Source organism: Filicampus tigris, chromosome 3, assembly GCF_054856515.1.
Source record: "Filicampus tigris isolate MCC_2025a chromosome 3, RoL_Ftig_1.0, whole genome shotgun sequence".
NCBI classification, from domain to species: Eukaryota; Metazoa; Chordata; class Actinopteri; order Syngnathiformes; family Syngnathidae; genus Filicampus; species Filicampus tigris.
The window spans coordinates 25,463,295-25,595,438 of NC_141219.1; the positions used below are offsets into that span (position 1 = coordinate 25,463,295).

Sequence of the window (132,144 nt, forward strand, 5' to 3'; positions counted from 1 at the left end):
GGGGATTACAGACAGCATTTATTTTGCTCCATTTATTTGCATAGTTTAGACAACCACAAGCAATTACGATCATAGACAACATATGCAATACTTATAACGAGACGCCTTCTTGAGTACGATGACGCCGCAGCCGTACTGGATGTGGCAAAGTGAAGCAAATTGTGAAGAGATGCCTCCTTCACTTGCTCCTTGGAGATTTATCATTGAGCAAGAACTCACTGGATTACTACCAAATTATTGCTTTTGATGGTATTATGTCATTCTAACTCAATTTTATGAATATTATTTTCCGACTTTATGGCTAATAGCCACGTACAATATGGCGGATGCGCTGACATTGCTTCCATCTGGGTTCAAGAAGTGTCTGCTGCAGAATATTGGAAAAAGGAAAAGTATATGTACTTTCATATTAGATGCTCTCATCAACCTCTTAAAATATTAGAATGATCACCCAAGTATTAGGGATTTTGGGGCGTTTACTCACTCGATGCTTATGCCACTTTGTGAGAGAAACGCGTCGTCCATAAAATACAAAATATTGGAGGAGAGATGCCCACATACATTTTGGGGACAAGTGATTGCAGTTTTCTGACATATTAAGTGACGTAAGGTTTTTTTTTTACTTTTTTTTTTTCTTTTTAGACTGCTGCCCCAAGCACCTGTCTACCACATTGTCTTCATTAAAGACGTACATTTTTTCACAGCCATGTCTTGCCACATTACGCAATGACACTCTTCGAAAATTGTGCAGGACTCTCGCATGCAAACATTGATGTATTCGTTGCGTATATTGCCTGCGTACTTAACATTCAATAACCCTGTGATTGGCTGTTGCAGATAAGGCGAGCCATCAATCAAACAAAAATGACATCAGAGTTTCATTATGTTTTTAATGTCTTAGTGAGGAGCAACTCAACATTAGTACTTCACAACACAAAAATAGCTACTATGATAAAACAAAATGCTAATAATAAAACGGTTTTTGTTTTAGAAAGTCATGTCTCAAATGGGAGGGGGGCACCTTGGCGGGCAGGCCCTGTGGCCCCGCCCTTGGTATGTGTAAATATGCTTATAATTGCCTTATATTTAAATGTGTACGTATTACAGTGAAACTGAATCAAATGATGGATGAATGAGGGATGGAGGGCGGATTTGCCCTCTTAGTCATAATATCCGACCAGATTAGTATTTTTCCTGTGATTCATAGAGTGAATGAACTGACGTCACAAGAAAGGTCATCAGTGCCAATGTCTTCTCAAATTAAATAAAGAACATGACTCTGATTAAGATCCTTTAAAAGGCCTTTTTTTTCCCCCCCTGCGCGCAGTTTCCGTGAGATTCCAAGATATTAGACTGGTGAGCGATTGCTCTGTTTTCCTTTGCCACTGACCTTTGCCAACGGGTCACTTGTGTTTCGTTGCTGGTCATTGGTGCTCTGTTGGACTGCTAAGTGCCTTTGTAGCTCATCACTGCGCCACCATACAGCCTTGTCACCAACGTATCGATCATTTCCAATTACTTAATGAATGGATGGATGGATGCTGAAAGCATTGTGATGACTTTGTTAATCCATTCTCTTGAGAACCAAGTGTTGCTTTTATTTACAGTGAGCACTGTGCAATAAATAAAAAACAAAGTAAATGGTTTTGTTATCATGATTATGTACTTGTATCAAAAGCTCTCTGTATTGCTTTGCCTGAGGGATCTCCACAAAGCTTCTGTAAACAGTTTCCAAGCCAACTTGGTTGGGACAGCGCGATCATTTGACAAACTACTCTCAGTTCGTTTTGAAGCCTCAATCCCTCAGAGACGTCCCAGTTTATCAGTCGGCTTCTTCCCGGTGCGCCACACTACTGGTCTTGATTACAAACAAAGTGATTTGTGGTGGCTTTGAATCTTTTAATGCAGCGTTGTCTCAAAAGTGTAGCCAATCATCAGCCAGTAGAAGATCACTTGAGTAAATGCAAGTCATCCACTAAACAAACGTTATGCCACTGTGTTGGCTGCATTTTTTAGCTCCGACTTCAAGGATTACACCGCCGAGGATATTTCTTGACATCTGTGCACATGTTCAGAAGCAGCCCTGCCCTTTGACCTCTGCCTGAACATCCCACATGCTGCTGGGTTCCTTCTTCTATGCAGTCTCGATGATGTCCAGCCGCCTGGGATCGTAGGTCACAGTGATGACAGCGAGCACCTTCTTGCAGGACTCTGCCCACCAAAATAAACACAGTAGGATCGGATCCAGCCCTCCCACTGTCCAATATGTCCTTGCCCCCCTTCGCGTCTGACTGAAAAGCAGAGATTAAATGCCATGGGCATGGATTGAAGCAACAGATCAGTGTTTTATGTTGTTGTTGTTGTCGATAATAATAATGATCATAATAATAACAATCACGTAGACATTAAGAGAATGTGGCTTTATATTGGCTGAGGGAGACACATTTGCTTTTGTCCATAAGTCTGAGTTCCTGTTTAAAGTCAACCCAAATGTTTTTTTTCAAGAATATGTTCTATGCAGGCCCACTAGTTGAAACAAGGCAATATGATTAATATGAAATATGAGTTAAGCAACAAAATCCACCCGTTTTTAGCCATCCCAGGGGGCGGCCATTTTGTGACTTCTGTCGACTGAAAATGACATCACAACTGCTCAGGGCTCAGACAACGACCAATCACGGCTCAGCTTCAGAAAACAGGTGAGCTATAGTAAGTGTATACTATAGTTGTGATGTCATTTTCAGTCGACAGAAGTGACAAAATGGCCGCCCCCTGAGATGGCCAGAAATGGATGGATTTTGCTGCTTAACTTATATCCCACAAATGGTTCTTTTGTCACTTCTGTCGTGTCCACAAATGGCCATTTTGTCACTTCTGTCGACTGAAAATGACATCACAACTGCTGAGGGCTCAGATAACGACCGATCACGGCTCACCAGTTTTCTGAAGCTGAGCCGTGATTGTCGTTATCTGAGCCCTGAGCAACTTTGATGTCACCTTCAGTCGACAGAAGTGACAAAATGGCCGCCCATAGAGATGGCTACAAACGGGTGTATTTTGTTGCTTAGCTCATATTCCACAACCACAATATTAATCAGAATGACGTGTCAGCTAGTGGGCCTGCATAGAACATATTCTTAAAAAAATATGTTTGGCTTGACTTCCGTTTTAAGGAGACCATCACTTGCAAACACAATGAGGCAGTGATGGACAGTGAAGTGGCCTACACATTAGTCCATATCTGCTACTGATGTTATAACTGTTTACCTGACTATCCTAAGTGCAGAATGATGCTGACAAAACAGCCATTAAAAGACAAACCAGGACTGGTGTAATTCTATAACCCCACGACTTCCATTCACTGTACTACTTCTGGAATTGTCCACTATCTTGGCAATATCACATTTGTATGGAAAACATTGTAAAACCATGCCAGATAGGGTTTCATATTTGCTTTCATTTTGGAGTATTCTGGTCGGCAATTGAAATGACACCAAGCAGATTGAGGCAAATATGAGGCGCTGGTGATTTGTCACACAAAAGAGCACACAGTGTTTGTAAGTTAAAGAGAGCGGTCCGATTGGCTGCCAGCGAACATCAATCTCTTTCTAAAAGAATGACTAGACCTTCGACTCTTGGCAGAGACATCCCTTCGGTGGCTTACCAGACCTTCACAGAACACATTCCAAATGACAGTCACTTGCACACAACTGTCACACAACTGTCAGCTTTGTAGACAGCAGACTATCTTGGCAGCCTCGCAGTTCTTTACGTTACTGGCAACCGGTCTAGGGTGTACCCCCCCCCAGCTCCAGCTCCAGCTCACCAGTAACTCGCAAAAGGATAAGCGACAAGAATTGGATCTCTCCCCAAACTCTTTATGAGTGCAAATCATCACTTCAGTATGCTTTGTCAGGTTCCTCAGCACATTAGAGACTAATGAGTCATGAGAAATGGCAGGGTGAAATGACTCCAGTTCAATAGGAGAAACTTGTCTCAGACAAAAGTACATATTCCATGTAAAGTGATCCTAGTTACAAGTGACAATGATCTGTTGAATGCGATTGTTGACCCAAAAAATTCGCCCATTCCTAGTCAATCTTTTGACAATTACTGCGTCTGGAATCGATTACCAGTAGTTTGACTCTTGAAAATAATCTTGTCTTCGGTGCGGTCATTGCCCTTTTCAAAACGTTGTATTTTCTTTCTCCCAAAGGTTGTCATACCAACAGCTAAAAAAGATTTTTTATCCAATGAATCTTTACACTCTGATCCATCTATTGTTAATGCCCCACCAGATGACACTGTTTGCCTTTCTTTCCACAGAAAGTTATATATAATACAGAGCAGTGCTTCAGTTGTGAAATTAGAGAGTACAAACAAGCTCGCAAGTCCTTACAGTGCAGTTTTTGGGGTAATTACTTTAGTGTGTGTGTCTGAGTTCCTGTTCCTGCTGTGCCTCCCGAGTTTGCCATTCAGCCTTGGCGACGTGACTGACACTCTGTAAGTCAATTGTTTTTGATTAATGGAGTTATGAATGAGCGTGAGAACCACTCATGACCAAGCAAGCAAACGGGAAAAAAATATTCAAACAATTATGTTGATATAATATGCTGTAAAGCCAAAATTTGAATTTAGTTGTGAAGTTCTTGGATCGCAAATGATTTTTGTTTTTATTTTTTATTCATAACGGTGCACCGCAAAAGAAAATGGAGTACACTGTACAGTAAGATCTTAGTATTTAAAGACATTTTCTGGTTGTTTGTCACAAGTATTTTTTTTCCCGCTGCATTTTGGACCAATGCCAACATTTCACCATTAATTATTCATTAAAAAAAAAAAAAAAACATAAAGTAACAGAGCTGGGGTTTACTTACCCTTGAAGCATCTGGACCTTTACAAATACAGGGTAGTAGGGAGGGAGACAACAAATTACTGGACTTTTGTGTAATTTATTCCGAACACAGTACCCTCGAGATTGCAGCCTGCAACCTATTTGCACTGCGTCTTCCCTTAGAAGTGGTTGGAGCTGGCTGAGCTGCCAGTGGCTCTGGAGTCTTTTCATAGCGGCGTGTACAGTGGAACACTATCCCACACTACTTTGCGTACCACACAGGAACTCCTAAACTTGTAAACATCTTAGTTTTATTGACGGTGCAAATGATTGGACTTCAGAAAGACTTTGAGCAGTTCACGTAAATGGAAACGCTCTGGACATAAACACTTCTACCCACATGTTTGGATAAAACTATTTAATAGAAATGGGATTAATTATAGGTCAGTAACTTCCATGCAGGCGGCGCGGGCTTAGTTCTCACTCAGCGGCGGTGTGAACGTTATCGTTAGCGGTTGCTGCTGTTTGCACCTTTCACCACATACAATCTGTACATCTCTCAATCATGCTCTCGCTACGCAACTGTTGTCAGTCCACTGAAGCCATTTAAACATTCATTCCATATCCTCCTTGTGTGCTGAATTGTCTAAGCTCTTGTATTTCCTTCGTCCTCACTAGTAAGACAAATGTCTTACTAGTAGTAACACCTGCGCACTAGTAGAATGACAATTAGTGCATTTTTTTCACGACTGCCTTATTGCTGTATATTGTCTGTTTTTGTGCACTAGTAGAATGACAATGGTTCTCTAGTAGAGCAACAATGTGTTGCTGCTAGTACTTCAAGTGACATTATAGAATTCTACTGTTCATGTGGATAGATGGGAATTAACCATTCTATGGTGATCGGGTCTGTGGGACGTTCAATTTTTATCCCCGCCCCCCAAAAAAAGAAATGATCCAAGGCATATCTGAAACCATGGTGATAACACACTGTTATGTGTTTTTTTTTTTTTTTCATTTCATTTTTAAAAAAGAGAGTAGCACATTAATTCATAAATGTGATCGAACAAAGGTAAAGGGCGAATATGAACAATGTTTGCTGTTTATATGACTTGGAATTGGGATGTAGTAAACTTCTGTTGAGTATTTGAAAAGAAAATTATTTGATTGTGTTTGAAAAACCACAAACTCTAGCGGGTCCACCAGAGCAATCAAAACTGTCTGAGTAACAAAAATACGAACACCATACAAGGGTTAATGACATGTTTGGTGGTTCAACTCACAGGGAGTGTAGTTTTAGTCGGAGGTGGGCATTTTACAAAAACTTCCCGGTCCTTTTATTGCCTTCCACCTGCCGCCTGGGTACCCTTCTGACGTCCGTCTATCCGTTTTGTCAAGCCGGACCAAATAGTAATCGCCCATAAGTTGGTCCGACTATTATTTTAAATGGGCTTTTTACACGAAAGCTGTGGCATGGAAGTCTCACCTCGGCTGGACTAAACGGGTCTCCTTTTAGGACCCAGAAGCTGTCAAAAAGCCTCGCCTTGCCGCGGCCATAGACAATAGATGATTACGTAGATGGAAAAAATGCGCTTGCGCCTATGCTTAATCTGCCTTTTTTTTTTGCGTTTCCTGTCTATCATTTATCATCTCCAAAATGGGCTGTGATTAAAAGGTGACCAGTCCATGTTGTCATCTACCTTTCGCCCCAAAGTAAGCTGTGAGAGACTCCAGCTGCCTGAACAGGATAATCAGTGGAGATAATGGATGGATGGAGGCTCTATTTAAAGGAATGCTGTACATTACAGACAAAAAAAAGATATTTTTTAATGTATGCAAATGCAAGACAACTATTGTCAATGTAGCCAGCAAAGATTTTTACTTACTTTTGACTGGGATGCTTTGACATTGGATCTTGTTAGCTCCAAGTGGGATGAAAGTTCCCTACTTTGTAGCATTCTGGAGTGCAAAAATCATTCAAGAATTTGTCACCATGAAAATATGCCCCCTAGGGGCTTTAAGCAGCATTGGGATGACATCAGACGATTCCCACTGGACGCTTTGAAAGTGCTATGATCTTCAGGCAATGTCATGACAACGGTGATCTCCGCTGCTTTTCGGTGCATGATCTCATCTTTGATCTTCTAGTGGAAAAAGTCCAAAATTCAGAATCAATAAGTGTCGGGAGTTAGACAAATAAATAGCTCCCTGAACAAGCTACACATTTTGTTCTTTTGTTAATCCCAGTAAACAGGCATTTTTTTTTTGCAGCAGAATAAGACGGCTGTAAAGATGTGATTCTCTTACCGTGCACAACTGCATAGTGCTTACAACCAAGTGTACATTGCCTCAATGTTACTATGACGACCCTTTTTGTTAATGTATAGCCCCTCTCTCCAAGGCCGTAGAACACTCAGAGAGCGATGAAGGCGGGGTCAGACGTTAATGACTGCTTCATTTTGGGTGGCGTACAAGCTGTGACGTGCTGTGAATATGATGAAGGAGGAGACTGCTTTCAAATGATCATATCAGTGAAGGAGCAATCCCGCCGTCACCCCACAGACTACAGACTGGAGATGGTCACATATGGGAAGCATTTTTCAAATCCTAATAAACTTTCATCTTTGAAACTGTATATTGAGAGGTGGGACGGGCTTGGCCCCAGCGCTTCTAGGACTTCTGCTCTGTGGGACTCGAGAGTAGTCATGGAGACACTAAAGGCACATGAGAATAACCTTGAACGAAGTCCAAACGATTGTACTATTCTGAAGGCACTCTTGCATAAAGTTCTAATCGCATAATGCTAGTACGCCGCGCGCGTGTGCATAAATTGAGCGAATTGAAAACTATATATTAGCAATGAAGGGCAGAAAGTAAAGCCAAATATTGTGACTTTTTGTATATTAAAGTTAGTGCTGTTGAATAATAGAACATGGCCTCGGTCCACTTGGAATCGATATTCACCATCTTTCAAAAGTGTGATGTTAAGAGATGTGCTCAAGATCCTCCTGAGCACATGTGCGATTCAGTGGTTGTGAGGGCAAATGTGGTCAACTGGTCCAATGTTGCTCTCTCCAGTACACAACAAGCAAAACTCAGAAAAGGAAGGAAGTCAGGAATGGATGATTTATTTATTTTTTTCTTTCGTCCTTTAATTCAATTCACAAAGAGTCTTTTTTTTTTTTTTTCTGTCCCCTCTTTGATCACATAATTAGATCAAACACTCTGCTGACACACTTCATGTCTGCCACTCATGTGATACTCATTTCACCACCATATAGAAATTTTGGGGTATTTCCAAAAGCCAGCGAGTTGACTCACATGCTCTTGGAAGACCTTCACCGAGGTGCACGATAGCGACGATTCACTGACGGGAGTCACGGGACACACAGTGAGGAGAAGCTTTGTTGCTTGTTTAGCACACCTCAATCAAATCGTAATTCGATTATACCCTCGCAAATGTCAGATATAGGCCGGTCCGCCTATCGTTTTAAAGGAGCTTCCGTTTGCATTTGCGTCGACACATTTTGGGCGTCCGTCATGATAGAGGGACCGGACCGTCACATCGGCGGAATGCCCAGCTCTGATGATTACACAGACGGACGAATATCCAATTCTGTCTGTGCCTAGTCCGTCTTTTTTTTTTTTTCCCGTGTATTTTCTAACGTCAGCAAAACGGGTCGGTCAGTTACGCGCGCTAGGACCACGTTCTGGTGGACGGAGGGCATTTTCTTTTCCACGCCCCCGGTGGATCGGACAATTTGCTGGCTTATAATCAACGAAATAATAGACCAGCTGAAAGCAGGTCTAAGTTGTGACACAGTTTCTGTAACTCAATTTACTGCTTAACACATATTCCACAAAAACACAGTATCAATCAAAATGCTGTGTTTGGACTAGTGGGACTGCATATTATTGTTAAGAACATTTTGGGGTTGACTTCCCTTTAAACTGTAGTTGCTCAGTGACACGTCAGAACGTCAAGCTTTCTTCCATGCCGTTTGCATTCAGTCCAGCTCTCTGTTGTTAATTTGTATTTTTGTGTATAAAGACTTTTTTAGTGTGCCACTTTTCTGTCCTCTATGCATCCGGGTCCAAATTCTGCTCCTCATGTGACATGTGCAAAAATACCAAGAGAAAGAAAATTCCACCCATGTGGACGGTGGGCAGATTGATGTTGACATTAAGCATTTACTAGATGGATGTCCAAGCAAATGTTTACTTTACATTAATATGTAAATGGTCAAATTGGTGTTGATGTTAAGGGCTCTTTTTTTTGTACAAGGAGTATGTGCAAATGCTGGCATATCCTGATTTTTCAAGCAGCTCCACCTGTTTGTCAATTTGACAGTCCACTCTGCTCCGTGCTGGGTGTACCAGCGCAATGGATTTGTGTCCTTTCACATGCTCCTGGCGTGTTTGACAATTTGGTGGTCTGTCTAACCTTACGCGCGCTGGAACCACGTCTATGTCTGGCGCAGTATGTGGAGCGCTGCTCTAACCCAATTTTTGTGATTTTGATACAGGCACAGGCAGACGCAATCCGTCAACTGTCAGACATACTGTATTGCAAGCGTCCAGCCAAAACCTCATAAGTCACATTTTGGTGAATTTCATATTTTCTCAAAAATCTTTCATGGTCAGCGTGGGTGATACTTTTACACATTACTGACCAATCCAAAGTGTTGAAAATGGTTTGCTTTCTTGGTAATGATTGAACAAATTTGCCAATTTTGGGGCCTCCTGAAGACTATTTCGGAGGTCCAAGGTTTTGGACCGACACCAGCAATATATGTGTATGTCATCGTATTTAAGTCTTCAATATGCCGACAGAAATCAATTGTACAAATCAATTCGTTGAACGTGTCTTTATATGTCCGTGAGGTCCGCGGACATATTTTAGTCGCCGGCAGTTATCACCAGCTCATTCTGGATTTAATGAAGGGAGTCCCTCAGGGGACCCTCTTACGCTGTCTGTTGCCACACCAGCCAAGAGCAGTGACAATACTCCTGTCAAAGTTGGATCACTGCGTCCTGTTCTGCACAGAGATGTCTCCATGCGAGATGTGAGTGTGTCACATTTAAAGGGAGTGAGAGGAGCCACTTTTTGGGGGATTGCATGGAGTCGGTTGTGTTTAAGCCCACAATGGCGCAAACCACCCTATTTTCAATATCCTGGCTTGCGTGTATCTGCAAAATTACCAACACGCCGCAGATTTAAGATGTGCGCCGCCCTGGATTTGGGACGTCCAATAAAATAGAGCTCTCTGTGCTCAGAGCACAGGGAATGGTCCAGTCCAAATTGAGCAACTTGAAGTTGGAGTTAGCATTATAAGAAAAAAGGACAAATAATAATAACATCCATAACATCCCAGTACTATGAAAAGGATCAACATTTTGGGAGTTTTTATTGGACAATGATACAAAATATATATGTTTGATTTATTGACAAAAGGAAAGATGCAAAAGAATCTTTGACCTTCACCCATCGTGACATCGAGCTGCAGTGTGTCCAGATGTGATAGGAGTTTAATACGTGCCAGAAATACTAAATATGCATGCTTGTGGTGGAGATCAAATGACGCAGTTGAGCCCATTGCAATTGTAAAATATTTACCGATATTTTCCCTGTGGAAGTGGTTGACCACCATTGTGCCAGGTATGTCTCTCGTTTTGGCCATTTGAGAAGTTATTTCATAATGTCTGTTTTTTCGACAGTCAAAGAAAGAGAAAGAAGAAAGGATGGTCTTGTCACTTGGAATGTCTTTTTTTCCCTCTTTTTTTATGAAGGGGGTCAGGGGGTGGTGGAAATGAAATAACATCATTTGTGTGGACCTCCCTCCTTCCTCTTCCGCTTTCCATTTTATGTTCCTTTCCTTTTCTGAACAAAAGCCATCTGGTCACGGTGTATTAATGCCCATCAAAGGCCTCAATCACAATCCGTTTGCTTTGCCACGGGCCAAAGTCAAAATGGAGGCTAAAGTTTAATGTTGTCAGTTAAGTAAGGATGTGGGTTGGTGGCTGTATATCAGTATCCTTGTGTTTTCTTTTGGACTCTCTCATTCACAAATATCTTGCAAATTTGGCTAGAAGACGGATGTGAATAGAATACGCTTTAGAAGGCCATGTCAAGGCCACTGGTTGTGCCAACAGGCTCACTCATTGTGCCTTTAGGACAAAGACTTCATATATTTCGCAGCAAAAGCCGGAACATTTCACTAAATAAAAAATAATGCCACTGGACTTCCTCAAACATTGGTCACGGCTGTGTATAATAGAGTTGTACAGATAAGATGTGTCCGGCCATGAAAATAATTACTTGAATATATATATTTTATGAAAGCTTGCATTGACATATCCACAACCTTACCCCCATTTTGTTAAATGTCAGAATAATTATTATAATATTATATTGTTATATAATATTATAATATTAAAATTCTATAATTTTAACGGCCATTATAATGGCCAAAATAAATAAGAAAACAAGGAATTATGGTCAAATGTGTTTCTCGCTGTGTTTCTTGGTAAACACACATATAATCATTTTCATCACATGAATACATTTCTTCATGAGATTACCATGAGTGATCCTTAGGAACAGATTTCTACCAGCTGTGTCCCAATGAGGGAACAAAACCTTGAAAAATGACTTTTCACTCATCACTAGTCTACAGTCATTATATTAGAACATTTGGCTCATTTGATGGCGGAATATGAGCCTAATGAGAACAAGTAGTAAAGAAAAGGATAAAGGAGGAAAAAATATAAAACTTGATTGCACAAACATCTCTTATGAGGAGGGCTTGAGTTGCAATGTGTTTTTTTCACATTAAATGAACTGCTTGAAAATCACCTGAATGTGAAGGAGAGTGTTAGACTACAGTAGGGAGGGGCAAATTAAATGATGGAGGGGCCACATAGGACCATGCACTCCCTAACCAGCTGTATGACAAACAAAATGGACAGAATACATGCTCTTAATATATTTAACTTTTCCTAATACATTTCTCAATGCGTGTATAAAAGATCCAGCCTTTAACGACAACAAAATAATCACATACTATGATGTTTTTTCCAGTGCAAGGCGCTCTCTTGCATCAAAATGACCTTTCAAGGATGGCACAAAACTGCTGAGCAGCAAACCAACATTAGGCGCACAAACTCATTTTGTCCATTTCTTCACAATAATCTTGTTTGAATATTATGGAGGTACTACATTTTACCTTTTCATATCATCCCAAATCTGCAATGAATTATTAGGCCTTTACTCATGTTGTAGTGCAAGCCAGGGCAGTGTAAGACGGAGTGTAAGCGCAACTAATATGTCTGCCAGCTAGGGGGGGATGGTCGATGTATATTTGCAGATCGGCACCTATGATTTCGCATATTCCCTGATTTTTAAATATATATATATATTTTAATATTTTGTTGTTTTCTTTCATTCCCTCCCCTTTCCTCATTTATATCCATGTTTTTTGCGGAAAAAGTATATTGAATGTTCATCAGCGTTATTTAAATGCGTTTTGGGGGTTTGCAAAAAAAATTAAAGAAATGTGCGCGTGTGTGTTTGGGGGTGGCACTGGGGGTGGTGATTAATCAAGGGGCTGCTCAGAGTGTAGTTGCCCATCCCTGCATAGTGAAACCTCAAAAGTCTGCCAAACGTTATTTTCTTTTAGAATTCTGTAAGTGGCTCAAACACCTGTGTTTGGTCGAACCACACATTGCATAAATTGATGTTACACTTTACTTTGGTGTCACTTAAACATGTATAGAGTTGACAATCCTGCTTTGACACCTTGTTGTTGCATGCGCTAGTTGCATGTTTGCAGTGTTTTGACAGGCTACATACCGCCTCTTGCCCAAAGTCAGTTGCCATTTACATTCCCCTACTTCACTCCCAAATAAAACATATAAAATAAGTGTGTTGCTTGTAAGGTGAGGAAGAACAATTCCTGAAGCACCCACTGATTTCCAAATATAAAACACATTGTGTCTTTTTTGTTGGAGCTGCTGGACAGATTACACAACCTTCAGGGTTATCATACGTTTTTACTGCTTTGAGTCTTGCTACTGACGTGTGGAGGGTAATCCAATATCTCTTTGACTGTAATGGGTGATATATATATACATATATATATATATATATATATATATATATATATATATATATATATATATATATATATATATATATATATATATATATATATTATTATTTTTTTACACAGCATTTTGGATGAAATCCTTGAACTGTTATTTTCTTTTACTATAGTAAATTGTATAGCATACATCCCAAGAAATTAACATGTTAACATTTTAATGAATAAATATATCATATATACCAAATAGTTGCGGTGTTAATTACAGCAGCAGGCCGCATTTGGTAAAGATTCCTGGCTCCACCTTGGACAAGGACATTATCATACTATATCTGGTGTTTTTCTGAATGGTAAGGTATTTTTTTCGGACTGATAATATGCATCTATTCATTTCCCAAATCCTGTTCTGTGTTGCAGGAGACTGGATCTGATTCCAGATGAGTTAGGGTAAAGAGGCTCATGATGTGGCTGCCACTCATGTGAGCCATGCACCTCACCCCAAATGGTAATAGATTTATAACTTAAATATCATTTTATGATGTTCAACTTGTCACCATAGATATTGGAATATCATTAATCCATTTCACCTTGGATGAATGTTTGATGTCAAGTGAGGCCTGTTATTTGTTGTTGTATGTTGTTGTATGTGATAATCCAGGCTTCAACATATCATTTAAAGACTCATTGTTTTTTTTTTTTATCATCTTCATCTTGTGTTGTTGATGGTCTAAAACTAGCACAATGACATTCATGGTTGTAAATCCATCTGACCACAGTTATAAAGGAAAGATGTGTGAATGTTTGAATGACACAATTAATTCCAGCATCTGTGCAGGTGGTTTGTATCAGTGAAAATGAGTGAATTTGATACTGATAGGTACATGGAGCACAGCACATACATTTTTGTGCAAAAGTAGAAAGTAACTGCACACAAAGGCCATCCATCTATCATCCATCCATCCATTCATTCATTTTCTATGGCGGTTGTCATCATTAGGGTGACTCCAACTGACTTTGGGTAAGAGGTGGGGTACACCCTAGACTGTCCGTCAGTCAGTCTCAAGGAACAAACAGCTATTCACTTCACATTTTTTAGTCTTTAGTTAACTCATTAAAGAAAAAAAAAAAGATTACATTACTAAGATATGGGAGGAACGCAGGAGTACCCGTAAAAAACAAAACAAAAACATGCAAGGAGGGGAAGAGCATGTAAATTCATAATAGGCATACAGTATGTCTAAAAATAACACTGATCAACAAATCTTGACTTTTTTTTTTTAATCCGAGATGCAAATCAACTTGGATGATTAGATATAATCTATTTGTATTATTTTATTATTACTATAATTATATAATTTAATAATAATAATAATAATGACAGTAGTAATAATAATAATAATGATGATGTATTTAGCAATATTTATTCATTGTGGGTTTGGTTCAGCGTCAGGTGGATTTTTTTTCCTGAAACGTCATAGCAAGCTTTTATAGGTAAAATATCTCATAAACCTGATGCTAGACAAGACATTTTTGAAATCAGCATCGATAATTCTTTTAAGAAAACATAAAGCAATCTCTGAATAAAATTTGCTGTTGACACTGTAATTTTTATATATTTATTTTTTGCTCCTAGCCAGCCCGGGAGACATTAAAACAAAACTGTACACTAAATAGATAGCAGAACAATGATTGTTCTTTATAATCAATCACATTTTGAATATTATTTTTAAGATTACACTGCTTATAAGGATGCTTCACATTCCTAAATTATTAACAAAAGACATGTTCCTGTATGATTTTTTTTTTTAATTCAAATTAGATGTCACAACATATGCACACGTGCTAAATCTAATGTAAGCCTCTCTTAAAATTTTCAGTTTCAAAGACAACACTGCTCGGTTTTGTTGTCCTCGGAGAGGTTTAAAATTAGCAATATGTCCATTATTATCTGCATCATAGTGAGAGCTGTTTCTAATATTTTGGTCCCATTAAAATATATATATATATATATATATATATAAAATAATTATGTAAAATCAGATGGTTGAGCAAAAACGTGTCGATTGGCACGACATGTATCTTACAGTGGATCTAACTGACCCCGGTGCTAAAAATCTACGGATAGTACCCAAATAGATTTCTTGAGAAGACGAATGCAAATGAATGAATTGAATGTAATTGATAACGAATGAAGTCATTGAATCCTCGTGGTGCACACATTTGTGGGGCCCCGTGTCGAGGGGCCGGTGGCACTTAATGAAGCATTGCGGATGAAGCATGAAATCGTGTTCCTCCCGCCATCACTCACGGGATGTGTTTGTCTCGCCACTCAATGGATGTCATGTGTCACGCCCTTTTGACTACCCCCCCCCCCCCCCCAATAATTTCCCCACTAAAAAGGGCGCACTCGTCCTTGTCACCGGCACTTGGTATACTACTCGGAGGCGGGAGGTCATCCTCATCGAGTCCTTCTCTTCTCCTCCTCATCCTCAGACCTAAAGCGGGTGTTTGCTCAACGACATTGTTCCTGGAAAAGTTCTCAATGGTTTTATAACTAAAGCCAGCTGCTGTAGGCCCATGCGTGGATCTGTGTGCGTGCCTGCGAGCTATAGAGGAGGGGTACGTGTGTGAGTGTGTGCACGCACGTGTGTACGCGTGCATGCACGTGCCGCTTCCCTTTCCAGAGAGAGAGAGAGATCGAGCGAGAGAGAGAGAGTTTTTCACCTTTTTTTTTTTTAGGCATGAGTGCCGAAACCTGCAGTCCATACAGCGACATGACCTCCATGGATGCATTTTATAGTCCATCTGCAGCACAAACTCGGGACCAGCAAACGGAGCACTTCAGGACGTTCCCATCCCCTGAGACCAAATACAGCCCTACTGCGTTCGCGCAGGGCCACAAAGGTCACGCGTACGGAGACAAGCCGCGGAGTCCGTTCCACTCATTGGAGGCCACCTCGGCAGCCGGTCACGCTGCTTTCAGCAAATTCCACCTCTTCACGCACAGGTCCTCCTGTAAAACGCCTCCAGAGGAAGGTGAGGGGCACCGGGAAGGCGGACACGGCGCAGAGATCATCCCCTGCTATGGTGAGTGGGCCTCGGCTTTCGATCTGAGCAGAGCGCGCTCCCCTCGAAATAACACAACGTGGAGGATGCTGCAGCGCGTCTCGCGGAATTCGTGAAAAGTTGCTTTCCTCGTGCTACTGCTACATGCATCGTGGCGCTTCCAAACTTTTTCGGTGCGTGATACACAGAGGCTCGTTATCATTTTACCCTCGAATATCACATCGCCTTCATCAAATGAGCGCCCATTAAATGCGACCATCTTCATCACAATGATAAATGATCATATCGATCATCCAGAATCGCATAATTGAATCGGCGCGTTTTCGGGTATTTTCCTACTTATGTGGTGTTGCTTTCGGCCCTTTTGGCCTCACTTAGAATTAATTACACCGAAATTGGCCACGGATTAGGGGTTGAATAAAACTTTGACCCTCGAATGGGGATGCACAGCGAGGAGCAACAGTAAAGAGACGAATCGTGTTACCAGGAAGAAAAGAAACAAATATAAAAATGACATTGACATTGAATCCGTAATGATTCCAGTGGAAGTATTTAAAATTGATGCTCATTTTAAAAAGGGGAAGAGCCACAGAGATTCTCGATAAGGAAGCAAAACAAAAAACAAAAACAAAAACGTGTTCTCGCACACCCCGTCGCTAATTTGCATATTTATTTCAAAATGTAATTTAATTGAATATATCGAGTGATGGTGCCTTTTACGCGTCCCCATATACGAATACCCTCTTTTCAGTATTGCGTATAAATGACACCTAATCTTTCTCTTTTGTATCTGTGCAGTTAATAGGAGACCAAAGATTTTTTAGTAAGACCAAACCATACATAAGTTGACTAAACTAATCAGTAAATGGACGTTTAGATTATTAAAAAAAAAATCAACCAATGTACATTTTTATAATTGTTAATTCATAACGACAACAATATCATAATTTTCTGTCTTTGTAAAACTGTTAAATAGCCATTTTTAAATCTGCTTCACGAGTGCTCTATTAATTGAGGCCTTTTCATTCTGATGGAAAATTAGCTTGATTATCTTATTTTATAACTTTAAAGATGTACAGTCACGATGTAACTTTTACTGTCAGGTTGAAACAACTAATACATATAATTATATATAATTATTACATTATTATTTTACGAGATATGAACAAATCGAGGTGAATAAGGTGTATAATGGCACACGTTTATAATATAACACTCCTATCACCTTTCAAATTTCAGAATTAACAATGTTAATTAGATTAGCTCTTCCATTGATTTCAGTCAATATGTTATTTTATTTTAGTTATCCATCCATGTATTCACAGGGCCTCATTAAGCATTAACAACCCCTGGTGAAATTGTTCAACTTAACCTTTAAGGACCACATTTCGGTCCCAAACACTGCAGAATTTACAATAGGAAAACCCATAAAAAACAATACGTTGCTCAAGATCTTTTCTCTGTAAAATGTTCAATTTTGCCCCGGGCTTATGATTCTTTAGAATAAGCTTTCAAGGAAGGAAAACAAATGTGTAAATGTGATGAGAGCTCAACCGCACTGAGACATGTTTGGCTGAAATGCCCATGGAAATCGCGTTTTCCAACGCCACTTTACCTGTCATTGGCAGCATCACATTGACTGAGGAAAAGTGATCAGGCACACACTGCAGCCTGGCAAAAACACACTAGTCTGTGTACACTTATAAAGTTGCACTCTGCATGCTTTGGCGTATGCGCAGCAAAAAAGAATGGTCAAAGTCATGCATGGAAAAGTCTCGGGGGAAGATTCCCTGTAAGCCCCCGACTTTGTGATCCTCCAGAGACAAGACGTTGCTTCTTTTGATGTGCCCATGTCTCCCCTCAGTTTGTGACCTTTAGCTTCCTGTCTCATCTGTTTGGGGTCGCGGGCCGCTTCGCCCGCACACACACACACGCACACACGCCAGAGAAAATCCATTTCAGGCCCTGTAATGTCATCGCGCAGATCTTTGCAACACTTGGGCTCCAATTTGACAAAAGCATCTAACTGCGACCATATTTTCTTTCGTATTGTCAACCATATGTAAATATGCGGATGATCACTGTCACAATAGTTGTGCTGCATTTGAAAACATAGAAATAAGATGTGATCATGAAATGACTTCATTAAGTCTTGAATTAGATCTTGATTATGTTTTGAAGTTATGCACGTCAAGAAACACATTTAATCAAAAAATACTATTTCGATTTACTCTTGAAAGCAGAACATGTTACACCAATTTCACAGAATTAAGTTAGTTGTACTTTTTCTCAAACTTTGAGTATAGGCTATTTACCGGTAATCAATTTCATTACTTTGAATGTTTGGGTTTATAGTGCAGGCCTATCTGTACTGATATAAAGAGCTTTACGTGTATTGATGTATACTCGTCTCTTTAGAGATAAAGTGCATCAAGTTTCTCCCATGACCTCGATTTTCGTCAATGTGGCCCTTCGCCATCTTGACGCTGCCGCAAAAGTTCCGTTTTGCTGTCCTGTAACGGCCGTCCGAGCGGATTGGTTTGAAGCAGGCGGTAATGGGAACCAGCCACATGGCCCAGACAACTGAGACACACTTTAGTATGTCCGTGACATGAGTGGAGGTGACAAGGACTCAGGATCGTTTTACCGTTTAGTTTCAGCATTGGCAGGCCAATTTGCATGAGGGCCCGCTTTGCATGGCCCAGTGAAAGCAGCAGGGCAAGAAGCAGTCCAGAACTTTCTCTGCTCACTTTACTGTCACTTCACAGCTGAAGATCACATTTCTTTTTAAAAAAAAAACTACTTACAAGCTTTGAATTATTATACATAATTTAAATGCCTCTAATGTGTTTATATTTTTACTTAAAGAGTCAAGTATAGGATACGAGGTTGTTTGAGGTCTTCCTAGTGTAAGTGACCATGAGTGGAAAAATTACTAGGTGTGTTTTCACACATTAAAACATTCTGCCTTATTGAACAAAATGTACAACTGAATTGAATGTTTTTACAACTTGAATTTTAACCAGCACTCAGACGTGTGCTAAGAGTGAGGCAGCAGAATTTTGTATTAGACATATTTTAATTTCCCTTATTGTAAAATACAATTCACTATTAAAATACAGTACAAACAAGCCATGGTTTAAAATGATCCCAAAACATGGCTGAATTAAATTAAAAAAAAAAAAAAAAAAAAAAAAAGCATCTAAAGTTGCCAAGGTCGTGGAGTGTGTTGCTGCAGGATGTGCCATTTTCTGGAGTGTATCACAGTAGGGAGGTTGTGTATACATGCAGCAAAAGGTGCAGTGACACTTATGAATGTGCATTCAACATTAGCTCATGGAAAATTGTCTGCTTGGAACATACCATAATGTGTAACTTTTCACATGATTTCTTAGGCAATTCTCATAGGAACACGGTACATTCAATCATTCGTCTGCACAGTTAAACATCCACCTGGAATAATAATAATAAAAATACACATACAGTATAGACAGGTTCGGTTTGTGTACTTTTCGATAGTGGGTATTTCAAACAGGTAAGAGTGGGGCCGAGATGATGTAATTAGAGTTTGGTGGTGAATGAGCACCCTCACGCCCCAGCCAAAAAAAAAAAAAAAAAAAAAAAAAAAAACAACCCCTGAAAATTGATACTGAATGTTTGAAAGAACATCACAGGAGATTGTTGCGCAATAGGTTTCACTGCAAAGTGTCTTTAGGACGTAAAGATTGTCTTGTTCTCGTAACCTCCCGTCTCAGATGGAATGTTCTCTCCTCAATCGACCCACAAAAAACACAAGATGAAGGATGTTCATCTTTGCTTGAGCGGGCGAGCTCTGGAAGCGAGCGGGCGAGCTTTGGAAGCGAGACAAGGGTGAGGGTGGCTGTGCGGGGAAGGAAAAGCGTTTGAGATGTGATTTACCAGTCTTGGACTTTGTGGATTTTTTCACAGTCTATAAATGTTACACAGCCTGCTGAGATAGATCATCGGTGCTCAGTCAGCAGAGCTGCATTTCAAAGTGAACGTCTCTCACATTGTGTGTGTGCGTCTGTGAGCGAGCATTGTGCTGATGTTTGCTGATCGTCTGTCTGTGAGACGCTGTGACTATTCCTGGATTTCAAGATGGCTGCAAATTGACACTTCTTATGAAGGGGGGTGTGCACGGCATTATCCCAATATGTTTTGCATCAGACTACATACAGTGCTAGTCATATTGTGCTAACTGCGCATTCACAAAGATTAGAGGAAGTACAATGCTATATTTTGGGTACAAAAGTGGTCGGAAAAAAAGAGACAGGGACACTGGAGTCAGACCTGTTCGTTAGTCCTTTATACAATGTAGAGAAGCGTGAGGCTTGCATGTGCATATCAGTCCGTCCTCCTGTTTCAACCTCTCGCGGCGAAGCAGGACACCAACAGAAGCACTATGTGCCCTCACAATCCTATTTCTCAGACCGTAAAACAACCCCGCAAAAGACGAAAAAATGCATTCTTCCTCACAGATTTACTGTCCTGGACGTCCGTCAACTTGTGTTTCTAGTTCCAATTTTAGTGTCATTTTGTTTTTTGTTTTTTAAAAAAAAAAAGATTGGCCATCAGCCACAATGATGTATTAGTAAATTTGTGCCTTTGTTGCTGTGTGATGCTTGTAGATGTAGACAGTATAAATAAAAAATAAAAAATAAAAAAAAAATATATATATAGCATTGACTATGGAGATTAATTTACATTTTAGAAGGCACTAAAAAAAAATGACCTCAGTTAACTCAGTTTTATTTACTTCCTGTAGCAGGTGACCTCTGCTCATTGTGCAGCCAAACTTAGAGGAGAATCACTGTCTCAAAGACAGACTTTTACATAGTTTTACTTTAAAAAGTTGCTCGACGGCTTATTGGAGAAATCCAAAATAATTTGCAACCTTTGCAAAGTCAAATTCAAATACCATAGTTGTACGTCTTTGGTGTATCGTTCAACTGTTGTATTTTACAGGAAAAGAATCACTGTCAAGAATCGCAAAAGGTTTTCCATAATTAACTGCGATTAATTTTATTTTTCAACTACAATTTTTGCAAAGCTTGGAACCAATAATTACTTGAGTAAAATCTTGGAATTAATATGGAAATGTAATGTATATTTTGATTCAAAGACTGCTCTAATAGCTTTCTTTTATCCTTCAATACAATTCTTTTCCTGTAAAATACAACTGTTGAACGATACACCAAAGACGTACAACCGGTATGGTATTCGAATTTGGCTTTGCGAAGTGCGTAAATTATTTGGGATTTTTCCAACGAGCCGTCGAGTACGTTTTTAAAGTCAGACTACGTAAAAGTCCGTCTTTGTGACAGTGACTCTCCTCTAAGTTTGACTGCAAAGTGAGCAGAGGGAAGCTGCCACACAGGAAGTAAATAAAACGGAGTTAACTGAGTTAATATTCAATATTCAATACTGTATCTGTATTCATTTAATACTATCTATTTATACTGTAAGTATATGTAACTATAAAACTATCACTGCCATTCAGCTATGCAATGTGTAAGTCAGATCACATTTTAGGGTCTCACTTTCACTAAAGTTGTCGTGCACCAAAGGGAAACACATTTGATTTCTGGATGAATAACGCCAGTCGAAATGTGCATTTCAATAAGGTGAGTCATCGTTTCAGGCGGTGTGAATCAGAACAGAAGTTGGAATCTGCCAAGTTAATACTTCGGCACAACACGTGCTGCCTTCAAGACAATAGTTTGGAATGCATATTTTAAAGGTCGGCCCATTTGGAGCTATTGATTGGAAAATGGAGCAATATTGTAAAGTTTGGTGAATATTTGGTATTCCCATCTTTGCGTCTAGTCTTGTATTCTCCAAAAGAGCGCACCTGCAATCCCCTTGGTTAATAGTTATGCAAGGCGCCACGAACAGATGTGACATCACGTTGTTGACGTTGACTGTTTGAAAAAGTCTCGAATTCACACATGGCAAGTTAGGCTAGGGACTCCGATATCAAACATGTACAGTATAGATAATCTTATTATACTTTAACTTGAATTTTCAAAGGGCATTTGAAATATGAACATAAAGAAGGGTTGTATGATTTGAACTGTAATACGGATTCACCCAGCCCCACCGCCGCGCACACACGTCGTACTCAATCCAGCGGCATATTTGACTAAATGAGGGTCGGAGGAGTCAGACATTGACAGAGAGGAATATTTCATGATTTGCCCACCATTTTCTTCTACCGTGATTCCAACCTATGTTCACGTTCACTCTCTGGCTTTTGGGACCGGTGGTGAAATATTGTCTGTACCGCATCCGATTTTAGCTTCTTATTTGTTGAGGATCCCAATAGCTTTGCTTGTAAATTCTCTTTGCAGCGCGATTCAGTGAAATGGTCGCAAACTACCGACTCACTGCCAAACGGGAACATTTTCAGAGTGTCCTGTACCCGAGTTATCCAGCCACCTTTCTGCCATCAATTTACGATCTGGATTTACAGATTCAGGCGTGCAATTGTAGTGCTTATCCTTATTTTTTCTCTCGTTATTAAGACATCCCTACATTTTGCATTGCGCCGTGATAGCTTTTTTTATAGAGCAGAATCCTGTGAGAGCAGGCGCTGCCCGCGGCAGCCGATATCGATTCAGATTCGCCTTTCAACGAGTCGGTACGTTATGGCTCCGCTTCCTGCCGGCCAAGGAGGAGGAAGTATGTCCGCGAGCGCTAGCTGCCATGGCATCTCGGACATAGCAATTATAAGCGTGCTTTAATACAACCAGTGTAACCCAAACGCTTTTGGATGCCATTTCATGTTTTCATCTGACAACCAGAGGTCCCTTTAACGCGATAATTCATGTCAACTATCTGAGAATTGTTGTAATAGTATATTGTAAATGGTGTAAAAAAAAAAAAAAAAAAAAAGAAAGAAAAATGATGATGTGCGGCTCAAATATTCGCATACTCTGCTCCGAGCTACTGGAACATGTGCTCTCACTTGTGCAGCTGTAAGTCAAATCATTATTTTTATGACTGTACTGGTTGGACTCGTCATGTGTTGCTACACACAGAGGCGCAGGTGTAGGCTGAAGATGAACTGGTCGTCAAAACTCAGCAAGGCATTTCTTATTTTCCCGTTGTGGAAGGAGAACCTTTCAAGAAAGCGCATGACCTCTCCCACTGCCAAACTGCAACATGAACAGTAGTCTTTTATCAGATAGTGGTCATTACTCATAAACCTGACAGGTCTTACGTTGTGGGGACTCTGAGTATCAGTGGGAGAAATATAATGATCTCGACAAGGAGCGTTTTTTAAAATGGAGGTCTTTCAGGCCCGACACGATGGGTGAGTCATAGACATGTTGCAATGCTGTGGCCTGCTGGACCCCAGAGGGTGTTGTGTCGCCAAAATGACATAGCTATGGAAACATTTAAGCTTTTGTATTTGTTTTTTAAATCAGTCAAATACTAGAAAAGTCTGACCTTGGATTCTCTAGCAAAGGCCATTAATTGGTTGATTTTGTGACGGGTAGACATTATGCATTCCTTGAATTCCTTCAAAGCATGCTTGAGCTACATGCTTAGAAATAAGCGTTGTTTAGTTCTTTGGTGGTTGAGCTTTTACAAGCGCAATCAAAATGCACAAAAGCATTTGCTTGAAGTCAGTGTGAAACTGTTCCAGCAGATGCCTGTTCAAAAACAGCTTCGTTGAAATGGATTGTTTTGCAATCATTTGTGACATAGATGATCACAACAACATGTGGATGGTAGAAGACGGTGAAAAGTGTAAATATTGAACACAATTGTGTTCTGTATAAGTATTATTTGATTAGTCTCATGGTTCTGAGGTTCTGGGTTAGAATCGGAGCTCATGTCTTCCTGGATGGCGTTCTCATGTTCTCCCTGTGTTGGTGTGGACTTTCTTCCTCTCTCATTACAAAAACGTGCAAGTTAGGTTAATCGTTCATTTAAATGGCGGAGCGGTTATTTATTGTTTGTTCCTTGTGATTGGTCGGCAACCTGTGCATAGTCCATGTTTGGATGGAAAAATCTTTTGTACCATTTCAACTGTTCCATTTGTCATTTGAACCAACTTGCCATCCCATCTACCGGAGGTAACCCACAAGACAATTCATCCCCTTGGAAACAAACTTGTTTATCCAACGAAAAAGCAATCACGTTTTGCAGCAATACCTTGCAGCACAACAACAACAACAGCATGTGTTTCATTTGCGCAATCACCCAGCCACTTCATCTTACATTTTAGTGACGTGTCATGCTTGTTGGTTATGGGTCAGTGGGTGTGTGCGACCCAAAGCTGAGAGCCCACATCAATGCAGACGTCCGGATTGTTACGCTGAGAGTCCTGAACTGTTCACCTCTGAGGGTTTTGCATGTATGTTGGCAATGGATCACACTAAAGAGCACCAGAACACGCTCTACTTTCGGTGATCACATCAAAAATGAGTAAGACACTAAATCACTTTGATGGACACTGGCAGACAGATTTGCCTTGAAGATTTATTAGCATAGCTCTGTCTGAGGTTTTAAAATGCACATGCTGCAACGCTACTACGTGAGTGTGTTTAGTTTCTTGTAGCCAGAAATAACATCTACAACATAACAAGCGTGGCAGTCCAGGTGACGCCGCACGGCAGACGTCCACCATCTCTGAATCTTTACATTTTATTTGCAATTAAAACAGCCACAGAATGTCCATACCTCAGTGCATCAGAAAATTATCTGCGGAGAACTACAGTGGATACCATCCATCATGTGTCACACATGCAGGCGGGAAAACTCATCAGTACTCACATTAACACCGTAAGCCAACATATTTCGCAACTAAAGGCCAAGAAATGCATTTTCCCCACCCCGTCATAATCCTGCAATTGAATTATGAGCCATGCAAAGCTGCCAAGCGACTGTCATGTCAAGCACTTCAGAGGCACAATGGAAATGTTCAGTGGGTGCCAGTGGTGGTAAAGTTAGAATTTCAGAATGTTCCTTCAATTATATTCGGGTTTAAATGACATTACATGAAGTACATTTTTGTTGGCAGGTAATGCAAAGGCAGTACAATACAGTAAAAGACATGCCCAATTTATTGTGCTAACAGAAAACAATATCCCGTTTCGATTGTTTGCTTTTAAGGAACAATATTATTTGACATTATTGCGGCCGTTGTTTTCAGTCGTTTAGAAATGCATTGCAGTAAGACGTTAACTCTCAACAATATAATTGCTCTCAACCCAGTACATTTCTACACTAAATAAGTAAACCACAATAATAAATATACAGTACTGTATTGTTGCTCAAATGGAAGATGAGCCATCCATCCATTATCGATGCCGCTTATCCTCACAAGGGTCGCTGGAGCCTATCCCAGCTGTCCTCGGGCAGTAGGCGGGGGACACCCTGAATTGGTCGCCAGCCAATCGCAGGGCACACAGAGACAAACATTCACACTCACAATCACACCTAGGGGCAATTTAGAGAGTCATGGAAGATGATGATATTTTTTAATTTTCAGCATAGCTTTGGTATTGGATCTCATTAGACTGGGCAGTAGCCACTTTTCTCTCTTTCCCTACATTTTTTTATATAGTCTTTCAGTGGCACACACACAAAAAAAAACACTGTCTTATAAAATGGTGAAAATTTAAAACAATTGCAACCCGGCCCAAAGCCTGAATTTTGTTAAAAAACAAAAAAGCCTAACATACACTTACTTTTTATATAATGTCAGTTCCTTTGAACCAAGATCATGTAAACAAAAGCAACTATCGGAAGCAATCAAGCAAGCATCTTGCATGAAGCGAATAAATTAGTGAGGGGCTATTAAAAGAGACACAATAATAGGTCATAAAGTACTACACTAAGAGACGTTTCATGAGAGGTTGTTAAGTTCGGCCTTTTTGGCACAAATAATTAGATACAGTAGGTGACTTGAGCTCGGCCGTTGTGTTGCTGTGACCTTTCCTGGCATCTCTCGATCTCTATCTGTACCCTGCCTCACGTATATCTAGTTGGAACCAGTTAAGACCATAGAGTCACACATGGTCACATGGGCTAGGCAGAGCTGCATGGGTGTGGCTCAGGAAGTAAAAGAATAGGAAGCTTTTGGACAGATTTGACCTTCTTCCGCATTAGACAGAAAAGGCTCCACGGCCGTGTCTCGAGCAGTTGCTAAATAGTTCAACGGCAGTTTTCTGGTGGTTACTGTTTGTTTAATATAGCGAGTATTAAAGATAAAAGGAGACGGGTGAGAACTTTTCAAGATTATCGACAATTTCAAGTTGCCCCACCCCCTCATAAAATAATAACATGGTCTGTATGTCATTTAAAAAAAAGACCTCTTTATTCTGATCCTATGCTCATTTTCCTTCCCCATCATTCCTAAACCCCCCCAACCGTCTCTCCTCTACAGAGGGGGATGTCACAAAGGGGTTTAAATTCAGATTGACGTGTCATGCCTTTACCACAATAGAAAACCATTTTACGAAACAATTTCCTGTTTAATTTGGGGCACATTCCTTCCGCCCTCAACAATGCCGTCCTGTGCGGCCTCACATAATAAATATGCCAGAAACCACCACTGTCTTCCTTCCATTTATATCCACCAATACTTAAAAAGTGATTTATCTCCTCTCTGTGTTCTAGGTAAAGACAATTCAAATCTGACGGATTCTGACTTGACTCCACTCTCCGATCATCCAACAATGGACGCCAGCTACCTGGCTGTGAAGGATCAGGGTGTCAACGCGACATCTGATAGGCCGTCAGGCGCTGATTTAGCCAACCCCCATGACAAGGGTGATAGCAGTGAGAGCAACAAGGGCAAGAAGAGGCGCAATCGCACCACCTTCACCAGCTACCAGCTGGAGGAGCTGGAAAAGGTCTTTCAGAAGACGCACTATCCAGATGTTTACGCCCGTGAGCAGCTGGCACTACGGACGGACCTGACTGAAGCACGTGTGCAGGTAATAATGACTATATATATATATATATATGCTTTACAAAGGTGATAACACTAACAAAGAAGCATATCATTTATGTGTCAAACTATTTGCATTTACCTTCGTTACTGTACATAGTCATGACAATAATGCCAAACAACAATCTTAATAGCCATCTCTTCCCATTTATCCTTTCCTTTTTTTGTTTTTTACCAAGCTACCATTAATTTTATAGGCACAAATTAAGTATTTTAATAAAAAAAAATAAAAAAAGGTTGCTCTGCCAGACCCTACTTCCACAGGAGGCCACATTATAATTCCTTCTATTCAAATGTTGGCTTTAAATGAAAAGAAGTCAACAAACAAATAAGGAAAAAAAAAAACAATACAAATATTGATATTATAGCACTGTGTGCTATACTGTTGGGGAGGTAATCCTTGTTGCTGCATTTTACAGTAATTATAGACATGATGACTGCCAAATCCTGTAGATTTGTAGATACTGTAGAGTTGGTTCAATGTGAAACATTGGTCGGATTCATTAGCTTCTATATAGCTGGTATGGAATCAACTCCCACTCAGTGGCCCAATCACAATCACTCTGTGAGTACTTGACAGTCATTCCAGGGTGAGTGCGCTTTTCATCAATTGGTATAGGCTTCAAATTTCCTGTGACCTTGAACGGGATATGCTGGTGAATGGATGGATGAATGTTTAGGAAGTTTGACCCTGATCTGCTTTGCTCACGTTGAAGTGTTGACGTTGTAACGGCTGGATCGAGCTAGCTGTATCAGCTGCTGAAATGGCTTGGGATCATACTGGAATAATGTGTAATGAGTAATGTGCATCATCATCTCCATCAAAGTCATGTTTTTGTATGACATCATTTGTATTGGGCAGCACGTTAGTCCAGTGGATAATCAAAGTTTGAGGTTCGGGGTTCAAAATTGTCATGGCCTGTGTAGACATTGCGTCTTCTTGCGTTTTGTGTTTTCACCCTGGTTCCTGAACTTTTAAGTTAGGTTCATTCAAGAATCTAAACTCGGGCCAGCGTCAACAAACTGAGTGGCTCCTTGATGAATTAAAATACCATTTTTGGGGGGGGTTAATTAAACATGATTCCTCCTTCACTCCAGTGGATCCCCGAATACTCACAGCTCAACACCAGTGAAGGCTATTCCCGGTGAATAGCGGGGTTCCACTGTATAATTTTAATTTGTAATATCATCATTCACCACTAGATGGCAGACAGAGCTTAGTTGCGCTTGCACCAGGTCTTATACTGACCTATACTACAGCATGATTAGGCCTAATCACTTTTTGCAGATTTGGAATGACAAGCAGGACAAATATAGTACCTCAATAATATTAACAAATGCACAAAATGAGTTCCTGCGCTTAATGTCAGTTTGCTGTTCATCGGTTTTGTGCCGTCCTTGAATGATCATTTTTATGCAAGAGAGCCTTGCACTCGAAAAAAATAATCACAGTGATGTATGTGATTATCATCTTGTTTGCTTCAAGTCGTTTGTTGTTGAATTTTGGATCTTTTATAAATGCATTGAGAAATGTGAGCGGTAACCAGTCCAATGTGTATTTCTCACTCTAAATCATTTGCAGTAGGATGGATGTTTTGTATGCGTCCCATTCCGGTGCTGTTGACCAATCAAAATTTGAAGGTATGCTATCCCACACCGTAACATTGTACTTCAAGCATTAAGACTTTCATTTGTCATGTACAGACTTAATGACAACAACACATGATGATATGTTCTGAACCAGCGCTAACACTGTGCATTACAAATGTAAATATCGTTTTATAAGCTAACCCAAAATAAATCATTTACTTTTGGCTTCCTCCATCAGGAGTTTCAACAGAAAGTCCTGTTTCGAACCCTTCCTGACACACCCCAGGAATTCACCAGGAATGTATAGTATGTAGACAGATATAGGTTGGGAGGAAGGTTGCAAATACGGTTGGGAAAATGGCCAAAAAGTGCTAAAGATCTTAGACCTTAACATTCTGAAAATAGAAATGTGACACATGTGCATACGCTGATTTTGGGTGGGATCAGGCTTCGCAAGAACATCAACTCGTGGGTCCTTCAACATCTGCAGTCCTGCGCAGATAACGTCACTCACAGAAAAACGCGAGACATTTATCTGGTAATGTGGGAGTGGGGGAGGCCAAGGGGCCCTGGGGACTGACGGTTTGGTTCGCCTGGGCCTCACATGTTGTGTTCTTTAGCGAACACACTTTCATCATCAGCATATGAGATGAGCTCAACTGCGCTGTGTTTTGATGGTGGTCGGCGGCACGTTCGTAAACATCCTTTCCTTGAACGGCAGGTTTGCCTCCCACCCCCCACAAACCTTGGGACTGAAACATCCAGTCACCATTTGGACCACTTTGCATACAATCTGGTGGTGATGTGGTAATGCATTCCAGCACATCTCTCTGTTCTATTGCACTTCTCCTATGGAGTGTATGTGCACATCTGTGCGTGTGGGGGTGTGTGTGCGTGTGTGTGCTGCAGACAACCTAAGCCTTTGGATTCTCTTTGTTTTTCTTTCATTAACATCCTGTTCAGACAAGAATGTGTCCCCGCTGTGGTCTCCTGGGTAGAGGTGTGAAACAAAAGCCTGGAGCAAAGTACCTATTGATATTTCACCGCATGTCTGACTTGTGCGAAGACAATGCTTTGCTCTAGCTAATGGAAAAAAAACACAAAAAAAACCACATATTTGATTTGGGCTACACTTTGGCCGCGTGCCCGTGGCATGAGATAAGAGTAAGATCACGACCGATCTTGGAGGAGACGAGCAGCAAGAGTGAAACACAGGAAATGTGTGCAGCCGCAGGGTTGTAACTCAGCCCCGAGGCTGCGAAGGTCGCGCCGAGGCTCACACAATCACAGAGTCGAGCGCCTCAGATGGCTCCAGCTTTTACAGCCTTCGAATCTCCCAGCGGCCCTCTTAAACACTCACGGTAAAAAGATAAAAGGGCCGAGGAGCCTCGTCGGCCGCTCTGTGCTCCATTCAGGACATTCGCACGCAAAAAAGACCCGCCGCTCATGAATGGAGAGTCTCAAGTGGGAACCTTTATGGTACTGGTTTGAACACGAAAGCTTAAAAACAAATTGCTAACCCTCTGACAAAAAAAAAAAGAGTTAAATACATCTCGAAGGAGGCGGACCTGTAATCTTGAAAATAAAGTACTTTTGGTGAAAGAAGTACGATCTAGTTTGAAGTTGTTTGCTTTTTCTGTCTCCGGCTTTGAAAGGGCGAAAGTGAGTTCAGATTGGAGTCATATGCAGTGCCGATACATGGAAGGGCCTTGGATCAAAGGTCAAAGGTCAGGGGTTCCAACAACATCGCGCCGCTCAGATTCTCCATCCTGTCAGATTGGGGAGCTCAGAGAGCAGTAAAAAAAAAAAAAAAGTCATGTCCTTCATTGTATAAAATAGAATAGAGATTATTTTTGTCTCATATGACACTCGATTTTATTGTATTTTTGGGGAGCATTTTGGCAGTCCAAACAGAAATGTTAAAATCCAAATGTTTCACAACATTCCGACATGCATGTTTACCACTACTGCCTCACAGTCCTGACGTTCTGTGTTCAAATCTCCACAAGGTATACTGTATGAAGTTTGTGTGTTATCCCTTAATTAGCAAAGCAAATTCGCTTTATTTCTATCGCACATTTCGCAAGGCAACTCAATGTGCTTCACACAAGAAAGGACACAACACCCACGCGCATTTACAAACGCAACAGATTAGTTAACAACGTTCAGAAGCAAAGCAGAGAAAACAAAAATAGCTTACCAAAATTACAAAAAGAATGTACATTGATAACCTTTCAACACATTAACAGAAAGCATTTAAAACATTTTAAAGTAAGAAATAAAAGTAGGTTTCTAAAATTACCAAAAGAAAAAAAAAGACTCAAAAATGCTTAGAAGACCGTACGTAAACAAAGGTAGGGGGGAAAAAAAAGCGACGTTTTTAAACTTTAAAAGCATTGACACTCAGGGCTGACCTGACTTCTCTTGACACATTATATTACATTTACGTGCAGCATAACAGCTGAATGCAGCTTCACCATGTTTACTTTTCAATTTTGGGCTCCGCTGATTGACCCAAGTCTGCAGCTCTCAAAGTCAGGGTCGTGGCGGCCGTCGTGAATTTCAGGAGATTCCCGAACGGCCAGTCCATTCCCGGCCGAAATTGCCGCGCGTGAATGCCAGTCCACCCCCGCTAATCCCCATAGATGAATATCTCTCCGACAGTGTCCATGAAAAGTTGTTAACGTTGTTGCTGTTGTTGTTTCATCCACCTATGGTTGTGCTTAGTGAGTGCATACGGTAAGATTTGGGAGTAGAACCGCGCAAAGGTACATTTAATGAACCACAACACTGGTCCAAAGTGTTTCCGTCATATTAACGGCGCTTTGAAGGTGTTGGAAAACTGAAGCCAGGCTCAGCCTCAGATTTCTTTTCAGCTGACATGAGTGACAGCGGAGGCGGGTTATCAATCCTCCAAGCTGCTCTCACACTTCAAAGTGTTCCCGGGCCCGTACAGCTCTCCTGCTGGGACCTGTTTGGCATTTCTCTGCTCGCTCGCTCTCTCGGGCTGCAACATAAATAAAGCCTCATTGAAAGTCCAGCAGCTACTTAAGCTGTCAAGGTCTTTACCAATTACTGTCACGACACAGTGTGTGCAACATGCAAATCCATTCTCTCTTCATAATAACCAACAGCTTGAACTGGGAGAATTGAGCAGATTGGGACGCTCCATGCGGGACATGAATCATCTTGCATTAGGGAAAAGGTCTAAAGTGCTCCTGAAACGGTTAAAGACTGCAGTCTTGTTACATTTGAAGGCTGAGTAAGAAAGCGCAGAGGAAGACATCTGCTGCGCTTCTGTAATTTATGCAGCGACGGTATCTGAACGCCAGGAAGCTTTAGGCTACAGGAAATTAAAAGGGAAAATGCAAACAAAGCACTGTCGCCGTCCCATCTCAGGTTTCAATTTTCCCATTATTGCCTCCTAATCTTAGCGCAGCGTACATGGAAAGAGCTGATCGGTGAAACACAAGAAGCTCACATGGGGCCAGACACTTTGTGCGCTAATCAATCCGGCGGCGGACCGGTGTCACGCCTTCAGCCAGCGTGATGTCACTCAACACACTGATGCTTTCATTACACGGCAGCTTTAAGTCCAAACGTCAAATATGATTACAGGAAACATGAGGCACTCGGCGCTTGTCACATTGCAAATAAGCAAAGGTGAACTGCCAGAGAGCTCTTTACATTCTGTTGCATAAGTGAAGGTTGTTAAGAAAACCCGCATACCCATTTTGCCAGCCCTTTTTTTTTTTTTTTTTTGCATTATTATTTTTTTATTTAAATATTTTCATTAAGCAAGTGCTTGTCTGGCGCAACTGCCTGGGTCCAAGCTTTCAGTCAAAAGATACATTATGATTCGTAAAGGCTCCATAGTACACTAAAATGCCAACATCTTGTATTTAGGCTTACCTGAAGAGATGAAATTTATTCATACAGTAATTTTTAAAGCAGTACCACCCCTCCATTTTCAATACCACTTGTCCTCATTAAGGTCGCTGGGGGAGCTGCAGCTTATCCCAGCTGACTTGGGGCGAGAGGCAGGATACACCCCGGTCAGGTCGCCTGCCAGTCACACGCATGCTCATAATTTTGAGTCTTCAAAGAACCTAAGATGTATGTTCGTTTTTTTTTGTTTTTTTTAGCACCATTCTTTCCCCATTTTAGATTAGTCAAGTCATGGTCCCTTGCCCTGTAAAGTGAAGCACCTTCAGAAAGCATTTTATCTGGACAGGGAATGTTCTGAATGAAGATCTCTCAAATGAACATGCGTCCTCTGTTTAGGTGTGGTTCCAGAACCGGCGGGCCAAATGGAGAAAGAGGGAGCGTTTTGGTCAGATGCAGCAGGTTCGAACACACTTCTCCACAGCTTACGAGCTGCCGCTGCTGACGCGTCCCGAAAGTTACGCACAGGTAGTGCAACATTTGATGTGTGTACATTTATGTTCAGGAAAATGGAAGTATTAAAAAAGGAGTACCGTACAGTGAATCCCCAAATCCTTTCACAAGTGGTCCTGAAGTTACGACGGTCTTGATTGAGGTTGCGGTGTGCGGAGAAAGAATACGGGTGATACTTTATTACCGCCATTGTTATGTTTTTTTTTTTTCCACTGAACAGTTCATACATTTAAACAGTGTTGTTTTTGTAACCTGCACTGTTCACTTACTATTACTCACTATTTACTTAAAATGTTTATTGTTGATAAACAAGATACAATCAGAGGAACGTGGCATACAGCAATCTTCCACCCAAAGCACACCACAAATCCAAAACAAAACCACGATGCACCCTTCAAATTTGTCATCCAAATAGTGTCAATTTATATTCTATTCATTGTACAACACAGGTAAAATCCCAAAAGTGAAAGGACTGCCATACAATTAAAAGAAAAGTCATTTGCTTCTGTTAAGAAAATGACAAACACAAAAATAAGTCGTAGTGACATCAGTACTTTTCCAGCAGTGGCCATATTCCAGCATAGCCAATATTTTTTTCCAGTCTAATACAAATATCTTTTGTAACTATGACTTTACTACGAAGCTAGCGTAGGTTAGTCATAGACTACAGCGCATCCCAACGTAGGAACAGAATCCCCGTACATCAGATACACATGCATCGAGAATGCCACACATTATATTTCGAATCAAAACATGAAAAATATTGTGACGTTCAAAAAAATAGAATAGCAGTGTCTACATTTTCCTTTACAAACTCAAACATTTACTGTAAAAATATGACTTTCCTGTGAATCGCTAAGCTAATAGTTGCATGGCAACTGATTTACATCTGTGTTCAGCAGTGGTGGGTCATGCATTTGGTAACTGGGCCTTCAGTGGCGTTAACCTGACTTCATCCACCGCTTCATACAATCAGCATCCCGTCGCCAGTATGGAAACCATCAATACAATGCAGAAACATAACATAACAGCATACAAAAGTGCTACATACGTCATCTGGAGCAATTAAGAATCAATATTTATCTACTGACATAACACAAATATTGAAATTGTAAATAAAGGACATGTTCACCAGAGATGCTGAGTATTAAAAATATTGTATTATTGTGTGCTGATTGCTATATAGACATGATTTCCTATTCAAATTTGGCTACAACAGTTGTGCTTTGACCAACCAATCAGAGAATGGAAAACTGCTGATGTCATATTGGGCCAGCTGGCCTTGGGAGGGAACATTTTAATCTGATTGAACAAAACAAAACAAAACAAAACCAAAAACACTTCCATTGCTAATATACTCATTTTAAGTTACATAGGCTAGCATGACTGATTCTGAAGGTCCTGGGCAGATTAGACTGAAATGTGATTGGACAAAAAAAAAAAAAAAAGTCCACATATACGACAGAAACAGTGAAGTCAAGAGAATTGCTCCAAAATGAAGAGAATAGACTTTAGGGAATGAATCAATCCAATTCCACAAATATTAGAATTCAGGTTGTAAATCGTCACCCTCTTAAAATAATCGCTTACGTCATTTTTTCAGTTTTTTTCAGAAAAGATGAAAAACGGAACCATATTCTGATGGTCTTATATGTATTAAATTTTAAGAATTTCATTTCAGGCGTAAAAGTGAATGATCTGTTTAGTTAAGGATGCAACCGATTTTACCAGAGGTGACCAGTATCCTGAGGAGAGGTTTAAGGCCAAAAAATAAAGTGGCCATTATTTTAAGAGGCTGACGAAATGTAACTTGGGCTTTTGCAGCCACTGCGACATCTCCGTTGTTGATTTCCCGCCCTTTTGTTTCAGATCCAGAACCCATCCTGGATTAGCGGCAGCAGTGCGGCATCACCTGTGCCAGGCTGCGTGGTGCCCTGCGACACGGTGACCCCCTGCATGACCCCTCACCCCCACTCGGCCAGCGGGGTGTCCGAGTTCCTGGGTGTTCCCAGCCCCGGCGGTCACATGGGCCAAGCTCACATGGGCAGCCTGTTTGGAGGATCTCCCGGCATGGCCACGGGGCTCAACGCGTACGATCTCAACATGGACCCTGACCGCAAGTCCTCCAGCATCGCCTCTCTGCGCATGAAGGCCAAAGAGCACAGTGCGGCTATATCTTGGGCCTCATGATGCCAAAGGGGACCGCCTTGATCTCCCCTCCGATGTCCGAGTCAAGCCGAAGTGGGCTGAAGGCGCGCAAATGAAAATCTACGAGCACCGGTGACTACTTTCGTGAAGGCTGCAGACAAATGCAAATGACGAAGAAATGCAGAAAGACTTGAGTGGACGAGTGAATTTTGTGGAGGAGGAGATGACTCTGTCTTCTTAAAGTGCAGTATTGGTGATGCTTTTTTGATTTCAAACTAATTCATGCACTTATTTGCTCAAATACAGGAAGGTTTTGTTTGTACGGTGCGTTCTATGAGTTCAGGTGCTCTTTTATTCTTACGTTACTATTTAAGATTTTGGGGTTATTATTTTTTGGGGTGCTGGATTTGCTTTAAAATCAAACATCTATACAGGCTAAATTTCAAATGAAATTTAGAGCAGTGGCTCCAAAGAGCTCCCCTCAGCATGGATTTAAACATTTTGAAACAATCAGTGTGGATTTCAGAGATTATCATCTGTAAAACCATCCTGCTACAGGAACAACTTTGTTGTGTTGGTGGGGCCTCCGTCCAAACAGTGCTAGCTCTGTTTCAATGTGGCAGTGCAGGATATGACTGCCCCTGTAAGTTTTTTTTTTTTTTTTTTTTTTTTTACATTTTCACATCAGCACTCAGGAAAGAAGTGCCTACTTGTCATACAGACTGACACCAATGATACATTAACGCCAAGCATCTTTAAGAAGTCCCTGGTTGGAGCTTGCAAAACAGAAACAAGTTATTTTCTTTTTCACACGCAATTGAAGTTTTGCAGTTGAAACTAAAGAGTTATAATGCAGTCATGGCCTTAAATGTTCCTTTCTTCTATGTTTGAATTGAAGGATGTGATCGGACTGAGCTTTGTTCCTCTCCCCTGAAGAATCAGGTTCTTCCGCAGCAAACAATATTTATAAGCGTGCCTTTAAGGAGCTGAACCTTTCAGTTCAGTTCAGAGCAGCCCTCTTCCATGCTTGCCTCTCTGCTCCTTGTTTACCTCCATCCAACATGGATGCCTCGTGTCCACTGTGGGAAGTCTTATTATTCCCCCAGATGCCTGAGGACAGAAATAGCAGACGACGTTTGCGCCGCTAAATCACTTACACCATGTCAGGTACGTTCCTTTGTTCGCAATGTTTGCATGGTACCGGAGCGTGAAGCCGATATGATGTCGAAGAGCTTTGGGCACAGTGACCGTTGAAAATCCCCTAAATAGGAACCACATTCACGGTCCTTCTCAGCAGGTGAAAGAATTGTAGTGCCGGCTATAATCTGTCAGCAGAGCACGTCACACTGGACTTGTCCAAATTACATCCAGTTTTACTCCTTGGTCCAAATCTAAATCATATGCAGGACATAATCTGGACTGGATAGTCCATATATCAAAAGTGAGAGGATTGGCTTGGATATGTGGACATGGGGGCCCCTTCATTTGCTGAGGGCTTGGGTGGAGGGTTTCTGCTGTGTTCCGGTGTTCTGGGAAAAGGACAGTGCACACAGCTGTGCTCAGGGGCTAAATGCAAAACAAACATGCCTCACACATGCTTCCCCCTCAGCTGTCATGTCTCTGCTTTCAAAGATCCCCCCCCCCCCCTCCCACCCCCTCTCCCCTCACGCCGATGCTCTTCACTTGGCCCTCTGCGCAACAAGTCCAGCGCTCCAAATCTGCAGCCCCATCGCAGAGTTTCCCTGGCTCAGGGTCGAGGCGCAGCCAACCCCAGGAAGGATTTTTAATTAACACTGAGCCCGGGGAGCCGGCGGGATCGTGTGTCAGGACAGACACACCCGACTGTCTTTGGGCCGCACGGCGTCCACGGACAGAGACTATGCAGACGTCAAGTTAACATCCTCATGTTTACAATCATCCTGTTCATGTTGGATCAACACGTCTACATGTCTATATCCTCCAAAGGGAACATAGAACATGAGTTGATGGGCGATGCCGTGCCCTCACTTGGTCTCCTTTTCGAATACTACTGAAGTCATGCAATCAGTACAGGAGTATTTGTATTATGTGTTTTAATGTGTGCATGTAAATGTTACCGGAGTCTTGGAGACGATCCCGTCTTTTTTGCTTATCGAGTATTTGTGTTCGTTGCCCTTCTATACTATTACGTAATGGTTGTAGCTTTAAGCTATTGTTGAAAGCAAGACGTGTGTGACGATTTTGTGTGATTAAAGTACAATAAGTTATTGTACCTTGTTTTTATTATCTGTTCTGCAAACGACGAAACACGAAATACACTACACGCTAACTTGTCCAATATGAAACAGCAAAACACACAACGCTGTAAAACAAGTTAAGAATAATTCATCCTCAAGATTTCTCTTCACTTTTTTTCCCCCCAGTGTTGAGGAAGTTCCCAGGTCTTGACAGTTATTAGAAACTGCTGGTCCATAAACTATGAATTTGCATTGTATACCTAAACCCCAGATATTGTCTCCTCCCATTTCGGTACCTTTGAAGGGACCCGAGTCATGAAATGACATTGCACAGCCGGCAAGAGTGTGACACCAAATGAAGATGACAAAAATATGAACTGCAGTCTTTTGAACTGCTGACATTGAACACTGTGGATTAGGCAGCCTATATTAACAACAGGTGACAAAATGGGGGAGGCGAGGGCGGGGGACAATGTCATGGAGGCTGATTTGGACTTTCACAGATTCCAAGTAAAGGCGGATATCAAAATATAAATAAAACTTATGTCACCTTTCAACAATCAAAATTGTTTACGCGACGAAGGAAAAGGGCAAGATGACAACTAAAGCAGACTTGTTCATGGAGTTTTCAATTTATTTTATATTACAAAGTTAGGAATACACACTATCTGTCATAAAATGTCAATCAACTACAATGACCTCACGGACATCAAAATAAAACAAAAGGCATTGCAAGGCAACGGTAACACCTAAAATTCTTGAACATCTAATGAATAAATGATAGAAAAGACATCCAGACACAAAAATAACTGGATAAATAACATTGCACCAACAACTGTATACGACGATTCAGAACATGTCAGTATGATGTTCCCTTGCAACTTGGCGGTTTGCAATTTCACTCTATTGCAGGTTTTCATTTGTGACCCCAACTTCTTGTATTGCAGTTTTACTTTGCCATTTTGCTGGGTTTCTTGCTATTTTTTTCCTTCTAAGTTGGACCCAACAAATACCTTTTTTTAAAGGGAAAATTTGTTTTACTGAGACCAAAGCAGACCATGAATATTAGGGGGTACGTTCGCAAATTCACTGACACCGTGCACTATGAGAGTGTGTGTTCGGAGAGGCAAAGCGTTCTCACTTCTCATTAATTTCTGAACGCAGCCTTTGTTAGAAAGCAATCAAGCTCATGCTTGAAACATTTCCAGCTGGACTGCTTGACGCACTGTCCCCCCAGTTGGAGCACATAGAGGCGCATATTTCCAAAGGTGCCCTAGAGCTCGTCGCCACCCCAAAATCCTCAGAACACTGTTCAAATGCTCCGTTCAGTCATCGAGAAGGGCCCTGAAATTGCGAGCAGTGAGCGCTCTGCACCTCACATTCATTTATTAAAGCAGCCAATAATCAGCAGCTTTGTATTTATTCTCCAATTTCCAAGCAACTCGCGTTTAGAAGGGTGGGAACTGTGTGTGTGTGTGTGTTTGTAATGCCTTAATTGAGTCATTCATATGTGCATTTCGCCTATTGCGGGTAATTTTTGAAACATAACCCAGCGCAATAAATTAGGGACCACTGTACATTGTTCTGTAAGATGTGTCAAACGCAAGCAATTTGACATCACATGCATGGACAACAATCTGGTAACTCGACAACTTTGTGACCAACAGAAAATCTAAATATTAGATTTTTGAGAGCAGCTTTGCCAAATCAGGGAACTACTTCTTGTCGTGTTTGTATGAAGCTCACAGAAGCATTAGCTAGACAGTCGGATGGGCAAGAATGAGTTTTTTTCCATCCCAACCCCCAGTACAGTTCACCAAATTGTTTGAACCTGGTAAATATGGAATACAGTAATAAATTAGCACTACTAATCATTCCTGGAGCAAAATTGAGATGCATAAATATACACATGCATTGTTCCCATAATAGCTGGAGATCAGAGAGGATCCCAGATCAGTCATGATTAACATCAGGTGTAAGAAAGCATTTAAATTAAACGTAAAAGTGGTGATGGGAACAAAAAAAACCACAGCACAAGTGAAGACACGATGTCACACGAGTCAAGTGTGTCTCTTCTGAAGCTGCGATGGGATCCAAACACGGACGGCTTGCTGGTCAGAGGCTGCCAATGTTGGGGAAGCTCTTGAGTTTCTCTGGGAAGTCGTCTTTGTAGAGAACTGGGTCGGCCCGGTGCTCCACCACCTTCAGGGGCATGGTGCCGAAAACTGATGCAAACTTGTTGATACACTCCGATCTAGTGAGGAACACACACACACACACACACACAAATGGGTTCAAGTGTACCGGAAAGTATACAATGGGTGAAAAAAAATGGTATGTATGTTTTTTCAAAGATGAACTTGTTGAATGGATTTGGATGAGAATTGTTGTGAAGCTTCGGTACGATGGTATGCCAAATTGAAAATGACATCACAGTTGCTCAGGGCTCATGGCTCAGCTTCAGAAAACAGGTGAGCTGTGATTGGTTGTTACCTGAGCCCTGAGCAACTGTGATGTCATTTTCAGACGAGAGAAGTGACAAAATGGCCGACCCCTGAGATGGCTAAAACATTTGCTGCTTGGTAACTCATATTCCACAAACATTGATCAGAATGCTTTGCTTCAACTAGTGGGCCTGCATAGAACATATTCTTGAAAAAAAAAATGTTTGGGTTGACTTCCACTTAAAGGGATGTTTGGGCCGGAATGGCCATGTTTTCACTAAGAAGTTTATTTTATGTATTTTTTGAACAGGAAAATGGAAAGAGTTATCATTTTCTATTTTGGAGACATTTTGGAGAAATTAGGAAATAAGTGACCCCATGAATAACGCCTCTTGTTAATGAGGAGAATGGCCACGCCCCCTACCGTTTTATACGGTGATCAATTGGCACCAAAATTGATGTGGATATCCCTACTAATGACCACTTCAACATATCAAAAGGATTAACTTCTGCGTGGCTGATTTATATGAGAATTATATGGAATTTGGAAGTGAGCAGAGCTACACAGATTTATGCTGGGACGAGCGCACACTGCTTCTTTGTTTGAAAAAAACCCCCAAAACAACAAAAACTGTGAATGGGTGCATTTTTCTGCAAGTAATGGAGAATGAGTTACAAAACCGCACGCAAATAAGTGAACTAGCTACAGTAATGCAGATCTGCAAATTTGCAGGGGTTCATTGTACTCTGAGTTTTATCTATATAAAAACATGCATCAAGGTCTAAAATGTTGGCGTGTCCTGACCAAAATGAATAATCACAGGTCGACAATTAAATAAACATACAATTCAGAGTTGGCTAATTGCATTACCTCTCCACCATGTGTGTCTGATCCAGGGACAGCCCATCGATGGCGGTACACTCAGGACACTTGAACTTCTTCCTGGGGGTCACCTACACAAAACAAAAAAAAAAACACACACCTCCAAATGTGAGTTGAGTTTCAAGGGAGAACGTTGCCTATGCAGAGTGATGATGTACGAGTCGACTCGGCCCCGTCCAACACTCGGCCAGTGGATGTGTGGATGTGTGTGTGTTTGAAGGAGAGAAGACAGCCAAGCGAAAGACTTTCTGAAAGGACCTGTGTGAGATATGGTGCGACAAGGTGAATGCGTAGGGGTGTGTGCAGATTGTGATTTGGTGGCAGAGTGAGTGTTCCGTAAGCTTCGCTGGGGAGTCTCTCGCCCCCGCACCGCCCCTGATAAGGGAGGTTAAGGCAGGACTTGAGCTTGGGCACCTGGATGAGGGCGGCCATGCAGTGAAGTGTCAGGGTGACAACTGATCGAACACAGAAATGTTGGTCCGCTCTGTCTGTCTTCACCCCCCCCCCCCCCCCCCCCCAAAGCAGCCGATGAAATGAATGTACCTTTATGGGGGCTTTGCCAGTAATGTTGGCCACTAGAAAGTTCATGGCAATATCTTCACAGTTCATGTGAGCGTCGACCCAATTCTTGATGTCTCCTGGCATCTTGTACGTGTACAAGTAGTTGAAGTACTGCAACAATAAGAGTCACATGATAACGCTGATTAAGAAGAAGAAAGCAGTCACTGGATGACCCAAGAGTACGTCGTAGAATTGGCTTCCAAACTCAGCGAGTGCGTAAGCTGACAGGAGGCGTGATAACCTTGCCCAGCCTGCAACGCTCTGCTCGTCCATCAACGTAATCTTGCTGTCCAACCTTAATAGTCCACACACAGCGGTCTACAGGAAACTGCCTCCCCACTTAAACCAAATGTCATTTGATCCCTATTTATAATAAAAAAACATCCTTCCCAAAACAAGTTCTGACATCTGCATCATCATCATCCTCTTTATTATCATTTTTATCATGTGACGCTAAAACGAATGCTTGACCTGGTCGGTAGGAAGCCTTTGTCAAAGTGGAAACGACTCAGTCACCTTATGGTAAAAAGCAGCGCCCGTTAGAACCATGGAGACCTCGTTGGTCCACTCCGATTCGTACTTCCACTTTCCCATTTCATGGTCCCACAGGTGCAGTCGGCCTGGGTAACCCACAAGCCTGTCAGGGAACTCCCTCCATACCTGTAGAAGGTGTCAGGATAGAAGCTCAAATCAACCATAGATAGAGGGACTATTCAGTCAAGTATGACAGATCTCAAAATCAAATCAACAAATAATAATAATAATAATAATAACACTGTTGCCACTATGACTGACGCTTTCTTTGAATACTTCAGTATGGTTAGCATTTCCACAGTCAAAAGCAATGAGTGGTAACCCAATTTTATGACATTATATAAAGTATGGGGCAATAAAACAAGCGTGGAGACACACAGTAGCCTGTTGATTGGACCAATAGAACTAAAACACAAGAGTACTTCAAGTTCTATGACACAAGCAGACTTTGTCGCATTCGTATTAGAAAGTCTCAAGCTTACCGTAATTTTGAGTATAAACCGCATTTAATAACATAATGGACTAAGCAGGCAAAGTTTCCCCGTTTGGGGAATGGTGGTGTGCTTACTTATGGTCATTAGGCTAACGCTAGCATAACGATAGCATCCAAGTCTTATTGTGTCTGATGGTGTCTGCTGTCTGATGCAATTAAATGTGATGTTACTGTAAAATGCCACATTACCTTTTGTAATTGCTCCAGTTATCTAATATCACAAAGCCATTCAGTATATTTCTTCTTTGGCGCCGCAATAACATGCTTTTTGCTGCCCACAAAGGATTATGAAACAAACGTCTTATCTGATGTTGTGTTTTGTATAAGTGTGTCGCATCAACATTTCCCCCTACATACATAGTCATTTTTACGTTTGGTTACCTTTGGACCACATTGGCGCATAGCCGGGTCTTTTTTTCACTCTATGTTTGTGTATATTCTCTTAGCGCTGTAGCAGCCAGCTAACGATGTGTCATGGCGGACAGGTTGTCTACGTGGCGGTTGCTCATCCTCTCAACCGTGAGGTATTCTTACACAAAAAAAAGTGAATCCAAACATGACAAATCCCAATCTATGAAAGTACTTTGCAGAACATAGTTTTTGAGTATGGACGCCAGCAACTTGAAGGAGAAATATACATGAGTAGAGAGGGGACAGAAAACAGCTTTTTGAAGGGCGATTTTGGGGGCCCTTATTATATTTGAGAGCACATTATACTCGAGAAATTACAATAACCACATACACCACTTCAAACTGTTTTGTTGTTTTTAGTATTAATAGTGAGATGTACTTCATTGTTTGTCCCTGAAGATTGAGTGTGTGTTTTTTCATAGTAAGTCATTAACTTATTTTTACAAGTGTAAGACAAATGGTGGTTAAAAACACTGTCTGTAGAATTAGTAATGAGTTTCTGATGACAATAGAGTCAACTAAAATTCCAATGAAGAGTACTTAAAAATGACCACCAGTGGTCAAACTGCTGTACAAGTGAGTAAAAGCAGACATACAAAAACTATAAATAAAGTTGCGTTACAAAGGGTTGCGTTGAAGATGGGACATTATGTAAAACATAGATACAAACAGAATCAATGATTTCCTTTTCAACCTATATTTGATTGAATAGCCCACAAAGCAAGTTATTTAATATTCAAGCTGATAAACTTGATTGTTTAGGTTTTAATTTCGCAAATATTCACTCATTTTCAATTTGATGCCTTTCAACACATTCCAAAAATCTGGGACGGGGGCATTGTCACCACCGTGTTACATCACATTTCCTCTTAACAACAGTCAAATAAGCATTTGGGAACTGAGGACACTAACTGTTGAAGCTTTGCAGGTGGAATTTTTTCACCCACATTCTTGTTTCATGTACAGTTCCACTGGGAAAACTGGCGAGAGAGGTTGAATAAAAGCGGAGCAACCTTTCAGAAAGGTGGCTTTATAAATCAAAATATTAAGCTCGAAAGCCATAGTCCGTGAGTGTCAACTCTTCTGCCGTGCTGCTTCTAATTCTGTGTAATTCTCCTTAAACTGGCTACAATTTTATGAAATTGCTTCTAAATGCACTCAGGTGAGGGCAGGGGACATTTTGTAGGCTCTGCGCCTATCATCATTCCTCACTCATCAAACACGAGCAGCAGGCAGTCAAAGTCTTGTTATGTGACTCTAATCTTCTCCGATAACTTTTACGCCTGTGATCACGAGGAAATATTTCCTGGCCGTTACAGAGCGCATCAGTAGAAACATGGGAAACTATTGGCGCAGGTTGTTTCAAACTTGCTCACCTCATAGCCGAACTGCAGTTCATCAGATGTCAACATGATGATGTCATCATCGATGGCCAACACAGCTTCAGTCTCAATCTCGTCGTAGGGGAAAAAGCGGTTACTCAGCTTGTTCTCTTTGGTGCGCACAACTTTAAGAGGCACGCCAACCTTAGGCCAAAGAGATTCTGACAAGAGGAAAGGAAAGGAAAGCAATCATTTAATAACAATAATTATCTAATAAATTGGCTTTTACTAAAGACAATAATGTCTCTGTTAATGCTTTGATGACCCAAACTTTAGTGGTCTATGATAATGGTGGACCAGCCTCGAATCTTGACGTGTTTTAGCACAAACATCACTGCTCAGAGTGGCATACATACAACACTGGAACAAGCTTTGATCTTAAAACACAGATCTGGCATTTTACTACAGTGTCTTTTATATCGAGAACCGTCACTAGGTCTCCTCAGAAGCTAGTATTTCACCATTACTGTGTATGCTTTTCACCAATGAGACAAAATCAAAATATTAGATGCATGAGATGACATCACCAGCGTCTGCTGTGAATTATAACGTACTTGTCGGACAGCAGAGCCTGATATATATATATATATATATATATATATATATATATATATATATATTTTTTTTTTTCTTTTCTTTTCCTTTTCTGTTGTTGTAAAAAATTTTTAAAAGTCCACACCGCGCTCCGCTTCTTGTTTGGCTCTGCCATTGCTTTAGGTTCTGGGCGCTCTCTCACTCTCCCTTCGCCCTCTCTGCCAGACACTAAAAGTGTGCCTGAGTCACTCACTCAGGCAGAGACTTAGAGAAGGAGGCACTGGGCGAGAGAGAGAGGGGGGAGAGGAGGCGCTTTGAGCAAAGTATCGATCTCAGGACAATAGTATCGATCCGATCCAAGTACTTACTTAGTATCAATAGTATCACCTGTGTTTTAATTTATTTGCTATTTTCACCGCTTTAATTTGGCTAAAAATGCGTAAAAGTTACAGACGATGTAGGGACGGACAATTAGAATTGATTTTTGAAATATAAGGAATTTGACCATACAGATATTTGGACATATGAGTTTTTTTGCCGGACAGCAACAATATTATTATTTTATATTATTATTATTTTTTATCATTTATTTTCCTGTTGCTCTTTTAAGTTACCAGTATATTTAAATCCAAATGATCGTAGCTGAATACCATAACACAAACAAAATTTTAGCTGCCACTTAAGAGCTTGCACGCCATTTTTCAACAAGTTTATACTTTATTAAAATGGGTTCATGACTTGCTTCCACTAGTACAGTATATAAGTGTGTCTAACAGCATTGCACCACTTCAAGTTGTATTTACAATTGCTTCACCTGTGAACTACATACATGATGTAATTCACCACTGCCAGGCAATGGAAATATGACATCACTGTGTAAGGCCAGTGCAAGTGCAAAATTCTTCCAGTTGAATTTGTTCAAGAGGCAAATGCTCACAGTGTTTTTATGAGGGGAATATTTTAAAGATCCTGGAAAGGGTCCATGTCAAGGCCGACAACACACACTGATCAGACACACAGTGTGTCCCCCTCATTAATTGCGTTAATGGGCCTTGGCAGACTGTGAAGAGTTCTACCGCCGCCAAACAATGTCAGACAACATGTCAAACATTGTTGGCAAGAAATCAGCTGTGATAAGAAACCAATTTTCTCTTTTCGTCTGTCCAAGTGTTGTCATACCTTCCTTTATTTCTAAACTAGCAAGAGTCAGCAGGACAATTGTGGGCTATTAGTTGATTTCAGCCTTGTTTGATCCATTCAGTTGGCATGGTTACTGGTAAACTTAAAAATCGAATCAAATTTCAGTGACTGACTTTAACTCCGAATCAAATCAATGCCTTTGAACCACAGTTTTAGGATAGAAACTATGTTCTTCCCAGCTGCTGTGTTGGTTATACGTTAGCGATTAGCATGTTTTAAGCTACAAAAGACAACAACCTGTAAAGCATGGTGTGAATTGGGGGAAAAAAAGTAAATACACAAATATACATGTACAAACAAGTATACTATTAGTATATATACATATATTAATAAACCCTCTCAGGCCCTTCCTCTATTTCTGAATACAGTACATGTTTGACTTTAATAATAATAATAATAATAATAATAATAATAATAATATTAAAAACGGAATAGGAAGCTAATCTTGTACAAAATACCCTAGGTATTTGAAAATAAGATCAATGTAAAGTAATCATGACACTCCAGCCATTCAAGTTCCCATGTACTTGACTGAGACTTGAGAGTCTGACCTGTCAATGGCCCCTCGTTAATTCTAATGGGTCACGCCACTCCAGCCAGGCGCTGCTGACGCCTCTGATGAAAAGGAAACACGCAGCCGCGAGAGAGCACTTCAAAGTCTTCCCACTACTTCATTATATTAGTCAACTCAGGTTTGATTTCTGGTCAAGATCAGACATGGTGCCAATCGCAGAGTATGACAGGTTAACAGTGGTTTACCATTAGTATTGCTATGTTAAAAAAAAAAACATCATTAGAGGTGCAAGAAATGATAAGCTTCCTGTTGCAAAAGACACAACGACAACAAACCGTCTGCTGCTGGCTCAGATGTTCTTAAAGAGAAAGTCAACTCAGAAATGTTTTTTAAAATATGTTCTTTGCAACCCCACTAGTGTAAACACGGCATTATGATTTTCAGTCGATAGAATGTGGCAAACCCCCCCACCCAAGATGGCTAAAAAACGGGGGATTTTGATGCTTAACTCATATTCCACGAATACAATATGAATCGGAATTCCATGTTTAGACTAGTGGAGGCGCATAGATCATATTATTGTAAAGAAAATTTGGGGGTTGACTTCTTCTTTAACTCATTCACTGCCAGACGTTTTCAGACCCTCTTATAATACTAACGTTTGAAAAAAATATATAAATAAATTCCTAGGATTGAATGGCTGGACTGTGAAAAGACGAGTCAATTCGTCAATGGCAGTGAATGAGTTAAACATTACATTAGGTTGTTTCTTCATGAAACTCAATGTAGTGATGGAAGTTCTTGCAACTCAAACTGTTATAGAGAAGTGGCAAGCCGTTCTCTTGTTCACACACATCTTCCGTGTTTTACCGTAGTGCACCTAACATGACCAAGGGGCAGCTCGTCATGTGGATGCGCGAATGAATATACTCACCCTCTGGAGGACTCTTGTTCTGATTATTCCAAACCACCAGCAGCTTAGCCAAGCTAGGAACTTTTGAAATTTCTGTGATGACCCGGAAAAGACTCTCGACTCGATCGTAGGTCAGCACCACTGCTGTGAACCCAGGTGCTCTTGGTGGGATAAGTGGCAAGAAGAGGGGACTGTTCACACTGGACCACTTCTAGACAAGGCAGAAGGCAAAGACACACATAAGCCGCACAGTCTTACACTTTTATAAACATATTTGTCAGCAAAAGGTTCTATAGTGTCACACATGGATGTTTTGCGATGATTTGCAGCAAAGGGAAGTCAACCCAAACATTTTTTTCAAGAATGTTATATGCAGGCGCGCTAGTCAAAACACGGCATTCTGATTAATATTGCGTTTGTGGAATATGAGCTAAGCAGCAAAATCCACCCCTTTTTAGTCATCTCAGGGGGAGGCCATTTTGTCACTTCTATCGACCGAAAATGACATCACAGATGCTCAGAGCTTGGATAACGACCAATCATGGTTCAGCGTCAGAAAACAGGTGAGCTGTGATTGGTCGTTACCTGAACCCTGAGCATCTGTGATGTCATTTTCAGTCAACAGAAGTGACAAAACTCCCGCCCCCAGAGATGGCTAATAACGGGTGGATTAACTCCTATTCCACACACACAATATTAATCAGAATGCCTTGTTTCAACTAGTGGGCCTGAATAGGATATATTTTTGAAAAAAATATATTTGGGTTGACTTCACTTTAAGACTCCACAAAACGGTGACATCAACTGCAATGGTTTTCAAACAATGGATTTTATTTGCATGCAACCATCATTCAATACTCACGAGGGCCAACAGGCTGGGCAAAAAACGTTGGGCCCAGTCCATCACATAAAACTTACAGATGCATGAGACCATGACAAGAAGACTCGATGTGAAATTGTTTCATCTGAAATATCTACCGGCCTTGTGGCACTCGAGTGATGGGGTCGAGAACCAAGAGACAATGCGGTTCAAGAAAAGAAAGGCGGTTGACATTTGGAAAACAAGTGATGCGATTTTGCCAGGTAGTTAACAACAACTGTCTGACTACCTTCAAAGTTGTACTCTTCTTTCATTGCTCCCCATTAAAATGGCCTATAAAATGTGGGACTTTCACTGACCCCAACAGGTGAGCTTTCTGATGTACCAAACACAGATCATTATTCAATTTTATCATAAGATGGAAAGTAACATGGTCCAGCAATACAAACGATCTTGAATAATATTCCAACACAGGCAGGCCAGACGAGAACATGTAAACAAGCGTCACGGCTGTTGGGATCACATCAAAATGAAAAAGTCTCCCACTCCGGTTGCAGTGAAAAGCTGTGGAAAAAGGGCAATAAATCTGTGGCACTCTTAAAGTACATATAAAGCGCGATTCTACGATAATATGGCACCTTCCACAACATCAAGCCAAGTCAAAGACAGCCACAGCCTTTTTATACAACATCCGTTACCAATGCACCAGTAACAACTGCCTTTACTGGCAAGTGGAAACTTCCATGTGGTTGTTCTCACATTGTCAGACACGTAAATGGGCAAATAATTAAAGTAACACATAGAAGGACACACACATTCAATACAGGAACCAGTTAAGTCATTTGTCAAACTAAATAAATTAGACATCTGTAAGATTAACAATTTCTGACAGACCCAACAGCTGAATAGTCTTTCCAGTTTAATATAAGTTTTGGATTCTTGGAAATTGATCTTCCCATTATGCAAAATACACGGACACTTATTTATTATCTGTAAATTTACGTCTGCAACACATTCTAAGAGGGAGACTGGCAGGCCAATCAATGATAAGAAACAACAAGCAGAGTTTGACATTTACATGGAATTTTATGAGGATACTAGCTCTATTTTTGAACACTATTGGCTAACTACCTTACACAAACATAAAGTAGGCCCTTATGCTCAAAAGCAACAAGATTCGGACAAAAAGTTTAAACACATGGTGCAGTGTCAATATTAGGACGGCAATTTTTTTGTAATTGTTTGGGTTGACTCCGGTACTCATCTACAAATTAGTATAAGACAGAATCATTTTTAAAACTTCAATGTGAAGTGCAAACAGAAAACCAACATGTGTACTCCTTACTTTTAAGATGGTTATCAATGTGGAAAATGTCTCAATTTACTCCACAGCTTAATTGATAGCCAAAACACAGTTGTATAGACCAAAACATCTTAAAGACTGAGAGGCCTCAACCTTAAGAGTAAACCCTTTACTCACGAGTCCCAAACAAAAAGCAGCCTGTCCTCCATTCTGAAACCCCAGTCGAACAGCACCAGCAACTCTGGAAAATGTGCTTTCAATTACCAGCCTAAAAGACTACATGAGGTGAGGGGGTCGGAGGAGTTGGCAGGGGGGGGGGGGATTCTCTGGCTGATTTATTTTCTGTTCTGTTCAAGTTCTTCTCACCGTTCATTCACTGAATTGATCCCTAAAACACTTCAGCTCCCATCTTAGACATGAACAATCAAATATCTTTAGCTCGACACAATGACACAATGAAGCTCTGAGCCGGGACAAATCTGAATGAAGGGGGGGAAACAAAGAGCAAATGTGGAAAGACACAGCACTTCTCTACTGAACAACTAATAATTTTGTACAACAGTACGTGAAAAGCACAGTCCCGCTCCTGTACACCTGCCAGACTTGGTTCAAAGCACCCCTAGACAAACGCACACACATCTGACAATCGTGACTCCCCGCTGACTTAAGACAAGAAAGACCAGGCTGAGTAACAGCCCCAAAGATACGAGCTGCATTGCCGAGCTGCATTGCCGAGCTGCATTGCCGAGCTGCGCGTAGCCACAAACTTTCACAACCACATGAATGCTAAACAGTAACACCCATCCTAGCGTTCACAAACAGACTGCAGGGACTTTTTCTCCCACCGCAACGGAGGCATCCTCCTCATGTAGAATTACTGCTGAGCCTGTTAGGTGTACAATGCTAACACACGACTCGTGCGGTGATACAAAAAACACAATGGCATACACTGTGAATTAGGTGTTATGTCGCCCAATGTTCCTGAGCTGGTTCACAGGAACAATCATGTTGTCAGTGATCTGTATGCGTAAGCAGGTCATATATTACCAATGTTGTATTGACTATCTCTAACTATGTTTTGCTTTCTTTGTTTATTTGCTGATGGTTTTAATTTTGCTGGGGGGGAGTTTCCCACAAATTATTGTATTATACTGTATGTACTCTAATTTTTGTGCATTTTTTAAATAAATTGCAAAAATAACAAAACAAAACAAAAACGGTGGTCATACAATTAAATACTGCATTCTAATTCTGAGAGTCAATGGAAAACGTCAGGCATATTTCTGTAAATATACAAATTTCTTTTCAGTGAAAAAATGCACAGCTATTTTTCTAACAACCTAATATTTGTTTTCCTTCTGGTTCTATAAAGGAATAATAGCTTTCAAAAATGTTTTCATGTTTTGAGGTAGAATAAAATGCTTGGAAATCACTTCCACTGGGTGTATGGAAACAGAAGCTGTACGGATTTTGAGCGTTACACACTTTGATCAAACTAGTTTGTCTCACCAAGTGAACTCAATAATTCACATGCTGCTGCCCTAAATTGTTAAAATACATATTTTCATGTTTCTGGAAAAGCTTTTAGCCATCCGTGGAAAGGTTCTTTACAAGAAATTCTGTTTAAATGCTCAAATATCATAATTATTTTACATACTTCTTTAATTTTACTCTTTTGACAAACCGGACTAAATAATAAAGCACATTATTACTAAGATGTCAAAACATTTACTCAAATTCAAGAAAGTAAAAACTGTGTTTTTGTGGATGAATGTTATGCTTGAAAATTTCCGACTTCTGATAGGGCCCATTGAGCTGGCTCTAATTGGGGTTGAAACGGGTGGATTCAGTTTGAAATTCTTTATTCGTCCAATGCCTTAAAGTGGAAGTCAACGCAAACGTTTTTTTTTTTCACGAATATGTTCCCAGCAGGCCTACTAGTTGAAACAGGGCATTCTGATAAATATTGCGTTTGTGGAATAAGTGTTAATCCACAAATTTTTAGCCATCTCTGGGGGCGGCCATTTTGTCTTCTGTTGACAGAAAATGACATCACAACTGCTCACAACGACCAATCACGGCTCAGGTTCATAAATGAGGTCAGCCGTGAATGGTCTTTGTGAGCAGTTGTGATGCCATTTTCAGTCGACAGAAGACAAAATGGCCGCCCCCTGAGATGGCTAAAAACGAGTACATTTTGCTGCTTAACTTATATTCCACAAACGCAAAATTAATCAGAATGCCGTGTATCAACTAGTGGGCCTGCTGGGAACATATTCTTGAAAAAAACACATTTGGGTTGACTTCCGCTTTAAGAGCTTACTGAAACTGAAAGTGTTCACATTTAAGCTTCTCTCATTTTTGCGGTCTAACATTTTGCCAAGCACTGTTTTTATTTGAAGAATAAGAATTTCTTCTTATTTGAAGAAGAAAAAAAAAGTTAAAATAAAAAACTGAATGGCATTAAATGTCCCTCAGATGCTTGAAGGGTTAAATACTTCTTCAAGTCATGTTCAAAGTAAACTTGGGACCATCATAATAAACAAATGGAAGATAAACATGGCACAAAAGTGACATGGCCGAGAAGTTTAGTTCTCTTAACTGATGAAAACACGAGACGAAAACTGGTCAGAATGGCTGCCAAGAGGCCGACAGCAACATTAAAGTCATTGCAGAATATTTTTGGCGAGCACTAGTTGTTTACCACATGTGACAATGATCTCTATTCTTCATTCTACCCGCCAAAAAAATCTAGGATCTGCAATTTTTTCCCCCCCAAAACATATACACAGTTTCAAAAGTGTGTTACGGTTAGATGAGACAGTTTGAACTTATCATATGCATTCGCTGCACATTACAAAAAAAGTAGATAATAAGCAAAGTGGCGCATGCATGGTGACAGGGGTTTGGGGCAACTTTTCTAAAACTGGGGCTTGAGTCACAATGGATTAATTTAGTCTCCAAACATCAGAGTCGTCGGGCACTCAAACATTAAGTATCTGGAAGAAAGCTGAAAACACATTTCAGCTTTCGGCATGACAATGACCGAAAGCATACAACCAAACCAAACAAAGAATGGCTTCACTAATCAAAGATTTTTGGAACAGTAAACAGAAAATCCGCGAGGTGACCTGTTGAGGGTTGCGCACAGGAAATGCGCCGCCGTCTCACAGGTGTGGGGCAAATATTGGTAAGTTAAGATGTGCTTTAGACCTTTGTTTTTGATTGAATTGTATGTACTGTCACAATCAGCATCTTAAAAAAACAACAACAAAAAAACCCCAAAAAAACCTAATCAATAAAGTAGTGGTAACCTTTGTTATATCACAGAAAAATTGTCTTTAAAAAAACTCCACATTTTTTGAATCAATAATTTAAAACTTAGGTCACTATAATCAAGGTGCATGTAAATATCAAGACTGAACAGCTACATACCACGACAGTCGGATTGTTCCACTGCTCGTATGTATGTGCGGCATATGGGTAGATGCGGTCATTGATGATCTGGAGCGTAGTCAGGCCAATGGTCTTCATGGAGCTGAAATATGCTTCCCAGAACCAGCGTGCCTACAAAAATAAATAAACAAGTAAAATAAAAAAAAAAATAAAAACAATTAAAGATAGCTAGAAAAACCCACGCAGGCACGGGGAGAACATGCAAACTCCACACACGAAGGCTATGAGACCAATGTGCTAACCGGTCGGCCACCGTGCCGGCATTTTCTAGTCCATTTGACTGAATTAAATTAATTCCTTTTTTTTTTAAATATATAAAGAGGTAATGACAATTCATTAAGTGGTATTTTGTGCAAGGAAAAAAACAATCTAGCGTTCAATGATTTAGAATTTTTTTTCCCATCAATACTGTATTGCAATTTTTTTAAGGTCCTGTATTTTTGGACAAACACAAGGCAATAAGATAATTTGTATTAGAATAAACAAAATCAGATTTAGTATACAAAAATGTTTTTTTTAGAATAGTATTGTGCCAAAATAAAGGCAAATGAACCATGAATTGAGATGAGTTTATCTACTTCAATTCATCGTTGTTAACGCTTTGACTTGCAATGTTTAAAGCATTCACAACACCAACTGTGTCTTAGAAACATAAATCAGTAAGTCATAAATTAGATTGCAATAATAACGCAAACAAATATGTGGCTTTATCACTTCATCGTTTGATGTAACAATGTGTAAACGTGGACTGCACTTGTATCTAGATAAATTCAGTGCTTGAACAGAAATTATCTACTTTATATAAATATATATTTATTAAGAAAAATAAAGCCAACCGACTGACCGAAATGTAACAGTGTTCTTTTTTTTCCTTTTTTTTTACTCCCAAAATGCAGCCTTTGCGATTTGAAAATAGCTTTCTACTACATTGCGATGTCATCAGCCATATCTTAATGTTATCATATTAGCTAAATGCACCAATTCCACAGGCCTCTGAAAGTTCACCTTCTATGGTTATAAATCAGAGGTGGGAGGGAGTAAGTGACATAAATAAGTGCAACTCCCAAGTAAGTCTCACATCGTAACCTTCAAGTCTCAAGCAAGTCCCAAGTCACTGTAATGGGGGGGGACACTCGCTCGCGACCAGAAATGTTCTCTATAGTATATATAGACTCATTTATCGATGTACTGTTAGATGATGTTATGTTAAATGTTCAACCCTTTGTATCAATGTCTATGCTTCAATCACGATCGCTGTTTTAAATGGTGTTGTTTCAAGACTAGTCTCCATGGTGTCTAATCGATCACTTTATTGATCATTTTTTTTCGAATCAATCAATCAATTAAATGCAGAACCGACAAAGTATTTGACCGTCTATTGGCGTGCTAAACCAGCTAGTTTAGGCTCACAGAGCTCTTACATACGTCAGACAGATGAATGGAAACTTTGTAGGTGTCGTCTTTCTCATCTACGGTTTCATCAAAACGATCATACTTAAATGCAAAAACGTCTCCACACCTTAATCCACCCATTTTTAGCCATCTCTTGGCACGGCCATTTTATCACATCTGTCAACTGAAAATGACATCACAACTGCTCAGGCCGTGATTGGTCCTTACCTGAGCCAAAATCCCAAATCCACCCCTTCCGCATACACAATATTAATCAGAATGCCGTGTTTCAACTAGTGGGCCTGCTGTGAACATATTCTTGAAAAAAAAAAAATGTTTGGGTTGATTTCCACTTGAAATGTTCACAGTCACAATTTTTTTTACTGGTCATTAATCACTGTTTGTATCGCTAGCTAAATTGTAAGGTTATCTTTACGCACACGTTAAATGCAGTTTTTATTTTTAAAGAGCGGTGAGGAAAATCCAAACAGACAATCTCCTGGGGGAATCCCAACACTTCATAAATCAGCCGGTGATGAAAGTTTTCTTTTCTGACTGGGAGGAGGATGTAAGAAAACTGTGCTGGCCTGAGGGAATGACCCACAGCTCTCCCGCTCCCCCATTGCAGCACAAATTTTTATGAGCTGGAATGAAGAGGAACCTTTTTGTCCCCCCCATTTGAAATGCAACATTTAACAAACCTTGTACAACTTTAAACCTTGATCCTTGTTAAACTTTGTAAACAACGAAACAACCAAGAAATCATCAATAAAAAGAAAATGATGAAGAAGCCCATTTGTTGATCAAAAAAACATCTCACTGTAAATATATGCAAATTGTTAATGAAGAGCTAATAGCAGACCAAAGCACTAAGCTCGAGAGCCCCCTCTCTTTTGCCATTTAAACCATTAGAGAAGAGGTCAAAGTCATGAGCAGAAACAGTTGGGAGTACAGAAGTCTTTAAGTCGACTTGTCGAGTATGTGACAGATGACCGCACCTATAGAGCCGATCTGCTAGCCACTGAGTGAGCCGTGGCGAGAACCAGGCAATCATTAGTGATTTGGACTTAATCAAAAACAGCAGCCAAGCCGCATGGCAGCTGCTCACTGCGAGTAATGTTGTGCTACACATTAATTAACACTTGACTTTTACCTGTGGTCTCACACTCAAATGCACTTTTTGCCTTTTACATTCCAACTCCATCGTCAAATGTTGACGTTAAATTTCTTGATTTTAAAAGAAACAAATACATTAGGGCTGCACTTAAAATCCTTCAAATTTTCTCCAAAAAGCGACAGTGCGCTTTGTAATGCGGTGCGCCCGATGTATGGATAAAAGCGTCGATGATCTATTTTCGCGGCGAGGCTTCCATGCCACGGTGAGTCGTCAAACTATACAGGGCTGTGCTGTATGCAGTGCTCAGTTATGCATTTGTTGCATTTCTTTTTCTTACAATGCACATTTTCAGCTTACAAAACATGCACTTTATGGTCTGGACCGGTCTTGTGTATGATTTTTTTTTTTTTCGTTTTTAATAGACCCGTTCATTCATATCGCACCGGATAATACGGTGCACCCAATGGTCCGTAAAATATGGTAATGGCATAAAAAAACATTTTCCTCCATCCATCAAAATAAGACATTATTTCAAATTGACAGTGCAGAAAATGCCCAACCATTAATTATGATTCAGTTACTGCTTTGGCCCGTAACATGTCGAAATTAGGAATCATGACATATTAAGAAATGTTAGATGCTTGTACTTTAATATTTGTCCTAACGTTTGTTATATACTCAACATTTGTGGTTCATCTGTAAAACTGAGAAACTCATAAGGGGTATCGAGGAATTTATGCATGAATAGTATTGAAGTTCAAATGTTCATATCGTGACAACGCGAGAATTCATCATGGACATTGCGGGCGCTTGACAACCAACCCTTTACCATCGTCGAGGACACTGACTTTTGTCGGCTAATAAAGCACTTGCCGCTCTGATTGGGTTGTACTTCGGAGCCGCTAATATTGTGTGCGGGGGCCGGGGTTGTTTGCCAGCAAAACGTGACATGACGTTCTCTTGCGAACACCGATAGATGGAAATAAGGACGACAGTTACAGCTGATTTATGGATGTGTGATGTTAGCTCAGGTCTGACCGCACAGTGGCTGGATGAGAACGTTAAACTATACTGGATGTGTATCTCCCATACACATCCAGTAGAGTGACTTGGAGTCATTATTTCAGTAAAGTAAAACAACGAAACAACACTAGGAGGTGATCAATGCGGTTGTACGATAGGTCTATATAGAACATTCATTTTTAATCTTTTTATTATGACCTGAGGCATGGCTAAAACAAAATATTTTCTTTAAAAACACAGAAAGAAAATAAACATGCAATTCTACAAACACATTTGCGTTTGATTTTTGTTTTAAGAGAGACGCCATATTCAGGACAAATCTTTGAGTAATTCTTTCCTCCAGGTATGCACAAACTACAGTCATCTCAAAATTAGAAAAAAAAAAACATAGAAAAGTTATTGGTTATCAGTTTCAGCATTTTCCTCGAGAAAAAGGAATTTATCGGTATCAGCTTGACAAAAATATATTGTGCATCATCACGTCTACACGTGTGATTAAAAACCCCAAAAGATGACAATTGACATCTGAAGACTCACCACAAGATGATAATCCATCCTAAAGCGAAGATATTTTGGTTAACTAATACAAATGAATTATAAACGATTGAAATGGTTCAATTAGACAAGGCCTAACAATAGAATAGCACTTCCAAAGTCCCATTTGGTTAACAAAACCAGTTCAAAACACTCATTGAATAAGAACACTATTCCAACGTAGCTCGGACAAATGAAGTTTCATTCAATCCACAGACTTGTGAGCCCTCTGCTGGTGAAACTGATCAATTGCAACCCTAACGAGGCTCTAAATGTAATGTAATCTAAGATGAATAATATTGTCAATTTCTTTACATTGCTGACAGAATTTTGACCGTACACTGTTTTGTTTAGATTCTTTAGAGAACACGGAGGTCCTTTGCCACATTTATATTAGATCTAGCATCATCAAACTTAACAGAAGCAGCACAGATGTTTGCAGTTATGCGGATGAAAAGAATTGGTTGTTTTTAAGCCCTTGTCTGGTGGTACACAGCTCACTGGGGTTTATTCTCCGTTCACGTGGGCCTTTGGACAGTGTAATCTTGCCATGTTTCAGATCTTGTAAAGATTGACGCCCATCACTCATAACGCAGCTCATAGTTTAAAAAGGAGTACCGGTATTTAATTGTATAATGGCTAAATGGATTGGAGTTGACATAAGTGAATAAAGAGCATCAATTCTTTGTTTATTGTGGTGGATACACCAAATCAATGAAGACATCAAATTGGATGTCTGCTAGCCATTTTAAAATGTAGACAAGAAGAATGAAATTGACAATCTGGTACTAATATCAGTAAGAATTTCTGTTTTGGCATTTAATGCAACAATATGCAGCCATAAATTGTTCTAATAAAAGCTTCAAACTCATGCTACGAGTGCAGTGATGAGACAGCGTAGCAACCGTCGCCATCAGTGGTCGAGATCATGTAAATAAGCCTTAAACGGGGCAGGCCACCTCTCATGTTGTGTTTGCGCCAGCTTAGCTGCTCAGGCGAACACACACTTGTGTGCTTGCATTCTTCAACCCATTAAAGCCTGAAGCCCCTCGTGAGACATCGCTCTCAAACCTACGGTCGTCTCTGGGGTCACCCTTGAAGACCTGACATTTTCGCCACCTACAAAATAATTCATATCGTCACACGTGCATTCTGATGTATTTGATTGGCTAAGAAACCGAGAATCGGATTTAAAAAAGAAAACGACGTATACGCTCCCCGGCTTTAAAGAGAGAAACACGCAACAGCGCTCCCGGCTTTAGTGGTAGAAACGCGGTAATGCGCTCCCGTTCATAATTGGTTAACGCAGAAGCATATCACAAGTACGACATGCTGCCTGTCCGACGACAATATTTTTCATTTACGATTGAAGCGTGACTCCGTGAAAATGCTGCTAAATACAAAGCAAAGGTGTCAAACCACTGTGACAGGAATACCTGTCTCTGCATCTCCTCCACTTGTCTGTGCGGAATACTCTTCAAGATGGTGTACATCTCAGAGAGCTTCTCCTCTGGGATAACCACCGATGCTCTGTGCCAGATAACCAACAAAACGCTAGTGAGTAAAGAGCGGGCTACTTAAGTTCTTTCATTTTGAATGGAGGCTGGTGTGAATTAGACTAAGGCTGCTCGATTATGAAAAAAAAAAAAAAATCTGGATTATTTTGGTAGTCATTGAAGTCACGATTATTCAAACGATCATTTCTTTTTTGGTATAAAACAAGAAAATGTTTAAACGTAAAAAATATAAAGACAAAGACAAATAAATATGACGTCACTGTCCTGTGAAAAAACACTTATCTCCAATTTTGGAAACTTTTGAAATTAATTTAATTAGTTAAATTCACTTTAATGCGATTTCTGTAACGCGTAAACATGATTCAGGACAAAATAAGAAAATGACAAAAAATGGAGATAAGTGTTTTTCACATGACAGCGACGATAAGTAAGTTCCTTTTGGAACAAACAAAATGTATAAAATTAGTTATTATAAAACAAAAAAGGTGGTGCAAATGCATAAATTCAAGTATGATTTCTTTGTGTAGACAAACCGTACGTTGGATCTAAATGTTAATAATCGTTTTTTACGATTATGCCAATTATGTAATCGTGGTGTGTACTAATCGTAATTGTGACTGAATTTCGATGAATTGCACGTCCCTAAATGAGACTGACCTTTTCCAGTCAAGAACTTCAGAAAAAGGAAGAATGTAGGAGTCAGCGAGGATGACAGGGACGCAACCAGCTTGCAGCACATCACTCAGGGCAGCCTGACCCAGACGTGCACCCCTCAGCACCACACAAAAGGAGGATTCCTGCAGGGACATTGGAAGATGTGTTTCACATTGATTATCCGTCAGTGACAACTTGAATGTTTCAAAAGCGACATTTGCATGCAGCTGTGCTTACCTGCAGGATCTGCGGGTAGTCGTACACCTGCCCCTTGTAACAGCGCCTTCGAGCCGAGGCAGCTCCCTGGGAGAGGTTGCTACACTTGTCCAAAAGGAGCAGAGCCTCGCCATTTTCTTCCTTCAGGCGTTCAAGTTCAGCCCGGTACTCGCGGTGAATGGCTGTTTGTGACGACAGGATGAAGTAGCGGCGAGGCCTGGAAGAGTGAAGACCAGAGATTGAAAATGACTGATCACAACGACTTGAGTTCAGTCACAGGGTCTTAACATCACACAATTGCTGCACATTGGATCAGGATGAAAACGTAACCTCATCACAAGGTTTATTTACGACATCGTCATAGGTGAAGTGAAGCAATGATTAAATCATACGTCCGTGTTCTCGGAGTTGTCGTGTTCATGAGTCATGGCATGGATCAGATTTCTACCATAAGCCAAACCGGTTTGCATTATTCCATTTTTTTTTCTGCTCTTTTGTACATCGTTGTCATGCCTTACTGCAGACTGCCCAACTCCATCCAATGATCAGCTCGACAGTTATCTTTGAAATTGAAGGTAACCACAGCTCCAGGCGCACCGGCACAGAGCACCATCGCAATGAGCTCACCCGGGCTGTCTCTCGGGCAGCTCAACATCAGCAGAGAGGGGGCTGTAAACTGGGATGCTGACATCGTAGCCTTGTCGGTAGGTCCATGTGGAGAAGCCGCCTCCAGCCAGAAGCGCTCTGAAAACAAAGACAAAGCGGCCCAACACAAAGGATTTGATCACAAAAATACACGCTTGCAAAAATTGCTCTGTTGGCTACTAACGGTGTAGAGTCAAGTGTTCATTTGAGTGATCAGGTATTTCTGGTATTTCTTTCAACTCAAAAGGCAAAAGACAATACACTGAAAACCCCCCGCACCTGGTTCTGATAAAGCCGAATGCCAAATAGACTCTCTGGATGAGCTCAGGAAATTCTTTACATCTAAAGATATTGTTCATCATCTCACATTAAACCACCAACCATCACTTTAATGTGGAGGATATCTATTTGTAGCTATTTGTAAATATATACTTCACCTTCTGGAAATAATTTTTTACATGTGTGTTCTGCTTCGACTGTGTGATCCAGCCAAAGCATTAGGGTCCACACCATCAATCATTTTCTGGCGCTGTGCCAACCTACTATACACTCCACTATAAGAACTTTTTTTTTTTTGAATCTTTACAAAAGGAGATCATCTGAGGATGCCGTTGGACACTTCAACAAACACATTCATCTCTGAGCTTATGTTGCACCTACGGACATGCACTTTGGTGCTGCCCCCCCCGAGTGCTGCTGACAATATGATATCAAGTATATAGCAAAAATGGCAAAGAAAGATTGTTTATTCTCAAGCTACCTGTCTCTGGGCACATCCAAAGCAGTGTTGTAGTCTGGTGGGCCCCCTGGCAGCATGTTAAAAAGTAGATGATTCATCCCCTTATTCCACCTTAAAAAAGAAAAAAAAACAAAAGACAACTTGATGCAACGATATCACCAAGATTCAAAACAATGCCAATTAACTGATTAAGCAAATAATCAAACATCAATTGCTTCTGGCAACGAGACAAATAGATTGGTGTTGCTTTCCTGGACGAAGGCTAAAGTGAAATATGAAACAAGAGAGGAGATGCTTAACTTCGCCCAAATTTAAAGAACTGGCATCGGCCAGCGTACTTTGAATGCTATATTCATATGTAGGTAAATTTCGCGAGAGGAAATGGAGCAAAAGTCATGTCGAAGGGTACCTTTGAAATTGCTATAAAAATCTTATTCCCAGAGATTGTACAAGAGTCAGAGGGCCAAATATATGGATGTAGTTTTATGCTTATGTGAGACATTGAAATAAGGGCTTTTATATGTTATTAGGAAATACTAGCGCCTGACCCATTAATCAGTCAGCCCATTTAATCGACATTAACGATATTAACTTTTTTAAAGATATGTGAAAGTTGAACATTTCTGTCATTTTGAAATTTTCATTTACTGTAGAAAACTACATGGAGCTTTTTTAAAGTTTTCCTTTATCCTTTTTAGGACCTGCTGACAATCCTGGGTGCTCCCTGAACTTTTTGTTAGAATTTAATAACAAGAGATGTATTCTGTCAAAAATTGCTTGTAATAATGATTAAAAAAAAAATCACCTTTATGCAAACCTCAAACATTGTTCAATAAACATGCTTAAAGCAGAAGTCAACCAAACGCAAAATTAATCAGAATGCCGAGTTTCAACTAGTGGGCCTGCTGGGACCATATTCTTGAAAAAAATATGTTTCAGTTGACTTCCGCTTTAAAGACGTTACAACAAAGTTACGAGTACATTTTGCTTTAGATTTTGATGCCAATATTTTGCTTTTCACTGAATATGAATACGGGCTCCACATATCGGCCTCCTTGACTACCAATAATCGGTATCGGCCCTGAAAAAAAGCACATCGATCTATCGCTAGTACAAATATTTACATTTGTCATAAAAACCTTATTCATCACTCCTTCAAGATTCACTACATTCATTGATATTTTAAATATATTATTCTCCATATCCAAAGCCGACATGTTATTCTTTTTCTAGGGTCCCCAACCACCGGGCCACAGAAATCAGGTGATTCCGCTTGTGCATCTGTCAAAACGTTCCTTTCGATCCCGGGATAAGAGAAAACAGTAAAGCCACAAGCTAAGGAGCAAAACAACATGTTTAGATAGCAGCTTCAAAAAGCGGAATAAGCCAAATAATGAGACAGAAGAAAGCTGCATTTAAAACAATAACTGCAGTCCTACTTAAGGTTCTGATTTATTGCTCGTTGACTTGCACGTGTAACCCACTCCGTGTGGCATGTTGCAACAGGCTCGCAAATGAGGCAATAAAGTCATCAAAACTGTTTCGGCACTTGAGTCCAGCATTAAAAGACAAGCCTTTGGAGTTAAAAATAAAGTAAAAACTCAAAAAAATAAAGAAAATATGATCGCCATCAGATGGTTCCAACATGTTGAAGAGAAACAAGCGCGCGCCTCTCCCCAATTCCAACGACTAAATTCAGCATAATCGGGAGTTGTACAAACCACAATTCCAATTAAGTTGGTACGTGGTGTAAAACAAAACAAAAAACAAAAACGGAACACTCTGACTCTTGCAAATCCTTTTTACCCTATTCTCAATTGTATACACTACAAAGACAAGATATTTATGTTCAAACTGATGAATATTCCCACATTTTTCATTTGAGGCACGCGCCAAAAAATCTGGGACGACTGCGAGAGTTGAGGAATGCTCAGTAACACTTGTTTGGAACATTTCACAGGGCAACGCGGAGCATCTCCCGAAATGCTTGGCTGTTCACAAGCACTTGGTGCGCATCGGTTTAACAACAACAACAACAACGTTTCTCAACGTACGACCGCAAAAAATTGGGGGATTTCCAAAATATAATCAAAGAATCCATAGAAATTTCTGCATGTACAGTCAGGAACAGGACCAAAAACCAACGCGGAATGCCCATGACCTCTCCTATCCCTCAGTGCATTAAAAACCGGCAGCGTGTATTGCAATGTTGGCTCAGGAAAGTGTTTTCAGTTAACCCAGTTCATCGGTACATCCACTTGGAGCAGGTAACGTGAAAGTCTTATCAACAACAGCCACAAACGTTGCCAGCTTCTCTGGGACCGAGCTCATCTGAGATGAACTCTGTTTCGGGCCAAAGAGGAAAAGGACCATCCGGATTGTTATCAGTTCCTTCATTGAAAAGGATTTGCAAATAATTGTATTTTGTTTTGATTTACCGGTATGTTTTACACTTGGGTCCCACACTATATCCCAACTTAATTGGAACTGGGGTTTGAATACTTGACCTTCAAGTTTCAAGCAAGTAGTTAAAGCGGAAGCCAACCCTAAAATTTTATTTACATGAATAGGCTCTATGTAGCCCCACTAGTCGAAACGCGGCATTCTGATTAATATTGCGTGTGTAGAATATGAGTTAAGCAGTAAAATCCACCCGTTTTTTTTGTCCATGTCAGGGGGCAGACATTTTGCCACTTTTTTGTCAACTGAAAACGACATCACAGTTGCTCAGGGCTCTGTTAACGACCAATCATGACTCAGCTTCAAAAAACAGGTGAGCCGTGATCGTCATTACCTGTGCAACTGTGATGTCATTTTCAGTCGAGAGATGGCTAAAAACAGGTGGATTTTCCTACTTAACTGATATTTCACAAATCTTAATCAGAACGCCGTGTTTAGACTAGTAATTGTGCATATAAAATATCATTGCAAAGATTTTTGGGGGGTTGGCTTCCCCTTTAACTCATTCTATCCCAATGACATATTTATACGTCACTTCACAATGGTTCTGAAAAAGTCTTGTACTGAATGATTTAATGACTCCCTGCCCTTGTTTTTACGCTTTAAATTTGTTTACGCTCCAAATATATATTTTGTGATTAGCTTGCTGTCGTAATAGTGGCTCCAACTACCGCAGATAAATTGCTTGTGTGTTTTAACATTCTTGTCTAGTAGAAACGATTCTGATTCCGATTTTTTATTTTTTTAATTGCTTGTGTGTTTTAACATTCTTGTCTAGTAGAAACGATTCTGATTTCGATTTTTTATTTTTTTTATTTACCTAGGTAGCATTGCCAATGCTTGGGCAGTCTCTCTGATTCGCAGGGAGTTCTGATTCAGGACATCAATTGATGGGACAAAAAGACAGGCTCTGTTGACATCATCAGTGTAAAAGTCGCTATCCGAAATGGCGCTGAGAAGGTCGTTATATTCGCGAGAGAGTCCAGTGCTGCTGATGGGAACGCCGAGTTCATCAACAAATCTCTGCAGGGAGTAGATGTAAACCTAAAAAAAGACAAAAAAAGAATCTGTCTTTAACAAACAACACTGACGCATATAACTGTTGTGTGGAATTGGTTCAGAAGTGTTACTACCTTAATTCGGTTCTTGGGGTTGTAGCCACATCTATACACATCGAAACAAGTGTGCATGCGGCAGCTAAGGTCTCCCCTCTCAGGAATGGGACTGGAGACTTGGAGGCGCACCAGGGGAGCATCATGAACACTGCGTTTGTCGACGGTCCAGTCAGCTGTGGACTCGATTGAGTGAGGCCAGAACTGAAACATCCCAGTGGCAATGAGGCCAAGCAGCACCACAGAGAAGAGCGTGATGTAGTATATACGGTGCTTGGTTTTCATCCGCGGGATAAGAGCAGGTCCCCGGGAGCTGTATTTACCAGAGGCATACATGTCTGCCTCCTGCCTGCCTAGCCAGCCTCTGTAATCACACAGTGACAAATATAGATTATGCGGGTGGCTAAATGTTGAACGAGTCACTTGTATGCAAGGAAAAAATATAAGGACAAATACATTTCTTTGAAACACGATGCAAGTTCTTTTTGGACCAAACAAAATTGATCAAATCATGTGTCATCTTCCACACCGCTTATCCTGTACAGGGTCGCGGGGAGGTGCTAGAGCCTATCCCAGCTGACAATGGGCGAAAGGCAGACTACACCCTGAACTGGTCGCCAGCCAGTCGCAGGGGACACACAGACTGAGCGGGAACCGATCCCACGCTGCCTGCACACAACTCAGGCGTGTGTACCACTACACCATCAGTGACGCTTGATCCAATTAGTTATTATAAAATAAAAAAGTTGCAACTGCACAAATTCAAGTCTGATTTCTTTGTGTAAACGCACATAGTGCGTTGGATATAAATGCATATTAATATTTTTTTTACGATTATGACGATTTTGTAATCGTGGAGTGTAATAATCGTGATTGTAATTGAATTTCGATTAATTGCACAGCCCTACCCAGGCCGCTGACGGATGATGAATAACACACCAGCAAAATTGAGTAAAATGCCAACCTTTGCTATTTTTATGGGAACAAGTATTGTAAGCTAAGAGTGCACTATGTGTGCTAATTTAGTTAAGTGTAGTTGTTTGTCATATCTGTGCAAAACGATTTGAATGTAATTCCTTATTCAGAGTAGGGTTGTTCGATTTTGCCTAATAAGAAAATCATGATTATTTTCTCTCAAACACGATTTTACGATTGCAATCACGATTTCTTTGTAAAATAAAAAATACTGAAAAATGAAGTATTTTGAATGTCTTTCATTCAAACTTAATTTTTTTCTTTCTTTGAACTCAAAATGCCAGTCAATTTAAATTCAATGAAGGGAATAGGCTGGCTAAAATGCAGCCTTCTACCAACCCGACCAGAGCAGGGATGATTCAGAATGGTTCAGTTCTATTCCAGCCAATTTCCAAGTTTCAATCCTGAGCTCCTAGCTCACCACCGACCTGGCCAATTCCGTCAGTTGAGCATACGCTACACTTCACTTCCTCACTATCCAATGTCAATTATTTTGACAAAAATATATATTTTCTAATGAAAAAACTGTTTTGTTAATTTATTTATGCCAACCATGTACAGTAACAGGCAAAACAATAAAATGTACCCCCACTAGATAACAGAAAGTAAATAATGACCGTGTATGGGCACTTTTTGTGGATAATTTTGTTAAGCAGTGTGCCGTGACATTTTTTTTTCTGGGAAATGTGTGTCTTGGCTCAATAAACGTTGAGAAACACTGCTGTATAGAATACAAATGTAAAGTAATAAGACTAAGAGGCACTTGTAGTTGATAAAATAAAGGACAATGGCATTGTTAGTAACACACACACACACACACCCACACACCCACACACACGCACCCCCCCCCCCCCCCCACACACACACAGGTATGAACATGCAAAAATATAAAATAAAAATCTGTATATGGATTTGGCAGCCTCACTGACCTTACGTTTTTGAGGGTATTTTGTCAACTCTGAATTTGAAAACTGATGTCCGAGTCCTATAACTTGTGCAATCCGGTATGTGCACAACCTATTATTTCTGCATTCGACAAATCATGTTTAAGCACTTATGAATGGCGAAGGCGACCGTGACAGCAGCCGTGGGAACATTAGCCTCAAACAATCGCGTCACCAATCATGTTGTCCGCAACAATCGCGGCAGGAACCCAGCTCACCTATTTTGGTCACGTTATCTTCCACATATAGCGGATTGCTCTTTCGAGGAATTATATTAGTCGTTGTACAAACTCAACACCTCTTTCACCTTGAGAGCCATTGAATTGCACTGAACTATGATATGTTTGGATCATTTTTGCGGACGCACTTATACCTACTAGATAGTAATACATATTTATAATACAAGCTTACTCATGAATAACTCTGGAATGAGCACCCTTGCTTGTACATAAAAGCGCCACGAAAAAACACATAAACATTGGTGTGGCAAGTCAGATATTACGAAAATTACTTATTAAATTAGATTTTACAGTGTATGAGCCTTAAAGCTAAACTAGAAAACATAGTTACATTAGCTTGACAAAGTCTTCTTAAAGAAACGTTACCAACAACCAAAAATAGCCACAATTGTACATTTAAGTGTCGCCCATTCTGTCGTTGCCTGTTTTACTTACCTAGACGTTCACCAGATCCTACTTTGACAATTCGATGTTAATTCATGATAGCAAGCTTGTTTAGCAAAACACAACCATTGGAGACCCCGGAAGTACTGCCCGGAAGTTATTCGTCTCTTCCTGTGCACCGCGGATTGTAAATCAGACGTTTCCTCCCTCTAGTGGCTGCACTCTCAAACGTGAACACTTGACGTGTACTATCTGTAAATAGTAAATACTGTACTGTGTATTCGATTTGTGGAGTAAAAATACTGTTTATCATTCGGATCCCTTATTGACTTCCATTTTGTATTTACATTTCCTCGCCTGGCTCTGGAGTTCAAAATCTCTGGGGTGTAGCATTAGGGCGCTATAGTCTTCCGAAAATCATTACAAACCAGGGATTTGATGCCCACCCAAAAGAAAAGCAATCAAAGAAGAAACCTGCACCTCTTTTTTTGTTTGTTAGCATTTTGAAGAGAGCTTCTCATTTAAACGCAGATGTACTGTTGTTTCCTGTGTACTCGTTAATAGTTATATAGAAGATAAAACTATACAACACCCCGCTCGTTGTTTGAAGGTTTATAATTTACCGCAACACAGGGTATGACCATATTTTGATTTCCAAAAAAGAGGACACTCATCACATCCTCGAGATACTGTAATGACACTCAAAAACGCCATTCGTTATATCTCTAATAAATTTAAAGTGGACGTCAACCCAAACATTTACTTTACAAGAATATGTTCTATGCAAGCCCATTAGGTGAAACACTGCATTTTGATCAATATTGCGTTTGTGGAATATGAGTTAAGCAGTAAAATCCACCCGTTTTTGACCATCTCAGGGGGCGGGCATTTTGCCACTTGCTGAAAATGACATCACAGTTGCTCAGGGCTCAGATAATGACTAATCAAGGCTAAGCTTCAGAAATCAGGTGAGCTGTAGTCAAGATGTCGAGAAACTAAGTTTGTCTCCTTCGGGTACCCAAAGCAGAAAGATGGGTTAGGGTTAGCCTCCTGTAGGGCAGGCGCGCCCTATGTACTATAATTAGAGATTAGTTCACCTACGATTATATTAAACAAAAGTACATTGATGTGATAGAACATATTTTTTGCATACTACTGAAATTTATATTCAAAAAAATGAATGAACTTTGAAAAATCAAAACATTCTACACACTGTCACTTTGAGTTCATTTGCCTTCTCCGTCGCAGCACTGTAAAACTGAATTTCAACAACTACCGTTTGACTATTGTGCACAGACTTGTATATTGTACATACATTGTTGACAATATCAATATAAGTCACGCTGGAGAGCAGAGCTGGGCATTTTACTAAAAATTGAGCGACGTTATTCGTCATCCGTCTCCAGCGTGGGTACCCTTCCGTCGTCAGTCATTTGCCTTTTTTTCTGGGGGGGAAAAAATACAACCCGTCTATAGGCCGGTCCGCGTCTAATGTTAAATGGGTTTTCGTCAGCGATTCCAAATAAACTTTCTCTCGCACACGCAAACATTCGCCACTCAGTAAGACGCGGGAAGTTGACTTTACTCAACGAAGAGTTGGGCAGTGCAACATTTATTAAAATGGAAAAAATAATTGCATGAAAGAAACACACTTATGACCATGGTTTTTCCATTTATTCCATAACGGGCAAGTTCAGTTAGAGGAGGGATCACATACATTCCCATTTGGGGCAGGAGGGGAGGGAAGCAAACCAGATAAACATGGAGACGACACATATGCAAATATTCCTCTTTTATGGAACAATTTGTAAATAGTTCCAATCATTTCAATAAATAACCTTCCGATGAAATATTTCTCATTATATGTCAATATTTATATTTTAAATATATACTTGCATTCTTTTTGTTGTACTGTGGTTCTCTACGTGGCTATTGGAATTATTTATTATTATTATTTTAGACATCTGCATAAATAATACACACAGAGGATGGTGCTGTACACATCATGTCCAAACAGTGCTTTGACTGGTTGCAAGCTTAGCTATTTAATGGGTTTATAACCCAAGAGTATTTGTGAGAAAGAAGAGGGACTGGAAAGATGATCTGTGCAGTGACAGACTGTAATCTGGCAAGATGTGAGATGTGCTGTGAGTAACTACTCTTGTTCCAAACAGAAAGTGAGCAGATCACGTTGGTGACTCCAGGCTAGGCATTCCACCAGCGGTCATTCTGCAGAATGTCTCACCACAATGGAACATTCGTAAATGTGCCATGGCCGAATGTTAAATACTTTCCCACTTGGACAGAAAAAAAAGCATAAATGCACAACTTCTGGGAAACTCTTAAAAAAGACAAAAAAAAAAAAAAAAGGATAAAAGATTTTAAAAAAAGAATAATAATAACATCAACATCAATCCGTTGCAAGAGCAGTAAAGATAATTACCATCAAATACAGCAATAAAAGTGAAACCATTTATCATAATAAATAACACAAGTAGTAAACCACCTGTTCACCTGTCACACCGTTGGTGATATGGAAAATTGTATGCCACACGTAGAATCGACACCAGCTCATTTACCCATGGAGTCCAACCTCGAGGAAGAGCGAGGTGAACCAGATTAAAGGGAAGCAAACACCTGATGTCCATCATGTCTGAGAGCACCTTGAGAACAAGAGAAAATGTATCCTGGGACAATTAGACAAAGCATGGTCTGGTTATGTCTGCAATCCTGCATTTGCGTGAAACTGCTCTTAAAAACAAAAGGATTTCTTTGACATGATGGCAGCATTTGTGTGATTGAAACTAGCCCCACTGCAAAGAATCTCACCATGAGAGCGGTCCCGTCTCGGAGAAAGAAAGAAAACGATGAGCTAGGTGGTTATTGCGGCCTGAAGGCTGACACAAAATACGCGGTGGTAACAAGAAAGCCATGGCAGTTAGGTGGCGTCTTTCCTGTGGTGTGTAACAGTCTCCATCGGAATGACAGGAATGGAATCTAATAAATATAGCTCATTGTGTACAAATAAAGAAATAAACATATACAAAAGTACATCTGAGAAATGCATTTGGCAATATCAAGGTATTCAATTATTTGGCAAAGAGGGGACTAAGCAAACATGAAGTGCGCAAGAGTAGCCAATTGTCAATCTATCTGCCTTAGTGACAAAATCTCTTTGAAAAGAAAGACAAAAGAACGATCATGCACTATAAAGAGTAACCAAAAGGCTTAAAAACATCCATAGGCGTCTGTAATAACTTTGTCACAATCACTAAATGTTTAAGACACGACTTCCACCACACACACGCACGCCATCTCTTTCTCGACACCAACTCTGTATAGACCTGAGGAACATTGTGTCACGTCGTCACACTTCTACTGACTGACATATGTCCATCTTCACATTCCTGAATGGAGAATGAAAAAGAAAAAGCAGGAAGAAAATATGCTGCTGAGGGTGCGGGAAGTAGTAGAGCACATCAACCCAAGATGATGTGCAGATGCAAATGAGCTTCTTCTACAGTGTTAGCTTTTGAATCCCTGCTAAGTTAACGACTCTCTCTTTCCTAGAGTTAAGTCAGGGGATGAACATATGCTGAAATGTACCATGACGTTGTCTTGGAACGATATTTGTGAAGCTACAGTTGTTCATTTCCACCCAAAAGCAGCACAGCCCCCTGGCATGCAGAGAGGTATCTTCTTTGTAGTCATTGCAATAGTGTGAAAATGCTCTAAACATCATTAAAGTGGGGGGGGGGGGGGACACCTGAAGAATGGAAATTATTTGTGAGTTGGTAAGTCAAGCTTTGTCCTTAGGTCTCTGATGAGTGACTACATTCCATCGCATGCACTTACTGTGATATGTTTTTTTTTGTTTGTTTTTGTTTTGTTTTGTTTTGTTTTAATCTGGGATGACGCCGTCACTTCATTTGGAGTAAACAGGCGCTTGAAGTGGACTACACCACAGAGGACAGAGTGTTCTCCTCAGGACAGTGGATAGGGAGAGATGTTCGTAGTGCGTCAATGGCAGGTGGGGCGCCGTCGCCAGGCGAGAGGTCATTGAGTTCCTCGGATGATGAGAGAGGGAAGGAAGGTGACAGAGAGATGCCAGAAGAGGGGTCAGCAGATCCAGCAAAAGTGCGCGGGGGCTTGGGGACCAAGTTGGGCTCCAATGTCGCCCTGGCCAGAAGCTGTTTGTCATCCGGTTCGTCTCCCAAACACTCTCCGTGGCCAAGCGAGCCGCGTCCGGACTCCGACTCCCCATCAGACAGATCCATTGGAGGTGAGCTGCTGCCATCTAGTCGAAATAGAGAGTCCAAGTACTGGGCAAATTCCAGCACTGTTCGGCTGGGGTTTCCATTTGATAGCTGGGGTGGCGGCGGGGAAGTTTCCAGTCGAGTCTCTGCGCTAAACTCCCATTGTTCTTTGTCTCCATCCATCGCCCGAGGAGCAATTTGCGGACTGCGGGGAGCTTCAGGAGTGCTACCTGGGCTGTAGACGCCCGGCATTTGTTCCACATCAGGGTCCATTTTTGAGTAGATGTTAGGCTCTGCGTTGAAAGGCTGAGGGGAATAATGTCCACTGTAGCGGGGTGTGGCAGGGGAAAGCTGCATGGAGTACTCCGGATTAGATACAGGGTCCAACGGCGTAAAGAAAGGCCCGATCTCACCCAGGTGTTCTGGCGTGGCCTGGCAGAGGCAGTCAGCGGCCAGTAGTTCAGTGCGAGAGCTGAGAGATGGATTCTCTTCAGGAATCGGGGCATCCAAAGGGAACGGGAGGCTACTCAGCATCGGAGAACCTCGAAGCGCAGCAGAGGAGCGCCTGGAATCCAGGCTGTAGACGGATTCAGCGTCTGACAGGCTTTCCATGACAGCCAGAGGAGCTTTGCGGTCCCTAAGCTCCACGGTCAGGCGCTCCCGTGCTCCGCGCAACACTACAGGTACCGGAGGAGGAGGACACTCAGAGAAGCCGTCCAGAGATATTTCAGACTGGGCAACGGAACTAGAGGAGAGGACGAGAAAAGGATAGGAGTGACAGGGAAGCAAGACTCACAAGGCGAGATTGCCATGAAGAAAATATCAACTACACTACAGGAGGGTTTTAAGAAGGGGAAATGGACAATGGTTTGTACATAAACATATACAATATGGACAAAGGTCTAGGGACATACCTCTTGGTCAAGTAGGGGGTGGGACGATCCCAACCGACCCTGAATTACAAATGCTATACAAGCATACTTAAAGCGAAAGTCAACCCAATATGTTCCCAGCAGGCCCACTAGTTGAAACATGGAATTCTGATTCATTTTGCGTTTGTGGAATATAAATTAAGCCATCTCTGGGGGCGGCCATTTTGTCTGCTGTTGACTGAAAATGACATCACAACTGCTCACAACGACCAATCACGGCTGCCGTATTTCGACTAGTGGGCTTGCATAGAACATATTCTTGAAAAAAAATGTTTACGTTGACTTCCTCTTTAAGAAACGTGGCAAATTTGATCAACTAGGACAGATTGCGAGCCAGGCCGTCTTATTGACCTCACTCGTAGTTTTCTGAATAGACACAAGTTCCTCGAGCCATTTCAAAAAATTGCACAGGAGAGAGTGGAAAGTGTTGTAGTTGGAAACAAACTGGATGCTTATTTACGTTTTTCCTATTTTCACTTCCTTTTGGTGAAATAGTAAATTGTCTCAATACTTTTGTCCATATGACATGTTCGCATACTTAAAATTAAGTAAGCGCCAGGGAGAAACACTGACATAAGAGTGGAAGGTCAGCAACCTGGTGGGTGCTTCTAAAGTAGGAAAGGCAACATGAACTACTTCTATCAGAACACAGACTTTGGACAGGGACTGAACCGGAGGGGCGGGGCGTGGAGGGAACTGAATACTACCGTACGTTGTAACTGCACTGTGGTCAGACAGTGTGCAAGCGTGCATGAGAGAATGGTGCACATTATGAAGAGTTAGTGATCACATGCTTTCCTTACCGTAACAATGTTTTTTGTCTTTTTTGTTACCCAAACAAAACAAACAAGAATTACACGTTTGAGAAAAACAGAGTAGAAATTAGTAGCAGTAGTAATGTTGGTTTGAAAATGACTTTTATGTTTTATGAGGCTTACAGGAACTACTTAGAATCCATGTGAAGACATTGTGCTACAAATGTATTTTTTTCTCAAAAATCTACACAAAGAGGCCACTTTGGTTTTAGATATGTATAGTTCCCATTTTTACTCCCATATGCATATTTGTCAGCTGTGAGGCCTTCCGATGATTTAGTTCTTTTAATTTCATTTGAAACAGTCTAACAACAAAGTTGTATAAACATCTCAAAGATGGTCAAGAAAAGATTTGATTTAAAAGTGACATGACTTTTTTTTTTTTTTTACAATTTAATTAGCATCACTGTTTAGTAACTGTAGTGTAAGTGCAAAACAGATTTCTCACACACATAATACAGAAATACACTGTGTTGAATTTACTCAATTGTATTTTGCCAAGTGTTTTCACAAAATAAAATCATCTGGATCCAGAAACATTTTTAAAATAGATGTACAGTATAGTCAATTAAAATATGTATCTGGATACATTTTTAAAATAGATGTATAGTCAATTAAAATATGTATCTGGGTCCAGATTATTGTATTTCATGCAACCACTTTCAACAAAAAACATTTTTTTCAGTGTAGGCAGAAAACTACACTGAAAAAGACGATGGTTAAATTTACTCAATACACTTTTAAAGTAGATGTATAGTCTTAAAGAAATCTATCTGGATACAGATGATTTTATTTCATACAACCACTTGCCGAAATAAAATAGAGTAAATGATGCACAGCATCCTTTTTCCAGTGTAGAGATGTACTTGAATGTTTAATTTCATGGGCAGGCAATCCGGACACCTAGCAATTTGCAATTCATTTAAATCCATTTTCCAAAATAAGCCCTCTTTAAGTTTGTAGCGCCAGCATTAATTCTGATTCAACATTTTAATTTGTAAACATTTCTAAAATTCAATGTTCTTGTTTTGTGGAAAATTTTTGGAGATACATAAATCCATTTAATTTTAGCAATAAACTGGCACCTCACAAAAATATGAGTTTGAGTACCTTCATTGGTAGTTAAGTTCACTTATAACAGGTTTTAGGGTACACTGAATATTTTAGAGCACAAAAAATTCGCAGTGATGCTCAATACTGACCGAACACTACTGTTCCTGCGGTGGTGGGTTGTCGGCATCGGCTGCTGGGCTGTTGCAGATGCAGCCATGAACACGCTCTCGGGATTCAAGTCCACTTCTGTCGGGCTCACCATGATCTTGGCTGCAGACAGCAAAGCCGTTTTTCCTTTGTTGTAGTTCTCCAGGACCTGCCGCAAACACAGCGATATACAAGTGAGTAGAAGCATGGCAGAGGTTCTGTTGCTTGAGAGTTTGAGCCTCAATGTGAACAACTAAAGTCAGAGAAAAGCCAGGATGAACATACAGTATACACATGATGGAAGTGTACAGAAACATCAGTTATAATAACTATGCAGTTGATACATGACCCATCAAAATGATCCAGTATTGTTAAAATGAGTTATTAATGTATACAGTATGCTCTCTTAGGAAAGGTAAGCCTGGTTATAAGCGCACACACAGTTGACAGATGATTGTATAAATGACTACTAAAAGTGGGAACAGTGTTGTATGATTTACATTATAACTGGATAGTTTGTGTATACATTCTTTCTATATTTAACAGTCGATACTGTGAAACATCAATTGTGATAGTACATAGTGGTTAAGATAAACGTAAGCCCGAGCTAAAGGTGAGCTTACACCTACTCCAACTGACATTAACCACCCACAGAAGAGTCATGGATGCCTGAGGAAGATTCACACAAGTCCTACAGTATTTGAGGGAATAGCGGTCCATATGATTGCAGTGTAGACAACTTACAAAAGACAGACAATCACATGAATACAACAATTACACACACATTTGTGGTTAGCTTTAATGAGTTAGAAAGAACACATGCCAGAGGCACATCATGCTTAAAAAAAAAAAAAAAACTGGACATGCAAGTGTGAGAACAAAATAACAAAACAAAATGAAAACTAATTAAAGGCTTGAATTTGAAATGTATGGTGAGGCAAAATATCAGTCAAGGAGCATGTTGGCAAATAAATAGAATCATTTTACACTGTTAGGAGTTACCAATGGCTTGCTCGTGCAAGACTGCTGCAAGTGACAACATACAGATATCTGGCGTAACAGTGAGAAAAATGAAAAGGCACAACAGCCTGAAAACAGACAAAATAAAGATGACAACTTGATGCAGAGAAAGACTTTTTTTTCAACCAACTGCACTTGGTTCAGCCATATGTGCTTCAATAATTTCTATGCACACGAAGACAGAATTATTAAACATATGCATGGACGAATATATGATCCTTTCTTCTGTTTAAAAATGGCTCCCACTATTTCGAACCAGAAAAATAGGACAATGTAATGACCCAGCAGCAGCAGCATAAACAATAATTATTATTCAAATGTCCTTGTTACTCCTAATTTCGAAAACGCTGAGAAATGTTCAGCTCCCTGAAAGGAAAGGAGGAATGTGTCTTGAGGAAAAAGTAAGAAAAGAGGAAGAAGGTGCAGTCACTGTGAAAGGCATCACCATGGAAGCTTTGTGAACACAAAGAAAATGTGTTAGCAGGAAGAAGTGGGGGAGCTCCAAGTCACAGCACTTGAGCAGAGCAAACGTGCAGAGGCAAAATGCTGAATGTGGGTTTTGGATCACAATGGGTGCAACAATAAATTAGACTTTTAGCCAGTTTTACTCTTTACGTTAGCTTAATGTAGCGTAAAGACTCACGTCGGTAACTGCAATATAAGAGTCATTTGTTCCCAGGAATGCAGCTAGGATTTTTAACTTCCTCTGGGGACTTTGCCTGGACTTGTTGTTGCCTGCAGCCACAACTTTGGATGTGCAAAAGAGCCACAACGAGGGATTTTAAAGTCAAGATGTCGAACAGAAAGACCTTGATCCCTTCCATCGAAGTAACATTGAACACTGAGGAATTTCACAGTGTTGGAGGTGGAGTTACCAGAAAATGGTTTCATTAAAATGATTAGCATTTTTACATTCATTTGTGCAGCTCTGTGTATGTTGACATGCGCTGTTGTACACAGGTTAAATAACTGTTGCCACAGGCAAGAAAATCCTGAATGCTCCATCAAATCATCAAATACACAAAAGACAAAAAGGCCAATCATAACACTGAACGCCATGCAGTCTCTCAACTACAGACTTCCTCTTGTCGAAAGGAGTTTTGTGATGTTCCCATCTTACTAGGCTTTCTTTTCTTGGGACTCATTGGGTAAAATTTCTGAAGGAGTGGGAATTGCATCCACACAAAGGATGGTGTAAGGTGGGTCTGTTTGGGTTTGTGGTGGAACGCATACATTGTCTGCAACTGAAAGAGTTGCTGACTGGGGATGAGAGGGATTAATAGCATCCGAAAAGATGGCAGGGAGAGAGAGCAGATCGGTCTCTGTAAGGGAGGCATTGGCAAACAGGTCTTTATAGGTGGGGGAGGACGTGTCACAGGCAATACTGTTAGAATGGGATTCTGTATTCGAGGTTATGTGCCCAGTGGTGCCACTGGTAGGCTGAAAGACCTCAAGCACCTCCACTTCCAGAGCCCCCTGCTCGGACAGAGGATAACATGGTTCCAGCACCTGCGGACACACCAGAGGTTTCGTACACAATCACATATAGTGCTACGCTTCAATCGGAGTATACTTCTTTATACAGATGCACCGTCACCCAAACACCAACCATCACCTCATATTTAACTCCGCAGGCATAGGAAAGGGCAATTCTCAAAGTGGTTTCTTCCCATGCAAACGAACACTTCAACACCCTTATACCAGAACAAATTGCCACAGGACAACATAGAACCGACCAGAATAGAAGGAAGGGTTCCCGTGCTGTGCTAGTAGAGCAATGTGAATAATATCAAATGAAATGAAAGATTAAGATTAAAGATGGATATTCCACACATTCAATTCAATTGAATTCCATTCACCTCAGCAACAATACTTATGGGGCATGCCGAAGAATGGTGAGGGTTTTTTTCCCCCTTCGGTGAGATGGTGAATTTTGGATTACTATTAATTGATTGCTGAGATATTCAATCTCTAAAATTAGAAATTAATAGCTATATGAAATATATTTCTTCATTTTAAGACATAACCTTATAACGCCCAAAGGTGGGCATTCCGTCAGACCAATGGACCGGTCCATCGGTCCATCACTAACGGACCCATTTCGCTGATGATTGACGAATGATTGGACACTAAATAACGGACTAAGCACTGAAGTAAGTGGATTTTCGTCCATCAGAGTAATTGTAACTAATTCATTTTGCTTAAGTTCTTTGTGGGGTGGGGGGACGGACTGACAGACCAAATGGCGGACCGACAGACTTCTGACCGATTGGCCAACTGACAACTACAATTTCGTCATTACAATAACAGATCAGCACAATTTAGTAAAATGCAGACATTTGATAATGGCATGTTTTTGTTTGTTTGTTTGTTTAGTACTATCATCAATTTGTCTTAAATGGAAATGAATCCTCAAAACTATGGAGAACTCTGGAGTAATCTTGAAAATGATTCTGTTAAATTAAGGCTCTGTACTGTTTTAGTTAAGTAAATCAGGCTGTGTCCTTGTGTATGTTCAGATTTTGAACAGTGGCAGTACCCCATAAGTAATGAATCATCTCAAAATGTTTTTTACATTGTTAGATACCACTCGAACACTCTCTTCACTCAACAGTTTGATAATCATAACAATGGCATCCCAGCACCACGTCAGCGAAGACAAAACAATCAGCATACACATGACGAAAACAGACCTTGTTCAGACCCTCCATCACCATGTGAGGCATGTGCTCATTAAGCATGGCAGGCGAAATGATGACCTCGTTGAAGGCCTTGTTGTCACCCCAAAGAGCCGAGTATGTTGGCTCTTCCTGACCACAGCTGCAAGAGAGTGAGGTAGAAACTTGTTTTAATTAATAAGACAAAGTAAACACGGACATTGAATTTACCGTCCACCTCATTTTTTCCCAGTCAACATTGGGGAGGGATTAATGAAGGTAACAATACAATATGAGAATGTGACAAACCCCACACTTAGACAAAAAAAAAAAAATTATAATAGCAGAAACAAGAAGTCAACTACATGTGGCAAAATGTAGAACTCTAAATGCAGTAAGGTATAGAACAACATACCAGGCAAAAACACATAGTGTCTTCTTAAACTGTCATTTCTCTGGTAAACAACTTGCAGTGGTGGTTTACCACCAGTTTAGAGGAAGGGAGTGGCAAACAAGTGGGTGGCCTTCATTTTGACACAAAATAAATAAGTGTGCAGCTGCGCAATCAGCCTTCTCACCAGGTCTCTGGAGGATGGTTGTGCACCACGTGGATGATCCGACCAGGAGGGTAGAGGGGGGTCGAGGCTGAGAGGGCGATGCTGAGGTCACTGGGGTGGAGCCACAGGCGACTGCTGGGGGGTGCTGCTTGCTGAGATGGGGGATCCTCCTCCTCAAGTGGAAGCTCTGACTTCGGGATGCATTTGGTGCCTCCCACAATGATCCTCCACTGTGGTAATAAATACATTATCTCAGCATTGTGGAATACTGCATTTCGTTTTAGGCAGGGGCTTCTAAACACTATACAGTGCGCAAAATAGTGTTTGCCGATCAATGTTACATTTAACGCCCTGTAGAGATGATACAGGAAGAGGCGTACCTTTGGCTTGTTACTTTTTTGTAGAACTTCTAGTAGATGGCGGCGGAACCCCTCCAGCTGAGACAGGCCCAGCCTAGAAGACAACAGCAAAAGATGACTTGTGACAACTTCATTATCCTGAGGAGTGCATTTACAGTGTACGAAAGTGAAGGAGATACCTTGGTACCAGATCTTTTCCTAATACTACGGAGGTGACAAACTCTTTGGAGTATTCCATGGCATCCTCACTGGTTGAAAGGAGGGGTCAAGCAGGTTGGGAAAATAGAGGAGAAACTCGTTGGACACACTTATTACGCAAATCATCCATTTTCAAGTACCAGCACGGAGAGTCAGACTTCTACCAAGGTTTTGTCACATGCAAAATCAGTGAGTAAGGCTAACAACTAAAAAAACTTAGAGCTAGCAGGTGGGGGAGTTTCATTCAGATTGACAAAAACAGCTTTCACAAACAAAAGAATACTTAGCTTTACATAACAACCTGTCATTTAGATTTTAGGGGTTGGTGGGATCAATTTGAGCTGTATATTGCCATTTGGCCACATCGAGCAAAAGGAATTCATATTTTAGTGGCTGAGACTCGCCATGTGAAATGTTCCGGCAGAACCTCACACGCTACGAGTGTCGCCGTCAGGCGTGCTCCCATCCCGCCGCGCACCTGTTGTAAAGTCAACGGAGGCCGTGCGGTAAGGTGGTGGAGTGGTGTGTGGTGCGGGGCTCTTTGGACCTAATGGAAAAGCGGTTCTAGTCTGCCTCGTGATAACAACGCTTGATTACTGCTTTGTGGGCGGTGCGTGCAGCAACCAGCATTAGGACGATGTCATGGAAGGAGTGCGGTTGTCACACGAGGAGAGGGGAAGGTTTTAGTGACCCAGGCGTTTTACTTCAAGGATGTTTGGAAAATAGTCACCAAATAACTCTTATTTCACAAGATATTAGATCACCATTGTGCTAAAGGTAATACATGATCATGCCTATAGAACTGTGGAAGGCTTAAAATAGCATTATATGGCCCTTTTAAATACAACCCTTTTCATGCAGCTGTGGTTGTTTGTAAAGTTCCCCATAAATAAAGTTGAGTTGAGAGACAGGTCCATCCAGCTGTAGGGGTGTTGTGGGGGTGGGGGTGCAGTGGGGTACAGGAGATATGTCGGCGATATGTAACTACTTCAACATAGAAACTCCAGCTAGAGCGAATGTTGCAAGAGGTGGAACCAAAGTGGCCAGGTTCAATACGTTAAACCTGATGCAACATTTGAGAACGAAACATGTGAACGAGCACCAAGAGACCGCAGCGGCGGCGGCAGCGAGCATTAACAAGGGGAATTGACCGCAATAACAAACCCTGCTCGATTGAATGCAGCGCCTTGTATCGTGCTCATTCACGACACTGGTGTGTGGTGACTGCTCAGTATTAGCCGTCGCTGTTGGCCCAGAGCGGACACTCTTAACCAATGGCGGGGCGGCTTTTTCATATTGAGGGAAAAAAAACCAGTGAGGTACAGGAGAAATAATGTCGACGTCGATATGGAACTACTGTGCTTCAACATAGAAACTCCAGCTAAGTGCAAAATTAGCGGTGCGAAAGTTGCAAGAGGTGGAAATAAAGTGGCCAGGTTCAATACGTCAAACCTGATAAAACATTTGAGGACAAAACATGTGAAGAAGCACCAAGTGCTTGCGGCGGCAGCGAGCATGAACAAGGGGAATGGACCGCAACAACAAACCCTGCCCAATATTGGATTTTGGAGTTGAACTTCTACTGCTTGTTTTTGGTTTTGAAAGTGGATTTGGGAGCGGAAGTTGTTGCGATGGGTCACTAATACTCAAAACAAACTTTTATAATAATATAGCTTTTGTAATTAATCCGACACAATCTCTCTCAATATACCTCGTGTATATTATTTCTTATTTTTACCAGTTTCACAAAGGTTTTTAAGTCTGACCAAGCCATGATAGCAATGGTTTTACATCCAAGTGAGTATGCAGTTCTATTGAATTAGAAGGAAAAAATGCTCATATATATATATATATATATATATATATATATATATATATATATATATATATATATATATATATATATATATATATATATATATTATTTATTTATTTTTATTTTTTTCCAAAAGTCTGGTATCGGTACGGTATCCAGCTGGATATTGGAATCGGTATCGGGGCCAAAAAATGGCATCGGAACAACACTAACTGAAAGTAAGCAGCAAAGCAATTGCCTCAAAAGATTGTGCAACAAAATATTAAGTACAGGGTCGTATAATTTCCGCCAAGGACTCTTTTATGAGTTTTTTTTTTTTTAATAAAACCGTTGAACCAATATCTAAAAGCAATGTCAAATTTCAATTGGTTAATTTTCATTACATCTCTTTTCATTATTATGATTATCTTTCTTTTATTATTTTTTTTTCTTTAATAGAGGGGTACCAATAATTTTGTCCACGTGTGTGTGCAAAAAACTGGGGCAAAAAACAAACAAAAAAACAACTTACCTAAGAAGGCCACCAGGTGGGGAGTAAGAGTAGCAGTGAAGTGTGGGATACTGAGGTCTGAGCAGGAAGGAGAGAATAGCAGCAGTCCCGGCACCAAGAGAATGGCCAACTATCACCAGTCCATAATGCATGGTGCCCTTGTTCTGTGAGAGATGGCAACGAATCATCACATTAGCACACTGCTATCCAATGACTGAACTTGAATTGTTTATATTTGAATTTGAATAGCTAAACTTGAGGTCGTGGGTTCGATCCCGGCTCTGGCCTCCCTGTTTGGAGTTTGCATGTTCTCCCCGTGCCTGCATGGGTTTTCTCCGGGTACTCCGGTTTCCTCCCACATTCCAAAAACATGCATGGTAAGTTGATTGGACTCTCTAAATTGCCCCTAGGTGTGATTGTGAGTGCGGATGTTTGTCTCTGTGTGCCCTGCGATTGGCTGGCAACCAATTCAAGGTGTCCCCTGCCTACTGCTCAAAGACAGCTGGGATAGGCTCCAGCACGCCCCGCGACCCTTGTGAGGATAATCGGTATTGATAATGGGTGGATGGATAGCTAAACTTGAATAATTGCATTTAAAAACAGAATCTGCTTTATACAAAATTTAATTTGTATTGTTCAATTTGACTCATTGCATTGAAAAACTGAATCTCAATTGTACAATTTGAATTTACTAGTTTGACACTGAAGCCCAATAAACTCGACACTGAATGTAAAATTATAAAAGTATATCAGTTTCTCTAAAACTGTATTTGATCCTCCCTGAAAATGTAACTTTATATATTTTCACTTTCAGTTCTTTCAACGCAAGTTCAGTTCTCTAAATTCAATTAAATGTGACAGGTACTTTTGCAATAGCAATTGATTGCAGATACACAGATATCCTCTTCAGCTAATCAGCGCCTTCGTTTTTGAGCGTGTAACACGGGGCTCTGCGGAAAGTTAAATCTTCGAAGCAGCTCCTTAACATTATTGATTTTTGTCATCTGGTCAGGGAGGGATGAAATGAGCTTCCTTTCAAATATAGTAAAGAAAAGGACATTGTATTGTCAGGATGGAACATATCACATTCCCCTTTCTTTCTTGAAACCCAGCACCCTGCCATTGAACTCCAAACTCTAGGTATTAGTGAAAACTAGGGGTAGAAACATAGTAATCTTTCAAATAGTATATTTGAGCCCACTTCTCCTAAATGACATCATCTGGTGATGTGAAAAGAAAAGCGTTAATGCTTGCCTTATCATGTTGACATCAATTAGAAAATGTGGGCTTGAATTTCTTTGAAAAAGTAGGCCAAGGGCTCATCTCATTCCTCTAATTGCACGGTCCTAAATCCTCGCCCTAGCTCCGGTTTACATGCTAGGGTCTCCCGCCAGAAATTCCACCCAGGGTCAAGATTGACAGAGGAACGAGGACATCTGTGTATCTGCGATCGATTGCTATTCCTAAAGTACCATCTGTCACAGTATGATAAATATAGAAAATACAGAGTTGCATTTTCAGTGAGGATCAAATGCAGTTTCAGAGAAACTGAAATACATTTCATAATTTTAAATTCAGTATCAAGTTTATTGGACTTAAGTTCCAAACTAATGCATTCAAATTCAAATTGTACAAATCAGATTTAGTTTTTCAATGCAATGATACAAATTAAACGATACAAATTCAATTCATGCAATTCAAAATAATTGTTTCAATGCAATTATTCAAGTTTAGTGATTCAAAGAAGAAGAAGTCCCATGTGCAACATACTGTATTTAGAAAGGGACATGAAATGTTTCTTTTGTGTGCTCTAGCAAATACTTACCTCTGCAAACAAATACAGTGCAACTCAGCCTCTGCCTGGCAGACGTCAAAGTTAACAACATGCTTTTGACGGTATATCAATTTAAACTGAGTTTAAAAATACTACTGGATGTATTTCCAGAGGCTATATTTAAACCAAACATAACATTATTCTTAACGTCTATCAAAGTGGGTCACGACTTTGCACCCGTAGGACAATAGCGGTCCCACGGTGACAACAATTGAGAACCACTGATCTAGACAAAGAGTGTGAATGTGTCCATGTACCAAGTCTCTTCCAAAAGCTTGTGACAATATCATTTCCTGCTCCAGTTTCTTCTTAATGTACTCTGCTGAGTAAACCATCCCCTAAAACAAAAGAGACATAAACATTAAATGCGGTGTAACTAAGGATAGGGATTCTGCTGCATTGAGCTCTTAAAAGATAACGACTGTAGAGTCAATGTACTATAGTTAAATCATTTCTCTCTGACCTTGTGACCAAGCCAGGTCCCATGCTGCTCCTCCACAGGTAAACGCTCAGAATCCCCCGACAAATCAGTCAAGGCATCCTGATGCCACACACAACAATACATGTCAGAATAAGCAGAGAGAAAGTGGCAAAAAAAATAAAAAGTACAACATTCATAAAAACATTCTGTGCTAAAATTAAAACCTTGTAGTCGTTCACATTGCAAAAACAAATGCGAGTTCTAATTTGAACGCAAAGCATCCGTGATGTGACGCGCATGCGCACGCCGTTGAGGACATGCACCAGAAAACACGACGTCACGTGGCGCAAGGTTTACGGTTTCTTGCGATGGAGAAATACGCAGAAACTTTGAGCGGATAGGCTGTTATGACACTGTGTCTGGGTTATGATACGGTGTATGGGTTTGGGTCATTCCCTCCTTTATGTTGGTAGTCGCTTTGTCCTTTATTTGGTCACAAAGTGTTGGGCGTGTTATTCCGGTATGTAAACTGGAGTTACTCACTTACTCGTCAGAACGTTTTTCCTTCCATGCCCTGCTATGTCCTACTCTGAATTTTTGCAAGTAAAGAATTTTACTTTTCCATTTTTGTCTCCTGTCTGCTTTTGGGTCCAATTCCCGCTCCATCCGTGACACAGGCGAGTGTGCGGTATGCCAACAAATTGCACTTGATCGGCGATTTGGACCCATACAAACTTGCACAGAGAGACTAGATTACTGACCCGCAAGCACTGCCCGTGGTGACTTACATCGATGTTGTCCACGACAGTACCTGGTAAAAATGATGTGGCGGGCCAGATCTGGCCCCCGGGCTTTGAGTTTGACACCTGTGATCTACATGATTAACTGATTCAGTAATTGACTCCCCTGGTAGATGTGATCGCTACACAGGAGATAACTGCCACTATGGGAAGGATCCTGTCTTCTTCTTGGCCCCTTTTTACAGCTGCTATCCATTTGCTATGCCTTGGTTCTTCAAATGGTAGCCTGTAGAATGCTCGTCCCTTCTTTTTCCCCTCTTACTGTGGCACCCTGATGCACAGCACTTGTCTACCATTGTAAAAGTGTGGCGTTTGCGTTTACTCAAAGTAGCAAGACGTTTTCTAAACAGCCAAAGTGGAGTTGTTTATGTTAGTCGCAGGGCATTGTGGGATGCGTGACGTCAACGTGCGGAACTCTATTGGGCTTTGATGACGTAAAGGTCGGATGTATCCGAATGAGTGTGCCTACGGCAAGACACATCACATACAGTACACATTCGATTTATATCCACATACGAAAGAGGTTTAGGTCGTAATTGAAAAAAAAAAAATCTCTACTTTACTTTTCACACTGCATGAAAAAAAAAAAAAAAGCGATGTCGCATCCGGGAAAAAAAAAATCAATTGAGCTGCCGTGTGAACATAGTCTAAGACTTTTATAGAATTCGAGGTTTCTGAGATGAGTGGTTTTCCATGTGTCACACCCGTGACTATCTCTGACGTTTCAATCATAGCTTTAAATAGTACAATACCAGTTTCCCTTCAGTGTTACGTAAACAATGAACAGGACATTTATATCTGAGTGCTGCTATGGTGCTATGCATGGACAGTGTGGGAGTTTGTGAACACTACCTTGAACCTCAGTGCAGATAAGGCAATGAGAGAAGATGGGGGCAACACAGGTTTAGAGGTGGTAGAAGTAGAAAGTCTTACTGTGCAAAGCTGAAATTCACCTTTAGCGATAATGTCCCTCTGATACTGATGACCACCTTCTTCTTTTCATGATCTACTGCCACAAAAAATGGAGTCTCATAAACCTGGATGGAAAATGGACAGAGGACAGCAGAACGTATGGCATAAAGGGATAATAGGAGAGAATCACGGCAAGGATAAAACTGGGGCAGCGACGCGACTTGAATGTGCGTGAGAGGTTAAGTCTAGTATCATTGAAACTGATCATGCAGAGTAAAGTGTCACATTACTATAACATGTCAAAAACTAAATCGATACATCGTCTCTGACGAATATGCTACATGCTAATCATTTCAAACCCTTGAGCCAGATTGCCCTTCAGGTTAAAATCTTTTTTGGAAAATATTAGCAGTCCGAAAGAGTGTTTTTTTTCCTCAGCATGTTGAGATTCAGTTAATGTCAATCAACAAAAGTGTCTCAGTGGACTGCGACACCCACTGAGACTGCACAACTCTCACACCACTCCCCAACTCTCAGCAACTAAACCAGTGAGCGAAGTGTTATCAAAACAGATACAAATGACAGCCAAAACTACAATAGACAATAAAGCCATTAACATTGCACAGCTTCAACAAAACTGTGTCATGGCAAAAAGTACCAGCTTTTTTCCTGAATATAAAATTTGGAGGCTGAACCCACACCTAATTTCGGGTTGCCTCTGGCTGTAAAGCCACTGACATCCCATAAAATTGCAGCACTTGGGTGTCTTTTTTAACTACAATTGTGTCATTACACTAATGGCGCGTTATCAGGCACTGTATCAGAAACAGTGGGAAGCCGCTCCTAAAAGTATCGAAGAAGAATGATGGATTTTCTTTCCTACTGCAAATGTGTTGGGACAGTTTGGGGGATTTTTCAAACAGTTTCTTGTGTAACCAAGAACGGTTGATTTCTTTTTTTTTTTTTCAGGGAAGATAATTGCAGGAAGTCAAAAAGTTAGAATTCATGTTACTGATTAGAAGCTGTTGTTTGTCAGGTCTGAAAATACTAAGCCTCATGAGATGGAGTTGACCAGTGAATGTGAGGATTCAGAACAGGATATGGGGGCAAGTTGAGAAGGAATAAGGAATGACAGGCGGGCCGGCCTATCGGCGATTACCAATTGTTACGGCCGGTCAAAAAGGCGGATAGACTGACGGCGGAGGGGTACCCCGGCTGCAGGCGGAGGGCGATAAAAGGACTGGGACATTTTTGTAAAATACCCAGCTCTGCAACCTCCAATTCTATTAGCCATTCCATAGCCCGCATTCTCACAGGCTTTGGAGCATGGATATGGTCAAAGTTTTAAGATGGTCATCGAATTTGAGCATGTGCATGTAATATTCTCACCTAATAGTCTTGTAGCCAAGCCTGATTTGTCACGCCACAGAATTTGTTTCCACTGAGGCAGCGTGTAGTGATGGCATACTTTACATTATTCCATCCAATGCGTGACATTGTGTTTGGTGATGTAAGGCGTTTATGCAGCTGCCCGGCCATGGAAACTGCCATGAATCCCCCAGCACAGTTTTAGTGCCGATGTTAATGCCAGATGAAGTTTGGAACTGCGCTGTCGTTGAGTCAGCAAAACAGTGGAAACTCTTACACACTATGCACCTCAGCCTTCAGCGACCCTGGTTCTTAACTTTACAATGTGTGCTATCTGCTTTCTATGCCTGAGTTGGTTCGGTTCCTTAAAGCGGAAGTCAACGCAAGCACGTTTTTTTTAAAGAATATGTTCTATGCAGGCCCACTAGTTGAAAGACAGCATTCCGATTAATATTGTGTTTGTGCAATATGAGTTAAGCAACAAAATCCATCCGTTTTAGCCATCTCTGGGGGCAGCCATTTTGTCACTTCTGTCGACTGAAAATAACATCACACACCCTCAGGGCTCAAATAACGACCAATCTTAGCTCAGCTTCAGAAAACAGGTGAGCCGTGATCGGTCGTTATCTGAGCCCTGAAGGTCTGTAATGTAATTTTCAGTGGACAGAAATGTCAAAATCACCGCCCCCTGAGATGGCTAAAAACGTGTGGAATTTGCTGCTTAATTCATAATTTATATTAATCATATTGAATTCTTTCAACTAGTAGGCCTGCATAGAATATATTATTGAAAGAAATATGTTTGAGTTGACTTCCCCTTTACTTTAACAGGTTTAGAACACCCAGAAGGCGTTCATTTGACTACTTATGCTTTACATTTGACGATGTCACCCCGCCATATCACCTGCTATTTTGGCAGGGAATGGCCAATTTACAAATTAAAGTCCTCTACTTGTAGCCAGCAGAGTTGTTTGTCAAATATCACCCAGATTTGGCGTTCAATAATTGTTGTGGCAAAAAAAGTTGCAAGAACCCCTGGGCGTTCTAGTGTTAAATGTTCAGTTTACAATGGGAAATATCTAGCAGGTACCACACTCAAATTCCTTAAGCACTTTAGATGACCCATTAGTTCACAAATGTTTGCAAAGGCAAACTGTCTGGGTAAGTGCTTGCTTTTATAAATCTGTTCATAAACTGCCCCATAAAAACAGACCATGGTAAAACGGAGGAAGAACACACTCCGACACCTGCAACTGCAGTGACGTTAGAATACTCACGGCATCATGGCAGGAAGTGTAGACTATGTGAACCTGCTTCAGATCCCGGTCCAGAAATTGTCTGCGTATGGCCAAAACATTACAACCACAACAATTGTCCTCCTCCACTGTCACTGACTGGGACAAACGTGAGCCAGACATTGATGTGCAGCTGGGGGCAGAGGAAGGGGAAAACAGAAAACGGGACAAAGATGATTAAAAAAATGACGTGGGCACAAAAGGAAATGTTTTTTAAAGTATGCAAAATACATAATCCCATTGCATTCTGTGTAAGAGTATGTGATTAGTTCAACATTGCTTGTATTGAGTGGGTCTTAGAGAGTACTACACTCTCAATGGATTACCACATAGCAAGTGTTGATTCATGTGAAAATATGATCCTTTCTAAAGTCCCACAAGAGACGCACAAGACAAACTGATCAAAATTGCGCGGGTGTACGTTTGAGTGCTTACGGGCAGGTGCTAACGAGGCGGCAGAGCCCGCAGGCTGGCTTTCTCATCAGGTACATGGGCCACCCATACGCAGCGAGAGCAAAGAGCATGTAGTAGCACACATCCTTGTACATGCCCATCTCAGTCTGGGATAGAAGAATACAGATAAACAAGTAAGCACCACCAGGAGAGACAAATATTACTGACAAGTACCAAATGAATAAATCTGCAAAAGAACAACAGAATTCCGCATCTCAGCTCTTCGTGAGTGGTCTAGGCCACAAGAAAGGCCTTCTTACTTGTTGTTTTTGCATTGTAATTGATGAAATATTTTCTATAGCGCCCTTGAGTAAGATTTCATTCAGTTTTTGGTTGTAATCCGTGAAAGAGAATCCATCACGGGAAAATCCTTTATAAATAAGCATGAATATATTGGTCATTTTTTTGGGTGATGCAGTAACTTAATATGAGATGTTTCAGGCATGGCAAGTAAATTAGAGCATCAGAGGTGTTGAAATATGGGTGGGGGGAGGTTGATTCACCCATGCTTTTCGAACAAAACTCAGTAAAAAAGGATGTTGCAGTGTCCCAAGTGTGTATTGACACTTTCATCGTTAAAATGATGACATGATATCAACACTTTCAACATAAAGAAGTGTGGGCAGTGAGTCTGGTGTGTTAAACTTCACACTTCACACTGGTCGTGGTTTGTGACGTTCTGTCTCTGTTACGCCTCTGATACTACATCAGAAGCTGAGTTGACTGAAACCTCAAATTCGACATCAGTGCCTTACACCCAGGATAGTGAATAAGGGAAAAGTGTAAAAGTGCTTGCGTAGATGGATAGTGTGAATGACAATATGGTTTTCCGCTTTGGCTTCATTCCTTCATCACGGTCATAGATAAGGACTCACCGAGTTCTTAAGGTCCAGATATCTAGTGTTCCGAGTGACAGGCATCCCAGAAAGGAAGGCTAAAATATCGTTGTTGCCCTGTGGAAGGAAAATAACAGGACAATGTTCAGAGCTGGGCATACCGCCTATGTGACGGATCGGTCCACCTATCCGCCTATATGACGGATGTCCATTTTGGCGGCGATAAACGGCAAACTTTAAAAAATAGTCAGACTAAACATAGTCGGAAGCCCATTTTCTCCTATGTAACCGTCTAATCGGCGCCCCCGCCCCCTTATGGTACTACTCTGCTTTCAGAATGCGTTGGAATTACGTTGCTAGCTTAAACGGTTCATGAGTTAACAGTAATTTGAAAAACATGTGTCATCTCTGGAAGGTGCTAAAAGGTGACGCATTTAGTCCCCGGTGAGGCTGTGAGTCTTTCGTTTCAAATATCGCTCAGCGATTAAAGTTTTAATTTTTATCCTAAATTGGCTTACCTTAACTGCATTTTAGCCAAAGGTGCAATCCAAGTGAATGAATGCACTTTTACACTCTTGTTGTTGTGCAAAGCAAAAGAGTATCAATACTTTTGCTATTGTTCCTGCTTCTTCATCCTTGATGGTGGCGGCTTCTTCTTGTTCTTCTTTGTCATCTTCTCTTTTTTTTAAGATGACAAAGAAGAAGGAGAAGCAGCAGCAGCTCTGTCACTGGAAGCAATCATGGCAAGTTAAGCCATTAAGGACGGGAGCGCATAACCGCATTTCTACCACTAGAGCCCGGAGCGCTGTTGCGTCTGTCTACCTTTAAAGCCGGGAGGGTGGAGACGTCTGTGTCTCTTTTTAATCCAATTCTCCGTCTCTTAGCCAATTTAATGCATCAGAATATACAAGTGACGGTGTCGCAAGACCGCAAAGTTTGTCGCGGATTTTTTTCAAGCCGTAGGCTAATGGCGAATGCCGGCGATCGCCGGGAGCTCTGAAATAAGTAACGGCAGTGATATATAGACGACGCGCTGGTGGACTTTGAACCAGTGGAACCAGTCGAACGTGATATGATATAGTTTGTAGACAATGACGATATTGACGTATTTGTAACAGAATAGAGAATGGTAATTACCACTCGATTTTTAAAAATCAAAATAGTGCTTCTCTTGCACTGACACATTACTTTTACAACTTCGATTGAAACATATTAATATATTATTATTTACTAGTAAATAATAATAAACTCTGCCTGTGTGAAAGCAACATGTCTAAGCTTTCTGATTATTTTGGAATTATGTTTCTCCCTGCTACAGGGGCTGAGATATTAATTATTAATTATTAATCTGCCTGTATGAAAGCTACATGTCTAAGCTCTCTAATTCTTTTGGAATTATGTTTCTGTCTGCTACAGGGGCTGAGATATTAATTAATTTGTAAAGTGTTGAATTTCTGGGAAAACAAGGGTAATTCCAAAGGCGACCTTAGGTTTTGGGGATCTGTTGAGCCAGGCGCTTTAGGCCTTAATGGGTTAACTTTCGATTTCGACATTAACAAGGACCTTTGGATAAAATGCAACACACAGGATTCTCGTGAAGGTAAGCCGTTTTGAGACAAACTGTAACAAACACTTCAATATTTTATTTGCATTTGATAGGCTGCGTTGATGCGATGATAATAAATCCACCCATGCTCTCATTTGTCAATCTCGCGCATGGTTCTCGAAGTTGGTACTCGGTGACGCTGGCGGAAGCCATTTTAAAATGATACTCAAACCGATCTATAGACGATTACTATTTAGTGAGCATCGCAGGGTAAAAATGCACATGTTTCATTTAAAATAAAGGTAAAAATGGATACTGTAATACCTGGTCAAGGATAGATGATCTTTTAGACCTCTGTGTCTGACGTAGAAGTACCAAGCCAGCAATAATATCACTCGGCACAATGTCCAGGTCTCTGAAGAACTCTGCAAAAAGGCTTGCCACCTCTGAATATGCATCCTGCAGAAGACAGACACAGATGTGGGGCCATGATGTTCTATGTACAGTAACTCTTGACAGACTCAAATATGGATACAGGGGGTCCTCGGTTAAAGAGTACAGTTCCTATAGCTGCAATGTATTTTGAATGCGTACATAAGTGATTGTCTTCTAAGACAACCAGAACATTCCAGTTGAGTCACCTCAATGCCCTGAGAGTCACAATATTAATGTAAAAAAAAAAAAAAAAACACTTCTAAAACTGATTGAGATTAGATCATTTCATGATCATTATTTCAGTATTACTACTTTGTGTCATCTTCATTTTGGTGGTGGTGCCGGGAGATAGGTAGGCCGATTTTACAAAATCTTTTTAGTTTTATGTTTGACCAAGGCAGCACGGTAGTTAACTGGTTAGTACGTCCGCCTCATAGTGCAGAGGTCGTGGGTTCGAATCTGGCCACGGCCTTCCTGTGTGGGGTTTGCATGTTATCCTTGTGAGGATAAGTGGATTGCATAATGTATATATTTATATATTTATATTGCCCCTCCCAATGCATTTCAATGGGCATCAATTATACGCAGATTTTCGCTATTTTCAGTGCAGCCCAGTCATGTGAATAGGTGAATAGCAGGAGGTCAACTGTAAACAGCTTCTAGCAAAAACATTTTTTGCCTCTCATCTGGAGGCCTGTCAGCTATCTGAACTAAAGGCTGCAGGCCCAGGGAGGGCCGAATAAATACAAATACAAGCAAAAACACAAAAGCACAAATAATGCTTGTTTCATTGCAAAATATGCACAGCAAAAATAAGTAGTTGTATATTTGGCCTGACGAGAATGTGTGCTTGAGCGGAGCAGATCCAGATTTGATTTAAAATTATGAACAGTTATAAATTCAATACAAAGCTTGTCAAAAAAAATAATAAACAGTAAGCACAATTTTGGTGAGTAAAAGAGAAGCTAAGAATAGACAAGACCATGATGCTTCTGGGATCTGGAAAAATCTGAGAACAATTGTAATCAAATGGAGCTAAAGCTGCGGGAAAAGGTTGCGGCTTATAGGCTGAATTTTACGGTACTTTATTGTTTGTTGTTTGTAACCTTGAAACGCCGTATGCTGTTACCTTGGTAAACCGAGGGCTCCCCGTATACTGCATAACCCAAAAGCAGTTCTAGTTCAGTAAAATGAATTCATGTGGGTGGCTCACTGATTGTGTGTCCTGGGCTCTTGTGCAGCACATGAAGAATTTCAGTCTTCTGCTCCAGCTACTGGCCTGGCCTTCCTCAAGTCTGTGTCTAAATGTGGAGGACGTTTGTTAACAAGGAAGAAATAGCAAACAGGGTGTGGATGTTCTTATGCGTGGCAAAAAATGAGAGGTTTGTTAGTACCTTAGTGTGTATGTTGTAAGGTTTCGTTGACGCCGACGGGTTGCTTTCAGTTTGACAAATGTCCGCCCGGTAGGATCAAAAGTGCACATAAGCGTAATGCAGACGCTGAAAATTACTAGCCAGTTGCATGCAACAATCCCTAAAACACAATAAAACAATATTAACAAAATTTCAAACCAAATTAGAAATGCACAATTGTGGGTGAGCACAATGAATACCACCATGCATTTTATGAATTGTCATTAATTCAAATAGACGTGTTCAATATGGTTCAAGTTTCAGCAGCCCTTCCCAAACCCCCCAAAAATGAATTTGTTAAAATTGAAACTTGATTCTAAAATGCTTTACCCAAATTGATCAATACGATTGGACAACCCAATAAACTGTGAACTGTGTTCTGTATACAAAAAAAAAATATGCGTTGGTGGCCGCAGCAGATGGCGAACAACTATAAATATAATTCATGCAAATGGGATATGACATTACCATTTTAACATTCTCATAAGGAATCTACCTAAAGCCTGTGTTTGACTCACCCAAAGCTAGGTTTTTGGCAGTGACATCAGAGCATGGTTGGTAATACTGAACAAGCCAGGCTATTCCCACCACTGCATACACAAGCTCTACCAGGAGAATGGCTGGAGAGAGAAAAAAAGGTTGAGGAGAATAATCAATCCTGAAACTAAAACAATACTATAGAACCACAAAGGAAGTAAATAAACAAATAAATATATGGGAGGAGAGAGACAGAGAGAGAGAGAGAGAAAGAGAGAGAGGGGGAGAGAGAGAGAGAGAGAGAGAGAGAGAGCGAGCAAGAGCGAGAGAGAGAGATCCTTGCTTGAAAGTGAGGCATCTTACCTAGTCGGATATAGATGACGTATTGGACAGCTTCCCTGGGCTGTGTGTACAGGATGCTGCCTCTCATACTCAACCACATGATGGCACTCTCACAGATAAGACAGCTGACCAAGATGCCCATGTACCCTCGGCCATGGTCCACCAGTGTTATAGAACAGGACTGGTCAGAGCCATAGGGAAGGCCGAACAAAACCACGGATAGAACTACCAGCCTGAACATAACACAGTAAAATCATGTAGTAGAGAAACCCAAAAATAACAATGCCATTAAAAAAAATAAAAGAATAGTTTTGTGACAAAAAGTTACTCACCAGATGCAGTGTAACAAAAACAAAAAGAGGGCAGGCAGCACCAGGTCATCACTGCCGACTGACCAGCGCCGCCGAAACATCACCATGCCAGGCATCACTGCCCTGTGAGGAAACAGAAGTAACATCAAGATCAACAAATACTAAGGGCTGGTATTTCAAAGGGTTTTCTCATGCTCTCAACTCCTCATGCACTATATAAACTCACTTTTACAGTTCTAACAGTTCTTGTAAGGGGGGCGGGGGGTGATCACAATTGTTTGGGTACTTTGGTACTTTCCGTTACCCAGAATGTATTGCGGCATGCAATACTGAACTTTAATCATTACACTGGTCAACAGCAATTTTTTTTTAATCAACAATGGCTTTATGTGTCCCTAAAGTTTTGATGCTGATTTAAAAAATGACTTTTTTTTTATACACATCAGATTTTTACAAAATCTTTTTAGTTTTATGTTTGACCGAGGCGGCGCAGTAGATGACTGGTTAGCACGTCCGTCTCACAGTGCAGAGGTTGTGGGTTCGAATCCGGCCCCGGCCTTCCTGTGTGGAGTTTGCATGTTCCCCCCGTGCCTGCGTGGGTTTCCTCCGGGAACTCCGGTTTCCTCCCACATTCCAAGACATGCATTGTAGGTTAAGTGATCACTCTAAATTGCCCCTAGGTGTGATTGTGAGTGTGTATGTTTGTTTGTCTCTGTGGGCCTGCGATTGGCTGGCAACCAGTTCAGGGTGTATCCGGCCTACTGCTCGATGACAACTGGGATAGGCTCCAGCATGCCCGCGATTCTTGTGAGGATAAGCGGATTGCATAATGGACGGATGGATGGAAGTTTGACCAATAAATGCTTCCTCAATACAGATTTTACAATGTGTTGTAATTTCTAGCCATGTCGTTTCAGGAAAAAAAAAAAAACACAAGTTGCCGAACCAATCTTATAATTCATAATAAAACAGGGGCTGATTCGGAATCAGCAGAAAAAAAATCATCTACAAAGGTTTACTTGCATATCTGATCAAAAAAAGAAGTAAAAATTCTTTGACCAGTGCTATCATTCAAGTGGTTACCCATAGTTCATTGAATGTGTCTTAATTAATTCACAGTCACATTAAATTTAAGTTGCACGTTGTTAAAGTGGAAGTCAACCCAAACATCTTTTTTTCAAGAACATATTCTAAGCAGCCCCAATAGTTGAAACAAGGCATTTTTATAAATACTGCATTTGTGGAATAAGAGTTAATCCACCTGTTTTTAGCTATTGCTGGGGGCGGCCATTTTGTCTGGTTTTTTTTTTCAGTCGACAGAAGTTTTTTTTCAGTCATAGGAAGTGACAAAATGGCCGGCCACTGAGATGCCAAGATTTTGCTCCTTAACTCATATTCCACAAACGTAATATTAATCAGAATGCCGTGTTTCAACTAGCGGGCCTGTCCTGCATAGAACATATTCTTGAAAAAAATATGTTTGACTATGGTTGACTTACCCTTTCACATGAAACCGTGATTGTGGCTCATGTGTGAAATATTAAAATCCAAGGTTAGTTCTTTTGAATGTTGTCTTAGCAACTAAGCTAAGGTGTTCACTACCTGCTTTCTCACAGTGCATATGAGTTTGACCTCACTAGTAATTACATGACAGACCACATTTCTTCTGCGTGTTGAAAAACTCTCCATTACCTTGAGTGACACTAAAATGCCACAAAACCAATCAAGACTGTCAGCATCCCGTCATTCTTCTTTTCTAGTGGAGGTGAACAGGTGGAAGTGCTAAGTGTGTATGTGCCATCTAGTGGTGAACAGTATTATTACAATGTAAAACTAATCAGGTGTAAGGGAAGCATTTTTATAATGTTAAGAAAAATAATAATCGAGGGGCCACTTCAAGAGTTGGCGCGGGCCTCATGCAGCCCGAGGGCTGCCAGTTGCTTTGTTGGGGGGTATGAAACCTCGCACCTCTAGCTGGGCAATGATTTACTTCATACAGCTAGCTGAAGGTAAGAAGAACAAGTTCAAGACGGGCTTTTGAGAAATATTCTACTTGTTGAACAGTGGAAAGAACCTGTTTTGACATTATATGGCATCCTGTAAAAAGATTCCTGAACATCACCCTGATCATTCTCTTGTTGAAAAGTACAGCAGAGCTCCATTGCAGTTGCCTCTGGGCTTAAACGACTTGAAATGGCAAAGCCACAAGAGGAGGAAAGGAAGAGGGAAGCCACAGAGAGGCTGATTCAGGCCTTATGATGCCGACACAGGCTGATCTAGCCTTTATGGTGAGCTACTCCCGTACATCTGTTGAAAAATGTGCTTTGTTAAAACAAACAAAATCCATCATGTCAATTTGTTTGACAATAAATGTAAAACAAAGATGACAAATGCTGAGCAAAAGACTTATATTGATTGTTTTGCTGTCTGTGGCAATGATTTTTCAGTCACCAAGAGAGTGCCAGCATCCGCCTTGTTCCAACATTATATAGCACAGTCATCGCAGTTATTTAAAGTCTTTCTTGGCATTGTGCCATCAAAAATTAATAATACTAATCAAAATGCCCAGAGATAGCTGCATCATTGCCCGGTTAAAGGTGCTAATGCAAGATGGCTTAAGTTGATTTACACTGCCGCAAATATACTGTATGCAGTGATATACGATGCATTCTAATGGGTTATGTGGACTCACACACCGACAACACTAAGCAACATGGTGACATACTGAATTGCCATCGGTCTGTGGCATCCAGAAGACTGTTAGCCCGATGTGATGTGTGATGTGAAAATCCAAGTGTCCTTTGTTGGAAATTGATTGCATACAAGTGTTCGTGTGAAAAATTAATGTTTGCATTATTTATGTCAGTGGGATTGTCACACACGTCCCCAATCTGGAAGATAAAATCTCACTGATTATGTGAGGGGAAAAAAAAAAAAAAGTTTGGGTTTTCTCATTAAGCCATGGCCAAGTAGACCTACAGGAGCTGGACTTGTGGATGTAATATGAATTGTTTTGTGTCCACATTCTTCTGTTTGTTTTGCTGCCATGTAATTTTTAAGGTGACCCAAATACCCTACAAGACCACTCAACATCTGAACAGTCATCAGCTGATGAATGCATGTCCATGATGAAACGTTGGGCGAAGTTTCAGAATTAAGGCAATGTTAATGCATAGACACATGCTGCACAATCCAGACCAGGTGTTGGGGTCTTGTCAATTATGTCATGTCTAGTGTTGCCACTACCTTTTGGGTAAAAAAAAACCTTGGAACTGAATGCCAGAATGGAGTATGTATTTGTATTGTGTGGGAAACTGAAAATGAATCCCTTACTTTCAGGATTGTTAACATCTTCATGAGGATAAAGCATTTAATTTGACTAAAAATGTTATTAATATGAGATTTGATGATGACCTGAATGCATTTAGAATTGAGGAGGATTTGTTCACTGTTACTGGTGTGTCTGAACTCATTCTGTTACTGGCATGATGGACATGACGAAATGATGAAATATCATACATTGTGCTCTAGTACTGCTGTTTTTATGTGCTGTCTGAAATTGATTTCATAAAAGAAAAGTATTTTGAACTGAAATTATGTAATGTGTTTTATTTCAAGGGAAAGTCATATTTTTTTCCAGAATATGTTCTATGCTGGCCTACAAGTTGAAGCAAAGCATTCTGATTAATATTGCGTTTGTGGAATATGAGTTAAGCAGCAAAATGCACCCGCTTTTAGCCATCTCAGGGAGCGACCATTTTGTCACTTCTGTCGACCGAAGATTGAAGTTGCTCAGGGCTCAGATAACGACCAATCACGGCTCACCTGTTTTCTGAAGCTGAGTAAGATTGGTTGCTATCTGAGCCCTGAGCAGCAGTGATGTCATCTTCAGTCGACAGACGTGACAAAATGGCCGCCCCACAGCTAGCTAAAAGCGGCTGGATTTCTCATTCCATAAATGCAATATTAATCAGAATGCTTTGTTTCAACTAGTGGGCCTGCTTTATAAATATGACAATTTCCACTTGTTCTGAAAGCAGCAGCCCTCTCTGTGTTCTTTATATTTCTTCGCTAAAGTCTCTATTTTAGTAATGGGCTGGAACGGGCCACACAAAGGTCGTGCAGCAAGGTGTTCATTGACACCCAACACGACTTTGAGAGTGGTGTGTTCGGAGAGGCAGAGCGCGCTCGGTGCATATTTCCGAAAGCACCCGAGAGGGCAGCCACAGGTCTGCTGCCATCTGGTGGTGAAATATAAAATGTATATTTTTTACATGTGTTTTGTACCATGGTCAATATAGTACAATACAATACAATTTTATTTGTATCACTACTGATGGGCCAGTTTTTGCGTTTTAATTATTAATTTTATGCCATAGGTTGCGGGCCGGTAGAAATTTTAACACGGGCTGCATTTGGCCCTTAGGCCGGACTTTGGACATGCCTGCTGTAGAGTGTTGGCATAAACACTCAGTGTTAATCTAAACACTTAATAGTGTCATTACTACCATATTTTTCGGACTATAAGCCGCTACTTTTTTTGGTTGAACCATGTGGCTTATAGACCAGTGCGGCTATTCTGTGGATTTTTCTTCCACCTGTAGGGGCAATCTAACCAGAATTACAATACAATACATTTGCCTTTAACAGATGTGACTGCAGGTGGAAGAGTTCAACAGGCGAGGGCGCTATGCACTAGGTTATGAATTACGTGGTATGCGGAAGTAGATCTGACATACTGGAATGGCAGCGGCATGTTAAAGTCTTTGTATTTGTCGATTCAAAAACATGCTAAAATGCAAGAAATTGGCAGGGCTTTACAAGGATGAATTAGACAGTGAAGCCAGAGACCGATGTCTTGCAAAATAGACATTATAAATGGTTTGGATCCCTAAAGAATTCCCAAAACTGAGTGGAGCTACGAACTGGACCAACTTCCTCCTTTGTGTGCGCCGGATATTTTTGCGTACATTGTGTGTAGTGTGAGTGCCTACACTTTAAACATTATACATCTTTAGTCTCTCATAGTCTGGAAAATACGGTACATTGTCAACACTACATTTTGTTGGTGTGACACACTATTGGGTGTTGATCATTTAACACTTTAGTAAATATTTAACACCGGGTAGTGAGGGTGCATAAAGACTAGACGTGGGCGATATATATTGTTATCGATATCATCGTCAATCTTGCTTTCACAATGTGTAATTTTACATTATGGAGTATTAATACTGCATCTAAAAGCAGAACGACTCGAGTCACTCGACGGCCGCAAAGTATGAGGAAATGCTGAAAATCAGGGTGCGTTGACAGCAGAGGAGGAGGAAGTGATAATCATTCGCCGAATCAGCGGGCAGGACCCAGTCACGTGACTCTGTCCTCACTGTAGGAGTGTCGAGCGGGGATTCATAGCGAGGCGCGAGTCCACATCGTCCGTAGTTTGTAAATGGTTTGGGGTTGACAAGACTAACAATGGTGGGAATAACATTGTTAGATGTGCTAAAACGGTCACCATGAAGAGCAATTCTAGATCACGAGGAAAACTTGGCGACTGGGCAAGCATGCTAAACAAAAGCTTAAACACACACACACTCAGTAAACAGTTGCCGAGTTGAACCAACAAATATAAACGCACACACTCACAGACACACAGTTTTTCCTTGCTGGGTGACACTTCGTCACATTTCAAATACATTTTTTCTCATTCTGATTGCTGTAGTTAACACCTTTTTCGCATTCTGATCCCTCTAGTAGTTGGCAGTGGTACACCAGTTCTTACTGCAGCTCAAAATGTCACATCATTATGGAATAACAGCAGAGACATTTAAATGAAAAAAATTCCCAAAAATCTAAGTCCATACATACTATTTTGTTCTTTATTGTTAAATATTGTCGCAGAATATCATTATGATTTGCAGAAGCTGTATTTAGCAATTTAAAAGAGATGTTGTTCACAAACGCTGTCTATCCACAATTGGTCTGTGAAGCAAGTGCAGACTTAAAATATTTTTTGTAGAATATCGTCAAATTACCGTTAAAGTTTTTTAAAAAAATATCGTGATATTTTTTATTTTTTTGCCCATATTGCCCACCCCTAATAGAGACACTTTGCAGGTGTTAAAATTAATAATGGAGAAACTGACCAGTTGAGTCTTGTAGCGCCATGTTTTTCACTCGCTCCGCTTCTACTAGCTTCCTGGAATAACAGAAACGCGTATACTGATGTCACAGACATGCGCGGAATAAGTGATAAATTTTGGAATAAGTGTTTTCATGCGCGCCGTTTGACATTAACCACTCCTCTCATTCGGAATAAAATCTTGATCAGAATTGGCTTGATCGGGTCAGAATATTCCGAATAGGGTGTGTACATGAAACATTTTTTATTATCGGGCTTTTAATCTGAATAAATGTCTCCATGTAAATGTAGCCTGTGATGTCATTTTCAGTTGACAGAAAGTGGCAAAATGGCTGCACCCTGAGATGGCTAAAAAACGGGGGGACTTTGCTACTTAACTCATATTCCACCAACACATTATTAATCAGAATGCTGTGTTTAGATTAGTGGAGGTGCATAGAGCATATTATTGTAAATAAAAATATTAGGGTTGACTTCCTCTTTAAGAGTCAGATCTGGCAATGGGTAGAAAATACACTAGCTAGACATTGTGATAAAGATAACTAAAATCTAGGCGTCGCTCTACACTAACTTTTTACCTGGTATGCACCAGCACATCATTTGGTAGTAAAATTGTTTTGTTGAATTTACTTAAGGGCAGCCTAAATGTCAAATAAGCATATATGTATACATTTATCAATTACGTATCAAAGAATATAACTTATTGATTGATTTGCTAACTTGCAATCAAAATACGGGTCATCATTGTAAGACAATGTTATTTTCTTCCACACCCTGACAAGAATACCTGGTCGTGCTCATACACCACAGGACCAGACAGACTTCATTAATTTAAAAAACGTAAACTACCCAACACCCAACAGAATAACATACTGAGATGCTGAGACCCAGACTTAATTTAATTATGAAATGACAAGACAGTCAGATGATTAATGGGGCTTAGAAAGGCCAATAAATATTGAACGGTCAGACAATAGCAGATATAAAATTCAAAGACAGTTAGAGGGCAGGACACTCATACAACCACAGTAATATTAAATTTGATGTAACATATGAGGTAAAATTCTTTGATTCAGTAACCCATAAAATGTTTCAATGGGAGCTAAGAGCATTTATGGCGAGTTGAACCGTGGTCAACAGGAGAGACAACATTAAACGTTCCCTTGCACTGACACAGCACATTCTTCCAATGATTTAAGTGCATAAAATGGAACACAAAATGACAAATTTGAAAGTGAAATAAGCTTTATTAAAAAAATGCATGTCTGGAAAACAAATACCAGCCAGGCAAATTGCAATCGACAATAGGAAGCTTGATAACCTGCTTTTTCATTGAGAAATTAGAGAAAATCAATGCGCAGAAACACGAGAAGAAGCTGAAAACCTAAATAGTAAGAGAAAAAAAAAAAAAAAAAAAGATTTAAATCTGTCACCCACTAATGCATTTTCTCTGCTCTGTGCTAAAGACTTAGAGGGGTAATATTGAAAATGTTCTTAATTGCTCGTACCGATACAAATAATTGCATCTCTGGAGTGCCTGCTCAGTGCTCACCCATCAAATGTGAAGTTACACAAGCTAGATCTTTTGTCGGCTTCTTTTTTTTTAATTTCCCCAAATTTATTTGTGAGTGAGTTTTGAATTTTGACACATTGTTAAAGGAATGGTATGGCTAATTTACACATATTACCGTATATTGAGAATCTCTGTCTGTAACTTGGCAGCTAGACAGGGTGAAGATGAGACGTAAATACAGTTCCAGTATTAGCTTCAGGTAGTCGGCACATACAGTACTTGTACTTAAATGTTCGGTGGAGTGGTTGACATGGAGCGGAGGGGTATTTGGCAATGTATCCATAACATGTGCTCCATGCACAGCTACACACAATTAGACCAATGTAATTCACCAGCTTGGAAACACTGCCTCCATTAGTGACAATAAGAATTATGCTTTTACATCATCTTTTTTTACGCCTGCTTGCTTTTTTCCCCTCAGTCTGGGATGCTAAAGAACAAGCGGTCGCTCGCCATGTAATGTTGTAGGTCCGTCCTCGGTCATCATGGTAATGAGGCATGCGGTGAGCAAAAGTCTTAACCCCACTCCCACCACCACCACAAACTAAGTATTTTCAACCAGAGTGTTAAGTGTTCTAGTTTGTATCCCTCCCAACTCAAAGTGACTTCTTACACATCTACGTTTTACCTTGATGAAAACAAAAATGGGGAATAAAAAAAAAAAAAAATTGTAGTCTTAACCTCCGTGTGATTTATTACATTTTTGTGGGCTAAAGGAAAGTTACTATATGTCGGACTGCAATCGTCTATTAGCATTATTTCTTTAATCACATAACTGAAAATGTCATTAGAGTGTATGTAATGCAAAACTGACCAGGACAGCTTGACATAATACGATAACCACATGCTGTTAGGTTAATCCATTTTTATTTTTTTAATTAATCACCCAAATGTCTCTGGAATTAATCTTTAGCTCTCAGCAGGGCACAAAATATCAACATCCTGCTGAAAGGACCTCAAGCACGTAATAGATTTGTGACAAACCAACCACACAGTCAGTTCAACCTGTTACAATTGTTACAGCTTCCATACACATATACTTCTTACATACAAGACACACTACTCTATTCTCATCACAGTCAATTAAACAGCTCAAGCATACAGACTCTGGTCCATTGATAATTACCTGTATATTTTTTTCAGAGCAGAACTATTCCGCTCTGACCTCTGGTGGGATTTAACAGAAGACTAATATATACAGTACAGTGTACTGTATGTCTCAAGAAAGCTAATGGCATTAAGGGCCTTCACATTCGCCAGTGTGGGACTTTTGGCTCAGTTCTGCAGTTGGTGATTTGGCTGCAAGAATTTGACTAAGGGACCAGAGGTTGGCTGGTTCAAGTCATGTTATAGGCCAAAGCAATAAAGCAATGGACTGGTTGAGGCCTGAGAGGTGCCAGTGTAATTCAGAAGCCTTGTCATTAGTGCCTTTTAGCAGGACACATAACACCACACTACCACAACATGGGTACTACTGTAACTTGCACATTTTATAAGTTGTTTGCGGTAATGGAACTTTGATTTGGCAATGGCCCTCTTGAGGAATAAATGTGTTCCATTGCTATACCTGAACTGAAGCTGGTTTCACACAGTTTACGCCATGCTAAACTTGTACCCTGAAATTAAAAAAAATAAATAAAATCTTAAACCTGACATACTTTGACTTTATGTGCAACAATGCTGCATGGGTAGCTATCATCTCAGTCCTTGTGAATTCAAAGGGCACGCGTACATTTTGTGAAGAGACGTCACATCGCTGCACGTGAGCAGCGCCTTTGTGCAACACAGTGTATGGCTGCGTGCCAGGCTCCGACCCCTACTCACGTGACCCAACAACAATGATGTAACAACAATGACAGGGCTCCCAGTCTGTCATTATAGCTTTGTCTTTCACATGTGCAATGAAACAAACAGCAAAAGCAAGAGTACACATTATTTGCCTGTTAAAGTCAGTTTAAATTGTGGACATCTATTAAAAGGTTGTTCAATAGTAAAGTCCACAATTTCAAACCATCAAAAGACAAAATTATCACAATATAACAGCCACATCTGATATAACCCATATGTCAACATACCAACCAGTACTGCCCAGTTGACAAACAGTAGGTTGATCTGGGATGACTTGCAGCTGGCGTTCCTCCCCTTCCCTGTCACTTCGTAACAAGCCAAGCGGTGGCACAAAGGCCTCCTACTCTCTCTCATTTCTCCTATCTCAATTGCTAAAGTATCCAAGGCCAAGGAAAACATTTTGTTATTTGTCTTGCAAACACATACACACGTACAAACTGGTTGGACAACAAACAGGTGAGAAACCTTATCAGTAACAGGAGGAATATAAAATACCAAGTTGACCTGATGAATGATGTCGCTACTGTTTGACTAATACAAATTATGTGTGAAAGAGGAAGTCAACCCAAAGATATTTTTTCAAGAATATGTTCTATGCAAGCCCACTGAAACATTGAAACAAGGGAATATCATTAATATGAAATATGAGTGAAGCAGCAAAATCCACCCTTTTTTAGCCATCTCTGGGGCGGCCATTTTGTCACTTCTGTCGACTTAAAATGACATCACAACTGCTCAGGGCTCAGGTAACGACCAATCACAGCTGACCTGTTTTGTGAAGCTGAGCCGTGATTGGTCGCTACCTGAGCCCTGAGCAGTTGTGATGTCATTTTCAGTCGACAGAAGTGACAAAATGGCTGCCCCAGAGATGGCTAAAAACGGGTGGATTTTGCTGCTTAACTCATATTCCACAAACACAATATTAATCAGAATGTTTCAACTAGTGGGCCTGCTGGGAACATATTATTGAAAAAAATGTGTTTGGTTTGACTTCTGCCTGAAGACTGCAGGCTTTTCTTGCTTTTTCTGCATAGAAAAAGAACATTCTGATTTTAATTTTGACCCAACAGTACATACAAATCAACTAAGGCTAGGTTCACACCGCAGTTCTTAATGTTCAAATCTGATTTTTTTTAAATCGTTTTTTTTTTTTGTGTAAGCGTTCATATTACATTATAAATGCGACCTGGGTCTTGTCTGCTGTATGAACACATGCGTCGCCAAAGTGACCTGCACGCGCAGAAGAAGAGACGACGTCACGCCGGACGTTGTGTTTGCAGAAGTAAATGTGGTCCAGCATGTTGGGGCATTCATACAGTGAAGCGATTAGGTAGGAGGTATAAATAAATACAGTATTTGGTGGAAATTATGAGGCGAGGCTTTAATATATCATTTCATGAAGACATCACTAACGGTGACGTCACATCATAGGCGTGCGTAAAAAAATGAATCGATCTGAACCGTGTTGAATAACTACTATCACCATAAATGTCTACTTTATGCTTCATGTTTCAAGTGGGATTAAATTAAAGTCAAATATAAAGTCAATTGTGTGATTCAAAACAACTTTGCAGATTCGATCCCCATGGTGCCAACACTGTCCCTCTGACTGGGCGGAGCACATTTTGGGCTCCGGATGACATCAAAGTCGGATATATTTGACCTGGCCGTTTAGACCGCGGTCGCATTGTAAAAAATCGGATACGTATCCGATTTAGGACAACGTATGAAAGCGACCCAGGTCGGATTTGAAAAAAATGGGAATTGAGCCATTCAGACTGTCATAAAAAAATCAGGCATCAAGCACGTGGGCCAAAAAATCTGATGTACTTTCAAATCGAACCGTCCTTGAATCGTTTCCCACCTAACATATGGAAAACTGTATCGAATTGTCTTTTGTGGAGAGATGCACACCCCTCATACCCAGGCTGCTGACAGATGACGATTGACGGACCGGCAAACTTTAGATATTACTGTGTACGCCTATACGGTGGATGTGTGTGTGTGTGTGTGTGTGTGTGTGTGTGTGTGTGTGTGTGTATGTATATATATATATATATATATATATATATATATATATATATATATATATATATATATATATATATATATATATATATATATATATATATATATAAAAAAAAAAAACTAGTATAAAGGCAGCTCTGTGGGGCCTGGGCACACAGTCAGATCTCCATGCACAAATTGAGGTTGTAGAGGAAGTCGAGCTCGAGTGGTGAGGTTCCACTGAACTGACATGATATTTCACAGTTCCAATTTCAATCTCCTCTATGTTCCCTTTCATCTCTGCTTGGGTGAGAATTACACTGCTTTTAAGAGTCCCTTCAGTTTTTGTCACATCCACATCCACTTCTCGCTGTTTCTAATCAGCCCGTCTCTCCACAACCCATCATAAGGCAGCAGCAAGCTGTCCATCCAAACGAAACCCTCCCTCTCCTTTCTCCAGTCCTCCCTCCCCTTCTTCACTTTTCCCTGTCCGAATGCTTCTCCTTCCTACCCACACACTCATTCACTATTCATATTTTAGAGGACATTTGCGAGCAAGGAAAGAAATGAGTGCATCTGCACCATTTTCGGTGCAGGGGAAACCTACATTTTCTCTTCTCGCATTGCTCTTCCTTATCTAACAAAGCCAGATTTTGGTTTTGGTTTACCACTGCTCATCTTTTTTTAGACTGAAAGCCATGTGCCACTCACTCCTACTCTCCCTCTGCCTCTTTCTCCATCTTTTTCTCCCACCGCCACCCACTCAATCCTTTTCACCTCCTTCCTCTCCATTTTCTCGTGTTTCAGTCGATGCATTAGTGTTTGCATGTGCCTGTTTGTCTATAAGGATGCTTGCCAGTGCTGGGGTGCCAATGTGAACTGCCAACCTGTCTGTGTTGGACCGCCACAAACCATGTGAAATCATGCGTATCTGGTTAGATACTGAAAATAAGGCGAGACGATGACTGTAGCCACAGATTTTTTTTTATTTATTTAATCAAATATCATCAACAGAGCCAATGGTGACTTGGCTCCAAACCTACATGATATCAGTTTCTGTGGGGCCCATTGGGCGGGGTGGCCATTCTTATAAATATTGCGTTTGTTAGAGTAAGAGTTAATCCATCCGTTTCTAGCCATCTCCGGGGGTGGCCATTTTGTCACTTCTGTCGACTGAAAATGACATCACAGTGTCTCAGGGCTCAGGTAACGACCAATCACGGCTCACCTCTTTTCTGAAGCTGAGCTATGATTGGTCGTTGTCTGAGCCCTGAGGGTGAGTGATGTCATTTTCAGATGGCAGAAGTGACAAAATGGCCGCCCCCTGAGATGGCTAAAAAGGGGTGGGCTTTGCTTGCTGCTTAAATCATATTCCACAAACACAATATTAATCAAAATGCTGTGTTTCAACTAGTGGGCCTGCATAGAACATATTCTTGAAAAAAAAAAGGGTTGATTTCCACTTTAAAGAGGAAGTCACCGCAAACATTCCTTTATGATCATCATTATAAAGGGATGACACATGCAGGGTAGCTGAATCTTACTGTATTAAATTGTATGCATCTATTGCATATCTGTTAAAATAGCAATACCAATACAATTCATGAGATATTTGATTAATAAAAGCTACAGATACACCATGACAACAGTACAACCTACAAGGTTGGTTCACTCAATGCAGTCTGAAAATAATATGCGCTTTACGGGAACTTGTCATGTTTGAAATGAACCTTGGAAAACATACTTGAATGGGTTTACAATCAAAAGTAACCAAAACATCCTACAAATTCCATTTATAGGTAAATGAATAGTATGCAAGACTACTCTATTTCATAAGTCAGCAAGATGGAGAAAAGAGAACAATTTCATCAGGGCACCAAAAAAGAGGTAGTGACTTCTTAAACATGCACTGTTGTTTTTTCCCCAAACAGAGACAGAAAGTCATATTTGTCAAGTCACCCTGGAGATGGCCACTATTCAAGGGTTGAGGTTTGTGGGCATACTGTAGCATTGAACAAGGTGTACACACACTATCAATTCAGATTGAAATGGCAGGGCAATAACTTGAGTGCATCACTATGCTAAAGAATTCACACTGTGCTACTTTATGTGTTTAAAGTGTATATTGAAAAGGTCAATTTACAAAAGGAAAATTCAAGTGTGTTTCATGAGCATCTAAATATAAAAGACGCTTGAGAGACACAAATGTATGCAAAAACTGTGAATTTGTGCTCATTATAAAAATATGAATGAGTAAATGAACATAAAGCTCCTTGTAGAAAGATGACACTTAATGTGGAACAATTAAACCTTGCATAGTTCTTTCAGGAATTGCTGTGCTTTGTGGCACACTAAAATCAGGGGTCTCAAACATGCGGCCCCTGGGCCAATTAAGGCATGAGGGATGATATTTTGTGGGCTCCCCCCTATTTGACAAAGTTTAGTGATAGTGTGGCCTGCATGTTTTCGCAGATACACCTTTTTGCTTTGTAGTGAGCAGAGGTGGGCATTCGTCTATGCTAGTCTGTCTATGAGTTCCCGTCTATATTTCAGACCCGTCCGGTCGGTCCGAGTCAGCTGAACGCCGTCGAGGACGGACTTTACCGCTAACACGCAGCCAAATAAATAAAAAATAAAACTGTGTTGTATACCTTTCAGTCCCACAAATGCAACGATATGTGCTCCATTTTGTTTTTATTTCACCGATCACCACGCTGCGCGTGGGTGTGTCAGTTTCTGTTTGATATTATTTCTTTGTTTGGCAGAGTCCGCTCGTGCGGCGCCTGCGTGTGACGTGAAGATTACATTCTTGACGCCGATTGGCTGTCGCCGGCAAGGGACGGATGGGGATCACATGGGTCGGCCGGAAATATCGCCCTGAAGTTATAGACGGATAGACCAGCGTTTCACAACCTTTATTGAGCAAAGGCACATGTTTCACCTTGGAAAAAAAATCACGCACATCACTTGGCAAAACGATTCACAAAAAGTGGACCAACAAGTAAATTATGTAGCCGTACCTCGAGTGGAAGCGCATTTAATAGTTTTGCCTGTTGCTATATGTGCTTGACATACATAAATGAACTAATTAACCAGGACTGGGCACCTTTTTTTCCGGTCAGACCCCAGCCCGCCGGCCGCAACCCTCCAGCCTTATTCATAAAAATGATCTACCCCGCCCCCGCCCCCCACCCGAAAGAAAAAAACTTCTGTGCATGACGCCACCGCGGGAGGGATGCTAACGGCTTTTGCCTGCGATAAACGATAGAAATACTGCATAAAAATCATCACATCTAAAACGAGGCAACAAGGAGATTACAGTATACAGTACTGTAACATATCTAAAAATGGATGCGGAAAAGTAGGGGGAAACACATTTTTACCTGCTCGAGCGTTTTATTTTCTAAAACGGTGCCATGAGTAACAGCAAAAAGTACTGTAGCTTACTTGAATATTATTAAAAATGTATTGTCTTACTTTTGGCAGTCATTATCACCACCACTTGTAGAACTCGCGCTGTATCTCTATTTGTTGAAAAATTATTCAATTTTTTCTGAGCTTCCCCTCTGTTCTCTCTTTGTTTGTGTCCTTCACCTCCTCCTTCTTCTTAGTCTCCTCCTCCTTCTTCTTCTTCTTCATCTCCTTCTCTTCTCCTCTTTATGCAGACCGAACGTGTTTTTTTGTTTTTTTTTTAAAGCTTTTTGCACACCGAACGTGCCCAATGCAAGTAAGTACGCACAGTTGGTAGTGGCGCATTTGACGTGCCTTGCTTAGTTCAACCTTTTTTTAAAACGTGTCACCCCCAGACACCCCGCCCCAAATATGGGCATCCGGCCAGGCCGCAGGGCCGAACCAGTCCGGCCCCGGGATGGACTGCCCAGCTCTGTAATTAACCAAAAATGAAATATAGAAAATAATATAATTTTTTCTATATAATTGACATTGGATAATTTTACGCGGGACACCTGATGATCTCTCACAGCATAGGGTTGAGAATCACTGGGATAGAAGATGCCCACCTCCGGTCATGAGTATTGTTTCCCTGATCAGTACGGTATCTACGGTATTTTAGTTCAGTACTTACTGTATGTACTGTAGCTGAGGCTTGTGACAGCTTCCAATGATGTTTGTCGACTAGTTAGACATTGCAAATTGAAAATGTTAGTCACTTCGTTGAAATGTGATTCGGAAATGACACTATGAGGACATTGACAGCACCCCAGTCATGTTTTTCTCAAAACCTGCCGAGAAGAGAAAGGTTGGCACAGGCAAGCGAAGCCGGTGTTCTGAAGACCCCATTCATGCTCAGACGAACCGTTCATGTTTTGAATTGTTATTGGTAGATTGAAAAGATTGGATCTGTTGTTCTTTTTGGTCAAATACTTGATGCAGCCCAGTCTCACCCAGACTACTCCTCTAGCCGCCCACAGGGAAACTGAGTTCAAGACCCTTCCTATAAAAAAAAACAGTGTCTTGTTAGTGCGACACTTTGGAGAGACCATTAAGTTAAGGCAGGTGTCATTCTCCACACCATGTCATATACAGCTCCTTTTAAAGCTACTGTAATTTTGAATGGTAAGAATGCAATTTTGACATTGATGAGAAGACTTCAGGTGATTTTGCGTGTGTTTGTTTGTGTGCGAGTGTATGTGTGTGTGTGCGCGCGCGTGTGCGCGCCGGCATCCATCCAACAAACACGTGCATGAGCACAAGCAGTCGCGTTGCAGTGATGAGAGCATCCTGCGGGCCTAGCTTGTTGTGATGGGGCCTACTAATGTTTCAAAAAATAAGTAGGAAAGACAATATAAAAAGGTGCGCTGTCCAACTGAAAGCCCAGAGTATGCGGACAGAAAAGGCGGATGCCCCTTTATTGGGGTGTGTTCGCCCGGTGGCCGCTGCTTCTCACCTGAATTTTGACGCTTCCTTGCCACGAACCACTGCATCGGTTCTGCTTGCTCGCCCATATCCCCCCGACTGGAGACAAGCCTCGTCAGACGCGTTCTCCCCGACACCGACTCAAGGATGCCGGAGGAAGAAGAAAGTCCGTTAACGCCTCAGTGAACGGTTTTATGACAACCGGCCACTGTCACTCGAGCTGACAGATGAATGGACCTGGAAACGTCAATAATCGGGGCCAGGGGGTCCGCAGCCGTCCTCAGTGTTGATTGTCAGAGCAACACGTCTTCGGCTGTGGCAACTCACTCACCGTGGCTCCTTTCCCGTGCTTCCTCAGCCCAGCTAGGAATGGTTGGGATACAATCCACGGAACAAGACATTCGCACAAGGATGAACCCGTCACGTTGTAGTCAGTGGCGTGTACGTGCCACTAGTCGCCGGACAACTCCCGAACCCCAGCAAAGACAGCAGGCAAAACAAGGCAGCATTCCACGAGAAACGGGCCCATCCCCCGGCACATACATATCTACACTGAATTGCGTACGAAGATGCAGTCCCCCTTCCGCGTTCCGCTGTGAATATCGCGTACCGCGTTTTGATTGCGCATACCTGACTCGTTTCTTAAACGGAAGGCACTCGTGAAATATTGCAGAGAAAGGGCGCCACTGGTGGTTTGTGAATATCAATAGGTCCGCTACTGCTCCAAAGATGAGAAAGCATGTGCAAGATGTATACCTGCCAAGAGAGCGCGCACTCACACCAAGGAAACGTTGTTTTTGTGTCCATTAAACGTATTGATATGTAATCAAACGCTGTATCATCAAAAGATATACTACCTCAATTGACTTGCTTTGAATGCAAATTCAGTGAGAACATTTCAATGCAGCACAACATTCATTGAAATGGGGTCAGTGTCATAAAGAAACCCCATTCAGTATCCTCTTGACGCATAACCCTTCTTCGGTACGACGTACACTGGGCGTGGTGGATCCCTGTCAAATCATAAAATTAACACATTAAGCTAACTCTGTTCTTAGGATTTTGAAACATAGCAGCCCAAAGCCGCAGTGATTAAATGTTACGATTTACGGCATTAACAAAGTTGTTCATCTTGATGTACATGTTTCCGAATTCATGGGAACAATGGTCGTTTTTATGATCGGAGAAAGGATGCTGTGATGATTTTAAATAAAAATTGAAATAAAAACTAATAATAAAAAAAAACTGTCAGAAATCGTGATCAGGTAGCGATGTCGGCAATGACCAGGTGGCTCTGTTTGAAAATTAGACACCATGAAAGGAAGAAGACTGACTTTATTTCCAGAGATACTTCAGGCTCATCTCCTGCACGGCAACACACATTTTCAGTGAAAAGAGAAGAGAAGCAGTTTCTAGTTTCCGCTTGTTTCAACCTACTGGGACGGCATCTGGAGGGTGTAACAAGGCGGTCTTGTGTTCTGCTCCCTTTCAAGTTGTGATTTTTTTAAAGCGGAAATCAAGTCAAAATTTTTTTTACAATACAGTGTTCTATGCACCCCCATTAGTCTAAACATGGCATTCTGATTAGTGGTGGTAGTAGTATGAGTACGCAGAGAGAGTTTCATGTACACACGGCGGTCCTAGCCAGAGATAGCTAGTGAGTGCTGTTTCTGGCAACGCACTGCTTGGATGTGAACCCCAACAAATTATTTTGTGTTGGGCCCAAGATGTCATGCTTTTCAGGTTTTAATGATGGTAGTAGTATGAGTAGGCAGAGTGAGTTTCATGTACATGCGGGGTTCCTAGCCAGAATTAGCTAGGGGGTGCTGTTTCTGGCAACACACTGCTTGGATGTGAACCCCAACAAATTATTTTGTGTTGGGCCCAAGATGTCATGCTTTTCAGGTTTTAATGGTGGTAGTAGTATGAGTACGCAAAGTGAGTTTCATGTACATACGGGGTTCCTAGCCAGAATTAGCTAGGGGGTGCTGTTTCCGGCAAAGCACTGCTTGGAAGTGCACCCCAACAAATTCTTTTGTGTTGGGCCTAAGATGTCATGCTTTTCAAGCTTTATTAGTGGTAGTAGTATTAGTACGCAAAGTGAGTTTCATGTACATACGGCTTTCCTAGCCAGAGTTAGCTAGGGGGTGCAGTTTACGGCAACACACTGCCTAGAAGTGCACGCCCCACACAAGTTCTGTTCTGTTGGGCCTTAGATTTCATGCTTTTCAGGCTTTAATGGTGGTAGTAGCATGAGTACGCAGACTGAATTTCATGTACATACGGTGTTCCAAGCCAGAGGTAGCTAGGGGGTGCTTTTTCCGGCAACGCACTGCCTGGAAGTGCGCCCCCCCACAAATTCTGTTCTGTTGGGCCCAAGATGTCATGCTTTCAGGCGTTTAATGGTGGTAGTAGTATGAGTACGCAGAGTGAGTTTCATGTACATACGGCGTTCCTTGCCAGAGTTAGCAAGGGGGTGCTGTTTCCGGCACGCACTGCCTGGAAGTGTACACCCCCCACAAATTCTGTTTTGTTGGGCCCAAGATGTCATGCGTTTCAGGCTTAAATGGTGGTAGTAGTATGAATACGCAGAGTGAGTTTCATGTACATACGGCGTTCCTAGCCAGAGTTAGCTAGGGGGGTGCTGTTTACAGCAACGCACTGCCTGGAAGTGCACCCCCCCTCCCCACAACAAATTCTGTTCTGTTGCGCCCAAGATGTCATGCTTTTCAGGCTTAAATGGTGGTAGTAGTATGAATACGCGGAGTGAGTTTCATGTACATATGGCGTTCCTTGCCAGAATTAGCAAGGGGGTGCTGTTTCCGGCAACGCACTGCCTGGAAGTGCACCCCCCCTCCCCGCAACAAATTCTGTTCTGTTGGCCCCAAGATGTCATGCTTTTCAGGCTTAAATGGTGGTAGTAGTATGAATACGCGGAGTGAGTTTCATGTACATAAGGCGTTCCTAGCCAGAATTAGCTAGGGGGTACTGTTTCCGGCAACGCACTGCCTGGAAGTGCACCCCCCACCCCCACAAATTCTCTTCTGTTGGGCCCAAGATGTCATGCTTTTCAGGCTTAAATGGTGGTAGTAGTATGAGTACGCAGTGTGAGTTTCATGTACATACGGCGTTCCTAGCCAGAGTTAGCTTAGGGGTGCTGTTTCCGGCAACACACTGTCTTGAAGTGCAGCCCCCCACCCCTCACAAATTCTGTTCTGTTGGGCCCAAGATGTCATGCTTTTCAGGCTTTAATATTGTGTTTGTGGACTGTGAATTAAAGGGAAAGTCAACGCAAACATTGTTTTTTCAAGAATATGTTCTATGCAACCTCACTGGATGGAACGGGGCATTCTGATAAATATTGCGTATGTGGAATGAATGTTGATCCAGTCATTTTTAGCCTTCTCCGGGGCCGGCCATTTTGTCTTCTGTCGACTGAAAATGACATCACAACTGCTCACAATGACCCATCACGTCTCAGAATCAGAAAACAGTTCAGCCGTTGGGCGTTTGTTTTCACCGAGTAGAGGAAGCATTTGCATTGCATTGCATTGTGGAAATATAAGAAATGCCCGGATGTTCGCAATTGTCAGTTGCCTGTGAAAAATACTTTTACCTTCTTGTAATGATGGCTACTGTACAGTCATTCTCATCCCCTTGGTCTGTTTGGTTACTATTTATTTACTAATTGTAGTATGATGCCTAGAAAGGAGAGGATAAATAAGGAACGAGAAAAGGAGCATTCTACATGTGTGTGTAAGGTTTATTTCTTTTTAAAAAATTTTATACTACGCCGTTCCAATACTTTTGGAGGGGACGGTCTAATGTTTTTCTCAGCCTCAAGAGGTCCCCATAGACCGTCAGAACATTTGTAGTTCAGCGATTTTTAAATGAGTGTATAGGTAAAATGATGCAGTGGAAATTATAAATTATTGTTTATGCTGGTGGTGTTTTCATACTGTGTTTTCCTTTATGAGATTTGCTAGGATGTTTATCTCTTAAGTCTTATTCTTCCTATTCTGATATTATGCACCTCCATAATTTTCTTGTGATATTTCAGTCTCTGTAATCGGACACTGACTGTTTGAGTAAAAACTCAACTGAACACATACCTGTCAACCCAGGGGTGTACTGAATCTTACAAAAGTTGAAATTTGTCCGTACATATCTGTATATAATCTTACACATTACGCAGCCTTTTCGAATGGCTGCTGTCACGTGATCGGAAATCAGTTTTAAAAAATAAAAATAAATGTAAAAAAAAGTAAACATGATGTTGTGGCAATTGGGACAGGTTGTGTCCGGGAGCCAACTCCGGCCTTGGAGAAAGAACTCCCGGGCGTATCCCGACTGCCGTTAGGCGACAAAAACAGGAACGGATAACTCTAATAAAATTGGCATTGACCGTACAGATTCGCGTACGGCGTACATGTTTGAAAAGGTCTTTCCACCAGTACAAATTACGCCGAAAGCGTAAAACTTGACAGGTATGTGAACACCAGGAGCCTTTATCCTGTATTCTGGACGGCCAATTATTCCCAACAAAACACCCATGCCCCACCACCCCACGCCCCCAAAAATCGTATTCCAGAAATCTATTGGGTTTTTTTTTGGCACAGCATTCAAATTGAAAATACTGTAACATGTACTTTAGCAATATGATAACAAAGGAAAAAGAAATATGTACAATCAGACATTTCAGTTAAGTTAAATCATCATAAACAATGATCACAAACAAACATAGTAACATTTAAGTAAGACAACCAAGAGAGAGAATCCGATCAAAGAAAAGACTCCCCCTATCTTTGGCGCCAGATGGTACATCCCGGTCTCGCTTCCATTCTCCTCCTCCTCCCTGTCTTCAGTGCCCTCCATCTCCCTGCCTTCTGTCACTTTCTTATATTAAGGGCATTCTGACATCCACCGACTGCTGTGGTCCATCCATCTTTCAATTATTCTAATTCTAGTAATTGCTGGGAAGCAGCAGGAGAGGTACGTAATGCCCATTTTGTTTTATTAGACAACACTATTTATAGAGTACATGTATTTATAAAACGCGTCCAATCTGTATTGACAAGTGCAAACTGTGTTCATTTTCACTTTATATGTATTGATGTCAGTTCAATGGGCTCTTTGTAAGTTTCACTGATAGCTCAGCAGTCACGTAGCATGTTTTTCACCTCTGTCTTGTCCTCCATTTATAGGCCCTATGACTCATGAAGTTTGACATACACACACACGCACACACACACACACAAAAACGTAGAGATCTGGATTGCATCTGGATTAAATTTGATCATACTGGAACAAATAGATATTCAGCCGGATATGAGGAATAGGCTCTGCAGAGCTGCAGTAGTATTCCTGTATGCTAGTTATCCTGGTAGCTATGGTTTGGAAAAGGAGGCAGTTGTGAAACAATTTCACCAAAGGATTATGTCGTGGTTGTTTTGACCAAAATGCTAACAATGTATTCAGCCTCATAATGCACCCATCCCAGTGATAGTTTTTCAAGGTCATATTTAAGGCCCTCCTTCCACAGGGCTGCTAATGCTATACAGTGATTATGAGTTTTAAGGCGTGTATATATACTGTATTTCTGTTTTTTCATTTAGCAAATATCATGTTAAGTGTGAGCCCAAATAAGGGGGGATTATCTACCTGTGTCCATTTGCTATATTTCTTTAGTGAAGCAGCACCGAGCTAGCAGCAGCACCAACAAGTCCACACTTCCATCCCAGAATCCATGGAAGCCAAGGCCAAGTCAACTCCGGTGCCAAAAGGGCCATCAAAAGCAGAGAAAAAGGAGCCAGCAGCCCCACGTAAAGCTGAACCTGCCCCTGCAACCCCAGAGCCAGAAATTCCTCCTCCTCAGGATGCTTCGGCAGAAGGTGATGCAGGTGATGGGGCTGCGGCCAGCTGCAGAGACTCCCTGGAGCACCTGAAACCTTTCCTCATTGGCGGTGCTGTGATTGCAGTTGGAGCCATTTTGCTCGGGGCGATGCTACTGGCAAGGAGAAATTAAAATTTCAAAAAATTAACTGTGTAAAATTGGTTCACAAATAATCACTGTTGATATTAGAAGATGGGGAGTTTTTCTCTCTTTTTGGCTAGTAAACATATATAGAAATAAAACAACTCAAAATAACTGTATAAAGCTTTATTTAAAACATATGCATGAAATTTTAATTTATAATCTATTAAAACTACATCGTAATGCTGCATACACAAGACTAAATTCTTTAAGGTAGATTTTATATCTGCTTTATATCATTTGCTGAAATGTTGACACAAAGACACAATATTTGCGCCTACGTTCAATTTCCAAAGAGCTCCGGAAAATTGTACTCCTGAGTAATATATCTCAACTATCACGGATTCTTGGGTTGACGTTTCTTTTCTTTGAAAGAGCAGACATGTAAAAAATGTCATACTGTAAGATCATTTGACAAAAAGAAAAGGATTCATAATGCTGAGGTTTATGAATGGCATGCGGGGGAATATTTGCGTGACTGCGTGTATATGGCAGACAAGTGTTGCAATGTTTATTCTTGAAGTAGATTGTAGAATGATTTTTATCTTACTATGAAATGATGTGACAAACCAATACCCTTTCATGTATAACGCAACATCTGCAAATGTTCTGCATCAATATGTTCACTTCTTATCGTAAATACTTCATTGTAGACTGGCAGACCAGTCATTAGTGGTCTGGTATCAAGTTCAATGCTGCAGTTGAATCAGGCTTCATTAAACTGTGCTTTGCTCCTTGTGTATTCCATCAAGAACAACGTTTGTTTTCAGTACCTTATTAATAACTAAGTATAGATAGGCACATTTAGAGTGCTAATGTAAAGGAAGTGGATTAGTCTACAAGCAGTCATTAGTTCATGTCAGCACACATTGCACTCTTGCATGTGTTCCCAGCATTGTCTATTCACACAGTAATGCCCCTGTTAAAAACACAAAACAAAAAAAAAACAAAAAAACTTAGCACTTTTCTCTGGTTGCAAGTGAACATTTGCAACATATTCGTCGTAAATGTTGTATGTGTACACCGATGCATTCTATACCCCTAACACATCCAAAAAAGGTGATGCCAAACCTAGAATTAACTTCACCTGACATTGTACAAATCAGTGTACCCCAAACAAAACTCTTCTTTTAAATAACTTATAACAGCAGCGTATAAATGCAATAATTCAGGTAGGATTCCTCAGTTAGCACATTGTCGTGCTGTAGCAGTTATTTCACGTAAATACTGATGTAATAAAGCTAGTGATGGTCAAGAATGATGTTTAATAAAATGACAATGATGTTAGAGGTGATAGAAAGTATGTATTTATGGTGACTGTAATGATGGCATTGGTTATGGTATATTTTTGATATATAAAAAATCTTGGGTACTAACCTCTCCCCCCAGTGTACACAAAGAATGTGGTTGTGATGCAACCTTTATTAAAGGCAGTGAACCAACTCCATACGGGTATTTGTTTTCAATTCGACTTTACTTAAGATTGTTGCTGGTTTTCCTACATCAAGGGGAAGTCAGGACGAAAATGTTCTTTACAATATGCTCTATGCGCCCCTACTAGTCTAAGTGTGAACATCACACGACCAAATCCAGAAAACAGGTGAGCCTTGCCGGTCGTTACCGGAGTCCTTAGGCACTGTAATGTCATTTTCAATTGACAGCAAGCGGCAATACAAGGCGAAATGGTTGGATTTAGCTGCTTAATTCATATTCCACAAACGCAGTATCAATCACAGTGCAATGTTTACTGTTTAGACAAGTGGGGGCGCATATAACATCACTGTAAAGAATATTTTTACTTGACTTTGATAATAAATGTAAATATTTTTCTTGACGCCTTTGTATAATTAAAAACATTTCCGAATTTATTCATCTTATATTTAAGAAGGCTAGAGTTATTTTAAACAAAAAATAAATCCATGAAAAATATTACCATGACATAAACATATTTGTATACATTCTAAACTAAATATATACATGTATACAGTGTATAATTTGTATGTGGAATATTTTTTTAAGGAAATGTTCCTCTGAATGCAATTTAAAAGAACAGTGCCTTTTGTAGTATTTTTGTCGTGAACATTTATGCCTCTGCCAAGATCATCAGCACAACCACTGTAGGATTACCAGACATCAACAGTGACAAAAGTGAAAGTAGAAGTTTAATATTTTAGTTTTTACACAAATAACAATACATGAGGTAATTGATGTCACCCCCACTGCATGTAGCATACACAGCCTCAGACGTATCAAACTTTTATGTTGAAGTATGGTACCGGAAGTTATTTGCTTTTATTTTGAATGATCTCACCGGAAGTGTTCCTGTAAAACGAACGAAGAGCTCATCTATCGAAGTGAGTAGCTCTTTGCTTACTATTTTACTTTGTTGGGCATACTTCAATTGAACCACTGAGCGTGAGTTAAATAGGACCATGACTGTTGTACTGAAGCGTTGTTAGTAGTTCGCAAATTCGCGAATAGAGAACAGAGAAAGTCAGCTAGCCACGTTGGTGCTAACATTGTGGCTAAAACACGGGCTTTTGTTACCGGCGCATTAATATTCAGACATAATGAGAACATACATTTATGATTTTAATCCGGTAGACAGTACAAATACAACATTTTGTCGTCGCTAAACATCGAGCAAGATGAACAAACGAACAAAAACATGTACAGTCCTGTGAGTTCATTTTTACTAACCATGGCCAAGCCTGATTACCACCAGACCTGTTCAATCAAGTATCGTAGAACCTGTTTAAAAATTTAGTCAGCCATAAGATCTCAAAAAGCTGAAACAAAATGCCACAATCCGAAGAAATTCAAGAACAGATCAAGTCAAATTTATTTATCTAGTCCTTAATCACAGGAAAGTCTCAAAGGGCTTCACATACGCACACGATCATATACACACAACATTCCCTGACCTTAACCCCAAGGAGGGCAAGGAAAAACTAAAAAAAACAACAAAAGAACAGATGAGAAATAAATTAATTTACATCAGTCTTGAAAGCGTTACAAAACCAGACATTTCAAAAACCTCAAAGTCCAAACGCAGTAGTGCAACTAAACACCTAGGCTGCATATATTGAAAAAAAATATCAACCTACTGTACCAAACTGACTGTCCATCTAACACGAGTATAATTTTTTGAATTACTTTTTTAAGGCAGAATCCTTGCTGCAGTGATCTTACACGAGATTTTCGATTGAACGTACCCAACGAGGTGTCTGATGCATAGCTTCCACTTGTAGTCCTATTTGGAATTGAGATATGCATGTCCCTAGGTGTCTTGAAAATGATCATCCCGGTGCGGTGCTTCACATGTGGAAAGATCGTGGGTAACAAGTGGGAAATGTACCTTGGCTTGCTCCAGGCAGAGTACACTGAGGGGTAAGAAAATCAAAGTTATTCAAAGCCGTTAATTTCCTGAGCAATCTTTTACATACAGGTGAGGTCAGTATTGAATTAGTCTGGGATGTAATTACTTAGAGCTTGCTTTGTTAGGATGATATTCTAACCCTTTCCTCTCACCTATTCAGTGATGCTCTTGATGCCTTGGGTCTGAAGAGATACTGCTGTCGAAGGATGCTCCTGTCACATGTGGATCTCATTGAGAAATTGTTGAATTATGCCCCCCTGGAAAAGTAATCGAAACTGCCATTGTTAAATAAGTGTGCTCTTTGTTTGGTTTCTTCTGGTTTATTTTAATGCAAAAGGAAAAACAATGTTGCTTTGACCACAATACTTTGGATTTTTTGTTGTTGTTGCTTTTTTAAATAAAGATGATAAATGTCACATTGAGATTTATTGTGTTGTACTAGTTGTCCCGTGGTAACCATCAAAGAGGTCAAAAGCAATGGATGGGCATCAGGTTACATACAATTCCTGCCATTTAACTGGAAAATGAGGTTTGTTGTAAATTTTGCTAAATCAACTCAGGTGAAAAAGGCAATTTTAATACGGTAATATTACGGTAATACTTTAATACTGAGTGACCGTTACTAAGCTGCTTTTACATGTTGTCATGCTTAAACTTCTCACCAGGAACTGATGGGCTGGAGTTAATTTTATTACAGCTGGCTTGTATATGTTTAGTTTTGAGTCCTCAGCTTCCAATGCTGCTCTTTTCAATTTACAGACTTTTTTTGTTTTGCAAGAATTTTCCATTGTTGAAAAGTATGTTTGACTTAAACAATTGGAATTGATATATTTAACCCTAGACGACTCCTTGATAAAACTGAAGAAAAAGAACAAAATTATTTGGTTACAAGCCTGACAAACAGAACCCATTCAGATGTTTGGGGGATTGTTTTATATTACAAAAGACAACAATGACACTGTGTTAAATACATTTAGAGGTGTCTTGCACATGCAAGGATTCTAATCTGAATGACGATACACACAGTATTTTCTTTGAACAATTCAAAGGCCCATTAAGAGCAGAATGGAACAATACAGACTTCTGGAGATACATCTTCAGTCTTTTTACAAGTTTGTGCCTGAACAAAAGGCTGTTTCCTTCGTGCATGTCAACAGGAGTGTAAAAGGAAATTAGCATACTTTCTTTAAAAAAAAAAAATGGGTCAAGTATTCCATTCCACCCCTTCAGAAGTGTTTAGCATTATGCTCAAAACATTGTTTTCCTAAAAATTCTACACTTCCCGATTTTCAAATGCATGAAACTTAACTCAGGTTCTTCCATATCTTGATACATTTGATTCTCAAAGGCACAATATCAAGCTTTGGACCTGACAAAGCATTTCAGACACAAACCCAAACAATGGGCCCGAAGGAACTTTGAGACAAAACCTCTTCAAATTGTTGCTTTGACCAGGTGGTTTTTGGTCCGATATACTTGGTCAGCTGCGAGGCCCTATGTAGACAGGCAAATCACATCTGGTTAATTCTTTTTAACAGGTGGACTCTGATGAAGGTTTACAAATATTTCAAAAGTGACCAAGAGGTAGATGGACCAGAGTTAAATTACAAGTCAAAGCAAATGCTCTAAATTCATTGACATTTCAATTCAAGTTTCACAAAAAAAGCAAACACTTAGGTAAGAAAATGAAACGAATTAAGCATAAAGACAAAACGTGAAAATGGAAGGGGCCTAAATACTTTCTGAAAGCACCTGTACAAAGCTAATTCTTGGTGGCATTTCATTACATGTTGCAATTAGCAATTTCAAGTGACATCATGACAAAATTAAATGCAATTGTTCTGGTGGCAGAATCATCAATAGTAAATGTTCAGGCGGGCGTACCAGTTGGTCATTGTTGGTTTTGATGGCGGTCCAAGTGTGATAGTGGCTTACGAGGATGTGCTGAGTACAATCTTACCAAGTCAGCGATAGCGTTCTCTGTAATCTCTGTGCCTGTCCCGTGAACGCTCCCTGTCCCGCTCTCGACTCCAAGAACGATCTCTGTGCCTTCGAGACGTTCCAGCGCCTTCCCAACGAGGCGAACCTTCTCTGTGGCGCTCCCTTTCCCGCTCCCGATCTCTGTCCCGGTCTCCAGAATGACTGCCACTCCTGTACAAACAGTGTGATATTGAAGAATTAAGGTTGCCCTCTCATGTTTGGTTCCGTTAAAACCAACTCTGGAGTAATCGCGTGAGCCCCTGAAAGTGCAGTTTATTTCTTTAAGTGTGAACGTTATCATACAACTTTGCGAATTTCACGCATCAAACAAGCAAATCAAGACCGCTTTAAGAGGTGGTCTCGGTCTTCTTGTAATTAAAGAATTCAAGGAATTGTATTGTCATGCCAACAGACATTTTCACATGATATGGTACAAAATAGTATACAATACTTGAGGTCACAGGTTATCCCAATAAATCCCAAGACTTGTGAAAAAAATAGAAAAAAATCTGTTTAAAAAATAAAAAGTGAACTGATGCAGTTAATAAGTTCGCTTGAGCTCAAATGTGAACAAACCACAAATCAAAAGGTCACATTTTACATCGGACGCACCATCTCTGCCACTTGTCTTTGTCAGTCTGTACTCATGTTTTTTTTATCTTGATTCACACTGCATGGTTAAAAGGATAAAATTCTTTTCTTTTTTTTGCTCTCAAGTGGCAGAGTTCAAATATGCGTCATAACAACATTAATCGAAAAAAAAAGTTGGAATCAGATATCGGAATGAGGCCTCTCCCAAATGTGGATACAAATCTGTTAAGATTGGATCTCTATCAATATTGGTACAGAGTAAACAGTCAGATCAAATTTACTCTGTGAACGCAAGCAATAATGAATCAAATGCATTTGGTATATTGGAGGCGTGGTCATCAATTGAGAAAATTAATGGCAACAACGACCAGCGAAGATACTGGCCTTACTTCCAAGTACTGTATCGGATATTTGCAACAGCAGCAGATACCGGGTTGCCCTCTTGTGGCCGTTCTACTATCAGGAACTAAATGGCACGCATGGCTGACAAGTTTTTTTTTCTCAGTGAACTGTATTCATGTCAATCATATGCCATATGCCCATTGAGATGCAATTTCTCTAAGTATATCGTCGCTGCCGTGTGAAAAAACACTTATGTGCATTTTTTAAATGTTTACGTGAATGGGGTTTCCGCGTTACGGACATCCCATTAACGTGAACATTTAAAAAAAAAAAAAAAAAAGAAAGAAAAATAAAATTGGACATACGTGTTTTTCACAGGACAGTTAAGATATGTATGTTTATATGATTTATATTGATGCTTGGTACCAATTGATCTGGTATCATTATTTTACACACAACCTAAAGTCACGTTTGGTTTAAAAAAAATAGTGCGACATAAACAAATGTGACAGTTAAAAACACATTCAACTACTAGTAACACAAACACATATATGACAAGGATTAATGACCTTGTAACTTAATTAAATGTATTGTGCCATTTAATGCATTTTAGGAACAGAGCGGCTTTACCATCATTATCTACAGTGACGTTAAAGCTCATACGGGCAAAGTGTTGCCACATTCCATTTTCGTGGACGTCACTAAAACAAACAAACAAATAAAAATCACGGATACACGTTCTGTTATAATAGCACGTTTTGTTGTTGGAAAAAAAAAAGGCAACTTCAAAAAATAAACTTTAGAAATGCGCAAGTTAATACTTATTTTCAATGCGCGTGCATTTTCTTTGATTGGAACGTCACTAAGCTGGGCCGCTATTGTGCATGTGTGCTTTTGTAAGAGGTTAATGGCTTGCCGATCATTGATGTGATGTAACGTGGAACCATTAGCATTAGCTTCGTTGCGGCCCAATCATCTCAAGTGAAAGTTACACAATGGTTGGGAGTTGCTGGACAATTTGGTTCGTTCAGTGTTGCATTTTCAACAATCAGTCTTGTATTTCTTTATATATTCACTTCATTTACAGCTCAGCACACAGTGAACCTGATTCAGATTTCCTCTTCGTGCCTTCTTTATTCTTCTGTCTAAGTCATGTACGTCATCTGTGCCCAGCAGTGTTTAGACTGAGACACCACAGTTGAATTAAAGACCCTCTTTTACCCTAGCGTTTGAGAGAAATTGAAAAAAATAAATACATTCCTGGGATTGAATAGCTGGACTGTGAAAAGACAAATACATACAGTATGATCTTGGCAGTAAATGAGTTAAATGGTAGGTATTTCTACGTGTGACGTGAAGCACTGTTTATTCAATTTAATCATTTGCATCTCAACGTATCCTTGAAAAGTTGTACAACCACATACTTTGATTTGGACTTTTTCTGGCCACTAGATGATTGTGTGTAATTTTATATATTTGCATTCATTTTATTGTGTGCTCTATATAAAATATCAATTTTATGAACAAATAGAAAAAATATAATAAAACAATCCCATTATTTCATGCAAGTTTAAGAAAAAAATATATAATGAGATATCTATAGGTCTTTTATTTCAAATTATCTGTCATTGGTTTAATATAAATTTTATGTACCAAAACTACTAGTGTATCAGTTACTTGGTATCACTATCAGTGAGTCCTCAAGGGGAGAGTACCGTATTTTCTGGACTATAAGCCGCACCTATATACAGTATAAGCCGCACCCACTCTCTCTCGCTCTCTTTTGAAAAAAAAAAAAAAAAAAGATTGAAAAAAACAAACAAAAACAAAACGATATACAAGCCGCAACTAGCTATGTTGAAAAATTACATATTTACGGAACAATTTGTAAATGTACATGCATGTACCGGAACAGATTATTTCCTAACAGTGCTTTTTGACATGGCAGCAACTTTACTGATTAAAATGGAAGAGAACCAAGAGAAAATAACCAGTATTTATTTATCTTCATTTCTCCTGTGTTTGAAATCACAAGTCACTTTAATCATTGTCGCTGAAACCCATGAAGTCGTCGTCTTCTATGTGGACAAATGAAACATTTACTGCATTTACAGAACGATTTTGAACTGTAAATGTACATGTATGTACCTGAACAGATTCTTTCCTAACAGTGCCTTTTAACACAGCAACATTTTTTCTGATTAAATCGGAACAGACCCAGATGAAAATAACCAGTACTTATATTCATTTCACTTCCCGCTGCCGCCTCCAACGTCTCACCATAGATTCATTGACGTTAAGTTTGCGCGCAGCGGCGCGGTTTCCTTCCTGGATAGCAAGATGGATGGCGTTCAACTTAAAACTTGCATCATATGAACTTTTTCGAGTGGGTTCCATGATGAAGGGGCGAGGATTTGAAAATAGTGATCTGTTTGTAATTTGTCGTCCGTGTTCTATCTACTAAAGAAAAAGTAGCGTATCCTTCTTCGCATTGATTTTTTCTTAGTCTTGATTCTAATTCCAGTTAGAGCGCCCCTAGCAGAAAGAAGAAAAATCCACAGAATAGCCGCACCTTTGTATAAACCGCACGTTCAAAACCTAGGGAAAAAGTAGCTGCTTATAGTCCGGAAAATACGGTACTCGTACTGGTATCGATCTGGAAAAAAAAGTAGTATCGAACAGCCCTAGTTTTTAAATGATTTATTTTTTGTGAAATTATCCCAAGACTGTAGGCAATTTCCATTCACGGTATGAAGCGTGCTAATGCTAACGAACCTGTAGCCACAGTTTCCCTGGATGGACACCAGGCAGTCTTTGAGGGACGTGACGAGGGCTTGGCAGCGCTCGTCCCTGTACACACTGGACTGCTTGATGATGGCAATGGCCGTTAGCAGCGTTTCCATAGCCACTCTCTGGTCTCCTGGAATTACAAATATTTTGGCAGTGTCCAAAGAGTGTTGATAATGAATATGCAGCAAGGACTTTTTTTTTTTTTTGTAATAATGAAGAACGTCTCAAATTTTCAGCAAAACACAATGGGATGAGGTGCACTTACCAGCTGTGGCACCTGTCACAGCCTTGGTAATGGCGCTGCTAGCCACAGCTCTGTTTCTGTTCAACAGTTCTTCATAATCTCTCTCCCCCCTGAAAGGTTTGCAAAGTACAGAGATATTTCTACACCAGCAGATGGAGATATAGTAAGATATCATTTCATCGCTATGAACAATGAATCATGGTTGGAAAAAGATTGAAATTGCACCCATCCTCACTTTTGTTGGCCATATGCATGACTTCTGTGTCTGTCTTGTGCTGGGGTGAAGTACGCTGGATTTATATGCAGACTTGGTGGGGGCTGGCTCGGTGCATTGAAAGGTGGAGGGGGAAACAGGTGTGGTGGAGGGATGCTGAGTGGCACAGGTGGGAAGGGAGGGGGTGGCTGGCTAGGGAAAGGGCAGGAATGTGGGGGAAATACATTTCCAATTGGATGTGATGGAAATTGAGTGGGAGTACTGGGAGGGTTGGAATCCCAAGAAAATGTCGAGGACACCGGCAAATCGGTGTCCTTGGAATTACTGCGCATTGGGAATCCTGTGAAGAACACAAACTTTGTGTGAGTTAACATTTGCAACGCAGTCAAAGTGGCTAATGTGTGAAAATGGTGGAACTCTTACGTTTATTCGCCACATCCTCAAACACACTGAAGTTTTGATAAGTGGCAAAACGGCAGTCTATGCTTTCCCCATCCAGGGTACATTGGGGAATTTTCTCCAACAATGTTTTTAGTGAATTTTCAGAAGTCACCACCACCTTTGCATAGCTGTAGCAAAGAGATGAAGATGTGCATTAACATCAAACCTAAATCAAGTCCCTAACCTGGAGCAGCATACCGTAACAAACGGAGGCTTTAAAGACTTTTTAACATTTTCAAACAAAAGAAAAAGTCACATACCCTCTTGATTGGCCATTTGCTTTGTTCTCTGCAAATTTGATTTCATCAATATCCCTCACCCCTAATTTCTGGGCCAAGCGCTGGAGGTCCTTGTCAGATGTCCACTAAATGGTATTGAATAGGAGGGGATGAGAAGGACATTGGTACTGGTTACCGGTAATTAACAGCAGTGGTCTTCTACAACAGGCAGTTTGCAAATTGTGTCTTTTGAAATGGCTGACATTTTGATTTGACAAAGGCAGGTTCATCAGTGCCATTTTATCTCCAGAATTGTTTAATTTTTTTTACAAAGATTGACACGAGGTTGCGCAGTCTTAAGTGATGGTCATGCTCGGCAATGAATGCGCAAGCGTATTTTGTGGTCGCACTCATTGAAGGCAGGTGTGGACGCACTGTACACCCCGACATATGTATGTAAACTAAGCGCACAAACCGAATTTTTGTGGCCGGGGGGTCCGCTTCGTGGCGTACCGGCACTTTCTTCACGCTGCGATCAATTTGTTGCACCAACTGGAGAAAGGCCCCTTTTACATTGAGCCATGCCCTGTGCCATTGTTTTTCACTTTTTTTTTTTCCAGTTAAGACTTCTCTGCCTCTGATTGGCTACTGGTTACTATTAATTTGACTTAAGCTATTGGTGGTTGAACTTTTTATGCAGTTGGTGATGAACTCTTTTGAGTTGGTGTGGACGCACTTTAGCAAGACACACACTCCGGTCAGGTCTGATCCAAAAATATCTTACGCTGGAAATCAGGCACAGGGCCCCGGAGTAGTTTAAACCATGAATGTGCATAAAGTCTCTTTGTTTTTATAACCATTCAAAGTACAACCACTCTGCCTTTTCTTAATGACAAATTATTACAAAATGCCAACTAAACACAGTATACTCATTGTTTTGATTTGCTATATAAACCAACTACATACATTACAAATTAAATGCAAGTAGGCCTCAGCTGTGTTTATTCATTTTTTTTGTCAAAGGCTCTTAAGGTGAAAAAAGTTTGGTGCACACAAAGAAGGATGTGTATTGTATTCCAAGAGTTTAATACAGTGACCATATTCCTACAGTCGGAAGAAAGAGTATTTAAACGCTTTATAATTTCTTAAATTTCTGCATGAATTGGTCATAAAATGTCATCTGATCTAGAGCATTGCATGTTGACATTCACAAGACAGTGGGCCCTTGGATTTAATATCGAGTTGACCCTCCTTTGCAGGGTCTGACATTAAGTTGTGGTGGCTGTGCCAGAACTGGCCCTGTGTTCTTTGTATATTACCATAAGTTTCAATGATCATTTCATATTTAGCAACTGTATTATTTAAGCCTTTAGGAAAATATTACTTCTGTGCAGTTTATGTTTTGCATGTTATTTATTTTTTTTAAATGTAATTGAATAGTGAACATTTTACATTGTCTGGGCTGGATATCTTGTTCAAGCCCTTCCTTATAAAATTATTTAACCTGATGCAAATAAAATGTGTGCTGCGCATTAGTTAAGCAGACTATTTAATTTTCTCATTTAGATGAATGACATTTTCTGTCAACATCTAATGACCAATTTATGCAGAAATGAAAGAAATTACAAAGGGTTCATATATTTTTTCCTACCATTGTACAAAACTCTTAATAGTCAATGTCATTCATGTACTCAAAATAAATCGAAGTAAAGGAATTATAATATTTTTTTCTATTGAACTCTGAGTGTTTCCACAAACCAGATTATGCTAATCAATTGCAAAGAGACTGAAATGTGATTCATTTCAGAGTGGCACACAGTAAAATTTTATTCAACAGTATGATGTCTTTGCCTATTTAAAGCATATCAGCAATACTGTGTCAATTTTGAAATGTGTCTAATCTTAATATACTGTGATGTACGACTCACCCAAGAGAAATTCCCTATATATAATGAGAATTTTCGTGACTGGTTTGTTTCCTTTTCATCTGCTTTCACCGTGGCCACATTATCCTCCACTTTATTTGGCGTTATCCTGTCAGCATCTGAATTCAAAGTGGTTTTCTTGTCTTGGTCAACTGAGCCAGAAAGTACAGCATCATCAAAGAGGTCATTTGCCTCATCGATTCTGTCCAAATCCTGTGGTGAAATTAAATAACTCAGCTCAACTTCTACATTTCATCGTGTGTTGTGTCAACTCAAAAAAATAAAATGAAATCCTCAGCAACATTTGCACTTCATGGCACTGCTGAGGATCAACATATTCTAATATTGTTTTGAGGAAATGCTCGCAGGATAAATAATGAACAATAAAAAGTAAAATATCGTACGTGAACTTTAGCATTTTCCTGAAGATGGGGATACGAAGTGACGCAACAAGACAGAAACAGGGGAACAGAACTAAAATTTAAGATGTTTTTCACACAGAAAATTTCATGCAAATCAAAGTCGGCGCAGTAGTCTCGGCTTTCTCAGTAAAGCAAGACAAGACTTACCTCGTCGTTTGGATTCGGGTCACAGTACAAGTTTGCGGTCGCCGTTTTAGATTCACTCGGTCCGGCTGCAGCCATCACGAGGGCCAGAAATCATTCAAAGGATGACGATGACGGTATGCTGCTTCTATTTTTGTTTTTTCAGCTGGGGAGTTTCTATATGCACATTTACACTACGTGTAGCATCAACGAAAAGCGAAATAATGATGCCCGGCCAGATTTATACTTTTGTTGACGTCGAACATTAGCTAACGTTAGCAAACGTTGGGACCGGATATATAACAATGAATGTGCATTAGCATATAAGCGTAGCACGACAGAACGATGCCTGGTAAAATAGAGTTTAATGCAAACAATGCACACGTCTTCCCACTGGTTATTTAGATTGACACAGTTTCGCATTGGGCCACTGACGCTGGTGTTGCTAACGTACCTGCCTGGTCATGTGTATCTGCTAAATGTTACCGGTTAGCAACATAAGAAACATTGGTTCCTGCGCCCTGATTGGATGTGAGGGAAGGGAATGCCGTAATAAGCTAATATACACGTTAGAATGGATGTGATTACAAACGCGCTTGTGTACTAATAGCTTTGTTCCTTGTATGGGTGACTTTGTAATGAGAACTTTATCTGAGACAAACGCAACGGTTATATCAGCGACAATGCATCACGTGTCTAGCGTGGGCCAATCCCATGGTGTGTGACGTGAGGGGGCGTTTATTGTTTCTGACGTTTCGCGACTAGTGTGCAAAAGAAAACGTCGCCACCGAAGTCAAATGTTGTCCTCAGTTATTGCAAAAAGGGTGAGTGTTTTTTAAAATATATATAAACACTGTATATAAATATATTTTAAAGTAATTCCATTTCGTGATCTGTCATTTACTATTTTAAAGCGATTGTAGTTTGAATCGATGTACTGTATTTAATCTAACCCAAAGGGTACAATTTTGCTGTGTTTTGTACATTGTATAGCAACGTACAGTATTTCGTATACTTTTCCATATTCTTCATTGGCTACGCATTAACATTTGTCTTGTGTAGAGCTAGGATAGTACAGCAGTCAACTTGTACAACGGGCAAGCACGAGACATTATGCAACTCTCCTCTGCTGTGTCTGTCATTGCCAACTTGTATTCTGAAACAGCAAGACAAGCTAGCAAGGAAATCGATTGTTTTTCCATATGCCACAAAACGTACCACCTTATGTCTAGACTAAACCGACTTCGGTACCATATCACATATTTGCATCGCAACTGGGAGCACCTTAATACGGGGTTGTACACAAATATGTTTGAGCTGAAATATCCTCTGAGCCAGGTCGATGTGTTTCATGATACCATGCTGACGGACTGGCTGACCTCTTTGCAAAGATAATAACCTTCCCTTGCCGTCCGAGCCTTAGACCGCAATACAGTAGTCTGCTAGCCCGATCGACTAACATGGATGTTTTCATTCTCTTTCGGGTTTCGAGATGCGTTCCATTAAAGGTTTGACTGTAGTTTGTGAAAATATTCTTACATGCTTTAGATTGCCACGTTCAATTTAGAAAAAAAACAAACATTGTAGGACAATAAAATGTCTGAGGCCTTTAAGATTTCATTTCTTTTAATTATGCTTGTGGTTTCACATCAGCTGGTGACAGGGATCTGCCAGACAGCATGGAGACCTGTGGTCACTGGCCTGGTACCGACCCGTTGTTACCGCGGCGATGCACCCGATGATGCCAGGACTGACCTAATTGAGATCCCATTGCCCCCTTGGGAGGAAAAATCCGGAGAGCCCATTGACATCAAGAGACGGCGCCTGCTGTACGAGAGCCGAAAAAGGGGCATGTTGGAGAACTGCATATTGCTCAGGTTATTAAAGCATCTATCCATCCATCCATCTATCCATCCATCCATCCATCCATCCATCCATCCACTTCCTGTACCGCTTACCCTCACCAGGTCTTAGATGTGCTGGAGCTAGTGCTGCCAAGATTAGTAGGCTAATCACGACAACGTCGATGATCAAAATAGTCGCCAATTTTAATTGTCGACGCGTCGTTTATTTATATTGCTGCATTATTTTTCTCTCAAAGCTGCCGCGACTTGCTGGCTGTTTTCCTGTCTGCAATGCACATGCGCAGTAGTAGTAATCCAGGTCTTATGTGATGTAAACAGAAGAACTTAAATACAGGCGTACTGACGAGACAATGAAAAACACCAGGACAAGACACACAAGGTAGGAAGGAGCTGGTTGGCTAACACTAGGAAGTGAAAGGCACACAGGTGGACCCAACACAATAATCATGACGAGACAGACACAGAAACACTGAGCAAAGCATGAAACTCAAAAAACAAAACAAAAACAGACCAAACATGACAGTGCAACGCACGATCGGAGCGAACGCTCTACCCACCACACTACACCAAGATGGCATGACCGTTGATGAATGAACATGCCATATCCTCTTGGAAAACAATCAATCAAGTCTATAAATTCACTTGAATTTTATGATGTATTAAATATACCTTAGTTGTGCCAACTACTTGCTTTCTGAGTCGATTTCTGACTGGCTTTGTACACTTTCCATGCTGTGCACTGCAGTTGTTGTCTTGACGTGACGTTTCACTTCCGGGTTGTCGCTCGCCAGGATCAAACTTTGTCAAATATACCAAATAGAAATGATTTTTTTTCATTCTTTATTTTTTGTATTATGTTTAATTACTTGACCTCACCTTCATGTGGTATTTTTCACACTTGAGCTTGAAAGTTATTGCATGTTTTCAAAGGTTTTCACTTTGGCTAATGACTTTCTTTCCCCCTGTAGCCTTTTTGCCAAGCGATACCTGAATACGATGAGTGAGAACCAGCTGCAGCAGTATGACAGACTAATCAATGAACCAAGCAATGACTGGGACATCTACTACTGGGCAACAGGTGAAAGAATCATTTCAATGTCGTCTTTCATTACTGACGTGATATTTTAAGGGCTTGTAATGCTCTCAACACCCAAATTTGGAACCTTTTTTTTGGGGAGTTTGCATGTTCTCCCATGCCTGTGTGGTCTTATGTGGAAGCTAGATTGGACCTCTTAATTTCCCCATTGAAGTATTCTCTTTTTCTGTTATAGTTATTCCACATTAACTGTTTCTAGTGTTAATAATTACATTTGTGTCACGCTCAACAGTACAGCCTCTCAACGCAGTTCACTTCACTAGACCACATGTGAACATAGATGAATGTGAAACAGTACTAACTGTATGAACAAACAAACCGCCATGAACCCGAAACCTCACAAAAACCATTTACCAAACCTCTACACAGATTTTATTATGCATGTCATCTTTTAGTGAAGGATTATTAGGAATTCACACCAGGGAAAAAAAACATGACAAGATTCAAGTTTCAGTTTCGCGGGATTATGAAGTCATATGAGTTGAAAAATATCATGTTTAAAGATTCATCTATTGATACTGGGAGGATACAGTCGTGTATTGAAAATATATTTTTA

At 40.6% G+C, this 132,144-nt stretch overlaps 6 protein-coding genes and 1 long non-coding RNA gene across 11 annotated transcripts in view; 4 read left to right on the top strand and 3 right to left on the bottom strand.

Moving 5' to 3' along the window:
• Positions 1-8,119: 8,119 nt before the first annotated feature.
• On the top strand, positions 8,120-36,724 carry LOC147150404 (homeobox protein aristaless-like 4). The gene is made up of 6 exons (XM_086025848.1): positions 8,120-8,225; positions 13,354-13,441; positions 15,676-16,023; positions 26,656-26,975; positions 32,864-32,992; positions 34,847-36,724. Exons 2-6 carry the CDS (start codon positions 13,423-13,425, stop codon positions 35,165-35,167), a joined length of 1,137 nt encoding a protein of 378 aa, XP_085881974.1. The 5' UTR covers positions 8,120-8,225; positions 13,354-13,422; the 3' UTR covers positions 35,168-36,724.
• Positions 36,725-37,949: 1,225 nt separating this feature from the next.
• Positions 37,950-66,914, bottom strand: ext2 (exostosin glycosyltransferase 2). Its single transcript, XM_086026443.1, has 15 exons — positions 66,792-66,914; positions 64,220-64,562; positions 63,907-64,130; positions 60,648-60,737; positions 59,870-59,986; positions 59,264-59,459; positions 59,030-59,169; positions 58,292-58,385; positions 52,769-52,900; positions 47,232-47,421; positions 44,044-44,210; positions 41,746-41,889; positions 41,212-41,340; positions 40,657-40,739; positions 37,950-39,595 (listed from the first exon to the last, which is right to left on the bottom strand). Exons 2-15 carry the CDS (start codon positions 64,532-64,534, stop codon positions 39,457-39,459), a joined length of 2,160 nt encoding a protein of 719 aa, XP_085882569.1. The 5' UTR covers positions 64,535-64,562; positions 66,792-66,914; the 3' UTR covers positions 37,950-39,456.
• Positions 66,915-68,399: 1,485 nt separating this feature from the next.
• Positions 68,400-110,640, bottom strand: dagla (diacylglycerol lipase, alpha). 2 transcript variants are annotated; one of them, XM_086025591.1, is made up of 22 exons: positions 110,256-110,640; positions 109,956-110,161; positions 93,504-93,605; positions 93,193-93,404; positions 92,871-92,972; positions 92,335-92,473; positions 92,154-92,241; positions 90,830-90,964; positions 88,999-89,076; positions 88,106-88,230; positions 87,653-87,803; positions 85,049-85,132; positions 83,338-83,415; positions 83,132-83,212; positions 81,062-81,204; positions 78,716-78,784; positions 78,558-78,630; positions 78,199-78,407; positions 77,657-77,783; positions 73,946-74,112; positions 72,732-72,749; positions 68,400-71,741 (listed from the first exon to the last, which is right to left on the bottom strand). In XM_086025591.1, the coding sequence occupies exons 3-22, from the start codon at positions 93,596-93,598 to the stop codon at positions 70,697-70,699; spliced, it is 3,219 nt and encodes a 1,072-aa protein (XP_085881717.1). In that variant the 5' UTR covers positions 93,599-93,605; positions 109,956-110,161; positions 110,256-110,640; the 3' UTR covers positions 68,400-70,696. The 2 variants fall into 2 exon arrangements, with proteins under 2 accessions (XP_085881717.1, XP_085881718.1); XM_086025592.1 differs by lacking the exon at positions 72,732-72,749 and having other exon boundaries at positions 109,956-110,640.
• A 4,100-nt stretch (positions 110,641-114,740) lies between these two features.
• On the top strand, positions 114,741-117,401 carry LOC147150407 (uncharacterized). Its single transcript, XR_015086147.1, has 2 exons — positions 114,741-114,916; positions 115,613-117,401. It is a non-coding gene; the product is annotated as an uncharacterized LOC147150407 (long non-coding RNA).
• Positions 117,402-118,212: 811 nt separating this feature from the next.
• Positions 118,213-119,753, top strand: polr2l (RNA polymerase II, I and III subunit L). 2 transcript variants are annotated; one of them, XM_086025818.1, is made up of 3 exons: positions 118,213-118,312; positions 119,243-119,348; positions 119,498-119,753. In XM_086025818.1, the coding sequence occupies exons 2-3, from the start codon at positions 119,254-119,256 to the stop codon at positions 119,604-119,606; spliced, it is 204 nt and encodes a 67-aa protein (XP_085881944.1). In that variant the 5' UTR covers positions 118,213-118,312; positions 119,243-119,253; the 3' UTR covers positions 119,607-119,753. The 2 variants fall into 2 exon arrangements, with proteins under 2 accessions (XP_085881944.1, XP_085881945.1); XM_086025819.1 differs by lacking the exon at positions 118,213-118,312 and adding an exon at positions 118,321-118,373.
• A 494-nt stretch (positions 119,754-120,247) lies between these two features.
• LOC147150409 (cleavage and polyadenylation specificity factor subunit 7-like) lies at positions 120,248-129,265 on the bottom strand. Of its 2 annotated transcripts, XM_086025815.1 has the most exons (9): positions 128,652-129,265; positions 128,086-128,295; positions 126,200-126,303; positions 125,922-126,067; positions 125,520-125,838; positions 125,306-125,394; positions 125,026-125,170; positions 121,298-121,488; positions 120,248-120,831 (listed from the first exon to the last, which is right to left on the bottom strand). In XM_086025815.1, exons 1-8 carry the CDS (start codon positions 128,724-128,726, stop codon positions 121,302-121,304), a joined length of 1,275 nt encoding a protein of 424 aa, XP_085881941.1. In that variant the 5' UTR covers positions 128,727-129,265; the 3' UTR covers positions 120,248-120,831; positions 121,298-121,301. The 2 variants fall into 2 exon arrangements, with proteins under 2 accessions (XP_085881941.1, XP_085881940.1); XM_086025814.1 differs by having other exon boundaries at positions 120,248-121,488.
• Positions 128,577-132,144, top strand: part of sdhaf2 (succinate dehydrogenase complex assembly factor 2) — a 4,657-nt gene continuing 1,089 nt past the window's right edge. Inside the window, exons 1-3 of one of the 2 annotated variants that reach the window (XM_086025817.1) lie at positions 128,577-128,669; positions 130,281-130,504; positions 131,461-131,570. In XM_086025817.1, coding sequence (XP_085881943.1) covers positions 128,592-128,669; positions 130,281-130,504; positions 131,461-131,570 — 412 coding nt within the window. In that variant the 5' untranslated portion in view covers positions 128,577-128,591. Of the gene's footprint in view, positions 128,670-129,307; positions 129,452-130,280; positions 130,505-131,460; positions 131,571-132,144 lie in introns of those variants that run through there. The other variant, XM_086025816.1, reaches the window with a different exon arrangement.

Coding starts and splice junctions, on each gene's coding strand:
- ext2 (XM_086026443.1), bottom strand. CDS start 64,534: ATGTATGCCTCTGGTAAATACAGCTCCCGGGGACCTGCTCTTATCCCG. Junction 60,738..63,906: donor GCATTGGCAATGCTACCTAG/GTAAATAAAAAA, acceptor TTCTTTTTTAAG/GTGGAATAAGGGGATGAATC. Junction 59,987..60,647: donor TTGGATGTGCCCAGAGACAG/GTAGCTTGAGAA, acceptor CTTTGTTTTCAG/AGCGCTTCTGGCTGGAGGCG.
- polr2l (XM_086025818.1), top strand. CDS start 119,254: ATGATCATCCCGGTGCGGTGCTTCACATGTGGAAAGATCGTGGGTAAC. Junction 119,349..119,497: donor CAGGCAGAGTACACTGAGGG/GTAAGAAAATCA, acceptor TCACCTATTCAG/TGATGCTCTTGATGCCTTGG.
- LOC147150409 (XM_086025815.1), bottom strand. CDS start 128,726: ATGGCTGCAGCCGGACCGAGTGAATCTAAAACGGCGACCGCAAACTTG. Junction 128,296..128,651: donor ACCCGAATCCAAACGACGAG/GTAAGTCTTGTC, acceptor ATTTCACCACAG/GATTTGGACAGAATCGATGA. Junction 125,171..125,305: donor TGTGACAGGTGCCACAGCTG/GTAAGTGCACCT, acceptor TTGTAATTCCAG/GAGACCAGAGAGTGGCTATG.
- LOC147150404 (XM_086025848.1), top strand. Junction 16,024..26,655: donor AGAGATCATCCCCTGCTATG/GTGAGTGGGCCT, acceptor TCTGTGTTCTAG/GTAAAGACAATTCAAATCTG. Junction 26,976..32,863: donor TGACTGAAGCACGTGTGCAG/GTAATAATGACT, acceptor TCCTCTGTTTAG/GTGTGGTTCCAGAACCGGCG.
- dagla (XM_086025591.1), bottom strand. CDS start 93,598: ATGCCTGGCATGGTGATGTTTCGGCGGCGCTGGTCAGTCGGCAGTGAT. Junction 88,231..88,998: donor ATCTGGACCTTAAGAACTCG/GTGAGTCCTTAT, acceptor CTTCTATCCCAG/ACTGAGATGGGCATGTACAA. Junction 81,205..83,131: donor AAGCTTTTGGAAGAGACTTG/GTACATGGACAC, acceptor CATCTCTCACAG/AACAAGGGCACCATGCATTA.